A 144,179-nucleotide genomic window follows, 5' to 3' on the forward strand; every position below is an offset into this window, starting at 1 on the left:
TAAATATATGATGTGAACTCTGTTAAATTGCCTTTCATGTGTATTGCAAGAAGGGGAGAGAAGCATTGATTCTGTTGCCCTATGGTTAAGTCTCAGTCATTTTACAGATATCACAGGTGCTTTTTCCAACCTCAGGTGGGGCAGAACAACTATAGTTGGAACCATTCTGTATTTCTTTTCCCCTCAGTCAGTTGGATTGATAAAAACCCAATACATTGGGCTTTTATAACAGGTTCTTTTGAGAACAGGCCATATCAAAAACAGAATTCTGTTTTAAAATGTTTACTTTTTCCTTCCACCTATTAGAAGCCTCAGGAGATTTTTTTCTCTCATCTTCACTGTAAGAATATATACCTCTAGGAATAAAATCTAAAATCTAATAGAGAAGCAGTTATTTTACAGACTTATCCAGACTGAGTTACAGGTGATTCATCAAGTACAGTTTGAATTTTCTTGTCATACACTGCTTCTTGCATGCTCTGTGTCTCTCTCTGTCTGTCTCTCTGTGTCTCTCTGTCTCTCTCTTTGTCTCTCTGTCTCTCTGTCTCTATCTCTGTCTCTCTGCTGTGTTTCTCACTGTCTACCTATGTCTCTCGTTTGGGAGACAGTAGTTTCCCTTGTGACCTTACTTCTCTAATACATATAAGAATTGTTGATTTTTCAGTTTGTTGGACTTTTTTAATATTATGAGGATTGAATGGTACTGGGCACTGGTTCCTCACTCTTGTAATCTGGACAATAGCGTTTCAAAACCAACTCTGAACAGAAACATTCTAAAAAGTCCATCTCCAATTAACCAGTATAATACCATACTGGAGGTTTGGCTTGTGAAGTAGAACATCTATATAAGAAGGAAAGTCAACTGAGTTCAATCCCTGGTACTAGTACCAAACAGGCATGTGCATACATGCACATATGTACACACACACACACACACACACACACACACACACACACACACACACGATTGAGTGTCAACTTCCTACCTTCTTACAGGAAACCAGAAATATCTGTTGTTTTGTGATCACATGAATTTAGATTTTTATCTCTGTTATTCTTAGATTAAAAGTCAGAACAAAGCCAGATGCTGGTGACTTACGTTTGTAATCCAACCTACTAAGGAGGCTGAGATCTGCAGATTGCAGTTCAAAACCAGTCCAGACAAGAAAGTCTGTGAGACTCATCTCCAATTAACCAGCACAAAACTGGAAGTAGCCCTTTGTCTCAAGTGGTAGAGTGCTAGTCTTGAGCTGAAGAGCTGAGGGACAGTGCCCAGGCTCAGAGTTCAGGCCCCATGACCGACAAAAAAAAAAAAAAAACAGAGCAAAGAAAGACCTAATTTATGTTAAGGAATGAAATATTAGCAGGCTGCAAAGATAAATACTTCATTGTGTATTAAATGTGCAATTGATCAAATAGCTATTATTCTCCCCCAAAGTTGTAGTTTTCAATAAGAAAAAATACGAACTTTCATTCAGAGTGTAATTATGCTTTTCTTTCAGAAGTCAGAGATTGTATTATATGTCATTCTTTTTTGAATTTTACCTTGTTCAATATCTGAATTGTCATGTTTTCTTCTCACTGTTGACAGAGTCCTCTACATATGAAAGAGCGAATAGAGAAGCCATTAGTCTTGTCTACACAAGTATGTACATAAAGACTAGATACTGTTTCTATGGCCATTCTTGGTTTACATCTTTAAAGTTGCAGTTGCAGTTGCAACCTATATCCCCCAAACTGCCTCCTCATTCTTATGCAGTGCTTATGTTCTGTTGCTGTCAGGCTAACTTCTGTCCTCTTCTCAAAAGGATCTATTTATCCCCACCTCTGTTCTTCCAAGGTTGTGGTCTGTTGTTGTCCTAAAATCCAGACTTCTCCATAAAACCTTTCACTGTGCTATTACCCTTCTTCTGATGTCTTTAGTCTGCTTCACAACAATGAGCCTGCTTGTTTTGTTTTATAATTTCCTCATTTTTATGTGTTTAAAGTCTTGTCTTCTCAATAACATAATATGTCTCTTTCATGTGCCCCAAAGCATCTACTATAGTGGAAGTCACATGGCAATTTCTGCATGTTGAAAACTGACTTGATATGAGTGTTTATTTCTATGAATGTCTGAAATTCAGTAGCTTTGGGGAAATTCTCAAACCTTTGCTTCAGTCTGACTTCTCAGCATTTCCTTAGGGAAGAGAGGCTATTTATATTTACTCAACTTGTTATTGCTGTGTGGAAACTGTTGGAATGCATGTCAGATCTACTATAATCCATTTACCTTCATTTGATGGCTTCTTGCTTTGGTAATTCTTGTTTGCCATTTGATTTTAAGAATTTCTTAAAGGCAATGGTGATATATTTATTAGAGAAACTCAAGTGTGCTTAGGGTGTAACTCATTGATAGAGCATTTATCTAACATAGGTTCTCTGAGTTTGACTTTCAGCTTGCAAAAGAGAATGAGAGAGACAGAAACCTAAAGTGTAAGTCTGATAGCCTTTAGATTTGTGTTGCCTCAACATAATTTCTGCTCATTTAAATCTGCTGAGATATTTTTTTTTTGGTCGGTCCTGGGGCTTAGCTCTTCAGCTCAAGGCGAGCGCTCTTCCACTTGAGCCACAGCGCTGCTTTCGGTTTTCTAGTGGTTTATTGGAGATATGAACTTGTGGCCTGGGTGCTACACCTGAGTGCTTTTGCTCAAGGGTAGTGCTACCACTTGAGCCACAGCTCTACTTTCAGCTTTTCCACTTCCAGCTTTTTGGTGGTTAACTAGAGATAAGAGTATCATGATCTTTCCTGCCTGGTCTGGCTTCAAATGTCAATCCACAGAACTCAGCCTCCTGAGTAGCTAGGATTACAGGTGTAAGGTATCCAGTGTCCAACTGACACTGATCTTATAATTGAGTTTTTATGTAAGACTTGACACTCATGTTCAGTAACCTGTTCCGTGGATATTTTAGGGTGCTATATGAAATATCTGTAATATAAACTGGTATATACCAAATCCATTTTATGGAATCATTGTACATCATGTGGATATTTTCTGTAGTACACATTCACACTATAAGATCATGTGAATCTCATATGAATTACATGTTAATTGAGAACCAAGCTCCTTTTTGGGTTATCAGCCCTGGCTGCCATAGATAAAAATTAACCTAACATATAACTCTACTTCATCCCTTAGAATTAGAGAGGAACGGCCCAGATACCAATATCTACATTATGACTGACCATATCATTAAATGGAATTTCTATGAATATTTAACTTGTCAGGGAACAAGATGTAGCTACCGAGGAATTTGTGTTCTTAAATCATTTGTCCATTGGTGATATTATCTAGAATTCTTGATGTTCACTAAATTTTTATCTGTATTTTCTACAATTTAAAAATTGTGAATGCTTATTTTTCCATATTAAGCAAACTGTTAAAATGAGACAAAGGGAAAATAATGACTGCAGTTACCCAAATGTTGCCAAAATCTGGATCTTCAACAAAGCAATGGTCTGGAGATGAACTCATAAAAAGAAATACTAGTCATTGAAAGAAGCAAATGGCTTCTTATAAATGTAAAATGATATTTAAATCTTTCTAAGACAAAATAAATATAAGAGTTAGATGAATTTTCTGAGACAAATGGCTCCCTGTTGATTTAGGACACTATCTGAGTGACACTGGAATTCACAGAGGATCAAAGATTCATTTAATGTTAGGTAAGATGGCTTGAAAGACTATCCATAGAATCTATAGAGTTCATTTATTCCTGGCAGTGAGTGATGATTCAGGCACAGAGCAGTAGTCTTATGGGAAAAAGAAAGTCTTTTTAAGTTGCAGTTCTTATTAGAACTAACCCCTAGAAAATATAAATAATTCAGGCCTTGTTATTGTTGTTGTTCAGGTTGGCAATCAAACTCAAGGCCTCGGTCTTTTCTAAACAAGCGCTGTATTACATACAGCTTCACTCCCAGCTAAGAAAGAAATATATAACTCAAATATCCCAGAGTTTTCTAACTGGAGTGATGAGATCACATGAATGCTAGTAACAAGCCCCCACTTGCTCACAAAGGAAATGAACCCCCTTCCAAAGACTGCAATAATTTAGCGCCATCCTCAGCAGGGTGATTTTCCCCATCTATATGTGCTGGTAAGAAACTCACATTCTTATCCAGCCCAATTATCATCACTGACTCTGCTGCTCATGCCTTTTGAAGAGTACCGTTGACACTTCAGAAAGATTAAAACTTAAATTTTACTGACAGCACTTGCCTTTCCTTCTTACTGCTATCTTTCATTTTTTCAGATTTAATTTTCATATCTGGTCAAAGTATTTTGATCATTCATAGTTTGCTCTAGAAGAAAGCAGAAATTAGCATACATGGCTGAACAATCATTAGTTAAGATGGTTTTACAGCATAAAATGCTATAGAAACTAGTTGATTTGTTGGCTTTTGCAGCATCCTTTGCCTTAACTCTCTTTTATGCCTTCTTCTGTTCTGTTCTATAAATCAATGGAATATCTTTCTCAAAAAAAAGTAGTGTCAGGGCTGGGAAGGTGGCTCAGTGGTAGAGTGCTTGCCTTGCATGCTCGAGGCCCTGGGTTCGATTCCTCAGCACCATATAAGCAAAAATAAAAAAACCGGAAGTGGCGCTGTGGCTCAAGTGGTAGAGCGCTAGCCTTGACCTGAAGAGCTGAGGGAAAGCACCCAGGCCCAGACTTCAGGCCCCACGACCGGACCCAAAAAAAAAAAAAGTAGTGTCACTTCAAAGACAATGTCATTCTTTTTTATTTTTCTGTGCCAGTAATGGAGCTTGAGCTTCAGTTCTTGCACTCTTGCATAGCTTTTTTGCTCAGAGCTGGTATTCTACCACTTGAGCCATGCTTCCAGTTCATTTTTTAATGGATAACTAGAGATAAGAATCTCTCAGATTTGTCTTCCCAGGCTGGCTTCAAATCTCAGTCCTTAAATCTCAGCCTCCTGAGTAGCTAGGATTACAGACATGAGCTACCAGTATCCAGCTAAGACAGTATCATTCTTAAACTATAGTTACTGGGGAAGTAATGAAATACAAGTACTCCACTAAAATCAGTCATCTCAGTGCACAGATTTCCAAATGAAAGAAAAAATAGTTGAAGTATTACCTCATGTCTTGAAGTAGAAAAATGTACAACTGGGCTGGGAATGTGGCTTAGTGGTAGAGTGCTTGCTTGCCTTAAGAGTGCTTGCTTGCCTTGCATGCATGAAGTCCTGGGTTTAATTCCTCAGTACAATATACACAGAAAAGGATAGAACTGGTGCGGTGGCTCAAGTGGTGGAGTGCCAGCTTTGAGCAAAAGAAGCTCAGTGACAGTGTCCAGGCCCTGAGTTCAAGCCCCAGGACTGGCAAAACAAAAAATGTAGAGACATGACTTTCCCTCATGTTACCCATGAGAGAAATGACTTCGAGCTCTACTTCAATTGGTATATTGTGAAAAGCAAGACAAAGATGGGGAAAATAAAGTTCTAGCAGTTGTGCATAAAGACACAGGAGATTTTAAAGTTGTAAAAATAATTCTTGAATATTGAGAATTTCTGGTAACATGGAGAATCTAGACAAAATAAGAGGCTAGAGGCTGATATCTGAGGATCATGGTTCAAAGGCAGCCCAGTCAGGAAAGTCCATGAGATTCTTATCTTCAATTAACTACCCCAAAAACCTGGAAGTAGAGCTGTGGCTCAAGTTGTAGAGAGCTAACCTTGAGCAATAATGCTCAGTGACAGGGCTGGGAAGGTGGCTCAGTGGTAGAGCGCTTGCCTTGCATGCATGAGGCCCTGGGTTCGATTCCTCAGCACCACATAAGCAGAAAGAAAAAAGCCGGAAGTGGCGCTGTGGCTCAAGTGGTAGAGCGCTAGCCTTGAGCTGAAGAGCTGAGGGACAGCGCCCAGGCCCAGAGTTCAGGCCCCAAGACCAGACCCCCCCCCCCCAAAAAAAAATAGAAAGTAAATAAATACAGCAAACAGCTTCAATTGGAAAATAGAAGCCAAACATAAAAAAAAAAATGCTCAGTGACAGCACCTAGGCCCTGAGTTGAAGCCCCAGGACTGGCACTCACATACCAAAAAAGCTGGATGTGGTAATATCCAGCTATACCAGAAGTATAAATAAGAAGATTGTGGTCCAGGCTGCCTCCAGGCACAGATATAAGATCCTATTCAAAATTTATATAAAGAAAACAAGGATTAGGATGTAGCTTAAGTCATTAAGTACCTGCCCAACAACTGCAAGGTCCTGAGTTCAAACTCCATTACTACCAAACACTTTCACTTTTCACAACTACAAGAATGTGAGAGCCTGAAAATCCAAGGTGTGAGATCAGGAAAGGATTGGGAGTTTGGACTGCCATCTCCCAACATACTACCAGACCTTGAGAATTTCCTGGAAAAGTCAATCAGTCCTGGCTTAAGGGGAATTCAGATTTCTATCTTGGGTGTGGGCTAACTCCACCCTAAATTTAGCAGGAGCCTGAAGGTAGACTTAGGTTTTTGCAAACTGTAAGCTGTTTATTGTTTAGCTCTCCTTCCCAGAATAAGGAGGTCATCTACCACTTGCATACAAAATATTGTTACCTATTAAAGTTTGCTCCTTACTTCCTGCACAAGAACAATAAAAACCTTGGTGAAAGGAACCTTGGGATCTGAAGCTGGAGGAAGGCTACTGGACCCTGGTAACCAAATCTCAATTCTACAGGCTGGTCTCTATTACTGCCTTGTTCCTGGTCATGACAGATTGCAACACAAGAAGGTATATATACATTCTCCATTTTGATTTTACTTTTGAATCTTTTGAGACAGGACTCAAAAGTCCAGGCTGGTGTCAAACTTGAGGTCTTCCTTAGCTTCAGAGTGTTGGGATTACAGGCTTGTACCACCATGTTCAGTTTGTATATTCCAAGAGACAGAGAAGAGAAAGAGAGAGACAGACAGACAGACTGAAACAGAGAGACGAGGGAGACAGACACACACAGAGTCAGACACACAGAGAGAGTGAGAGAGAGAGAGAGCGCGCGAAAGAGCACGAGCACTTGATCTGGGCCACTCTTCCCTCTCACCTGCATAACTGGGTTCTGTTCATTATTCACATCTCAGCTGAAATGTTACCTTCTCAACAAGACCTTAACAAATCACTCTATCTAAAATATATACAGTGTACTTTTTGATCTTCATGGTCACATTTTATGTTGTTTGTAACATTTCACCTTCTGAGGTCATCTCATTTGCCATGACATCTCACTTTCTGAAGTTCTCTTATGTGCTAGTTTTTTACGTTAATAAATTCTCTAACAGCAATGACCCTATCTTTTTAGCTCAGCACTGTATCTGTATGTCCCATTTTCAGTTGGGCACAGAGTCAGAGTCAACAATATCTGAATATCATCAGTATCTGAATGATTGAAAAAAACAAATGAATTTGCAGTAAAGGCACCAGAAAATACTTTTTTAGTGCTAGAGATTGAACTCAGGGCTGAGGCACATACTCTACCACTGAGCTACACCCTCAGCTCTGCAAAAACTTTTTTTTTTTTTGGGTCCGGTCGTGGGGCCTGAACTCTGGGCCTGGGCGCTGTCCCTCAGCTCTTCAGCTCAAAGCTAGCACTCTATCACTTGAGCCACAGTGCCACTTCTGGCTTTTTTTCTATTTATGTGGTGCTGAGGAATCCAACCCAGGGCCTCAAGCATGCAAGGTGAGCGCTCTACCTCTGAGCCACCTACCCAGCCCCTGCAAAAACTTTTGTTTGTGTTAGCGTCTTAAAATTGGAAATTTTGGAGTAAATTTCAATATATGCATTTTTTGTGCCAGTACTGGGTTATGAACTCAGAGCCTAGATGCTGTCCCTGAACTTTTTTTGATGCTCTATAACTTGAGCTATAGCTCTTCACTGTTGAAAACCTAGTCAGGAGATCTATACTCCATCCCTCTTCAGTGTTGAACCAACTAGATTTGTAGTCTTGTAGCCCTCATTTCCTCATTTACAAATAAATAAGTGAAGGGATTCTAGATGAGTTTTGATAAGGAAAATTAGACTTTGCCAGAGAACCACACAGACATCCAGGTACAGAGAACAAAGAAAGGTTTATTGCTGGGAAAGGGGCAGGCAAGACCCCTTCTCACAAGGGAGAAGTGAGAAGAAGCGCCTGCTATTGTCTGAGGAGACCTATATAACCTAAGGGGTTTAGGAGTGGCTAGAAGAGGCTGGGAGGTGGAGATCCTGGTGTGGACTTGTGGGCCAGGGGCTTCATCAGGTGGACTAGGATTTATGGCTGCTGTCCAAATAGTAGATAAGGGTTCCTGCATCTGCCCAAACCTGAAGGTCAATCTAAGGGACTCTTGCTGCCTTATATGGTGGTAGCTGCCCCAGAGAAGTGCCATCCCAAGATAAAGGGGGGTGGAGGCTGATTATTTACTGCCTTTGCTAAATGGACCTAGTGTTGCCTAGGGAGGGAGTATGCTAAGCTGTGGAGAGGGGAAGGAGCATGCTAAGCTATTGGAAGGGAGCTCAATTCACTAACAATTTCAGTCTTTTCCAGACCTAAAATATCATCTTGAAAGATTAAAAATTAGAGTTACATTTTACAATTGCTAATTGCTGATTTTGCTTTTGTAAACTTGCTCGTGCTACCACTAACCCCCCCCCCCCTTTTTCTGGAAATGAGGAATTGAGTAAAAAGTTTCGGAGTCCAGATGCCGGCTCTGGGACAAGGTCTGTGGTCATAGATAAAGAACAAACAAGTAAATTCCCCAAGTGGCCAAATAGGACCCAAGATAGGGACCCAAGATAAGGACCACCTGGCAAGTCCAGCAAACTAGGCCAAATGTTAATCAATCACAAGCCTGTAACAATGTAAACTCCCCTCCAGGGTGACTGCTCCCCCTAGACTTGCCCCGAGCCAACTGTTTTACAAAGAGTGTTATAAACTTCCCCACGTTGTAAAAGTGATTGCTGGAGTGCATAGTGACTTTTAAATGGGCCAATCCGGGGACACCTGGTGTTATATGCTAATCTTGTGGTTTTTGCCTTTAAGAATGCCTATAACGGCTGCTCGGGGCTCTCTCCCTTTGCGCAAACGCTGAATAAACTCCTCTTGCTTGTTGCATCTACTGGTTTGGAGTCTTGGTTTCTGGGGCGCCCTCCCGTAGACGAAAGTATCCCAGGAGTCTGGGGTCTTTCAATCTGAGAATTTATGTGTTAGATACTTTAAAGTTCAAGGGAAATTCATGTTTTTTTGTTTATACATATATATAGTAAAAGTGTGGCCTCAGTCTATGACGGGAAGGAGGGCCCAGGGCCACAGACTTCATAGTGTTAAAGCCATGGTGTGCTTTGTGTACTGGCCAAGAGCCTTGTCACTGTGTATGTAATTATCTACCCTCTGCCTCAAGGTTTCTTAATCTACATTTTGCAATGTGTGTCATGGTTGTGCATTTATCAAACAAAGTGTAACTGTCTGAGTAAGGCTACAGCTCTCTTTCATAGTTGAACTTTTCCATTCTCTCATTCTATAACTTCTGTGACCGCAAGTGAGATCACCATGACTTTCACTTAATCTAATGGTGTGTTTTTGTTTTCTACTGCAAAGTATTAGGTTTTGAAATGCCTCCTCCTCCACTTCCTTCTCTTTGTCCATTTCATCCTTTTTCTCCTCTTCCCTCCCCTCCACTAAAGGAAAAATAAATGCTGAAGTGATTTTACCCAGGTACCAGCAGGGAATTTCTCGCATAGGTGCTGGTGAGTTGAGGTTAACTCATTACTACTGGTATTTTAATTACATGAGTATAAAAAAAGATCATTCCATACTGTGCCTAAATGCAACATAATCCTTCTGGACTCCACATCAGATACTTCAGTTAGTTGCCAGTGGAAAGGGTAAGTCTGATCATCTTAGGTGAGTACAACTTACATGCTTATCTCATTAGTATACCTAACTCCTAATGTTAGAGGTTTTCTGAGCATGAACAGTGAAGTAGACAAAAATTCTATCATAGTACACTATCTGATAAATGTATCTATCATATGTGAATTATCTGGCAACCTGTTCCTTGTTTTTATTACTTCTTGGCTGTTTCTCTTTTATTTTTAACCATTTTCCATTGTTCTTTTCTTGGGTTTCTGAGTTTAGTTTTTCTTTCAGCACTTGGACAAGCTTGTTTATTTCCAAAGAAAGCAGCAGCTCCCACAAAATGCAGAAAAACAGAGTGGGGAGGAAGGTAGAACTGAAGCTGAATGGTCAATTATGCTTTCTCATTTTTCATTTTCAATTTCTATGATAATATTAAAGTATTTTACTCTGCATAGTTTCTCCAGACTCAGATCCTAAAGAAATTACCTTCCTCTACCCTAAACTAAACATTATTAATTTTAAGTTGGTAGTTTTTTGTCTTTATATTTGATTTAATTTAAAATCACCTTTGTGGCTTTATAGTATTAAATTTTATTTGTTTACTTATTAGAGATTTGTTTATCATTGGGACTGTTATTACAAGTCTTTTAAATTTCTTCTGAAAATCACAGTAGGTATTTGGATGAAAGGAGACATTTATCTTTCAATTTATTATTTGATTCAGCAATTCCACATCTCGATGTTCTAATACACCAGAAAGAAATACAGGTCTATGTTTATGATAATCATTTATAATACTGAAAAATTTGAGGGGCCATCTCAAATGTCCAAAACCGGTGAGGGATTAGATAAATTACATGACAGTACTACTACAAAGTCACACAGTCCCTTGTGTGTGTCATATCATCAAAAGATTTTTAGTAATATTTAGGGGCTCATGTTTAATGAAAAATGGAAGATAGCATATGATACTCTACTGACAAAATGGTTTGAATCTTAAAAAATAAACACAAGAAAAAAAATAGTAAATGGTGTATCAGAATGTTAATGAGGTTGTAGAACTATAAATTTACAATGCACTCATTGTACAGTTTTGGTGCTTTCTTTACTTTTTTTGTTTATTTTCTATAACTATTGCTTTCAGAAATCATATAAAATGTTATTAAATTTTTAGGGGGCATTGAGATACTTTTTTTCTGTAGTCCAAGCTGTCCTGGAACTTTTAATCCTCCTACCTAAACCTCTCAAGTTCAAGGGTTACAGACATAAACTACCGTGCCCCATATTACTAAACATTATTATTATTGAAAATATGAATGAGACTAAGAGAAAAATGTGGCTTATAAATAGCCTTTTAACAAGGATGTAGCTAGCAAGATAAATAGAAAGCCCACAGAATGAGAGAAGATCTTTACTAGTTATGAATCAGACAATGACCTCATATCTAAAATGTACTTAAAGCTCAAAAAATTAACCCTCTCAAAACAAATCCTCAAAGAACAACCCAATTAATAAATGGGCTAAAGACTTGAAGAGAGGGACTGGGAAGGTGGCTCAGTGGTAGAGTGCTTGCCTTGCATGCATGAGGCCCTGGGTTCGATTCCTCAGCATCACATAAGCAGAAAAAGTTGGAAGTGGTGCTGTGGCTCTAGTGGTAGAGCGCTAGCCTTGAGCTGAAGAGCTGAGGGACAGCACCCAGACCCAGAGTTCAGGCCCCACGATTGAAACAAACAAACAAACAAAAAACCTTAGAGTTTTCTGAAGAAGAAATAAGATTGGCCCATAGACACATGAAGAGATGTTCAACATCTCTGACCATAAAAGAAATGGAAATCAAGACAACATTGAGATTCTACCTCACGCCAGTTAGAATGTTCATTATCAAGAAAACTAGCAAAAACACATGCTGTCAGGAATGTGGCCAAAAGGGAAGGCAGCTACACTATTGGTGGGAATATAAACATGTTCAACCACTCCTGAAAGCAGTATGGAGGTATCCAAACGATCCCAAACCAGACTACACTGCCAGCACAACAATATTCACTGCAGTATTGTTTACCATAGCTAATAATGGAATCAATCTAGATGCTCCTCAGTGGCTAAATGGATCAAGAAAGTGTGGAATATATACACAATGGAATTCTATGCTTCCATCAGAAAGAATGACATTGCCTCATTCATAAGGAAATGGAAAGACCTGGAAAAATTATATTAAGCCAAGTAAGCCAGACCCAGAGAAACATAAGTTGCATGTTTTCCCCCATTTGTAATAATTAGAATGTGCCTATAAATATACAAGTATACCCAATGGATAGTAAAAAACAAAAAGTTACACTTAAATATGATAAGTTAAATAAGACTCTAAACATTCACACAGTGAGGCCAAAGGAGGATATTCTTAGGAGAGCATCAAAATGGCTTAGTAGCTACATGCATATGATCCTATAAAATGAGGCTTATTGAAATGAACTCCAAGAAATTCAAACAAGAGGGTTTATTTTTGGTTTTGTTTTTTTGTTTTTTTGGGTCCAGTGGTGGGGCCAGAACTCTGGGCCTGGGTGCTGTCCCTCAGCTCTTCAGCTCAAGGCTAGCACTGTACGACTTGAGCCACTATGCCACTTCTGGCTTTTTTTTCCTGCTTATGTGGTGCTGAGGAATCAAACTCAGGTCCTCATGCATGCAAGGCAAGCACTCTACCACTGAGCCACCTTCCCAACCCCAACATGAGTTTTTTTATTGTACTGTTTTCCATTCTTTTTTTTGCTTTTCTGTTTTTTCTCTTTTGTTGCTGCTTTTGATTTCTGAACCCTTTGTCTCATATATAAGTTTATCTGACTTGGGGAGGGGAAAGGGAAGCACAGAAATGGTGGGACAAGGGTGAATGAATTCCATAGTAATACTCACTAGACAGTATGTTAAAAATGGACTATACAAATTGGGTGGAAGAGGGAGGTTGGAGGGAAAAACTGGTAGCAAATGAGGGAGGGGTTGATACTGTTCAAAAAGAAATGTACTTGATGGGAAGGAATGGGAAGGGGAAACAAAGGAGGAGGCAAAAATGCTTGATAAGAAATGTACTCATTATCTTGCCCATGTAATTGTAACCCCTCCATATGGTATTTTCACAAAAAAAAAAAAAAACAGGAAAAAAAAGAAATGTACTTGAGGCTGGGAATGTGGCTTAGTGGTAGCGTGCTTGCCTAGCATGAATAAAATCCTGGGTTCAATTCCTCAGTACCACATAAACAGAAAAAGCTGGAAATGGCTTTGTGGCTCAAGTGGTAAAGTGTTAGCTATCCTTGAGCACGGAACAGAGCCCAGGCCCTGAGTTCAAGCCCCAGAACCAGCCAAAAAAAAAAAAAAGAAAGAAAGAAATATACTCATTGCCTGACTGATGTAATTGTAACCTCTTTGTACTTCACCTTCATAATAAAAATAAAAAACAAAAATAGCCTTTTAGAGATGTAGTTAGTCCATTCACAGTGACATACAACTACAGAGTTTAGACATCCTTACATAAGGCCTAATTTTCACCGAGACACAGCAGATAGCCAAAGGGGAGGAACGGACTTATAAGCTGATTTAGATCACTTGTAGTTAAATCTTTGCCCTGCAGCAATAAAATCAGATTTGTTAAACTTTTGCATAAATGCTATAGGCTTACAAGAAGTTGAGATTAGCCAAAGATTTTGAAACTACTTAAATAGCTGGTGTGAATTAGAAAGGATTTTTTTTTAATTTGTGGGTTCACCATCAAAGACTTTTCTATAAATGTCTTCTCATAAGAAAGGTTATCCTTGGGGTCTAATATAGAAGTAGGATATTATTAAATCAGACGTTGCTTCTCTTTTAAGTAGAATTATGTTGACAGTAGAGATGAACAATAGGGTTACATTTATTTATCCATATTCATATTCCTCCCCAGAAAGGTGGATATTCTGGATTTTTGTCTAATTTTCCACTATTTGAAACAATATTATCTACCTCATAGGCTTGCTGTGAGGGTTATATATACTAATACATATAAAGTGTTTAGTGAAGTACTCAATAAATTGTGGCTTTTATTACTCAAACATATTGGTAAATATTTTTTCTTTGAGTAACAATAATCTGGCTTATAGTAGGTGTTATAAGGTCCAACTGAAGCAGTTTTATTGTTGTATTTGAATTGGAAGAAAGATTACCTTCAACACATTTCTAATGCCGTAACAGAGTTGAATATTTAGATATAATTATGAGGTTTGTCCATTGTATAGAAGGTATAAACAACGTGAATATTTGGAAGATGGAAGGAAATAGGGACTAACTTGGAGTTCAGACAGTGATTTAGTGAATGAAGTGGCTATAGATACCCCCACCCCCACCCCAACAAGGACTTAAGTCCTTAGCTTTAACAAAAGTCACTCACAAGTAGGAGAATATGGTTGGAGCTTCCTTTTTTCTTATGTGGAAAATGAGGGGGTTGAAGCTGATAATTGTGGAGGCAGAATTTCATAATTGTGTCAGATTTTTTCATTATTGTGACAAAATACCCAACATCACCAACTAAAGGAGAAAGGACTTTGGCTTGTGGTTTCAGGAAATTCAGTCTACAGTTCATACTCCATGTTTTCTGGACTATGGTGAAGCAGAACACCATACCAGAGAGCATGTGGTGTCACAAAGCAGCTCATCATATTGGGGATAGGAAGGAGAAATAGAGCAAGGGACTGGAGGGCCCCAGGTGTAACTTTCAAAGAGACACTCTCAGTCATCTACTTCACTTAGGCTCTACTTCCAAAAGATTCCAGAACCTTCTAAAGTACCCCCCCCCCATACCTATACTAAGCATCCAAACACATAAGCCTTTGGGAGATGTTTTATGTTAAAATAATTAAAGTAATTAATTACTAGCTTCTACACACTTGTCATAAATCAGGCATTTTATGAGTAGAATTTCATTTTGTCCTCTCTCAAATGAATATGAGTATGTTATCATTATCACCAATTTCCAGATGAAGAGGCTGAGTCTCAGAAAGAAGTTACATAACCCCATCCAGGATAGCTAGCTAAAGTTCAAAACCCAGATGGTTTCCCTCCTAAGATTGTGCCTCTCAATGGCCTCTGTTTAGAAGAGTCAATGATTCTGAGTAAGAAAGATTTAGCAACTTTGTGTTATTTTATTGGTCTTTTAAGAACTGGAATGTGTTGGGAACCTTCTTGTATGAGAAAGGAGGAGGATAAGAAAGAGGATGTTCATGAATTATAAAGTTGATGACCTGCTATTTTGTAACATACCCTTGCTAGAACCACTAGGAGATCAGGCAAACATGTACCAAAGGGATTTGTTTAAAATCACAGCACATTTCACTCTTTGCTGGCCTTATGGAAAATAGGATTTTGTTTCCTTTTTGGGAAGGTTGCTAAAGCAATTTTCAAGGATAACTGCCAAGGACTTTATTTAGAAGGAATAGGAGTTAGCTTTAAAAAGGACAACAAATAAATTTCATGAGAGAAACTGAAATCATGTTCTGCTAAAACCCTGCTGGAATTTTTATTGAGACTGCACTGATTTTATAGGTTAATTTTGGAAGATCTGACCTGTTGTAATACTGAATTTTCCCCTTTAGGAACATTAGATACCTTTTCACTTTTTAGGGGATTTCAATTAATTGGAAAAATGAATAAAATGTATGGGAATGAAAATAAGTGCTACTTATAAAGATGAATCTATTAAAAATAACCCCTATGTCTTTTATCATTTTCATATTATTCTTATTTGGTGCAGGGGAGTGAACACAGTACACACATGCTAGGCACAATGCTCTACTACTGAGCTATATACCTCTAGCCTTGGTTTGACCTTTCTTTGTTTTAAGGAGTGACTTAGGTTATTATTTAGTTCACAGTAAGATAGTCTACCTAGGTTTCTAATTTCATTAGTTGTTTTAGACGCACCACTAAGGAAAATATTTGCCTTGCTTATTAGGTCTGCAAAAAAATAGTTTCCTAATGGTGAAATCTAACATAGCTTGTCCATGTAAATATTATTGTAAAGTCCTGCTGTTGTAGTTGGACCACAGTAGGAAATTATTATTCTACTAACCCATGGAGTAAGTTTAAAATGCAAAAGCTTGTTCCACAGTCAATGAAGAACAGTTGTTCTCTGTCTTTCCATAAATAACTCATGCCAGGAGCAGCCTGGCTATCTGTTACAGCTTCTGGTTACACACCAACAAAACAGGCAAGGTTTAAATAGCCTTGCCTGCTAACAGAGTGGTCTTGTTAAACTTTATTTAGCTTTGAAAAGCTTAATATTCATGCTTTCAGTGTTTTCATGTGGTATTTTGAATCTGCAAATTGCATTTTATGTTTTCCATTTCTCCATATGTGTTGTGTTTCTAACTGGATTGGTAGTTCTGGGCAGTACTACTGAGTGAACCTGACATAGTAGCCAGCACACTGGTGTGGTAGGAAATTCAGGTTTTGTTCCTAGTTGGTTGTGTAGTTGGACAAATCTTGACACTTGCATGTCTTTGTTCATATTTCAAACAGGTATAGCAATCTCTCATCTTGCTAAGTCATAAGAAATGGTGCATGTGTTCTCTCTAAAATGTCAGACAGCTGCTTGAGGAATGTTTTGCTCCTGGGTAGTAATTCTTGGAGGGTTTCAGATGGCAGGAAATCAAAGAAGGCTTGTTTTGACCTCCAAAAAAGTAAAAAAAAAGAAAGTCCTGAGGAGCTAGAAACAGTATTAGATACATTTAGTCCCCTTTTTTGGAGATGTGACTTTTGTTTCTTCCTCATATTGAGTGTGGCTAAATGTTGAGGAAAAAATAAGGTATGATAGATGATAATGATGGCCAGAACTGGGCCATTGATAGTTTTAATGATAAAGATCTCAAAAATACCTTTGAAAAATACACTTATATCAAGGATATATGCACATGCAAATAAGAACTATATGTGTGTATGTATACATGTAAACAAAACCTGATAGCTTTAGCCTCTAGTGACTTGTTTCTTTTATGCTTTGCACAATTGGTGGAACTCCAGCAAGGTGAGGACTCCTAGGTTCTTAAAAATTTCCTAATTAGAAATGTGTAGGCAGAGATCTATGATAAAGGAAACTGGCATAAGTACTCTTTAATTATAAGTTCCTTTTTCATTTCAGTCTGACTGATTTGTGTGTTACCATGGGTCTGTATTGTTGCTTTGTTCTTGTTTGGGTGGTACTGGGGCTTGGACTCAGGGTCTCAAATTTGCAGGACTTGCTTGCTCTCAGGTATTGCTTTACATTTTGAGTCACACCTGTAGCCCAGCTTTTTGACAGTTATTTTGTACCAAGAGTTTCATGGACTTCAATGTCTGTGCTGGCTTAGTCCTCCAGATCTCAGCCTCCTGAATAGGAAGGTGTATTATATGACGTATGGGCACCTTGCATCCCTTTAATTCCTCAAGCAGGCACTAAGTTCAGTTTCTTTGGTGTTAATCCTATTATAGATGGCAGTTCTCTGTGCAAGGTAGGTGCCTAGTCGATTATATAGCTGACACGTGGTTACCTATTTCTGATGTTACAACAAGATCTCATAAAAAAGAAGATGAGAAGCTTGTCTTTGAAGTTCTAAACTTTCTAGGTCAATCTTCAGAAAGGAAACTTTCATGAATGCCTTAGCAATATTTATAGGCACATTATACATGAGTGGGGCTGTTAGAAATTAAATGAGTGGTATGGCTTCAGAGTAGTAACATGATAAAGTTGCAGCTTGGTGCTCCTAGCAATCAAGTATAGTTACCTAAGATGATTATTAAAAATGCAGACTTCTTAGTGTTACTCAGTCCTGGATCCAAGAATATGGTAGCATGGCATTGGAGGCTTCCACCTGCAATCCTAGTTATTCAGGAGGTTGAGATGCAAGGGGTAATGGTTGAAAGAGAGGTTGGGCAGAAACTTTGCAAACCTTTATTTGCAAAAATTTCCTAAATAGGCAAAAAAGAGTTGGCCTAGAGGTGATAGATTACCAGTGATTAAGCAAGCACAGGAAGTGGGGCTTACTTGAGTTCAAACCATAGTAGCTTCAATAAAATTTTGGAGGTTATAGATGTAGGTACCCGTATTTGAACAAGTACTCCAGATGAGTCTGATGTACATTAAAGTAAGAACTACTGTAGGTTGTAATTTGAAGTAGTGCGGAATATATACATATATCTGGTAATTTTGTGAGAAAAAGAAAAACAGCAAGTGATGACAAATGCCGGTTACCAGCAGGAAATGGAAGCCAGCCTACCATAATGCATCTGGTAACTGGCAGAATACCTGACATTTATTTTTTGGGTGATACATTCTTGGCAGTTTGTCACTATGGATTTGCAATTACAGTCTGTCCCTTTTGAAGTTGAGGCCGTTCAGTGGAATTTTATTTTCAGCAGTAATTTTTCAAAGCTCTTGGGAGAACCATTTGGAGGAGTGGCTTTTCAGTAGCCATCAGAACAGTAATGTGCTTCAGTACTAAGTTGACTTGTCTGCTTATCACTTCTTGTCTGATTTTGCCAATACCCCTAGTGGAAACCGTACCTCTTTAAGGTATTTGAGGAGCTAGTGGGAGCAAGAATCTTAAGGAGGTGAGCAAACAAGATAAAGGGATGGGGAGGTATTAGTCAAGCGACTAGGAGCTGGTCAAAGAGTGTTAAGATCTGTCTCTAAAGGAAGAGCAATTAAGTCTAAAGATGAGTATCTTTAAAGGCAGCTGGAAGATGACCTCAGGGGAACTTTCATTCCGGGTGGAGTCCAGAAAAGCAGGTGCGGGCGTGACTCTGTTTGTACCTCAACGCTGTTAGGCATCAGGCTCTCCCCAAGCACACTCCTCTGCCTTGCCAGCCAGCCAGCAGTGGAAACCAGGAGGGAGCCGTTAAACGCCTCCGCGCGCCGGCTGGGCCCTTTCCCTCTCCCACTACCCTCCTTACCGCAGCTGGAAGCCTGTTGGGCTCCGCCTTTCAGCTGACGTCCTGGGCGAGCGGAGGGCGGGCGCGTGGGTGGGCCGAGTCGTCCGCTGCCTGCGATTCGGCCGGCTCAGCCACACCACTGCGCGCCCCCGCTCCGCCCGCCCCTCCGGGCGCGTCTTTTCCGGGCTCGCGCCACACCCCGCCTCCGCTGGCTGTCCGGGTGCGCGCGCACTGCTTGGGCTGCGGCTTTTTCTCTGGCCTCCGCGGCGCGCCCCTCCTCGCCCCAGCACTAGCGGACAAGCGGTTCTTTTCCGTGAGGTTTACGAGAGCCAGGTGCCGGCCGGCTGCGAAAACGCGGTAAGTAACCCCAGGGAAGGATGCTGTGGCTCCGTTACCCCAGTTCTGTGGGCATCCGAGACCTCAGATGCTACGGGGTTAGTACCCCTCACCTGATCTGGGGGGAGGTAAGGTGAACATTTCCACTAATCGGAATCGGCTGCTTTCTTCTTGAGCCTAGCATGTGGCCTTGCGTGCCGCCCCACGATCAGAAAAATTCCCGCCGTCACGATCGATATCTCCGTTGGCGGGGGGGGGGGGGGGAATCCCCGCGAACGTGGCTAGATTTTTCCTACCGACCACTGCACTCCGAAGGCCAGAAGGTATCATCGGGAGTGCTCCTCCTTTGCGAAGCACATGTAGGGCTGGTAGACCTCCAAACGACCTTTAGGGCGCCCCTAGACCTCAGCTCCATTTTGTGCCCTCCCACTCGTCCTATAACTGAGAGTTATCAAGGGGTCTCTATGGGTGTACAAACATCTGCCCCCTCGAATTTGAGGGATGCTCTAGCTTCCAGTATCCTCTTAGTATCTGTGCCTCTAGGAATGTTCGAAAACAGCTGGATTCAAACGGAAACATACACTCCGTGTTCTGTCTGCATCCCTGCTGTCGGTGGTTGCTGTATATTTAGTATTGGCTTATTCACTTCCTCTTCCTCTCATTTCAGTGTCTGAAACAACTGTGTGTGGCTAAATGTCTATAGATGCACAAAACCTTGGGAGAATATGATTCATTGACTAATCCCATCAAGGGGTTACATATTTGAAATAAGACGTCATTTCTCCTTTTTTTTTTTACTCCAGCATCCCCTCCCTCGAAGGCATTTCTTCACCCACTTGAAATTACTTTGCTCCATCCACTCTTTTCACCTTAAAAAACAAAGGAGTCAATCCTGTTTTGAGAAACAAAGGTGAGTTGCAAAATCAGTAAAATCCCATTGAACCGAATCTCATTAAAAAAATGAGCACTTGGTTTTATTAGTAAATGTTTTAATCAACTGCTCTGTTTCTTCTGCAAAAATAATTTCACCTGTTAATACACTTGGACTTCAGCATACATAATTAAGGTCCCTTCTATGTTCTGACTCTTTAGACTTCTAAATTCGTGTTGCTGCATAACACACACTAACATACCTGTTAGAAACTTGTAAAGGAATGAATACGCCATACCTAATATATAACTGTAAATGGTTAGGAACGTTTAAAAAATTGAACATATTCATTCTGTTTGAATTATTCAGTTCTCCCCTTCCTTTGTCACTTATTTTTGTGCCAGACTGTCAGGATGTGATGGTTAAGATGACACCTTCCACTCTATGAATTTATACCGTACAAAGGTGGTGAGGTTGAGAAAACACAGATGTAATTGTGTTCAAAACAGCAACAGTCAAATAGAGGGGTCTAAACAAAAACCTAAAGAAATTAAGATTCCATAAGATATGACTATATTATGGCCTCTACACTTCAAAAAATTTACTTTTGGGTTGGGAATGTGGCTTAATGGTAGAGGGCTTGTCTAACATGCATGAGGCCCAGGGTTCGATTCTTTAGTACCACATAATCAGAAAAATCTGGAGGTGGGATTGTAGCTCAGATGGTAGAGAACTAGCCTTGAGAAAAGCTCAGGGACAGTACCCAGGCCCTGAGGTCAAGCGCCAAACTGGCAAAAAAAAATTAAAATTTACTTTTGTTTTCCACCTTGACTTTCAATTATTGAGCCCTGAGAAGAAGTTAAATTTTTTTTCTACTCCTGCCCCTGACTGATCTTATACTCTTTATTTTCTCCTGTTTATGACTTTGAATTTTGAGATAGTTATAGATTGTTAAACAACCCTAAGAAATGATACTGATAATCTGATTTCACCTAGTGGTGACATCATGCATGATTACTGTGTAACATCACAACCAAGAAATTGAAATAGATAAATCTACTTACTGTATTTGGATTTTGTGTTTTAAAAATGCACCCTTTTATGTGACCATTTACTTGTAGGCAATGTTGATGTATGTATAGATTTGTATGATCACCACAGACAAATCATAAAACAGTTCTCTCATTACAAGCATCCCTTATGTTACCCTTTATTATTAATCTTTCTCCCTTTTTCCCTGACCCTACAGCATCACTGATTTGTTTTCCATGTTATCTCATCATTTCAATAATGTTATATAAATATAATCATGCAGTAGTCACTTTTCAAGATTAGCTTTATTTTTCACTTGGCATAATTCCTTGGGGATTGGTGCCAGGGTTGTATCTTTTATCAGTAATCTGTTCTTTTTCATTACTGAGTTGTGTTCCATGGTGTGGGTATATTTTAAACCATTCACTTCTCAAATGACATCTGCTATTTCCAGGGTTTATTATTTCTGGCTTATTATAAAGAAAGCCCCTGTAAGCAATTATGTACATGATTTGTATGCACATAAATTTACATTTCTAAATATAATTACTGGGTTATATGGTACTTGCATGTATATTTCTTTTCTTCTTTCTTTATTTTTTGTTGGTCGTGGGGCTTGAATTCTGGGCCTGGGCACTGAAGAACCTGATTTTTTCAGCTCAAGGTGAACACTCTACCACTTGAGCCACAGTGCCACTTCCCATTTTCTGGTGGTTTATTGGAGATAAGAGTCTCACAGACTTTCCTGCCTTGGCTGGCTTTTAATTGCGATCCTCAGATCTTAGCCTCCTGAGTAGCTAGGATTACAGGTGTGAGCCACCATTGCCGGGCTCTGTGTGTGTGTGTATGTGTGTGTGTCCCCGTGTCTGTCTGTCTGTCTGTCTGTCTGTCTGTCTGTCTGTCTGTCTGTCTGTCTGTCTGTCTGTCTGTCATAGGGCTTGAACTTTGGGCCTGGGCGCTGTCCCTCAGCTCTTCAGTTCAAGGTTAGTGCTTTATCAGTTGAGTCACAGTGCCACTTCCAGTTTTTTCTGCTTATGTGGTGCTGAGGAATGGAACTCAGGGCCTCATGCATGCGAGGCAAGCACTCTTACCACTGAGCCACCTTCCCAGCCCCATGCGTGTATATTTCTGTGAGGCTCTCCCATATAATTTTCTGCAGTAGCTGAACCATTTTATATTCCTATCCATAGTGTGCAAATGTTCCTCATCCTCATTAATGTCTATGTATATATATATATATATATATATTTTATATAGTAGTATATAGATATAGATAGAACAGTACTTGAATGTAGGGTCTCATGCTCTTAACAACATAGCTTGCTTACTTATGGCTTATGCCCTACTACTTCAGCCACACATCCAGTCCCATTTTTTCTGGTTAATTGGAGATAGTCTCTTAGAATATTCTGCTTGACCTGGCTTTGAACCATGAGCCCCCAATATCAGCCTCATAAGTACCTAGGATTACAGACATGAGCCACCAATACCTGGCAATATTTTCTGTAGTAGCTATTTTGATAGGTGAGAACTGATATCCACTTGTATATTCATTTGCAAATTTCTGAGTGGCTAAAGGTATTGCCATATCTATATGCTTTTTGAAGAAATGCCTTTTCATATCAGATGCCAGTGGCTCACACATGTAATCCTAGCTACTCAGGAGGCTGAGAATGAGGATTATAGTTCAAAGCCATCCTGGGCAGAAAAGTCTATGAGACTCTTATCTCCAATACACCATCAGAAAACTGGAAGTGGCACTGTGGCTCCAGTTGTAGAGCGCTCGCCTTGAACTTATAGAGCTCAGGGACATTGCCCAGGCCCAGAGTTCAAGCCCTACGACTGACCAAAAAAAAATACCTTTTCCTATCTTTTATCTGTTTTCTAGTTAAGTTTTTTAAAACTGGTTAGTTTTGAGAGTTCATGTATCTTAAATACTAACACTTTGTCAGATATATGGTTTGAAAATATATTCTTTCACTTCTTTAGTTTTCCTTTCTAACTTGTTCACAGGAAGTTTTACAGAATAGAATGCTTTGGGGCTAGGAATGTGATTTAGTGGTAGAGTGCTTGCCTAGCATGCCAGAAACCCTGGGTTTGATTCCTCAGTACCACATAAACAGAAAAGGCCAAAAGTGGTGCTGTGGCTCAAGTGATAGAATGGTAGCCTAAGCAAAAAGAAGCTCAGGACCAGTGCCCAGGCCCTGAGTTCAAGCCCAGGGCTGGGAAATAAAGAATCTACAGAATAGAATGGTTTTTTTTTTTTTTTTGTACAATCAATTTATTCTAAAAATAAGTAATTTGCAGCCAGGATTTGTAAACTCAAATTCATTCTGACTTACAAATAAAAGTATTGCCTTTGTGAAATAAAGGCATTTTATGCCTTCAGAATAGAATGTTTTAATTGAATATTTTCCAGGTAATTACATTTTCCTTTTATGGACCATGCTTTTGGTGCCATAGTTTTGTTATTTCATGAGTTTTGTCAATCATGAGGCCTGAACTCTGGGCCTGGGCGCTGTCCCTCAGCTCTTCAGTTCAAGGCTAGCACTCTACCACTTGAACCACAGCACCACTCCTGTCTTTTTCTGTGTATGTGGTGCAGAGGAATTGAACTCAGGGCCTCATGCATGCAAGGCAAGCATTCTACCACTGAGCCACCTTCCCAACCCTTTAGCATTCTTCTTTAATTGCTTTTTTCCCCTGTCTTGTGGCTTGAACTCTGGGTCTGGGCGCTGTCCCTGAAATCCTTTTGCTCAAGGCTAGCAATCTAACACTTAAGCCACAGCACCACTTCTCGCTTTATCTGTTATTAGAGATAAGAGTCTCACGGATTTTCTTGCTCCAGTTGTCTTTGAACCACAATCCTCTGATTTTACTGTTCTGAGTAACAAGGATCACAGGCCTGAGCAACCAGTACCTCACTGATTTTAACTGTTCTTAAAATAATATGTTAGCTTGAAGTGATGTTCATAATTTTATATTTTAAAAAATGTGTGTGCTTATGTTATGAAAAGAAGATAAAAGATAAGTGATTTTGATAATTTGTTTTTTCAGGGTTGTACTGTCATTATCATGTCCATTTGTGTGTATTTGAGGAAATAAGTATGCAGCTAAGGAAGTGCATTTTTACTTGATAAAGATCAAACTTGGGGGGGCAGAAAAATACTCCTGTGGTCAAATCCTGTGTACCACCTGTTTTTGTAAATAAACTTCTATTGGAACATAGCCACATCCATTCATTTATGTATTGTCTGGTTATATTCACAATACAATCTTAGGGCCTGCTAAGCGAATTTATGCTCTAGAGGTTTATAGAAATATATGATTATCACAGAGATAAGATTATCTTAGAAATGATCTTTTTTTCTGTTCTAAAGGAAATTTAACACACTTTATGTTGACCTTTTCTATCTTGGTTTCATTTCTATGGGTATTGTGGTTCTGAAAATTGCCTTCATTTTCTTGGCTAAGCCTAGCAGTCACATGAAAGCATACTTTGGGAAGGAAGATTTTTTTTTTGTTATTTGGTAGTGTAGGCTATTTCATTGTGGATGTAAAATACATTGTGGCAATTAGTAAGATTCAGATAGGGGTCTATGCAGTCAAGATGCATTCTTGGAGTTCTTATTGTGAGCCAGAATAATAATGAGTAATCCAGGCAAGGAAATGCTTTTGCAACTGAAACTACATGATGATTTTTAAATTCATAGTAGTAATGAGGTTGTTAAACTAAACTTAGACTGATGTTTATTATTTTGTTTATATAGCTTCCTTTTGTAAGTTAAATTGACATTTCACTTTTTTAAATTTCTAATTTTTTTTGGTTGGTTGTGGGGCTTGAACTTTGGGTGGGCTCACTCTTCAGCTCAAGTCTAGTGCTCTAACACTTCCGGTTTTCTGAGTGGTTTATTGGAGATGTGAGTCTCACGGACTTTCTCGCCTGGGCTGGCTTTGAATGGTGATCCTCAGATCTCAGCCTCCTGAGTAGCTAAGATTACAATCGTGAGCCACTTATGGCTGGCTAACTTTTTTTTGGTCGGTTGTGGGGCTTGAACTCTGGGCCAGGGTGCTGTCCCTTAGCTCTTCGGCTCAAGGTGATTGCTCTACCACTTTAAGGATATAGTTTAAAAGTATGAGTATTTATTTAAAAACCTGGGATGCATAAGACACTATAAAAAAGTTAAAAGGATGAGTATTTATTTAAAAACCTGGGATGCATAAGACACTATAACAAAGTTAAAAGGACAAGTGGTAGAATGGAAGAAATAGGGGCTATAAAATTGTAAAATTGTAATTAATTTCCATTTGACCCACCATTTTAGATGATGATCTATTTCCTTTCTGAAATACATTGAGCACCAGATATTTGTTCTTAGTAGGCTGGTGTCCAGTATTCCAATCTGCTTTTGTACTCACCAGTACAGCAGTAGTTTTTTACTACTGCATTTGATATTGGTTGATTGTACATGTGTTTTGTTTTGGTGTGTGGAAATGAAACCCAGACATTTGTCCATACTGGGCAAGCATTCTACCACTGAGCTACCTTCCCAACTCATGATGTTGTTTAATATCTTATAGTCTGATAAAATATGATTGGGGAGAATTGGAATCCTTATGGAAAACTTTCAGATGAAATGGTAAGATGTCAGGGAATTGATTTATATTATATGAGGGCGTGGAGGTAGGAAATGAGTACATGTTAAAGCATATATGGGTAATTTTTTAAAGCTGAGTGAAGTTTAGGTTCATTATAATGAAAGAAATTGTGTTGAAAAGAATTAGATATGGATAAGACAACTATAAAAGATTTGTGTAAAATAGATATAAAAATCTAAAAATGTTTTGTACTTACATTGCTTTGCAAGTGTCTTCAGTTTTGTGAAGTTTTACACTAAGAATGCAATCAATAGGCCTGGAGTTATGGAAAGTCTTAGCCTCTATGTAGAAATTTCATAAATGAGTGTACCTTTCCAACTCATAGAATGAAATATTTGTCTTGTACTATTTAATTTTTTTTCACCCAAAATGACTTTTTACATGAGTAGCTAACTGTTTCAAATCATATTAAACTTCTGGTATATAATAGGTCATTACGTCCTACAGATAGGTAATAAGCAGGTGCCCATTAGGGAAAGTAGTGTAGGCATTTTCAAGAAAAGGAAAAAAAAAAAACTAAAAAAGCGAAGATGCGGGGCTGGGAAGGTGGCTCAGTGGTAGAGCGCTTGTCTTGCATGCCTATGGCCCTGGGTTTGATTCCTCAGCACCACATAAGCAAAAAGAAAAAAGCCGGAAGTGGCACTGTGGCTCAAGTGGTAGAGCGCTAGCCTTGAGCTGAAGAGCTGAGGGACAGCGCCCAGGCCCAGAGTTCAGGCCCCACGACCGGACCAAAAAAAAAAAAAAAAAAAAAGAGAGAAGATGCTTAAGTTTGCTTGATTAGAGAAATGCAAATGTATGTTTCTTTAAATGCATTGGCAAAAACTAAATATAATACTTTTAGCATATTTATACTACGTAAGGAGTCCCTCAATCATGCCATTTAAAAATGTACATATATTTAGAGCCAGAAAACCCTTGTAGGGGACAAGCTGGCTATGTACATAAAACTATGTAAAGTTTCACTGCAGTGAAATAATTTACAACACTGAAAACTTGGCAGCATCCTATATATCCATCCTTAGGGGAATGATCTAAATAATAGGTTGTACTCATAATATCATTGGGCAATTAAAAAGAGAAGACAAAAAAACTCTGGAGGTAGACAGACCTATTTGAAGTAGTAAAGGAGTTTCAGAGTTGGTAAGTGGCATATGAAGGGAATTGTAGATGGTGATTATACTTAACTGAAAGTAAACAAATTTTATCATATATATAGATAATAAAATATTTCTGATTGATAACACACCTGCATATTTACTTCAAGAGGAAAGGGAGTGTTATAGGAATACTTTTACTTCTTACCTTACACAATTTTATCATGTATCCAGAAATTTATAATTGCTATTTAGTTAGTAGTTATGAAGATTCATAACAAACTTTTGCGTACTGGAAGATAGGTATAATACACTTAGGTTATTATATAATTACATTCATACAAATGTAATGGCTTGTGCTGAGTGAGCACAGGTTTTAACTTTTAATCAGAATGTCAAAATAGTATTTGTATTTTCTAAATTTCAACATTGAGAATTATAAAGAAGAATAAAGATACCATAATCCCATTCCCAGACAGATCCATTGTTAATTTTCTGGTACATATACATATGTTTACATTTGCACATTTGCCTGTATGCATGAGCGGGTACAAACATGTTTGGCATTTTTCTACAAAAATGAGTTCTTAAAGCTATGTATATATGACCATATAAGATAATGTTAAGTGAAATGAACCCAAAGATAGAGACACAGGTAACCACCTTTCTTTCTTGCTTTTGTTTTTAAAGTATTTATAATGTACAATGTGATTTTTTTGTTTCTTTGATATGTTCCCCCCCACACCCCGTTTTCACTGTATTTGATTCTGGTGCCCTGCATCTTGTGTATACATTTTTCTGGCTTGGGGAGGGGAAGAGAAATAATAAAATTCTGAAATAAGGATACAGTTGACCCATTGTAACAATGAGATATACAAGACACTATGTTGAAAACGAACTTTACAACTTCAGGGTGGGAGTGAGGGAGGAGGATTTCCGGAGGTAGGGAGGGAAGGGATGGTAGGGGACAAAGGAGGAGGTAAAAATACTTGGTAGCAAATGTATTTATTGCCTTATTCATGTAACTGTAACCCCTCTGTATAGTATTTTTACAATAAAAAAACATAAAAAATGAGTTCTTACTATGTGTATTGGTTTGTAACTTGCTTTCTTTACCTTGACATTATACTGCAAGAATTTTTCACAATTGATGGCTCTGAATAAGAGAAAACATCCAGCATTTTTCTAGGGATAACTATCATCTTGGGGAAAAAGCTCTGGTAACCAAAAGTAAATCACCAAAAAGTTTGTAGCTCCCAGTGTTGAATCAGTTCAGTTCTGTTTGAATTTAACTAAACATGTTACACTTCATAGTTGGGTTATATTCGGAGAAACATGTTCATTTTGTCATTGGGTGAGCATCACAAGTTGTATTTTTTTTTTTTTTTTTGTCGGTCATGGGGCTTGAACTCTGGGCCTGGGCGCTGTCCCTCAGCTCTTCAGCTCAAGGTGAGCGCTCTACCACTTGAGCTACAGCGCCACTTCCGGTTTTCTGGTGGTTTATTGGAGATAGGAGTCTCACGGTCTCTCCTGCCCGGGCTGGCTTTGAACCGCGATCCTCAGATCTCAGCCTCCTGAGTAGCTAGGATTACAGGCGTGAGCCACTGGTGCTTGGCCAATAAGACATTTTATAAGATAAGATTCAACTTGGCAAAAGTGGTGTTAATGTGAAGACTCTGCACAACTAGTCATTTTTGTTATGGTGACTGTAACAGTTCTTATTTTTCCAGATTGTCTTCATCCTGACCTTTTGGAAATTGATTTCATAGTGGGAAGATTTTCCTCTAAGAGGCTCTGTCAACTGAACAGACATTACAGGGGAATCAGAATAGAAATTCTCTTGTTTCTCACTTAATTAATGAGGAGGGCATGTGAAAGTAGACCATTAGAGAGGTGCTGAAAATGTTAATGATGGATTCTTGTGGTTATTATCAGGCTAATGCAGTGGAGTGGCCTGGTGAAATAATCTGCTTTCTCTTATTTTGTTTGTTACCTGTACAATATGTACTTTATCTATTTTAATATAATTTTAATTTTTAAAAATTAGTAGTAAGGATTTGAAGGGCCACTGAGGGTACCTGAGTGATGTGTCATAAAATAAAATCCTAGAGAAATGGACAGAACTTCTAAAAAGATGGTGATGGTTCATTGTGCTCAGAATAGGGTAGTCATGTTTCTTAAATGAATTAAAAAGCTGGAAAGTTCCCTCAGACAGGAAACAGGAACTTCATGAATGAACTTAAAACTTAATCATGGCTTTGAGAAAAGAGAGCTCACACTAATATTGGATGGGTTGAAGCCAAATGAAACATGCCATGATCCACATGATCACAAAGATACTAAGTTGAGAAGCAGCGTAAAAGCATAGTCAAAAAATTCTAACTTTACAGAAGGATAGACCTAGGCAGAAGTAGTTATAACAATTGTCACATGAACAATGTTTCTGACAAGTAGAACAGAAGAGGGAAAAGCAGGCTAAGGATAATAACATCCCATCAACTGGAACCACAGAAACTTTCTATATTTGGTCAAAAGTCAATTTCAGACTTAGTCTAAGATGATTTAAAGCCTTTGGAATATTTGAGGTGCAGATAGCATCAGATACCAAAACAAGACCAAAAAGCATTTAAGAAGGCATTGGGGTTCCCTCTGTGTGCAGACAATTCCTTGACACTGGTAGATTAGAATTTCTGTGAAGTAAATTGTTTCCAAAAGGCAGAAACTAAAAAAGATAGTGCTCAGATGTACTTTTGGTGAATTATTTAACCCTTAATTGAAAAGCAATGTAGTATTTATTTCCCCAAATAGAAATGTGAGTATGAGCATATTCATGCAAATTTTCTTACATGTGACATATTTATAAGCAAAATAACCTAAGGAGTTTGCTTTTGTGTTATTCGATTCAAAGTTCCCCCAGAATTATTTGTACTGCTTGATTTAGCTTCTGGTTTTAGCGTCAACTCGAAAGGCAAGCATTTTCATGTGAAAACAGGTTTTTTGCTTGTATACATATATTTATGTTAATTTTTAACATCCCCTTGATAACTAGAGATTAAAATGTTTGAAGGAAAGGAGCTTTCCTTAGGAAATAGCCCACAAAGAAGCCAGCAGTTTCCTCTTATCTGCTGTAGTTTCACTTTCCACAGTTTCAGTTACCCATAGTCAACCACAATCTGAAAATATTAAATGGAAAATTCCAGAAGTGAACAACTTGTGAATTAAAAATAACCTTTATTACAGTTCATTGTTATATGGTTCTATTTTGTTATTGTTATTAATCTACTGTGCCTAATTTAAAATTAAACTTATCATTGGTATGTTTGTTTAGAAACAAATAGCTCATGTGAGGAACACTTGGAACATAACTGCCAGGGATAAAAGGGTGGATACTGGGCTTAATGACAGGTGTTATCCCTGAAAGTACAGGGCTGTTTTAGAAGAAACAACTGCAAAATAAAAAACCTTCATGGTGATTTCCCCAGCTTCTCTTTGTCTTAGTTTTCCCAACATCAGTTTAATAGCTCAGCTTTGTCTTTGCATTTTTTTGTTACTGTTGTTGGTCATGCGGTTTGTGCTCAAGGCTAGTACTCTATCACTTTGAGCCACAGCACAACTTCTGAATTTCTGGTGGTTAATTGGAGATAGGAATCTTATGGACTTTACTGCCTAGGCTGGCTTGGAACCACAGTCCTTAGATCTCTGCCTCCTGATTAGTTGGGGTTACAGGCATGAGCCACTGGTGCCCAGCTATCTTTGCATTTCTTTTGGGACTTGTTTGGCTAGAATTGAATGGAGTACACAATAATCACTATGATTAAAAAGGTACTTTTACTAGCCCTTCCAGTTGCCCTTAGTCCCAGCTCATGAAGGGTATAAAGAGATAAGTGCTCCACAAAAGCTGGTGGCTCTCACATTTGGAAAGAAAACATTCTGTGGTGGATAACTCTCCAATCCCTGTCCTATCTCTATGACACTTTGCATTTGTGCTGTTGTTGCTTGGTTACATGAAATATTTCTGTGGAGTGATTAGTCTGTGATAAAAGTAACAGTAAAATAGGAGATTTTTTCTAAATACAAGTTTCAGATAGCTGGTAATTTTCTAAAAATTTTATACTAGATCTTATATATTTGTTAGCCACATAGGGATAAAGTATTTGTTTACATCTTATTTCCAGTTGTCATCTACCAGGGAAGACTGGTTGCTGCTTGTGTGTCCCACCTTTGACTTAAGGGTCAGCTTGCTCAGGGCACTGCCAGCAGGTAAGAAGTAGATATGCTGTTCCTAAAGATGTGGACAGTGTGAATTTATGATCTGTAACCAGAGTGTACCTTCAATTTTTAAAAATTTAACAGCCCCTTGAAAACTGAAGATTAAAAACCAAAATGTTTGAAGGAATCTGGAGTGGAGTTTATACTTACGAGATATTTTATTTAAAAAGTAAGTTGAAATTGATGTTCCTTAATCTAAGTGGTGTGTTAAGAAGCTCTGCTGTGTTCAGTTTGATGAACAGTGACTCCAGGAAAAGTCTGCAAAATTACCTCAATACTTGTTCATTCTTTCTAAAGGGTAAGATTAGTTTTTAAACGTGATATTTTTTCATTTTATTTTATTGTAAAGATGCTGTACAGAGGGATTCCAGTTGCATGAGTAATTACATGATGTTTTATTTTATTTATTTATTTTGTTGGTTGTGGGGTTGTACTCTGGGCTGGGCACTGTCTTTGCGCTCTTCAGCTCAAGGCAAGCACTCTACCACTTGAGCCACAGTGCCACTTCTGGTTTTCTAGTGGTTTATTGGAGATAAGAGTCTCACGGACTTTCCTGCCTGAGCTGGCTTTGAACTGCAATCCTCAGATCTCAGCCTCCTCAGTAGCTAGGATTACAGACATGAGCTACCAGCTCCCAGCTACATGGTGTTTTAATAAGATAAAAGTACCTCATTTTGAAATGAGTAGCTAAGTTTGGTTGCAAGAATTGTTTTCAACATAGTCAATTTCTATCATTTTATTTGATTGGCCTTTTTATGTCATAACATTTATTACATTATCATGGATATGTAGTATATATACATATATGTATATGTATCCATATATGTGTGTATATATGGGCATATATATATATACACACACACCTTTATATACATACATACATGGAGAGAGAGAAAGAGAGAGAAAATGCATTGGGAGAAGTGACTTAAGAATTTAAGACTGGGCTGGGAAGGTGGCTCATTGGTAGAGTGCTTGCCTAGCATGCATGAGGCCCTGGATTTGATTCCTCAGTACCATATAAACAGAAAAGGCCAGAAGTGGTGCTGTGGCTCAAGTGGTAGCGTGCTAGCCTTGAGCAAAAGAATCTCAGGGACAGTGCCTAGGCCCTGAGTTCAAGCCCCAGACTGGCCCCCCCCAAAAATTTGAAGACAAAATTGTTCTTAGACTTGTGGGCCTTGATAAAATCCCCCACTTGCACCCCCCCCCCATTTTTGGGTCAGCCTTCTGAGTAATGGGATTATCCTCTTTAAAGAAAATCAGTGATTCAAATTTTAACTCAGTGATAGTTAACCTGATTGGGTTGCATTGAGCTAACTTGTGGAATGATCCTCTAAATTTTCGGAGTTTGGTCCTTTACCAGGTCTACACTCATGTCTTGCTATTTTTAGACCACTTTTCTTGGTCCCCCGACCTTACCAGTACCGCCCCCACTGATCCTGAAGAACCAGGATTTTTCCACCAGGATGTAAGCCTCAGTGTGGTTTTTTCTCTACCTTCAGGCACAATGGCCCTCGAAACTATGCAACGAGGGTATTGAACTCATACATTGATAATATCTTCCCTTATTCTTAAAAAAGAATGTGGCCTGCAAAATGCTCTACTATAACCGGTAGAACTTAAGGTGGAGGTATGATCAGAGAGAACATTTCACAACTATCTCCTGTGTTGACCTTAGCTTTGGTTTAGAAGAAGAGTAAGCAGCTCATTTTTCCATACACTTCAAAAACAATCTTATCTTTTGTCGGTTGTGGGGCTTGAGCTCTGTGCCTGGGCACTGTCCCTCAGCTCTTCATCTCAAGGCAGGGGCTCTACCACTTGAGCCACAGTGCCACTTCTGGTTTTCTGGTGGTTTATTGGAGATAAGAGTCTCACGGACTTTCCTGTCCTGGCTGGCTTTCTCCTGAGATCCTCAGATCTCAGCCTCTTGAGTATCTAGGATTACAGGCATGAGCTACTGGTGCCCAGCTCAAACTATCTTTTTATCTGTCACTAGAATTGACATTGGTTTCCAATGTGGTAAGAAGGATTGAATTACTGTCTAGTTTATGAAGATGTTATATTTTTGAAATTAAATAATCACAGCAGTATCTGCAAAGGAATGTCTTAAAGGCACTTTGCATTGCAGATGTAGCACAAGCTAAATTCATTAGGGATTTATGGACAGTATCTAGTAAGAGGAAATATCAATACTTGAAATTGCAGCAGGGTTCTTGGCTGACCTTTGTATAGTGATTCATAATTCCCCTTCTTCAAACAGTCTTTCATTGACAAGGGAAAAAGACTTCGGCTGTGTTTGAGAATTTTTAGTACTCTTAACAGTTCTTATTTATAAAAAAAAAAACCCTGTTCTTATTTTATTTTATTCTGCTGTGTTGGAGACTAAGCAGAGAGACTTGAGCTTGCTAGGTAAATGCTTTACCACTGAGCTATATCCTAGAGCTATGTTCTTCCTGCTGCATATAAAGGCCTCTGCAGAAGTGCTTATTTTATTTTATTTTAAGTACTTAAGTAATGAAACCTCCATTAGGTGTGTTCCACAGTGGAATTAACTTATTCCAAACTTTACATTTACTGCAATAATTTAACCAGACAGCTGGCTAGTCAAATTGATCAAGACCTTTTAGGTTTATGTATTTTTGTGCCTGTACTAGGGCATGAACTCAGGGCCTGAGTACTGTCTCTTGGCATTTTTACTCAAGGCTGGTATTTTACCACTTGAGACACAAACTCCACTTTTGGCTTTTCGGTGGTTAATCGGAGACAAGAGTCTCATGGACAATTCCTGCCCAGCCACGCTGGCTTAAAATCGTAATCCTGAGATCTCAACCTCCTAAATTGCAAGGATTATGGGTGTGAGCTACTGGTGCCCAGCAAGACCTCCAGTTTTGTTTGTGCTTTCTAACACTTTATCTTAATCTTTTCCTCTGTATGCTTTTTTGTGACCAAATATTTGAAGGAAAAATAATATTTAAAGGGAAAATGAATTTAAGTTTAAAATAACAATCTAGATTATTCAATTGTTACCTAAGCAGTCACAGGTATAACTGGATAATTGCAGAGGGTTTCTAGTATTCACTTGTAAAAGGTCTATAATCAGCTAGTATTATTAATGTGTGAAAATTTTATAATCATTATTTGGTTGCACTATTATTATATGGTTGTGAATTTCCTCATGGATGACCTTCCTTTTCTATTCTGCTTATGTATCTAGCTCTCTGTTCTAGGCTACTTTCCACTTAAAATACTATCTTTTAAACAGTAGTCTCCATAAGAGTAGAACAGAGTCCGTGCTAGTTGAATCGTGAAAAAAGTATGCATGTATACCTGTAACTACTTGGTATGAGAAACTAGATTAAAAAATATACATTATGAAGGAAAAGGGTCGTCATTGCCTATCTTTAGCTTCCAATTTCTTCTCTCTTGAGTAATGTTATTATGGTAATCTTCTGTATTGATGTTTATAAAACCAAGTAAGTAGAGCTTTAACAATTTGTTGTCTGCTTCAGTGAGTAGACTGATATCTCTTTCATATTTAGGAGAGGCCAGATGATATAATTGTCTTTACAACGTTGTGTTGTAATGCTAGAAGTTATAATGGCTTACTGCCAAAGATTTTATGTGACTATACTCTTGTTTATATGTAGGGATGATGTAACTGAATTCATTTGTTTTTCTAGAGTAGAAAAACAAATCCTAGCTACTCAGGAGGCTGAGATTTGTGGATTGTGGTTCAAAGCCAGCCTAAGCAGGAATTATTCAGGATCAGAGTTTGAAACCAGTTTGGGTTTTAAAAAAAAGTCCACAAGCTTCTTTTTCTTTTTGCCAGTCCTGGGACTTGAATTTGGGGTCTTAAGCTTCATTTGCTCAAGGCTAGTGCTCTATCATTTGAACCATAGAACCACTTCTAGCCTTTTCTGTTTATGTGGTACTGACGAATCAAACTCAGGGCTTCATGCAAGCACTCTACCACTAAGCCACATTCCCAGCCCTCCAGGAGCTTATCTCCAATTAACCAGGAAAAAACCCCCCACAAGTGGAGCTGTAACTAAAGTGGTAGACTGTGAGCCTTAGCTAAAAAAGCAAATGGGCAGTGCCTTGGCCCTGAGCTCAAGCCCCATTACTGGCACAAAAAAAGTTTGTGTTCATTCTGTTTAAAAAGTGCCATTAGTACTTGCGTTATTGTATTAAAATATTTTTATTTGTAATTATTTTAGATTTACAGAAAATGTATTAAGGAAAGTTCAAAGGAACTGTGTATTATTTGTGTGTCCAGCTTCCCTTAATTTTAGCATTTTATTTAGCCTAACACTAGTGCAATGCTGTTAAATATACTTTCAGTTTTACTGTATTTCCCTTTTCCTATCAAACTCTTTTATCTTTCAAAATCTAAATGTGTTGTACGTATTCATTTTAGAACATGTATGTAGATAAAAATAAAACAAAGCCTGGCTAATCCTTCTACTCAGAGACAACAGGTATTTTTAGCATACATCTGTTTATACATTTTTCTATGGGAAATATAAATCCATTCACAAAAAAGGTCTGGATTTCTCCAAAAGATAAGTTATAGCTGGCACTGGTGCTTCCTACTTGTCATCCTTGCTATTTAAGAGGTTGAGATCTTAGGATCGCAGTTTGAAGCCAGCTTGGGCAGGAAAGGCCATGAGACTCCTTTTTCCAATTACAGAAAAAGCCAGAAGTGACACTGGTGTAGCTCAAGTGCTAGAGCGCTAGCGCTGAGCAAAAGTTGCTCATGGATAGCACTCAGGCCCAGAATTCAAGCCCCAGGACTGGCAAAAAGAAAAGGCGTGTTTCAGAACATACTTATAAGTTTTAAACTTACTGATTTACACTTAAATATAGCATTTTTTGTGTACCTCTTCTCATGTCTACTTTTTAATGTAGCTTATTCCTTATTCTTAGATCTTTTTTTGTTTTATCCGTTTCTTGGCTCACTTATTTACTACTTTTAAAGAAGCCAGTTGTGTGTGTTCTCAAACTCTTCCTCAAACTAGAGAAATGTGATATTCACTCATAAGTCCCAATTGATTAATCTATGCATATTAGGTCAATCTCCTTGAAATTGCTGGGTTTTTACATGTAATGGATTTTGACTGTTGATATTTTTTTGTGGTTCAAACTAAAGTTTGAAAGTACTTCCTGAGTTGCTGCTGTGCTGCAGATGGGTAGGGTAGCCTCTGGCTCTGTTTACCCTATGTTCTTCCCCCATGGTATAACCCCTGTTTTCACTGTACTTGATTCTGGTGCCCTGCAATTTGTTGATACATTTTCTAGTTTGGGTAGGGGAAGGGAAATAACAAAATGCTGAAATAAGGATACGGGTTGACCATTGTAACAACAGCAAGAAAAATAAAACCTCTTGTTTCCCATTCTTGGAGTTCATTTCGCTTAGCAACATCCTATCTGCTCAAAAATGCTGAAATAAGGATACAGGTTGACCCATTTCAACAATGAGATAGATATACAAGACACTATGTTGAAAACGAACTTTACAACTTGGGATGGGGTAGTTGAGGAGGTGGAGAGGGAAGGGATGGTAGGGGAAAAACAAAGGAGGAGGTAACAATGCTCCATAGAAAATGTACTCATTATCTTACTCATGTAACTGTAACCCCTCTGCACAGTATCTTTTCAATAAAAAATATATACTAAAAAATAAAACTTACCTTTTTCACGTTACTGAGAATATCAGCATTTATTGACTAGCCCAAACTATCCAGATTCCCTTTGAATTAATCTCTGATAACGTAATATCCTTAAACTCTATCCCCATGTTTTTTTTTTTTTTTTTTTTTTGCCAGTTGTGAGGCTTGAACTCTGGGCCTGGGCACTGTCCCTCAGCTCTTCAGCTCAAGGCTAGCACTCTTACCACCTGAGCCACAGTGCCACTTCCAGCTTTTTTTCTGTTTATATGGTGCTGAGGAATCAAACCCAGGACCTCATGGATTAGAGCCAAGCATTCTACCACTGAACCACTTTCCCAGCCCAAACCCTATCCCCATGTTAATGGCAGACTTAGAGAAGTTGAATTTCAGTGAATAGCTTCTGCTCAACTATACACTAGAGGTAACTTTGAGCTTTCAGTGTAAGCTCTACTAAGAAATTGCTGGCCATCCTGGTTATAGTACTGTAGTGGGCAACTAGAGGCACTGCTGCCACCCAGTGGCACCTTCTGGACAAGCTGCTGCTTTTCACAGTACCATACATTTTTTTCCCCCCACATGTGTGTTCTTCCATGCTATGGATTCATGATTTACCTCCTGTTTCTTGTCTCCACTTATGCCAGTAGCTCTTGTGGGTTTCACTTAGTTCAGCTGATATTCAAGAAGATGGAGTAGCCATGTAATTCTGCTGTGATACTCTTTATTTTCAGAATAGGGAACATGAAGTAGTAAGTATAAACACTGACTACACTGTTGTACACTCAGTTTATGAAATCATGTACCCACAATATGCCTCATCTTTACACTTGGTCAGAATATCTTTTTAGGTTTAGTGGAAGGCCTCTAAGTGTCTGTGAAAAGCACTCGGATGCCTCTAAAATGGGAACAGTCATGTATTCTTACCTAGTGTGAAAGATTTAGTATAGAACTCCTTCTTTGGCTTCTTTTCTCTATCATATAGCCTACTAATCCATCTCATGATCATTTAAAGAATATTTAGTAGGCACCTACGCTGAACCTATACTGTACTGTCTCAGGATTATGGTAGTAACCATGACATGCATAATCTCTTTTAAGGAGTAAAGCCTAGCAAGCAAACAGAACCCTAGACAAATTTTAAGTGTAGAGCTATAATAAGCTGCTTTGAAGGCACATAAGAGATACACTTGACACAAATAGGAGGTCAAGAGAAGCTTTCTGTAAGTTTCATCGAAACTGTGATGCGAGGAAGCCAGGAAAAGGGAGAAAAGAATGTTCTTGGCAGCAGGAAAAGTATGTGTCAGAAGAGGAGGTGAGAGCCTAAGGTTGGTGCTTTTGAGAAACTATATGAAGTTCACAAGACGTAAAGCTGTGAGTTCAACTCTTGTGAGCCTCACTACAGTCCCAGTATGTGGGTATTTTTTTTCTTCCATGTTATAGTTGTGGTAGTTGAGGCTAAGAAGTTAATGTGCCTAATTTCCCCATCTCTAGTAAGAGGCAGAGGCAGAGGCAGAAAATGGAGCTAGGTTCTTTTGGTTGTGGTGTATGGGCTCCTAACTTCTGGAGCATAGTGTTATATGGATTCTTAATGGCCACCTCCTTGATCTTTCATGAAGCATAGAACCTGTTAATCTGTGGTCTTTCTCTCTAATGGGCCATTTAAAATAAAATAATGTATTTCTTAGTAAACAGAATGTGTGTGTGTGTGTGTGTGTGTGTGTGTGTGTGTGTGTATGTGTGTATGTACGTATGTATGTGTATGTACGTACGTACTTACATTCAAGACAGATTTTTCCAGAAGCTGGACCATATAGGATCTGGAATAATTTAGAAATGTTCAGATTTGCTTTAGTCTTTTATAATTGACTGGGAATCAAGTACTTCATTTGATACGTAATTCTTAAGGTTGCTCTCCAGTATTTTACACAAAAAGTCATAGATGGATGCCCATTCAGGGACATCAAATGTATTCTCTGAAGAATAAAAGAATTTAAAAAATTGTAAATTGAATTTAGCATTATCTTTTCCCCTAATTTGTGAATTTAATTAAATGATGGTCACAACTTCTTAAATAGGATTGTAGTCTTTAAAATACATTTGTAATAGCCAATTTATAATCTATGAAACTAGAAATTTGAGAAGAAGGGTGGAGGAAAGGTGAGTGAGGGTAGAGGGAAAATGATGAAAGTGGTAATATTGATCAAGATGCTTTGTAATTATGAACTAACCTGTTGCATGGCAACCCCTTTGTACAACTAATAATAAAAATTAATTAAATGCTATAAATGAGCCAGGTGCAATGGTATATGCTTGTAATCCTAGTTATTCTGAGATCATAACAGAAAAACTGGGGTATGGTTGCACATACCTTGTCATCCCAGTAACATGGGAGATATAAATAGGAGGAATGAGGTCCAAGCCAGTCTGGACAAAAAGCAAGATCCTATCACAAATGTATCCAAAACCAAAAGGGCTGGAGATGTGACTCAAGGCTCTGAGTTCAAACCTCAGTACCACTGAAGAAAGCTATTAATAGAAATATTCTCTTATAGTTTATCTGATTTATTCAGTCCTTCAGATATGTGTGTTTTGTTGTTATTGTTGTTGCCTGGCTTGGTTGATGTAAGACATGGTTTCACTTTGTACCTCAGGCTGGTCTTATAATCTTGTAGTACAGGCTGGTTTTGAACTCACAATCTTCTTGTTCAGTTTAAAGTCAAAAGTTAAGGTATTGACCTAGATTAAGGTTGGATTGAAATGTTTCATTGTACATGAGCTATTAAAAATTCCATTAGTTTGATATCAATGAAACACTTGGGGCAAGTGTGTGTGTGTGTATGTGTGTGTGTGTGTGTGTGTGTGTGTGTGTAATAGCTGGAACCATAATTTACTTGCCTATTGTAACTGGATTTAAACAGGAGTTTTTACTTGGAAGTGTTTTTCTAGTAGTGAAGGTAAATGCAGCTACACATTCTTGCCTTTTCCTCTGGGGAAAAGAATTAGGGTATATCATTAGGTCATTAGGATAGTTTTTCAGAAGAGATACTCTGGGACAGCAAGTGTAAACAATGGGGGACAGTCTTTGGCAAGCTGTAACATGTGATTACCATCCTTTTAACTAATTCCTTTAACACATCAAGTTTGTGAGTTAAGCTTCTGAAGATCTGACTAAACACAGTTCATCGGCAGTCACAGGGCAACTTCCCTTTACTTCAGAGAAATTACCATTAATTTTTTAAAAATGCACTAATGTGTATTGTAGTGCTATTGTATATGTGGCACCTGTGTTCTTTTTCTGTGTTTTGGAATTACAGACTGAGCTAAACCCTGTTGAGGTTATTGCAGGACACTTTTATAGATGGGTGGGCCTTTCAGGAAGTGAGGTTACTTAATGATACTTTACTGTTGCCCAAAACATTTTGAAATGAGAACTTTGAAAGAAATGATTCATCATTTTTTGCATCTTCTTTTTGAAGACAGCTAGTACACATTTTGTGATGTGATATCAAAGTTGATTGGAATGTCTGAAGCAAGACCATCTTAGGTAAGACTATATCCTTTGAAGTTTGAATGTTTGGTCCAAGAAGCCAGGTTGTAAACATGATAGAGCTAACAGAGTTCATTTCTAAAATCCCCTCTCCTTACAAGCCCTCTGGGTGCCACTGTGAAAAACATCATTCTGGTAGAACATCACAGATGTTAGAGGTATGATGGCCATTTGGTCTTTTTTATCTTATTTTTGCATGAGATCCATTCCTGGGGTACCTTTCATATCCTATAGGGGACTGATTATAGAAACTCAATTCATTTTCATGGGCTGGGAGTATAGCATAAGTAGTAATGCACCTTCCTATCAAAATGCAGATGGCCATTTCAGGGTTTGAGTTCAAACCTCAATACCACATTCCCCAATGTAAAATAAAACCATGTTCCTTATGGGGTGAAAAGTAAGTATTATGATATCTTATATAGATAGCATCTGGCATTGAGATCATAGTTGTTTTACAGTCAGTAATCTAATAGAATATAAGAGTAATATAGTAGAATAAGTAATATAATTTATATAGAAATATTTTCATCTATATGTGGAATCCCTTGTGATTCATCATTGTTGGGCTTTTTGCTACTGTTCAGTTCCTTATAGTAGTGGATATTTTTGTCTACTATGATGAGACCTGAACAGTATTCAATTTTTGTTAGTCATGTCCTATGTCCTATATGTATGTCCGTCTGTCTGTGTGTCTGTGTGTCTGTCTGTGTGTCTGTCTGTCTGTCTATCTGTCTCTATCTATCTATCTATCTATCTATCTATCTATCTATCTATCTATCTATCTATCTACACACCCATCCATCTATTCTCAGTGCTGGAAATTGAACCCAGGGCCTCCTGCATGCTAGGCAAGCAGTATGCCACCAAGCTATACCCCTTCTCCTTTGTTAGTTACCTTTTCACAAAGATGACCATGTGATGCTTAGGAAACAGGTAACATTGTAGTTAGAAAATGAAAAATAAAAGAAATGTCATTTTATTCAGAAGCTTCACCGATCATTTCACATGAGCAAAAAATGATTATTAAATATAAGTATAGAAACTAAAAATCACCTATAATTCTACATGTAGAAATTAACAGTTTGAATTTTAGCCAGCATAATTTTCAGAAAGTTGACATTTTACTTTGTTTTTTCTTAAAGCAGTTTCATGTGTTGGAGTTTCTCACATCCTTAATGACAGTGGGGCATATGGTAGCTGTGTAGTTTTGGTCCAACAAATACATGATTGTTTCACCAATCTACTTTTGGCCATTTGAAGCTGCTCTTCACTTTTTTGTTATCTATACCATAGTTCAATCTTTGTGTGTGTGTGTGTGTGTGTGATTTCCTAGGACTCATCCTAGAAGTAGAAATGAAGTAGCAGGTAATGAAGTATGGCTTAAGGCTTGTGAACACATTGCCAAATTACTTTCTAAGAAGTATGTCCCACTTTCCACCCCTTTCAACACTCTCTTAAGCTTTTGTGTCTACCTTTTTCTGGGTTCTTGTCAATCATGGGGCTTGAACTCTGGGTTTGAGTGTTATCCCTGAGTTCTTCAGCTCAAGGCTGTTGCTCTACCACTTGAGCCACAGCGCCACTTCTGGTTTTCCTGTGGTTAATTGGAGATAAGAGTCTCACAGACTTTCCTGCCCTGGGCTGGGTTTGAAGTGCAATCCTCAGATCTCAACCTCCTGAGTAGTTAGGATTACAGGCCTGAGCCACCAGCGCCTAGCCTTTGTGTCTACCTTTGACAGCACTAATTTATTTTTCACTGGCCCTCATTTTGATGGAATCCTAGTGGATTACTGTGTGTTTAAGGAAATAAAAAGTATTCACAGAGCCGAGTGACAGTGTCTCACACCTGTAATCCTAGCTATTCAAGAGGTTGAGATCTGAGGATCCTGGTTTAAAGCCAACCTGGGCAGACAAATCCATGAGCCTCTTTTTTTTTGGGGGGGGGGCATCCGGTCATGGGGCTTGAACTCTTGGCCTGAGCGCTGTCCCTCAGCTCTTCAGCTCAAGGCTAGCACTCTACCACTTGAGCCACAGTGCCACGTCCAGCTAAGATTTTCTTTTTGCTTATGTGGTGCTGAGGAATCGAACCCAGGGCCTCATGCATGCAAGGCAAGTGCTCTACCACTGAGCCACCTTCCCAGCCCCCATGAGTCTCTTATCTCCAACTAACCACCCAAAAGCAAGAAGTGGAGGGTGGTTGACATGATAGAGTGGTAGCCTTGAACACAAAAGCTCAGAGATAGCACCAAATCCCTGAATTCAAGCCCCAGAAATGGTACAAAAGCATATTCACAGCAGAAGTAAAAGTAGAAGTACTGTAATATAAAGAGTCCTGTAAGTATCTGGTAACCCCAAATACTACATTGAAAAAACATTAAAACAGACCTGTTTTAGTTGGAAGAGTCTGTTTCTAAAATGTATTTTTTCTGTTCTCAAATAGTTTATAAAAAATGTAGAATTTTTTCCTAAAATTATTACTGCATAAATGGTTATTACTCATTAACTTAGCCTTTTCTGTGTGGAGAGTTATTAAGACTCATATTATGGTTTTTGAAAAACATAACTTTTGGCTGAAAATGCACAAAATTTGTGGAAAGTCATGACTGTTATACAGCAATATTTTCTCATCAAGATCACTTGGGTAAAAATCATGTCTTTGAATTATTATTCAGGTCTTTAGTTTTTGGAAATTCAGACTTATCCATGTAGGAACAAACTTCTTGAATAAACTTGGAAGGGGGAGACTTGGTAAGATTAGGCTATTATGCAATCTGTTTGTCTAGAGTATTTAAAAGTCAGTGTCATCAGATTCTTAAATCCATGAGTCAGTATTACTTACCACTGGCATAACAATTTTCACTTATTGGAAGTTTCCCCCTAATGATTGTCTCATAGTAGTCCACCTTTATTTTAAGTGAACCTCAAAACTATGGTTTGTTGGTGCTTGTAACAGTATTTCTTTATTTATTTTTGGAGTTAGAAATTCCTATTTAAATGCAATTGATAGCCAGGCATGGTGATACATTCCTATAATCCCAGCTACTAGAGAGATGGAAGCAGGAGGGTTGTGAGTTTGGACAAGTTCAGGCAAAGGTACAGTGAATCTCTGTCTCAAAAACAAAAGAAAATAAAAAAGGACTGGGGACATAGCTCAAATGGTAAAGCACTTGCCTACCATATGTTGTAAGTAAATAAATGAATAAATACAGTTGATATATTGATAGGTTGCAAAGAGCATTTGAAAATGAACTTTCCTTTTTTCTTTCTCTTTTGATCTCTTTTATTCTTTTTTTGAATATTTTTCTTATCTTTAAGTGGTTGTACAAAGGAGTTGCCATTCAGCAAAGCAGTTTATGAATACAGTGCATCTTGGTCAATGTCATCCCTTTGAACATTCTAACCCACCCTTCCCAACCTGCCCCTTCCTTTGCTTTTCTTAATTTTTTTTAATATAATTTTATTTTATTTGTGAACATACTGTACAGAGGGGTTACAATTACATGGGCAGGATAATGCGTACATTTCTTACCAAGCATTGCAGCCTCCTCCTTTGGTTTACCCTTCACATCCCTTCCCAGCCTCCCCCCTCCCCACCAATCCCAATCCTTCTCCTTCCCCCCGCCCCCCCCCCCCCCCTGCACCGACATTGTAAAGCTCGTTTTGGACATGACAACTTGTACTTCTCATTGTTGCAACAGGTCCACCTGTATCCTTAAACAACTGGTTTTTCCCCATATCCTCCACAAGTTATACTGACATCAAATATAGTGAAAGTAGGGGTTATACTGTGGGGGAGGGACATAAAAAGCAACAAAGAGATAATCTTATAAATGCGTTACAAACACATGCATGAAAGAAAAAAACATTAAAATACATATCTAAGGGTTCATTTTCCTGACATCACATTATCTGACCTTTTCCGCTTGACTCATACATATACTAGATATTGCAAATAAGGAAAACCATGGGACCTATGTTTCTTTGGGCCTGGCTTACTTCACTTAATATAATTTTTCCAAGTTTTTCCATTTCCTAACAAATGGGGCAATGTCATTCTTTCTGATGGAGGCATAGAATTCCATTGTGTATATATACCACATTTTCTTGATCCATTCATCTACTGAGGGGCATCTGGGTTGGTTCCATATCTTAGCTATGGTAAATAATGCTGCAATAAACATTGTTGTGCTGGTAGCTTTAGTGTGGTCTTGTTTGTGAACATTTGGGTAAATGCCCAAAAGTGGGATTGCTGGGTCATAGGGGAGTTCTATGTGAAGTCTTTTGAGGAACCTCCATACTGCTTTCCAAAGTGGTTGAACATGTTTACATTCCCACCAACAGTGAAGTAAGGTTCCTTTCTGTCCACATCCCCTCCAGCATCTGTTGTTGTTAGAGTTCTTGATTTTTGCCGTTCTAACTGGGGTGAGGTGATATCTCAATGTTGTTTTGATTTGCATTTCTTTTATGGCTAGGGATGTTGATCATTTCTTCATGTGTCTATTGGCCATCCTTCTTTCTTCTTCAGAGAAGTTTCTCTTTAAGTCTTTCGCCCACTTATTTATTGGGCAGTTGTTTCTTTGAGGATTTGTTGTTGGGTGGTTTAATTTTTTGAGTTCCAAGTATATTTTAGATATGAGACCCTTGTCCGTTGTATGGCTAGTAAAGATCTTCTCCCAATCCGTGGGCTTTCTATTGATCTTGCTAGCTATGTCATTTGCCCTGCAGAAGCTCTGCAACTTTATGCAATCCCATTTGTCCAACCTTTCTTTGATTTGTTGTGTTTCCGAGTCTCTATTCAAAAAATTTCGGCCTGAGCCAAGGAGCCTAGGGTTTCTCCTATTCCATCCTGTAATGTTTTCAGAGTGTCTGCTTTGACTTCAAGGTCTTTGATCCATTTGGAGTTGATTCTGGTGCAGGGTGATATATAAGGATCTAGCTTTAGTTTTCTACATGTAGTTAACCAATTTTGCCAGCACCATTTACTGAAGAGGCTGTCTTTCTTCCATTGTATTGTTTTAGCTCCCTTATCGAAGATTAGATGGCTATAGGTCTTTAGGTTCATTTCTGGGTTTTCAATTCTATTCCATTGGTCCTGAGGTCTGTAATTATGCCAATACCAAGCTGTTTTGATTACTATGGCTTTATAGTAGAGTTTGAAATTTGGTATTGATATTCCTCCAGCAGTGTTCTTTCCATTGAGGAGCATTTTTGCTATTGGGGGTCTTTTATTGTTCCATATGAATTTTTGGATTGCCTCTTCTATTTCCTTGAAGAATGAGGTTGGAATTTTGATAGGTATTGCGTTGAATTTGTAGATAGCCTTGGGAAGTATTGCCATTTTCACGATGTTAATCTTTCCAATCCAGGAGCATGGGAGGCTTTGCCATTTTTTTAGTTCTGTGTTGATTTCCTTTTTCAAGATTTTAAAGTTTTCATCATAGAGGTCCTTCACTTCTTTAGTTAAGTTAATTCGTAGGTATTTTATTTTTTGTCGGGCTATTACAAATGGAGTTGCTTTCCTAATTTCAGCCACACTTTTCTCATTGTTGGCATACAGAAAAGCCATTGATTTTTGGGGGTTAATTTTATAACCTGCTACTTTGCCAAAGTTTTGAGTCAGCTTGAGTAATTTGGGAGTGGAGTCTATGGGATTCTTTAAATACAAGATCATGTCATCTGCAAAGAGGGAGAGTTTTATTTCTTCTTTCCCTATTTGGATCCCCTTTATGTTTGCATCTTGTCTTATTGCTGTAGCTAGGCATTCTAATACTAGATTGTAGAGAAGTGGAGAGAGTGGGCATCCTTGTCTTGTTCCTGAGTTAAGAGGAAATGGCTTTAGTTTTTCACCATTGAGTATAATGCTGGCTGTAGGTTTGTCATATACAGCCTTTATTGTATTGAGGAATGTTCCATAGATTCCTAATTTTTCCAAAACCTTCATCATGAAGGGGTGTTGGATCTTGTCGAATGCTTTTTCTGGGTCTATTGAGATAACCATGTGGTTCTTATTCTTGCTCCTGTTGATGTGATGAATAATATTAATTGATTTGCGTATATTGAACCAGCTTTGCATCCCTGAAATGAATCCTCTTTGATCGTGGTGTATGATTTTTTGGATAAATTGTAGAAGTCGATTGGCCAAAATTTTGTTGAGAAGTTTTGCATCAATATTCATCAAAGAAATGGGTTTATAGTTCTCTTTCTTTGATGAGTCCCTGCCTGGTTTTGGGATGAGGGTTATGATGGCTTCATAGAATGTGTTCGTTAGTGAGCTTTCTCTTTCAATTTCATTGAAGAGTTGGAGGAGTATTGGTGTGAGCTCTGCTTTGAAGGCCTTGTAAAATTCTGCTGTAAAACCATCTGGTCCTGGACTTTTCTTAGCTGGGAGGTCTCTTATTGCTGTTTCTATTTCAGTGCTTGATATGGGCCTGTTAAGATAGTTTAACTCATCTTGGTTTAGTTTTGGCATGTCAATATTTGCTAGGAAAAGGTCCATTTCTGTCAAGTTCTCAAACTTATTAGCATAGAGTTTTGAGAAGTATTCCCTTATAATGTTCTGAATCTTTTTTGTTTCCGTGGTGATGTTTCCATTCTCATCTCTTGAGTTTATTAATTTATTATTTTATTAATTTCTGATAAGATTTGCTAAGGGTCTATCAATTTTGTTAAGTTTTTTGAAGAACCAACTCTTTGTTTTGTTGATTCTTTGTATAGTTTTTTTGGATTCTAATTCATTTAATTCTGATTTAATTTTGATTATTTCTTTCCGTCTAGTGGATTGGGGTTTATCTTGCTGCTCTTTTTCAAGGAGGTTTAGATGTGTCATTAAATTGTTAGTTTCAGATCTCTCCAATTTGTTGATGTAGGAGCTCAGAGCTATAAACTGCTTTTCTTAACTTTTTAGGATATGTTTTGAATTTTTGCCACTTAACAAAGCAGTTTGTATATACAATGCATCTTGATCTGTGTCATCCTTTCAATATCTTCATCCCCATTCAACCCACTCCTTCACCTCTTTTCTCAAATCTGTAGTATATACAAGGAATCTTAGCTGAATTCTCCCCCCTCCATTCTGATACCCGTCTCCCCTTGGCCCCACTCTTGCAAGTACCCATTTTCTGGTACTTACTTTGTTTTGTTTTTCTTTTTTTCCTTTTAATAATCAAGCTTAGGTGATTACATAAATTTCACATATTTCACAGTATTGTGGAGTAGTGATAATTGAAGTCATAAACAATTTTAACCTTCACAAAGCAAATTGTCATCATCATGGTCTATAAAGTTTGTGAATTCTTTGAGTTTTTTGTTTTTTTTTTTTGGGTCCGGTTGTGGGGCCTGAACTCTGGGCCTGGGCGCTGTCCCTCAGCTCTTCAGTTCAAGGCTAGTGCTCTACCACTTGAGCCATAGCACTACTTCCGGCTTTTTTCTTTTTGCTTATGTGGTGCTGAGGAATCGAACCTAGGGCCTCAGGCATGCAAGGCAAGCGCTCTACCACTGAGCCACCTTCCCAGCCCCAAGTCTATGAGTTTTGACTTAGTCTTTCTAAAGAAGTATACTATTTGAGCTCTCCACAGTCTGTTATACTTCAGTTAATTCACTTGTAACCACTTGCATACTACTCAGTATGTTTACTTGTAGATTTATGTGCACATTCTAGCTCCCACAAGTGAGGGGAACCAAGCAACCTGTGTTTCTCTGGTCAATAACTAACTCTTTTCTATTCTTTTTTTTTTCTTTTTTGCCGTATAGAGTACTGAGATTTGGCCATTTTATTTAGTTCCTATAAAAAATCTTGCAAGATAAGTAAAGATTAGGGCAATTCCTTTTAATGTTAACTAGGTCTTTCACTCTGTAATTTGTTTTTTACCAACTTTTTTTAACCCATTCAAAACTGAAGATTAAAATACTTATTAGAAAGCAAATGAAGCTGCTTGCTGGTGGCTCATGCCTGTAATCCTAGCTATTCAAGAAGCTGATATCCAAAAGAGTGCATCTCCAAAATAACAAGCAAAAAGCAAGTAGGCTGGAGGCTACACTTCATGCCCACAAAAAAGGAAAAAAATAGAAGCAAATGGGATTTCTTCATTTTGTTTCATTCCTTTGACCAGATGTTGAAAATCTCTCCATTGTTAATAGATTCAGTTTAACACTTAATATGAAGGAGTTGTGGATTAGTGGCTAACAAAATTGAATAGCACCATGCTCCACAGGTGCTTTTGAGAGCTGGCATCAAGGAATGGACCTCAGAAACTGGAGGTTATAACAAAGCATCAGTAAATAAAAGTGTTTTTTTGGCACTAAGTGAAGTTTTTGTGTGAGCATCTTCCATTTTTCATGTTAGTGTGCATCATTTTGGTTAGTTCCCTGTGTCCTTTACCATGATTTCTGTTACTAGTAGCAAAACATGTAAAGCATCCTCAAGTGACAGAGTCAGAGAAATGGATCAATTCCTTAGTCCTCAATACTGCATGCGTTAATTTATAGTCATATTTTTTTTGGTTGGTCGTGGGGGTTGAACTCTGGGCCTGGGCGCTATCCCTTCAGATCAAAGCGAGTGCTTTACCGCTTGAGCCACAGCTTCACTTCCGGTTTTCTAGTGGTTTATTGGAGATAAGAGTCTTACAGACTTTCCTGCCTGGGCTGGCTTTGAACTGTGATCCTCAGATCTGGGCCTCCTGAGTAGCTAGGCTTATAGGTGTGAGCTACTGGCACCCGGCTATAGTCATTTTTAAGTGTTATATGATTACAGTGGCATAAAAACTGAATTTGAAAACTAGTGTTTGACAAATAGTAAATATTACTCTGTTCTTTATTTTTAAAACTTTATTGAGGTATGATGGATGTACAAAAAGCCTGTACAGATTTAATACGTGCAAGTTGATGAATTAAATATATATCATGAAAACATCACTATAATCTATGCAATAAATGCATCCATCACTTCCAAGAGTTTCCTTCCTTTTTTGTTGTGCTAGTCCTGGGATTTGAACTCACTGCATGGGCATTCTTCCTAAGTTGTTTTTTTTTTTTAAATACTCAAGGCTAGCACTGTACCACTTGAGCCACTGCTCCACTCCCAGCTAGTGTGTGTGTATATGTGTGTGTGTTTCATTGGAGATAAGAGTTTCAAGGACTTTTTGCCTGGGCTGACTTTAAACCATTATCCTCAGATCTCGCCTTTCTGAGTAGCTGGGATTATAGGCATGAGCCACCGGTACCCAGCCATTTTCTAACTTAACATTATCATTCTCTCTCTCTCTCTCTATATATATATAAAATGGGTGATAAGAACAGCTAATGTAAGACCTAACTATTTAAAAATTATTTAAGCATATAATACAGTATTGCTAACTATAGTCACTGTGTTGTGTAGTACAAATTTAGGATTTATTCATCTTGTAAAACTGAAACCATTACCCTTTGACTAATACCACCTTATTTCTGTCTCTACACAGGTCCTTGTAAATCTGCCTTTTTTCTGTTTTCATGAATTTGACTGTTTTAGCTTCCTCATGTAAATGTTATCATGTGGTATTTGTCCTGTTGCACTTATGATTCATCCATGAGAAAAGCTTCTCATTAAAACTAGTTCACAGTTTTTAAGTTTGTTTTATACATCAAGAAAATAGACAAGCCACGTTATGAGAGGTCAAATCTGGAGTCTTTATTAGGCCAATGACTGCAGGTGGATGCTTGTTGCAAAGCCCTGCAACCCTGAAAATACAAATACACTCCATGCTGTCAGAAAAATGAGCCATGAGAGTAGAAGAAGAAAGAAGGGCAGAAAAACAATACCAACAAACCATATCAGGAGAGCTGATGTGGGACACCATGTTAACCGGAGGAGAGCCAGGACAGGACACATGCAAACAGGAGAAAACTGGCATGGCGTCCCTGCCCCTGAGGTGGTCTCAGCCTAAATAGGGTCAAGTCAGGGGGTAGGGTCACAGGAGCTTGAGAGTTCAAGGCCCAAGACTGGCAGGTTCAGTATCTTATTGTCCAAGTCCCCTCCCCCCATCTCAAGGAATTCAGGCACACCTATCACCTGGCAAGTGGGACTATCCTGCTTCTACCATGAAGATGGTGCAAGTTAAACTGAATTTCCATATCATCCACCATGTGGCCATGATTATATTCAGCATCCCTACTTCAGTTTTTATTTTCATGCATATTTAGTCTAAAAGTCTGTCCCTTTGTTGGTGAGAAGTAGAATTTGTATGATTGTGGATGAGGCAGTTGATAACGTTATATGGGAATTCGTTAATGAGATACAGAGAAGCCACACTTTGAGAGGTGGAATCAGGAGTCTTTATTAGACAGCCAGTGACTGCCAGTGGACACTTCTACCCACAGAACTTGCAGCTTTGAATACATTTAAAACTGTTAGGAATCTTAGCCATGAAAATAGTAAAGGTCGGGGGGCAGGGTCACAGGGAGCCAACATGTTACCAGTTAGACCCACTATCTGTATTCGAATAGATCCATTCCCTTTTCCATGCACATTATGAGGGAGTGTTACATAACAAAGTAGCTGGTAAAGGAATTATTGCCTAGAGAGGAGTACTTTTTCTTGGCATTCAAGCTTGACTGTCAATTGGGCTTAGATGGAGACTTGGGTCTAGTATGTAAATAAACATTGCTTCAAAGATGATAAAGTGAAGGTTTATCAGAATACTGCAGATTAACTATGAAAATAAATATCCACTGTTGTCATAGATTGGCAATTTATGTGTTCTTCCAGCAGAGACAAATATAACTTGTAGGTTATAACTAGAACCAAGGATTTTGTTTGGCTAAAACATTCACACCTTTCTACTTGCCATAAGTACTTTCCCAAAATATCTGTTGCAGATGACATCCTAAAAAGAAATGTTGGCAGTGAGAGTTTTTTTTAGTATTCTGTTTGTAGTTATGTCCTTTTTCTTTTTTTCCTTTGGTTTATTCTGTGTTGTCACTGTTTTTGATTTCTAAACCTTTTGTCTTGAATGTAAGTTTATCTGATTTGGGGAGGGGAAGGGGAAGCATAGAAATGGTGCAACACAGAGCTGGTAATGCACTTTACAACTTGGGGAGAAGGGGAGTTGTGGGGGAGCAGGAGAAAAAGAAGGAGCGTGTGACTGTTCAAAGAGAAATGTACTTATTACTTACATAACTATAACCCCTCTGTGCATTGTTGTAAGGTGAATTATCCCAGAAGCCACATTTTGGAAGGTGCAATATTGGAGTCTTTATTACACAGTTAGCAGTCTGCAGACAACCAGTTGTTACAAAGGCCTACCGCCCCCAAGTACACATAACACAGTTAGGAAACATGCTAAAGAGGAAAGAAAGAACAAAAACAATACCAACAAGCACATTCAGCTCCAATGGAGAGCTGAATTGGGATGCCATGATGATCACAGAGACACAAGTGGCATGGCCTCCTGGCAGCTAGGCTGGTCCAGTCCTTAATATATCGGTGCAGGGGGAAGATCCTCAGGAAATTCCCAGTCCCAGACACTGGACTGACAGATTCAGTAACCTATCAGCCAAGTGCCTGCCCCTGCCTCCTCCCATCACCTGAGAGGCAGGTGGGCAGTGGTGTTTTCTTCCCCTAGCATGAAGACAAGATGCCAGACCCTACCACCCACCATGTGGCCACTATGGCACCGACCAGACATAACCTCCTTACTTCACATCAACTTTACAATACAACTAAAAAAAAAGAGAAAGAAATATTGGCTTAAAATAGATACAAAGAAATGAAGTAAAAGATGATGTTAACTGTGAGGGGAAGAAATAATGACTCAAACTAGCTATATTCTGTGTTACTTTCTTTGTTCCATGAAATGTTTGATGGTATTTACCAGCAAAAGTTGAATGCCGCCGGTGCTGGTGATGGTGGCTCATGCCTGTAATCCCAGCTACTCAGGAGACTGAGATCTGAGGATCATAGTTCAAAGTGAGCCTGGGCAAGTAACTCCATGAGACTCTTATCTCCAATAAACCACTCAGAAAACCAGAAGTGGCATTATGGCTCAAGTGGTAGAGTTCTCCCCTTGAGCTGAAGAGCTGAGGGACAGCACCCAGGCCCAGAGTTCAAGCCCCATGTCCGAAAAAAAAAAAAAAAAAGTTGAATGCAGACAGACTAGGACATGGTTCTTGCCTTGATTGAACATAAAATTTTATGTATGTTCAATAAAATAAATGATTAAGAGACTTTTGTCATTCACAGAGGGTAATAAAATACATTTTAAGAACTGTGAGAATAGAACTGTGTGTTGAAGAAAACTGGATAAAGTTTTGGAAATGAGAACATTGGAAACTAAGGACAATTTTTGTGTGTGTGTGACTGTGCTGGTCATGGGACTTGAACTTAGGGCCTGGGCATTTTCCCTGAGCTGTTTTCTCAAGACCTGCACTGTGCCACTTGAGCCACAGTTCCACTTCCAGCATTTTCATGGTTGTTTGGAGATAAGACTCTCATGGGCTTCCCTGTCCAGGCTGGCTTTGAACTGTGATCCTCAGATCTCAACTTCCTGTAGCTAGGATTACAAGGAATGAGTCGTAAATATCCAGCCATATGGATTTTTTTTAAAATTTTATTTTATTTTATTTGAGAACATACTGTACAGAGGGGTTACAATTACATGGGCAGGATAATGCATACATTTCTTACCAAGCATTGCAGCCTCCTCCTTTGTTTACCCTTCACCTCCCTTCCCCCCTCCCCCCCACCCAATCATACCCCCCCTAGCCATATGGATTTTTAAGATAACAATTGGTTTCTTTGTGGATAAAGTATAGGCAGAGTAGATGTTTTTGCCTATTGGATAATAAAATTATTTTATAATAAAATATTCAGTGCTGCTAACAGAGGATATAAGTGGGTACAGCATTTCAAAATGCGAAGTAATTTTGTAGTATGTATTAAAAAAATCTCCCTACCACTTCATCTTTCTACCTACACCTCAAAAAAGATCTGTCTTTGGTCTGGTAATCACACTTTAAGAAATATGAGGGAGGGGCTGGGAAGGTGGCTCAGTGGTGGAGCACTTGCCTTGCATGCATGAGGCCCTGGGTTCAATTCCTCAGCACCACAGAAGCAAAAAGAAAAAAGCCGGAAGTGGTGCTGTGACTCAAGTGGTAGAGCGCTAGCCTTGAGATGAAGAGCTGAGGGACAGTGCCCAGGCCCAGAGTTTAGGCCCCATGACCGGACCTCCCCCCCCCAAAAAAAAAGAAATTTGAGGGAATAATACACACACACACACACACACACATATGTATATGTATATATATATATATATACACATACATACACACACATATGTATATCTATATATATATACACATACATACATACATACATACATACATACATACATATATATATATATATATATTGGTTGGTCGTGGGGCTTCAACTCGGCCTGGGATCTGTCTCTCATCTCTTCAGCTGAAAGCTAGAGCTCTACCACTTGAGCTACAGTGCTACGTCCAGTTTTCTAGTAGTTTATTGGAGATAAGAGTGTCATGGACTTTCCTGTCTGTGCTGGCTTTGAACCATGATTCTCAGATCTCAGACTCCTGAGTAGCTAGGATTACAGGTGTGAGCCACTGGCACCTAGCCTATTTTTATAATCTTGAAGTGGTATTATAACCCAAAAGCTACAAATGACATTAGTTTACTAGCCAAAACTTAAGTTGTAACATTTATCCAAAAGGAGTGCCTTAAATGAAAAAGAAAACAGTACTGGGAATATATTTATAGTATTTCAAAGACCTTATTTCCTTAATATATAATAAGTACTCAATAAGTCACTGAAATAGTGAATGATAAGTGATAAAATGGGCAAATGTCTTGAACAAGACAATAAAGGAGATTCAGATATGGTGGATTATTCTCATGTTCTTTGTTTTAATATGAAAATGTAAAATGACAACTCTGGCATCTATCAAACCATTTTGTCAGTGTTGGAGGAGTTGTGGGTAAATGGCATTCATATAAGTGCTAGGGAGAACATGAAATGATGTATTCTTTTCAGAGGTCATGCTTAATTTTGTAAAAATCAACTTTAAACTTTTATAAAGGAGTTGTAAAAATAGTTTACCATTTCCTTTTCACCAAGCTTTTCTTTTTTTTTTTTTTTTTTTTTGTCGGTCGTGGGGCTTGAACTCTGGGCCTGGGCGCTGTCCCTCAGCTCTTCAGCTCAAGGCGAGCGCTCTACCACTTGAGCTACAGCGCCACTTCCGGTTTTCTGGTGGTTTATTGGAGATAGGAGTCTCACAGTTTCTCCTGCCCGGGCTGGCTTTGAACCGCGATCCTCAGATCTCAGCCTCCTGCATAGCTAGGATTACAGGCGTGAGCCACCAGCGCCCGGCTACCAAGCTTTTCTTAATGTTGGTGCCTTACATAGTATAGTTGTCCGCACAATTACTATTGGTACAATAGTGTTAATTACACCACAGATTTAGTTCAAGTTCTACCAGAATTTCTGCTAATTTCCTTTTTGTGCTCCAGTATTGAGTTCAGAATCCAATGTTGCACCTGAGTTCTGCCTCTTTCCTTTCTTCTCCTCTGACCTATATCAGTTCTTCAGTCTCTTGTTTCAACACTGATAATTTTGTGGAGATTTTTTTTTTTAGTTTGTTTGTTTTTGTAGTACTGGTCATCCAACTCAGGACCTTCTGAATATTTGACTAGCTCTCTGCTACACAGTTACATTCCCATCTCCAGCCATCAACAGTTTTGAAAAGTACCAGTTACTTTTCTTTGTAGAATGTACCATTTGGACGTAATCCCATGTCTTTCATAATTAGATTAAGGTCATACCATTTGGGCAAAATTATTCCAGAAATGGTGTGTCCTTCTGGGTGTAGCATAACAGGAGATGTGTAATGTTGTGTCCTACTACTGTGATGGTAAACTCAGTCACTTGATGGTCAGCTTTTACCACTGCAAATGACTGTTTTCCCATTCTAAGAATTCTATGGAAATAATAATGTTGGACTCTTCTCAGTGCATCATGTTCCAGTTTACATGATGCTGATATACCTTCTAACTGCTGATGGTAGCATTTATTACCTAGGCTATCATTATAAAGTAGTAAGTAATGTATTCCCTTTGTAATAAAGAAATATTGAGACCTTTAACTTTTGTGTATTAGTACATATTTAGGGAGATACTTGGAGACATTAGTTTTCAGCTTTGAACTGTTGCCCACTAGTGTTAGAATTCACTTTTTTTCCTGTGAAATTCTAATAGAAATTTTCTATTTCCTTTCTTTTTACATTAGAATTTTTCTATTAGGACAATTTGTCCTCTCTGCCTCATTTGTTTATCCCGTCTTACTCTGGGCCTGGGCGCTGTCCCTCAGCTCTTCAGCTCAAGGCTAGCTCTCTACCACTGGAACCACAGCGCCCCTTCCGGCTTTTTCTGCTTATGTGGTGCTGAGGAATTGAACCCAGGGCCTCATGCATGCAAGGCAAGCGCTCTACCACTGAGCCACCTTCCCAGCCCTCATTAGTTATTTTGTTGCCCAAACTATAACAGCTTTGATCATTAGGACTCCTTCCTCCCCCTCCCCCCATGACCTTTTGATATGTGCTTTCTTTTAAAGCACTTCCTTTACTCTTTGGCACAAGACAACACCAGGCTCACTACTTTTCCTACTTGGTTCTGTAGTTAACTGCTCCATACAGTTGTGGTTCCTTTAATTGGTACCCAAGATCTGGGTGCCTGGTTTGCTCATTGCCATTGGGTGTCACTAGCTGATCATAAATCTGAAGGACAATTTTTTTTGTGCTGGTTCTGGAGTTTGAACTCGGCCTGGATTCTGTTCCTAAGCTATTTTGTTTCTCAAGGCTAGTATTATACCACTTTGGCCATGTCTGGCTTTTTGTTGGTTAAATTGTAAATAAGCATCTCATGGACTTTTATGTCTGGGCTGGCTTCGAATTAAAATCCTCAGATCTCAACATTCTGTATGGGAGCTAGGATTATAGGCATCAGGTACCATCACTCAGCCTGAATGTTAATTTTTAAAGCATTTTAAGGTGATGTACAGAAGAGCTAGTTAAATAAATTGGGTGATGAATGCATTTCTTTTTGGACAATGTCAACTCTTCCCTCTTGCTCTACCAGTTTTCTCTTCAGTTCCCGCCCACAAGTTGTACAGTTCACTTTCAACATAGTATCTAGTGAGTACCACTGCTGCATTAGTTTACCTTAGTCCCTCCATTTCTGTGTTCACCTTCCCATCCCAAAGACAGATAAATGAACAAACAAGACAAATAGGAAAAACAAAACAACAAAGTAAACAAACCTCATGTTCCCATTTCCTTGGATGAAGGGCAATTTTAACAGACTAAAAATCTAAAATGATCGTACCTTTGAAACTCTGCATGTATGCTACAAATATATACTCTGCAAGTACTGGCATAAATATGACAATAGGGATGTTTATTACTATATTTCTAATAATGGGACTAGTTCAAAACATCCACCAATAAAAACATTGCTTAGACTTAATTGTGATTTTGTTATACAGCACACTATGCCATGTAAAAGAATCAGAATTTAAGAGCAAGTTACAAACCTGTATACGTAGTGTGATTCCATATTTTGCTTAAAAATTGTTTATGTGTGAGTATATATTAGAATATTTGTAGGCTTCAAGGTTATCTGCCAAAATTAAAAACTGTCTTTTAAAATGACCTATTGAAGACAATTTTACCTTTATTTAATGTATTTTGTAATGTTTGGATATTTTGAAAAAAACATTTAAAAAATTTTCTATTTGGCTGAGTGCTGGTGGCTCATGTCTATAATCCTAACTACAGGAGGCTAAGGTCTGATAATTACAATTCAAAGCCAGCCTTGGCAGAAAAATCCATGAGACTCTGAACTCCCAGTTAGTTACCAAAAAAGCCAGAAGTGGAGCTGTGGCTCTCAAGTGATAGACACTTAGCCTTGAGCAAAGGAATTCAGGATCAGCACCTAGGCCTTGAGTTGAGCTTAAACCCTAGGGGATACACATATGTGCGCAAGACACACACACACACACACACACACACACACACACACACACACACACACACACACACACATATTATCTGCTTGTTCCATGAGGTAGCATCCTAGTCTGTGCTAATCTTGGGATTTATCTTCATCTTCTGTATAATCTACACATGCATATTGCATAATTGTTTGTCCTACTTGAGTTTTAACCTTCCTTCACTATGTTTTAATATATAAAAAGGAAGTGTCCCATTAAGTTCTAACCATTTTCATACATGTATGTTCTTCAGTGGAAAGGAAAAAGTTCTCTCATAGCTTAAAATCTGAAAGGTATCCTCCAGTGGTTTGGCTGGCTTGTCATTTTCATCTTCCTTCATGTTTTTTTAAAAAAATTAGCTTTAAATATTTTTTTTTTTTTGGTCCGGTCGTGGGGCCTGAACTCTGGGCCTGAGCACTGTCCCTCAGCTCTTCAGCTCAAGGCTAGCGCTCTACCACTTGAGCCACAGAACCACTTCCGGCTTTTTTCTTTTTGCTTATGTGGTGCTGAGGAATCGAACCCAGGGCCTCAGGCTTGCAAGGCAAGCGCTCTACCACTGAGCCACCTTCCCAGCCCCAGCTTTAAATATTTTTATTTATGGTAAATTTGAAGATACTAAATCAGCACAAAAATAGGAAAGTGTATAAAATTATTAAAACATAAAATTCACTTATATCTATCACCCAGCAATAACTAGATTTGTAGACTATTCTACTATAATAGTTTTCATTTAATGGGCAATTAATATATACTTCTAAGACAAGACAATATGTTTATATATATATAGTTTTTTTGTGTGTGTTGGTACTGGGGTTTGAACTCAGGCCTAGGGTGCTGTCCCTTAGCTTTTTTTGCTCAAGTATAAGCCCTTTTCAACTGGAGCCACAGCTCCACTTCCACCTTCTGGGTGGTTAATTGGAGAGAGTCACAAGGACTTTTGTACTTTTCTTCCAGGGCTGGCTTTGAATTGTAATTCCCAGATCTCAGCCCCTTCATAGCTAGGGTTGTATGAGACACTGACATTCAGCTAAGAACTATTAGTTACTTAGGAAAATTTTTCAAGGTCTTGGTAGAATTTACTTTTAGATTTGAACATTATGTGCTAATGAGTTTCTTAATATTTTCCACTCTTCTGAACATCCTTTTTCAAATATATTAAAATTTGTTTTGAGCCATAAATTTCAGGAGCATGATTGATTAATCATGCTTAAAACATTTCCAACAGATACTATCACAAGTTTAGTATTGACCTTACTTCTGGGAGAATGTTTTCAAAGTGTTGGTTAATAGACCAAGTTATTTACAGTGAAGGTCCAAAGTAAACATGTTAATGGTTTGTTTTTCAGAATGTCTCCAAATATGATGATTATTTGAAGTTAAGCAACGCTCTGGTATTTGCATCATGTTTTGCTTTTTCAAAAGTCATTTTTTACTCTCCTGTTCTCTGTGGACATTTCAACTTCCTTATTTTATAAAATATTTGTGTATCCATAAAAGTGAAAAATTTTCAGTATAATTTTAGCCAAATTATTCTTGTCCCTGATTATTTGTAAATAGAACCTGTATGGTGGCAATCTGCTTAGGTCTTTTATATTAAATTATGCATTCAATGTATTTTAATAGAATGACTTTATAGAGGACGTTACTGATTTGAAGTGGGGTGGGTAGAGAGAATGGAGTGCATGGTCAGTTGGACTTTCATTGTTTTATAGAAAAACTCCAGCCTGGCTTCCATGGCTCAAGCCTGTTTGTAATCCTACCTACTTACGAGGCTGAAATCTGGAGGATAATAGTTTAATGTCAGCCATATGACTCTGTCTTTAATTAAACTGCAAAATACTATATTAGAGGTGTGACTCAAGTGGTAGAGTGCTAGCTATGAATGAAAAAGCCTAGTGTAAGTGAGAGTCTCTGAATTTAAGTTCCGGTACTAGCATATAAACAAAAATATTCCACTGGGCTAGGTTAGATATTGTGATTTGATTTCCTCTCATGAGTAGCATTTCTTTCATTTCTTAGTCTTTCTTTTTCCTTGCTAGGGATCAAACTTAGGGTGGAATATGCTAAGCATGTGTACTGCCTGTGAGTAATACTCCGAACTCCTTTTTCCTATGATCAATTGGCCTTTAAGGTTGTAGGCATTGGAGAAACATTTTGTCTTTCTTTTGTCTTCATCTCTAGGAGTTAACTTCTTCGCAACTGATTTGGGGTGTGAGACTAGAGAGAAGTAAAAGGTTGAGGCTGAAATATTTGTCAGACTGAGGCAGTTCTCTGACCCTTCATCTTCCTCACCAGTTTCTTCATCTCATATACCCAGGGTGAAATATTGATTATTCTTTGCAAATGTTTGTTTATGGAACTATTTTCCAAATTAAGGAAACTAGTAGATGGTTTAACATTCCTTTCCCATCCTCTTGTCACCTATAGATCTGGAAATGATTCTATAGAAGGAAGTTTTAGGATTGATTTTTTTTTTTTTTTAGTTGTCAGAATTATCTACGGAAAATACAAAATTTTAATATAGAATAGTGAAGTTTTTCACATTTTTCATTGTTCACCTTGTGAACTGTGTAGACTTTATTTTAATGTTTATGTGTGAACAGCAAATGGGAGAAAAAGAAAAATTTTAACTCATATTACTTGTTTATAAATAGTCTTAATCATTTGTATTTAGTCTCATACTGATACAATCTCCAACACTCTCTTCTCCAAAATAGATTAAGGATATTAATATAAAGTTGAAAATAGTCTGAAATAGAATAAAAGGCACTATGGCTTAGTGATTGATCTGGATACAAGTTATTCTTTGCTTCATTATTATAAAGGTACCAAAGGAGAAAATAAATGACTCCAATTAGTATCAGCACCAGCTAGGTAGTGTGGGGATTACAGTCATGTGAAGGTTGAATTGTAGGTATGCAATATAAAATATGTATCTCGAGTGTTTTGAATTAGTGTTTTAAATATTCAGATGCTAAGTACTTTTCTCCTTCATTGTCCCAAGGAGGTCAGCCATAAATTGATGTTTAAACCATGATCTATCTATTCATGACTTGAGGAAAGTTCTTATGTTTTTATTTAGACCAGTGCTGCAACAAACTTTGCACTGTTTTTTTTACTAAATAAGTTTTTTTATTGTGAAAATACCATATAGAGGGGTTACAATTACATGAGCAAGGTAATAAATACATTTCTTATCAAGCACTGTTGCCTCCTCCTTTGTTTTTCCCCTACCATCTCTACCTTCCCATCTCCATGACTACACCCCCTCTCCCCACCAAAGTTGTAAAGTTCGTTTTTCAACATAGCATTTTGTACATCTCATTGTTGCAATGGGCCCACCTGTATCCCTATTTAAACAATTTGTTTTTTTCCCTTACCCTCCCCAAAGTATATCAACATCAAATACTGTGAAAACAGGGGTTATACTGTGGGAGAGGGACATACAAAGCAACAAAACAATCACTTTATAAATATGTTAGGAACAATAGCAAGAAAGAAAAAACCACTTGTGTCCTTATCTTTGGGTTCATTTCACCTAACTCAACTTATCTGACCTTTTCTGCTTGTCTCAGACATAAACTAGTTATTGCAAATAAGGGAAACCATGGGACTTATGTTTCTTTGGGCCTGGCTTACTTCACTTAATATAATTTTTTCCAAGTCTTTCCATTTCCTAACAAATGGGGCAATGTCATCCTTTCTGATGGAGGCATAGAATTCCATTGTGTATATATACCACATTTTCTTGATCCATTCATCTACTGAGAGGAAAGAAGGATGGCCAATAGACATGTGAAGAAATGCTCAACCTCTCTAGCCATAAAAGAAATGCAAATCAAAACAACACTGAGATACCACCTCACCCCAGTTAGAATGGCTATAATCAAGCAATCTAATAACAACAGATGCTAGAGGGGATGTGGACAGAAGGGAACCCTACTGCATTGTTGGTGGGGGCGTAAACTTGTTCAACCACTTTGTAGTGTGAAGTTTCCTCAAAAGGCTCCACAAAGAGCTTCTCTATGACCCAGCAATCCCACTTTTGGGCATTTACCCAAATGATCACAAACAAGGCCACACTAATGGTACCAGCACGAGTCTGTTTATTGCAGTATTATTTACCATAGCTAAGATATGGAACCAACCCAAATGTCCCTCAGTAGATGAAACCTAGCACTGTTTAAAGGGAAATTTTTGTTTTGTGATGGTCCTGAGGCTTGAAACGGGTGCTGTCCCTAAGCTTTTATGTTAAAGGCTGGTGTTTTACCACTTTGAGCTACGATGCAATTTGTGGCTTTTGGTAGTTAATTGGAGGTAAGAATTTCATGGACTTTTCTACCAAGGCTGGCTTTGAATCATGATTCTCAGATCTCAGTCTCCTGAGTAGCTAGGAAAACCATTGTGAGCCAGTGATGCCTAGTTAAAGGGAGATATTTTGTTTGGGGGTTTTGATGGGAAAATTAGCAAGATGTCTGCAAACATTTGAGAGTGGTGATGCCTTTCTTGGTAGATAAACTAGTTTGCTGTGTTCAGCTGTTTAGAGTGTCTCTAAACTTTCTATAGGCCTGACTATGGTAAAATCAGAGGACTAAATAAAAACACATGACTTCTGTGTGTTGCTGCTTTCTCGTACAATTGGATTATACTGTCTCTTATCTGGCTCGGTTTACTTATTGAGATCCTTATAGCACTGCTACTCTTAAGCACTAATCTTAAGTAGCCCCTTCTTTTGCCCTTGGTGCCCAGTCAAACTTGAGCTAGAGACACAGGAACATGAAATAACTTGACCTTTTTCTTCAGAGATTAATTTCTCATGGCACAGTACTCATATGTGTTTTCTCTTACTACAGATTGATTTAACAGAAGATATATATTGTTCTTCTAAAAGGAAAAGAGGATATCTGTAAGTATGTACCCTTTAGAAATTCTAGATTCTTAATTATATTGACTTCCTGAGAAAGTTTAGGAACTATACTAACTGGCATCTGGACTCTTTTTATACTGAAAAACACTACCAATATTTAGGATGATGTTAAAAAGGTAAAATTTGGAAAAGTAAAATGGGAAAACATTTTACCTTATGTAATTTCTAAAATTTAAATAGTTGGTGGTTGGGTTGGTGGCTCATGCCTGTAATCCTAGGTACTCAGGAGGATGAGAGATGTAAATCGAGGTTCAAGGCCATCCTGGGCAGGAAAGTCCTTGGGACTCTTATCTCCAATAAACCACTCAGAAAACTGGAAGTGACACTGTGGCTCAAGTGGTAGAGCACTTGCCTTGAGCTGAATTGCTGAGGGACAGCGTCCAGGCCCAGAGTTCAAGCCCCACAACCGACAGAAAAATAAATAAATAAAATAAAATTTAAATAATTGCCACTCATTATAAAAAAGGAAATGGTAATCAAAATCCAAACAAATTATCTTTGAGTCATAATCAAAAAATGGTGGCCTAGATAGAAATTCCAGTTCTCACTACCTTGGCACATCAGCTGTATGTATTTGACAAACTACTTAGTATCCCATTGCTTCAGTTTCCTCATCTGTAAAGTGGGCTTGATAGCAACCATTCATTATTGAATAGTCCTATCTCTAGCAGTTTATGTTTGCCTCAGTAATTTGAAGGTTATTCTATTTCAGTGATTATATCTCAAACTCATTTAAGTATCAGTTTATATTCGCACTGTCTTTCACTGACACATCTACTCAGGAGTATGTAAACATTTTCCTGCTAAGGAACTTTTGGATATTTTTAATTATTTGCCAGCCATGCAAATTTATCAATATAGGCACATAGGCTTCCCACTGGCAGTAAGTAGGATATATTTCCGATTCATCATGTGCCAAATAATCTTGAGAGCCTTCAACATCCCATAGCCTTATGTTCCTCAACCTTATTTACATTAAAAAGAAACACCAAAGAGCATTAACACTAAAAATCATACTGTTTGAGCCTTGAAAAGATGTAGTCTAGTGGTTCCCAAAGGTTGACTTTCCAACCATGACTGCTTAGTGAAATGGGGAAAAGCAGAATACTAGGTCATGAAGTTTCTCTTTTTAATACTAAATATTTTCAACTGTATCCTAATTTTGAGGAGATAAATCTACTGTTTATTTTATAAAATGATGGTGAGGGTAACTTTTTAAAAGTTGATACCTGGCTAAAAAAGTGGCAGCTCTGAAATTTCTCCTTCCAGTATTGTAAAAATTTTAATTAGCCTTGGCATCTTAAAATTTGCATCCAGATTTATTTTACAGACAAGAAATCAGACATTGAGGAGCTATTTAATTTGTTCCAGATTTGACAACCCAGCAGCTTAGGTGCTGTATCTCTAGTATTTCTGGTCTTCTGAGAATTGCTTTTAGTATATACTAGATTATCAGATCAGAAGTGCTAGTAGTTCTTTTGTGCTAATAAGTAATTTTGATTTCCAATTATACATAAATTCAAAGAGGCCAGGGAAAGTGTCTCATGCCTATAATCCTAGCTACTTGGGAGGTGAAGATTGGGAAGATTGTAGTTGGAGATCAGCCCAAGTAAAAGATTTGAGAGATTCTATCTTAGTCATTAAGCTCGGCATTGTGATCCTTCTGACTGCATCCTAAAATTTTGCTTATATTCTGCTCACACCTGTCCACTGCTGCTGCAGCCTCCACTCCTGCTTGGGGCAGCCCCAAAGGTCTGTCCCCCCAGTAAAACCTTGAGCCTGTCAGTCACTCACCTCTCATTTCTTACAGTTCTTACCTGTTACCTTGAGCCAACCAGGCAAAGTTGTGAGACTTTTTTCAAAAAAAAAAAAAACTAAAGCAAAAAATACCAGGGGCATGGTTTAGGTGGTAGAGCATCTGCCTAGCAAGCAGGAGGCCCTGGATTCAAGCTCCAGTACTGCAAAAACAAAATATATGAAGTCAAAAGACTTAACTAGCCAAGTGGCAAAGTCCACTGATTAATCTATATTAGAAGAATTTTAAATATGGCCACAGACTTTGATCAGCAACCAGAATTAGTTTTCTCTGAATTAAGCTATATCAATAAGGTTAGCATTTTCTTTGGGAAAAATACAGACTGGAGCCATTGTAAGAGCCTCTGCACTTACTTTCCCACAGAGAATACTACTTTCTCTCTAATACTCACATAGCTACACATACAAATGGATATTTATAATGGCCTTTAGTGATTAGTGTTGGCCAATCCAGATTGTTGGTCAATCTAGACTGACTAGAAGGTGTGAAAAACTTGAAAAATGAAGAGCAAAAGCCTTGGCAGTACACCTGACCAGTTATGTGAAGGAATTTGCAGATATTACTTTGTGGTACTTTGGATGTCCTCTATTAGTTGTCTTAGCTTTGCTGCTTCAGCTACTCCAAAATGCATCTCAAAATGGAAATAACACTCTCCCTTTAAGACCAGTTTTGCCTCACTCACTATAGTGAAGCTTGGGGCCTATAAACATAAATGAAGAAGACAGAGAACCACAGGGAATTTATTTCTGTTCCTAACATGGACATGTTAACTTTAGTGTGTTTGATTATGTGTAGATTCCTTTTTCTGCAAATATTTTATTAATTTCTGAAACATCAGACATACCAATAATGAAATGTTAAGGATAAAACTGACCTTTTAGAATCATTTCCTATCTTTGGGATATGCCCTTCTCTTAATATATGAAAATTGAGTGTAAATGCTCAGTCTTCAACAGATTTATCAGTCTTTGAGTTCTTTTTATTAGGTTTATTTATAAGATATACTTTATACTTGACCAGATTGAGCTATAAAAAAGTACAGTTTTACATTAGGGTGCTTAGGCAGCTGAATTATAGTCTTAGACGAAATGGCTTAGTCAGGTACCAATGGCTCCCACCTGTAATCCTAGCTACTTGGGAGGCTGAGTCCTGAGGATCAAGTTTCAAAGATAGCCTGGGCAGAAGAGTCCATGAGACTAATCTCCAGTTAACCGCCAAAAAGGCAAAAGTGGTACTGTGACTTAAGAATTCATTTGGATTAAATTGTATGCAATCAATTCCCAGTGTGAGATATCTATGTTTTAACATCCAGTTTCTCTACTAGACACACTTAAAATGAGAACTAGATATATAATCATACACTGTGTATGTAAAGTGTGTAGGCAGGAGCATTTTCTCTTACACCTCAGAATTTCAACATAAAGAGATAGGATCCCAATTGTACCAAGCTATGACCTAGAAAAAACACCTGATGCATGCTGGGGATGTTCTTAAGGCATTGCAAGAGGGAAGGAACTTACACTAGAGCATGAAATAGCACCTTTATCATGGCTGCTGGGGTGTTTTCTTTACTTGGAAAAGCTGGGAAGAGACTGGCAGGATGGCGACTTCAACAGTTAATAGCTCTCCAGGTGATAAACTAAACAGTGTTGATTAACTTTGTGAGAGATACATGCAAGGAACAGTCAGAGTAGTGAGATTATTTGAGTGAAAGTAACTATGAAAAAGTAGAACATGCTGGTGTAGGACATCTAGAATATATTTATCCTAGGGTTGGTTTTCGTATTTTATTTACAGTACAATTACAGTCAGGTAAGACAGTGAGTGTTTGATATGTGTTTCATGGTAGAATGATCTGACAGCAAGAGATCTTGCTAGCTATTCTTAATGCCTCTAATTTATTAAAATGTTAACATTTGGTAAGTTTTAGTACTAAAGTATGAAATTAATTATGTTGTAATGTGTCTCTGTAGTTTGATTTCATTTGCTAAGTGTAACTATTATACTTTTTTCCTATAAGAGAACAGTGTTTGAGATTGCTCTTGTGTGCTTTGTGTCATTTTAGAAGCTTTTAGTAGTGTGTGAAAGAAAATAGTTTTGATAAAAGCACTCCACCCTGTGTAAGAGTCTCAGTGATGCAACATCTATTTAGAAATATAATCTATTAAACCATAACAGGTACTTATAGCTGTTTAATCCTTTGCAACTTTTTTTTTTTTTTGGGTCCGGTCATGGGGCCTGAACTCTGGGCCTGGGCGCTGTCCTTCAGCCCTTCAGCTCAAGGCTAGCGCTCTACCACTTGAGCCACAGCGCCACTTCCGGCTTTTTCTGCTTATGTGGTGCTGAGGAATCGAACCCATGGCCTCAGGCATGCAAGGCAAGCGCTCTACCACTGAGCTATCTTCCCAGCCCTCCTTTGCAACTTTATAATCAATTTCTGATTTGATATTTGATAGTTACAACTAATCCTTTTCATAAGGCAGATTATTTGACACATAAGTTATACTTAATGATGTATGATATGAAAATATTTCAAAAAATAACACTAATGCACAGAATAAAAGATTTTTCAAAGACATTTAATATTTTCATAAGATCTTAATGAAAATAAAAGCTAGATAAAATTACTCACTACTATGTGTTTTAACTTGGCACATGCAGTCCTTGCTTGGTTCAGTTTATTTGTTCAAACTTGAATAAAAAACCTTGCTATTAATCTACTTGAATTTTCATTAGTTTTTTCCTTCTCTTTCTTAAATTGGTGGTGTGTCACATGCTTCTGGTGGAGATGCTTTCTTCTTTAAATTCAGACTTTAATCAGTATATAGTGTGTTTTTATTTTTGGCACTAGAGCTTCATGTATCACTAATGCTTTTTGTGTTTAACCTATCTCAGGGTGTTTGAAGTAACTGGAATGAAACACTTATCATTAAATTTGATTTCCAAGGAAAATACACCTTCCCAGCCCTCCAAGGAAAATACAGTACAATCTAGTACAATTGTATATGATTCTTTACTAAAACATCCAAGGTCTTTTAGACATGTGACAGAGATCTGTCCTTAGGATGAAGACGTATGAGTCTCAAAATTCTTGCCAGGATTTCTTCATACATAGTTTGCCACTTTTACCTATTTAGATTATTCCAGGATAACAGACAATAGAAAAAGAATAGGCTTGAAAATTAGGCCTGGGTCCAAATCCCTACTAGCTGTGCTAACTTTGCCAAGTTACTTTATCTCTTCAGTCCCTTGTATCTGTAAAATGCGGGCAATACCTTAATGGGGTTTCTGGGAAGGTTAAGCAGAATAATATATGTGAGACTTAGCAAATGCTTAATAGGAAGTTTTTTTTGTTTTTGTTTCAAATTCTTTATTGTGATTAAGTGATTACATAATTTCCCAAATTTCATAGTATTGTGGGATAGTGATGCTTAAAGTCACAAACATATTCTAACTTTCATGGGGTAAATTGTCTATCGTGGTCTATAACATTTATGAGTTCTATGAGCTTTGACAATACAGTTATTTCTTCCACATTGGGTGATAGGTACGTTTTCTTTTTTTTTTCCCATAGTGTCAGCTGTTCCCTCTTTCCCACTCATTCCCTCCCTCCCATTGTTGCCATTGAGTTGCTTAGTTCGTTTTGATCAATGTCCAGTGCAGCTGATGGGTCCCACTGTTGTAGGTTTTCCCTTGATTCCCTCTAGTTCTGTGTCCTCCTCATGGTTTCCCACCAGTGTGCACATATATACCATATATGTGATCAGCAGCATGGGGTCATTTAGTAATGATTCAACCAGATGAGTGGAAGTCCTTTGTTTCTTAAGCCTTGTTAATTTTGTCATATCACCTTACGTTTTGGATTTAACATCCACTTATCAGGGAGACCATGTGCCATTTGTCTCTTTGTTCTTGGCTTACCTTGCTCAACATGAGTTCTTCTAGCTCCATCCATTTCCCTGCAAGTGCCATTATTTTGTCCTTTCTAATGGCTGCATAATATTCCATTGTGCATAGATACCACAATTTTTGGTTCCATTCATCTATGGTGGGACATCTGGGTTGTTTCCATATCCTGGCTATTGTGAACAGTACATGAGTCCTTGTATACTGGTCCTGTTGTTCAGGATAGATGCCTAGAAGAGGTATGGCTGGGTCATAAAGGAGGTCAATATTTAGCTTTCTGAGGACCCTACAGACTGCTTTCCAGTGTAATAGGGTTCCTCTTTCTCCGCATCCCCTCCAGCATTTGTTGTTGGCTGACTTTAGGATGTGGGACAGTCTGACTGGGGTAAGGTGGTATCTCAGGGTTGTCTTTATTTGCATTTCATTTACAACCAGAGATGGTGAACATTTCCTCATGGGTGGTTTTTTTTTTTTTTTTTTTTTGCCATTTTTATCTCTTCTTCTGAGAAGTCTCTCTTTAGTTCCCTTGCCCATTTAGTAATTGGTTTGTTAGGTTTGGGAGGGATTAGTTTTTTGAGTTCCCTGTATATACTGGATATTAGCCCCTTGTCTGATAATATTGCTGGTAAATATTTTTCCCAGTTAATTGGTTGCCTTTCTAGCTTGGTTGCTATGACTTTAGCTGTGCAGAACCTTTTTATTTTAAGGCAGTCCCATTTGTCGAGTCTCTCTCCAATTTGTTGTGACCCCGGGATTCTGTTGAGGAAATTCCTACCTGTGCCTATAAATTCAAGTGTCTCTCGTACTCTGTCCTGCAATAGTTTCAGAGATTCAGGTTTGATGCTAAGGTCTTTAACCCATTTTGAGATGTAGGAAGGTTTTTTTAAAAAAATAGTATGTGTAGATTTTATTTAATTCTTTTTTTTTTTTTGGTCAATTGTGGGGCTTGAACCCTGGGCTTGGGCACTGTCCCTGCACTCTTCAGCTCAAGGCGAGTGTTCTACTGCTTGAGCCACAGCACCACTTCCGGTTTTTTGAGTGGTTTATTGGAGATAAGATTCTCATGGACTTTCCTGCCGGAGCTGGCTGGCTTTGAACCATGATCCTCAGATCTCAGCCTCCGGAGTAGCTAGGATTACAGGCGTGAGCCACCAGTGCCCGGCTATTTAATTCTTTTTTAATTGTTGTTGTAATGGTGATATATAGAGAGGTTACAGTAATGAGAGGTCAGGTAATGAGTTCTTTTTTTTTTTTTTTTTTTTTTAGAGCAGACAGATCAGGTTTATTTGAAAATGAGCAGCAAAGGAAAATAGCAAGATTCTCCATTTATTGAGGGGCTTCAAAGAGGAGTCCATTGGAGTCATCTTGGAGGGCGTTTTTTTATAGCACAAGGCTCCTCCCATATCTCCTTGTTTGGACTTGGTGCTGATTGCTTGATGGCTCATGTATGCTCCACTCTGGCTCTTTCTATTGGCTTGTCTTTCTTGTAGAGGAGACTCTTCAGCATTGAGGCACTTGGCCTTCCATTTCACTGGGTGAAGTGGTCCATTGGGTGGTATTTGTTGTCATCTATGTTAGGTTTTTAAAAAGAGGTAGCCGAGTAAGAACAGCACCACGCACATGGTATTCAGGTTTATTCATCGTTCCGGCTGGCACCAGGCCATCTTGGTCCTCCATGTGGTGGGGAAAGGCCTGGGAAAGAGATCTGGGAGATCTGGGAAAGGGAAAGAGCTGGGAAAGAGAGAGAGCTGGGAAAGAGAGAGTGCTGGGAAACAGAGAGAAAAGAGCTAGAAAAGAGAGAAAAAAGATAGAAAAGAAAGCATCTGGGAAAGAGGTGGGAAAGAGCAAGCTAGGAAAGAGAAGAGAAGGAAAGAGCTGAGAAAGAGCTAGAAAAGAGCAGAGAAAACGAGTTCATTTCTTTTTGAATAGTGTTTACCTCTTCCCTCGTTTCTCCCAGTTTTTCCCTCCCATCCCACTCTCTGAGATGTATAGTTCATTTTAAACATAGTGCCTAATGATTATCACTGCAGCATTTATTCACCCTTTGTCCCAACATTTCTGTGCTCTCCTTTATAACTCTCCAGATACACTTACAAACAAGACAAAAGGTAGAGAAAACAAAAACAGCACCAAGGGGAACAAAACCTCTGTTCTTTGCATTTGGGGGAGTTAATTTAGATACATACCATTTTATATGATCATATGTATATAGCTTTTGAGTCTTTGTGATCCTCTCCTAAGAATATCTTCCTTTGGTCTCACTCTGAATATATAGAGACCAGTATAATTTATTATGACCAAGTGTATTTTTTGTCTTTTATCATCCAGTGTGTTTACTTTTAGATTTTTTTTGCCAGTCCTGGGGCTTAAACTCAGGGCCTACACACTGTCCCAGAGCTGCTTTTTGCTCAAGGCTAGCACTCTACCACTTGAGCCACAGTGCCTCAGTGCCCATGTATAAACAAAGGTATAGTAGGCAGAAGGCTTAGCTTGGAACACGGTCAGTCCATTCTGTCAGAGGACTTCTTAGTTAAGCACATGGCCACAAAGTACAAGTAAGTAGGTAGATATAGTGGACTTCTGTGGAGATTCTCTTTGGATTGTGCCTGTTTTCTCTACAAAAAGAGTAAGCCAAGTCATCATTTGAGAATAAGGATGCAAGAGAAGCGTTGGTGGTCTGATAAGAGAGAATATGGTAGGAAACTCAGAAGAGAAGGCTAAATAGACTAATTCAGAGAGCTTTCTGGGCAATATGGAAACAAGACACTCAGCATTTCCATGCAGCTTTCCAGATATACTTGCATGGGAACAGGCGTAAATTCGGTGGAGAATGAGATTCGATCCAAAATGTAATTTATCTAAGTAAGCAAAGAAAGTAAGATAGTGGCAAGAGAGTTGCAAGTGTATGCCAGGGATGATTACAATGACCTGTGGAATTTAAATGGAGGAAGACTAATGATTCCCCCTATAATACTATGAATTAGATAGTAAAAACAGTATTCATGTTTTATAAAATGACTGATGTAGAGCTCCGAAAGGGACAAGTCACATCATTTGCTCAATGTCCCACTTAACAGCAGACACTAAAGTTAGAAGTGAGATCCCCTAATTTAGTGTAGCTCACTTTACAACCAGGCATTGGAGATAGATGTTGTCCTCTGTAGACAACACATTGTCCCCTGACTTCCTCATCATTGCTAAAAAGGACTTAAAAAACTTTGGGACTGAATGATCCCTCTGGTCTCTCATCATCTGAAGGCTCTTCAAACATTGCCTAGTATTTGTGTGTGTTTATATTTATATTTATACTAACCAATGACACAATAGCAGTCTTTATTCTCCAGGTGCCAAATTATCACACGCATGTGTCTTTTTATGGTCTAGCATCATTTTAGTAAAATTGCCTGGGTAATCATTCCATTTCCTCTTAGAATTATAAAAGTGGAACCACAGTCACTGCAGAAAGCATTAAGCATTGTACAAGACTTGCTTTTTCTCAGACATATCCTGCACATTTCTGCTCCACCCATTTTCTTATACATCTCTTTACCCTGGTGGAACTGTCCTCATTTTCTAGTCTTTGTCCTTTCCTTTGGAAAACACACCTGTCCTTTAAACCATCACAAATACTGTGATATTTTATTTTTGTGTAACCATTCTTGACGATTTAATTTACTACACTATCTCTTCCCTCCCCACACCAAACTGCAACAATTTTCTGTTCTTTTGAATACCTTTAGCGTTTTATAGGATATTCCTTATATGCTGCATTATTTATGGCCTAGTCTTTCTGGTTCTACCCTGCATATGAATACATCTATGCATGTAAAATAGGACTGAGGATGTATTGTACTCATGTTTGTATTTAGTGCTCAGCAGTGTAATCATCTGCAAACTCTTTTTTGTTTGCTTTTTAACTTTTTTTTTGGCAGTCCTGGGGCTTGAACTCAGGGCCTGGCAATGTCCCTGAGCTTCTTTGCTCAAGGGCTAGCTCTCTACCAGTGGAGCCACAGCGCCATTTCCTGCTTTTTTTTCTGTTTCTGTGGTACTGAGGAATCAAATCCAGGGCTTTGTGCATGCTAGGCAAGCACTCTACCACTAAGCCACATTCCCAGCCCCCAACTTTTTTTTTTGTCGGTAATGGGGCCTGAACTCTGGGCTTGGGTGCTGTCCCTGAGCTCTTCGGCTCAAGGCTAGCTCTAGCACTTGAGCCACAGGCCATTTCCAGCCTTTTCTGCTTACGTGGTGCTAAGTAATCGAACCCAGGGCCTCATTCATGCAAGCCAAGCACTCTACCACTGAGCCACCTTCCCAGCTCCCCCCCCCCCCCAAACCCCCACAACATTTTTTAAATAAAGGTTTCATTATATAGCCTTGACCTTATGATTCTACAGCATCAGCCTCTGGCTTACTATGATTACAGGCATGTACTGCCTCACACCACATGTAAACTTTTTCCCACAAATTTTGAAGTTAATTGCTAACGTAATGAAATCTTTTTCTGAAATGTATTCATCAGTAAACAGTGTAACCCCAAACAACTTTGGGCAAAAAAGATTTCAAGATGATAGGGAAAACAGGGCAGAGATGAAACTGGTTTGCCTAAAAGAGCTATTGATGCTCAATGTATGATCTGTAACTCTTTGCTTCTCTATATGATAAAGGATCAGACAGTATAGCATTTCAAATATTTATTTGAACTGGAGGCTCTAAGGAGTCCCTTCAGGAGCTGTATCAACCTTCCCTCTACCAGAAGAACTTTGCTTTTTATTTTTATCTATATTTGTATTGTCACATCCATATACGATTTTATTTAGCTGGGTGACCCATGACTCCCTCATCACTGCCAAAAGGATTTGAAAACTTTGGAACTAAATGATCCCCCTAGTCTCTCATCATCTGAAGGCTTTTCAAGCATTGCCTGGCATTTCTGTGTGTTTGTGTTTATATTTATACTAAACAATGATGATTATGTACAAGGTATTTATTTTTCTTACTCAAAGACTTAAAGCAAATACACATAAAAGATTAAATATATACAACATGAATGACTAAAAATACAATGCAGTTTAAATTCAATTAAATTATATATAGCCTTTAAGGGGCTGTTTTCTATCTGTATGTATTTCTTACTCCCAAGCTTGACAATTTCTACTTTGATGGTGTGACTCCATAGGGCCATTTTATAAATTAGAATACATGCTTTTTATATTCTAATATTATTCCTGAGTATTTATATGTTTAAGTAAAAAATGTAATGAAATTATTTTTTAATTATGTATGTAGCTTATCTGTTACTGTCTGTTAGGGCTTATTAAATGCCATTACAAAATCTTTGTCATAAGAAAAAGTTCTCAACCCTGAGCATACTTGTCTGTGCGCTACAGTTAAGTGCCTAGACACTTAGAAATGATAGTTATATAATAAAGTATCCTATGACAGTTATATAATAAAGTATCCCAATAGATGGTAGATATTAATGTAGGAAATTAGGGAAAGGAAAGATTATTGTGGACCTAGATTATCATAAAAATGCTGATGGGAAACAAGACTGTTAGAGGAAGATCTTGTGTTATTGAAGCCTGGACACCAAGACACTTTTCATACCTTATCTTGAAGAAATAATGACCAGGCTTATGAGAGAGACTGAGAAAGCAGTTTTTAAGTGTAGTGAAAGGAATGAGAATCTTGTGGAGGGGATGAATTTGTTTAAAGTACACTGTGTGTATGTTTGGAAATATTGGGGTGAAATATTCCTTCATACTCTAAACGTGTGTTAATTGAAAAACATATTTAAAGATATTTAAAAGTAAACAAAAAGAAGGGAGGCCCAGTATATAATAAAGGGCCCAAGAAATTCATGTGGGGCAGAAATTCTTAGTTCATTGTTGGTGTCACCCATTAGCGTTCATAAATATGTTTCTAGAAACTCATGAATCCCCTGGAATTGAGTTCATCATTTTGATTGTTACTGCAGGGAATTAGGTTAATGATTCTTATTGCATTCTGAAAAGGATCAGTTTCTCTAATAAGAGGGTAGAGCTAATAATACAGTCTGATCTGGGCTCATACAGATGATTTCAGAGGCAGTGAATGGCAGGATGGCACTAAAGCTCAGTGGCTGTCTGGTTATTTGCTTGTTTTTCCACACCCAGCTGAAAGACATTGAATGGAGACTGAGGCAGGAGTATGTTACCCTTTTGTAGTAATTAGGGTGAAAATAAACAGCAAGCTTGGTTCAGTTAATTGTTTCTGAGAGTCAAAAAAAGGATGGAGTTCAGTTTAATCTTGTCAAGGTGAACTGATACATTAATTTTATAGCTGGAATATGCTGCCATTCGCACACACAAAAATCTTTCTCTATGGAAGGCAGATTCCCAGAGAGAAAGAATTCTGAGACTATTTCTGCAACTCCTTTCCAGTGGCACTGTTTTTCTGACCTTAAGTGGCCCCCATTTTTCCGCCTAATCAAATAAAAATTACTTAGCATGACTTGTCAGTTTCTGCACTCCCATAGACTCTAGCCAACATACACCCAAAGCCCATTCATTCTGTCCTCTGTATCTTCTTGTGATTTCCCAGCCTGGACCATTCTCCATTTTTCCTTTAGTCCGGATGCTTGACATAAGGTCCAGCTTCAATCTAATCTCCACAAAACTCTTTCTAGTTACTCTTGGTCATTTTGCATCCATTGCTTGTGCTGCACACCACAGCCTTCAGTTAGGCTTTTCATTGGAAGTGACTCATTCAGGGCTCACCTAGGCATGGATTTCCAGGGAAGCTTCTGGATGGGACATACCTAACCCCTGCTTCAATGAGAGCAAATCCACTTGATACGCACTCAGTCTGTGCGAATTTTTATTAGAGTAGATGTTTTATCGGGCACCTCCCATCCTGCCCAAGTTTGAATAGCAACTGAGCCAATCTTAGGTGCTAATTGCTTTTGATATGCTACTTGCAGCAGGGAGAGACCAGGACTTCATAGAATTTAAGCTGTTGGCCACTCTTTCCATGCAACTGGTACAATTTTGAGCCCAACATTGACCCTTGCAAAATTTCTTTTTTTTAATTAAGTTTTTTATTGTGAAAATACTGTACAGAGGAGTTACAGTTACATGAACAAGGTAATAAGCACATTTCTTATCCAGCATTGTTGCCTCCTCCTTTGTTTTGCCCTCACCATCCCTTCCCTCCCACCTCCTCAGCTACTCCCCCCCACCCTCTACCCTCGCCTAAATTGTAAAGTTTGTTTTTCGACATAGCGTCTTGTACATCTCATTGTCCCTTGCAAAATTTCTGTGCAATCAGATCACTGCTACTTAGAGACTACAATGTAGTAGTCAACATTAACTAACAACCTTAAATAACACAGAATAAGGTTTCTCATTGCTCTTTGAGAATTAAACCTAATCTGATAGTGTTCCCCTTCCCTTCAATAGTTTGGATACAAAACCCAATCCAATTTGAAGCTATCTTGTTTACATATACGAATTTGAGTGAAACTTCATTATTGTCATATTTTACATTCCCAGAGTTTGGCTCTGCTTAGATATCCTATTTATTCATTCATCTAGGCATTAACGAGAGTACTAGCTGCTTGACTTACAGAATGATGAACAGGCTACAAATAAACTTCAAAACCCAGAAATAAAATCAAATTCAGAGTTAGTACACTAAAAATCATTACGAGGGCTTCAAATGATAATGTTTGAGTGTTTCATACCAGTTATTTCAGCTTTCTATATCAATTATATAAACTAATAAAGACCTGAGTATTTAAATGAATTGTGCTATCAACTTGTTAATACTCTTGTTTTTTTTTTTTTTTTTTTTCCTGCTCTCTCTGCCTGGTTCATTGTGTTCATCTACAGGTGTTATTTTATTGTCAGCTTCCAAAGATTACTAACTTTCACTTTATCACTAAAATTCAACTGCCTTGGCTCTACTGCTCCTCTCATTGCTGCTTCCATTATTGCCTTCTTCAGCAAAATAAGGCTCTCAGAAGCCAAAGAGTAACAAAAAATAAGCGCCATTGTAGACACCACCCACCATGAAACTTAAACTAAATGTGCTCACCATTATTTTGCTTCCTGTCCACTTGTTAATAACAATATACAGTGCCCTTATATTTATTCCATGGTATTTTCTTACCAATGCCAAGAAGAAAAACGCTATGGCAAAGAGAATAAAAGCTAAGCCCACTTCAGACAAACCTGGAAGTCCATATCGCTCTGTTACACACTTCGACTCACTAGCTGTCATAGACATCCCTGGAGCAGACACCCTGGATAAATTATTTGACCATGCTGTATCCAAGTTTGGGAAGAAGGACAGCCTTGGCACCAGGGAAATCCTGAGTGAAGAAAACGAAATGCAGCCAAATGGAAAGGTTTTTAAGAAGGTAAAAATATTGTGCATTATTTTTTTAAAGGCTGAAAGTACATATCACTTTGTTATAAATGAACTGCATTTAGCAGTTGTATGTGCAGCAGATTGAGTGCTTGATCCCCTGCACCTCAAAAAAACATTCAGTACAATTTAGGAATGCTGGCATTCTATTATAGTGCTATGTAATGAATTCTCAGACGGTGTTCATAGCATTTAGGTACTCCAGGGGCCTTTTTAGACTTGTGTATTAATTACCTATTTGGATAAATATACTAATATTAGGGAATGTCTCACTTTTACAGTTAATCCTTGGGAACTATAAATGGATAAATTATCTCGAAGTAAATCGCAGAGTGAGTAACTTCGGTAGTGGACTCACTGCATTGGGACTGAAACCAAAGAACACCATTGCCATTTTCTGTGAGACCAGGGCTGAATGGATGATCGCAGCTCAGACCTGTTTCAAGTTCAACTTTCCACGTAAGTGCCTTGTGGTTTCAAACGACTTTGATTACACATGGAATTTTGGTTTAAGATGCTTCCATTTTCAAAGCAGATGTTCCAGGCTGTATATAACTCAGCAGTAAAATACTCCCCTAGCATGTGTCAGGTTGTAACTTCGATCTTCAGCACCGTAAAAATAAAAGAAATGAAAACAAACAAAAAACTTTGCAGAAATCTAGGTGTAATTTAGACAATATTCTGCATGAATTCCATCTCTAAAATAGAATGCAACAGTGTGACTAATAGACATCCAGTAACTCCTATTAGAGATAGTAACTTTGGGCTGGGAAGGTGGCTCAGTGGTAGAGCCACTGCCTGAGGCCCTGGGTTTGATTCCTCAGCACCACAGGAGCAAAAAGAAAAAAGCCGGAAGTGGTGTTGTGGCTCAAGTGGTAGAGCTCTAGCCTTGAGCTAAAGAGCTGAGGGACAGTGCCCAGGCCCAGAGTTCAGGCCCCACGACTGGACCCCTCCCCCCCAAAAAATCAATACATATGTTTTCTAGTAAGCATTTATAATTTACTTGTTTATTTTCTACTACATAGTTGTGACTTTATATGCCACACTTGGCAAAGAAGCAGTGGTCCATGGGCTAAATGAATCTGAAGCTTCTTATCTGATTACTAGTGTTGAACTTTTGGAAAGTAAACTTAAGGTAAGTATGAAGTTTTATTTTAAACTTATTTTTGATTAATATATAAAACCTAACTATGCATATGAGTGGGGAACCATGTCATATTTCTACATACATACATACACACACATTGCACAATATTTAAATCATGATAAATACACCTATTCTCTTCATTTATCACTTGTTTTTTTCATATTTTTTATTGTGAAAATATTGTACAGAGGGGTTACAATTACATGGGCTAGATAATGCGTACATTTCTTATCAAGCATTGTAGCCTCCTCCCTTTCCCATCCCTTCCCATCTAACCCCCCCTCACATAGTCCTCCCCCCCACCAAAGTTGTGAAGTTCATTTTGGAGATAACGACTTGTATGTCTCATTGTTGCAATTGGTCCACCTGTATCCCTATTTAAACGATTTGTTTTTTTCCCTTCCCCTCCACAAATATACTGACATCAAATACAGTGAAAACAGGGGTTATACCATGGGGGAGGGACATACAAAGCAACAAAGAAATAATCTTATAAATGTGTTAGAAACAATCACCTGAAAGAAAAAAAACATTTGAATATATATCTTAGGGTTCATTTCCCTAAGATCAACTTATCTGACCTTTTCTGCTTGACTCAGACATATATTAGTTATTGCAAATAAGGGAAACCATGGGACCTATGTTTCTTTATCATTAACCCCTAAAGAAATTTAAAGCTATCAATATGTTTTTTCTTCTTCATTTTTGTGCTTGTATTGGAAATGGACCTCAAAGCCTCTCACTCTGCTTTGGCTTTTCACTCACAGCTGGTGCTCTACCATTTGAACCACACTTCTATTTCCAGCCTTTTCTAGTTAATTGGAGATAGCAGTCTCTTGAATTTGTCTGCCTGGGCTGGCTTCAAACTGTGATTATTATATCTCAGTCATCTGAGTAGCTAGATTACAAGTATGAGCCACTGGTGCCCATTTCTTCTAGGTTTTTGAAATATACAGTCCGTTATTATTATCTATAGTCAGTCTTCTAGTAGGACATTTGAATTTCTTGCTCCTCCTATCTAACTGTAACTTAGTTCCTTCTGATCAACCTCGCCCATTCTTCCTCCCCTATTCTCTCCCTTGCCTCTGGTCACTGTCAACTTCTTGTTTTTTAAATTTTATTTTATTGTAAAGATGCTGTACAGAGGAGTTATAGTTACAGGAGTAAGGCAATGAGTACATTTCTCGTCGAGCATTGTTTCGCCCTTCCTTGTTGTTCTCCCCCTATCCCCTGCCTCTCTCACTCTTCCCCACTTCCAAGTTGTAAAGTTCATTTCCAGTATATTGTCTATTGGGTATCACGCTGTCAACTTCTGTAAGATCAATTTTTAGATTCCTTTGAGGTCTTGTGTCTTATTATCTTCTTATTCCGGACTTGTTTTCCCATGATCATCTTTAGTTCCAATTATATTATTACAATTGACAGATTTCATTCTTTTTAAATCACTGTGTACCACACTTCCTTTATTCAATACTGAGTTGATAGATACTCCAGTTCTTGGCTATTGTGAACAACATTGTAACAAATATGAGAGTGTTCAGGTCTCTTCTGCATACTGACTTAATTTATTTTATGTATATACCCAGCAGTGGGATTTCTGAATTATGTGATACTTCTGTTTTTAAGTTTTTGCAGAAGATCTATAGTTGCTATACTCATTTAGTTTACAGGAACTCATTTGTCACACTTGTATTTTTAGCCTTCTTGATATTCTCCTGGAGTGAGATGTTCTCAATATGATTTTGATTTGCATTGCCCTGATGATTAATAATGTTGACATTTTATTATGCTTGTTAGTCATTTGTTTTCTTTGAGAAATGTGTATTTAGATACATTACTCAATTTTAATTGAGTTATTTGTTTATTACTACTGGCCTGGACTGTGTTCTCCCTACTTATGATTCCCATGTAGCTGACATGACAGACTATTGCCACAGAACCCAGTTTTTTTTGGTTGTTAATGGGGGCTTTGTGAACTTTCTGCCAGGGCTAACCTTGAATTGTAATCCTTGTCATCATAGCTTCGTGAATAGCTATGATTACAGCTGTGAGCTGTTGTGCATAAATAATACCATACTGTTTGGATTACTGCAATTTGTAGAGTATTTTGATATCATATGGTTTGTTTTCTGCTTTATTCATTTTGTGCAAAATTACTTTTGAGTATTCAATATTTATTTTTTTAACTATAATATTGAGACAGAAATTGCGCTGAATCTGTAGATTGCTTTCAGTAGAACAGACATTCTTCTAACCATTGTATAGGAGTGTCTTTACATTTGTTTTGTCCTCTTCAGTTTCTTTCATCAATTTTTTATAATCTCCATTGTAGAGATCTTTCACCTTTCCAGTTAAATTTGTTCCTAGACACTTAATTTTTTGGTAATCACTGTCCTTTTTTTTCTTTTTGAGATAATTTATTCTTGGTATATCCAAATGCTGCTGGTCTTTTAAAATGTTGATGTATATATCTACACTATTGTGGAATTATTAGCTTGCTGGCTAATTAGAGACATGTGTCCCCCAGACTTTGTTGGCGGGGCTGACTTTGAACTGTGATCCTTAGGATCTCAGCCTTCTGAGTAGCTAGGATTACAGGTGTGAGCCACTGGCTCTCAGCTCTGGGCTTTTCTTTATGGGAGACTTTTGGTTACTGATTCAATATTACTACTTGTTCATTTTTCTATTTCTTTATGATTCAGTCTTGTTAAGGCATATGCATCCAGGAATTTGCCCTTCTAGTCTACCAAACTTGTTGGTTTACAGTTGTTCATAATAACCTCTAACGATCTTTTGTATTTCTGTGGTATCAGTTGTAATACCAGCCTTTATATCTCTGATTTTGCTTATTCAGTTCTTTTGCTTAATCCATATAAGTTTATATATTTTGTTTATCTTTTTGAATAGTGAGTTCATTTCTTGTTGGTCTTTTGAATTTTTTTGTCTCTTATTACATTTATTTCTGCTCTAGCTTTTATTGTTTCTTTGTAGTAATTTTGCGGTTTGATTTTGTTTTTCTATTTCTTTGGGATGAATTAGTTATTTTATTTTTCTTTGAGCTCTTTCTGCCTCATGGACTGGAAGGAAACTTGCACATGAGAGATAAGTGTTACTTGCCACTGTGATAGACCTCAAACCCTTCCTTTTTTTTTCTTGTGCTAGTACTAGGGCTTGAACACAGAACCTCATGATCTTGCTTAGCTTTTTTCTACTACTTGAGCCACACCTCCACTTCTTGCTTTTTGCCTGGGCTGGCTTCAAACCTCGATTCCCAGATCTGAGACGCTTGAATAGCTAGGATTATAGATGTGAGCCACTAGAACCTGGCTTTCTTTTTTGATATAGACATTGATTGCTATAAACCTCTCTCTTAGTTCTGCTTTACAGCATCCCATAGGTCTTAGTATCATGTTTACATTTTCATTTGTTTCAAGAATTAAAAAAATTGCTTTCTTTCTGTCTTGATCCATTGTTTAAGAGTAAGCTGTTCAATTTTCATGTATTTATGTAGTTTACAAAACTCTACTTGCTGTTCTAGTTTAATTGTCTTATGGCAAGAAAAGATCATTATATTTCAATGTAAAAATATCTTTGGTTATAATTGGAGTTTGAACTCATGCTTAAACTAGGCAAGTGTTGTATCACTTGAAGCCATGTTCTAGTCCTGTTTTAACTTTTTCAGATAGGGTCTTCTGATCTTGCAGCAGGACTAGCCTCCTACCTTTTGTATAGCTAGGATTATAGGCAGGGGCTACCCTGTCTTTCTTGTTCTTTGTGATAATGCCCTGCTAATATATTGCCATGGATGGTCTCCACTTTCCTAGTACCTCTCATGTAGCTGGGATTGCAGGAATGAGCAATGGTTCCTAGCCTGAATTTCTAAAATTTTTATGAGACTTGCTTTTTGGAGAATGTTTCATGTGCTAATGAGAAAATATGTGTATTTGCCAGCTATTGAATTCAAAGTTCTGTGCCCATTAGGCTAATTGTTGTAGGGCATAATTTAACTCCGCTCTGTTTTTTTGGGTTTTATCTGGAGATATGTCCACTGCTACAATGTGAGCTATTAAGGTTCTCAATGCTTACTGAATATATTTCTCTTGATCTATTAACTCTTGCTTTATATATTTAGATGTGCCAGTATTGCATACATATATACTTAGAATTGTTTCCTCTTGCTAAATCAAATCCTTTCTCGTAATTGCCCTACTTTTCTCTTCATTGATTTTGATTAATTTTTTTTCTCTGAGATTTGTATGGTTACCTCTGCTGTGTTTTGAATTCTATCTTCATGGAATCCATCTTATTCTGTTCCTTCATGTTCACTCAATTAGTGTCATTTGAGATGAAGTGAGATTTTGTAAGCAACATATAGTTAGGTGTTGTCTTTTAAACCCATTCAGTTGTTCTATGTCTTTTAATTGGAAGATTAATTCCATTTACATTTGATTATAAGTCTTGCTGCCGTTTTGAGACTTGTTTTCTGGTCTTGGTGCAATGCCTTCCTTTTTTTCTATGTCTCATAGTCCTCCTTCTGGTTAAGTGATTTACTTTAGTGATGTGTTTTGATTCCTTGGTTGTTGTTTTTGTTTTATTATTATAGATTGTTTAGTGGTTATAACAGCTATTTGAAATGATACTAACTTCACATAATCATACAAATAATAAATAAATATAAAAATATGCTAGTAAAAAATAATCCTGTATTACTATCACCTAAGATTTAATTTTAGTTTAGTTTTAATTTCTAAATTTTGTGATTGGTTCTTTCTTTGGGGCTCAGGCTGATCTGCAGCCTACTATTATTTATTGTTATTTTAATTGTTTTGTTATTTAGTCTTCATCTTTTATGAATGGTTTATATATATGTTGACAGTATTAGAGTTCAGTGGATTTGTCTGCACAGTTGCTCTTAACAGTGAAATTTTATTATAATAGTGTCAACTGGTAGGATTGGAAGATGTTCAATAAGTAAATTTATGTGGTACCTCAGTTTTAATAGCTGAGCTTTCTTTCTGCTCAACAGACTGCATTGTTAGAAATCAGTTGTGTTAAACACATCATTTATGTGGATAATAAGACTGTCAATAAAGCAGAATACCCTGAAGGATTTGAGATTCACAGCATGCAGTCAGTAGAAGAGTTGGGATCCAAGCCAGAAAACTGTAAGTAGTTAAAATGAATTTATTCATCTATTCAAGATCTGATATTTCAGTAGGTTAGGAAAAATAGAAACAAAGTTCCTTGATGTCAAAAAAGTTTAAAAATATTTAAAAGCTATCAAAACTACAGATGGTTTAACATTTTCTTTCCTTCTCAAGAGGTAGCCATTGTTTAAAATTTGCTTAATAGTGAAGTTGTAATAAATGATTCAGACTTTTATGCAGTTTGTGCCAATACATCTTTTTTTTTTTTTTTTTGTCCCGGGGCTGAACTCTGGGCCTGGATGCTATCCCTGAGCTTGTCAGCTCAAGGCTAGTGCTCTACCACTTGAGCCATAGCGCCACTTCTGACCTTTTCTGCTTATGTGGTGCTGAGGAACCCAGGGCTTCATGCATGCAAGGCAAGCACTCTACCACTGAGCCACCTTCCCAGCCCTGTGCTAACATATCTTTTAAAAAATAAACCATGAAGACCTTCAAATTTGGATTAACAAAAGGAAAACATCTCAGGCCTTACATTTAGTAAATGTTTCCTTTCATGCTTAGAGCTAGTGATTTTATTGATGTCTCACAGAATGCAAAGCTGCTTACTAAGATTGATGCTTGGGATTTTTCTACCATTGAGTTAGTGGCTGGTATTTCATTTCAAATAAGTAAATTCAGCTTGCAACAAAATATCAGTGAGTCACTGGGAAAGGGAGTGGTGGAAATTAATACTCCATTTATGTTTTCTTCTATCGTTGAAAGTGAAGGTCACAATACTGTACAGATGAGTAAAGAATTGATTGGGGCAAGAGAAATGTTGGATGAACCTCTACTTAGCCTCTTGAGTATTTTACCACTAGAGAAGAAATATATGTTACAGTAGCAAATATAGGTCATAATGTACCTTTCTATCATGGTTGAAATGATAAAGCTGTCATTTTACCCTACTTGCAAGTGAACCTAACCAGATATTTTGGAGACAGCAGACTCTTAGGTCTGAGATGAAGGAGGTTTTTTTTTTTTTTTTTTTTATTAAACAGTAGTTTGAATTAGCATTTTGATGATAGACGAGGAACTCTGAGCTTAGAAAAACCAAATCTCTTATTATCTTTATTATTCTGGACAGTAATCATGCATACTGTGAGAGAGAGGGAGGAAGGGAGGCTGAGAGAGCGAGAGAGAGAGAGAATTTCTGTGTAAAAATTGCACTAAGCTTCTATTTGTAAGGTTTGCAGAAAAACAAGAAACCTATGGAGAATTATTTCTCAGTACTAGGGTGGCTTTGAAAGACCAGGATATACTTGGCTGGAAAATTCTGACTGGTGAGAATCTGTTGCCAATTCTGCTGATTCACCACCAAAGGACATTGGTGGAAAAGAGGATTTCTTTCATTCCTCATTATTTTGTTTCATCAATAAATGTTATAGCCCACATATCTCATTTTAGTAATCTCTAGAATACATAGGGTCTGTGTACTTTTGTGATTCTTATCTAAGTAGACAGTATTATGATAACAAATTTTGCTTGTTTATTCAAAATGGACATGTATGAAGTTTTATTGTGTGGTTAGAATAAGAACTTTATTTCTTCTATTTTAGCTAATTTTCAGGAGAATTGCAGTCTATTTGCTTGGTTTATAACAATAACAGTAGATACCTTTAGAAGCATTTGATTCAGTTAGTTTATATGTATAACTTGGTATTTTGTTACAGAGATAAATCTTGCTTTCTAGATTTTTAATTTTAACTGGTTTACTTTTAAAAAGTAAGTCATTGTCACAAATAGATTGTTATTCTAATAATCTTGTTAAGTTGCCTTTTAATTCTGATATTGCATGCTTGATCGTTTTGATTATTCTGGGAAGGACAGGAAGTTACTAGGTTAGTGTGATCGTGAAAGTGGAAGCTCCAATGTGCCATTAAAATTTTAAAGACCAATTTCTCATGCTTTTCAATCAGGAGTACATCTGAGAATCCCTGTAGAGCTTATCTTCTATTCCAGACATACAGAAATTGAACTTTGAAAACTAGTATGTTGTTTAAGCTCTGCCTGTGCTTTTAAGGCTCACCTGTGGTGAAAGCCCATAATCCAGTTCAGACAAGTCTTTTTAAAGATGAGAACACTGTGGCCTGAGGAGCTTATATACAAAACTCTAGTGTTTCTTCAAAGCCCTCAAAAAACTTCCCACAACACTAAAGACGGATGAGTAGAGGGATTTTTGTTAAACATGGGCCAAATTGAACTTCTCATTGTAGTTAATGAGTTCAATCACCAGTTCTATTGTGATTGTTAACTCAGATTACTTTCTTTAAATTGTTTCTCATTACATCAAAACAAAATACCTTATTGACAAGCAGTTTAACCTTTTATGAAGAAAATGTGGTGTGTTTCTTTTTTCATTCATTTAGCAAGCATTCCTCCAAATCGACCGTCTCCTTCTGACATGGCCATTGTCATGTATACCAGTGGTTCTACTGGCCGCCCTAAAGGAGTGATGATGCATCATAGCAACTTGATAGCTGGAATGACAGGTCAATGTGAAAGAATCCCTGGACTCGGGTAAGAGAGGATCATTAACCTGTATTCTTAGAAATACAGAGTTCTACGCTTGTAATCCTAGCTACTCAGGAGGGTGGGATCTGAGGATTGAGTTTCAAAGCCAGCCCGGGCAGGAAAGTCTGTGAAACTCTTATCTCCAATTAACCACAGGAAAACCAGAAGTGGTGCTGTGGCTCAAGTGGTAGCGCACTGGCCTTGAGCTGAAGAGCTGAGGGACAGCAGCCAGGCTGTTCAAGCCCCACGAAAAGAAAAAAGAAATACAGAGTTCATATTCAGCATTCTCTAAACTCAGTGTACATTGAGGTGATAAAGTTACCAACGTTTCCAATTTAAAATGTCCTTCTTTTGTTTTCTTTTTCTTTTTTCTCCTCCATTCCCTTCCTTCAGAGTCTCATGATGTGACCCAGGCTGATCAAACTTCTAATATATCTGCTTCCTCCTGATGCTATGATTACAGGTGTATACTACCATGCCTGGCTTTAATAATATGTCCTTTTCCAGATTAGTTAAAACCTTTGTCTTACTGTGTTTCAGACCAAAGGACACATATATTGGCTACTTACCTTTGGCTCATGTGCTAGAATTGACAGCCGAGATATCTTGCTTTACCTATGGCTGCAGGATTGGATATTCTTCTCCACTAACACTATCTGACCAGGTGATAAACCTTGCAATGTTTATTGTTATATTAAGTTATGTTGTTTGGCTTATTACTAAAACTTCATATATTTTTAGTTCACTCAGAACTTTCTCTGAGGCTTCATCAGGAGAGTAAATAACCTTGTGGATTTGTTAGCATTGCTTTAGTGACAATTTTAAATTTTGAAATAACTACTTTGTCCTTCTCTATCTGTAATAGACTTTTACTCTAGAGAGTTAAGACAGAGCAAAATGGCATGGAATCTTTTGGGGTTGTTAGTCAGGGGCACTGATAGGTTCTTTAGGAGGAGATACAGGATTTTAGGCCAGTTTTCTGTTGGATTTTTCCTTAGGCCTGGGTTATCTAATGCAGTATCTACTTGCCATGTTTTAAAATAAGAATCAATTAAATTATATTTTAATAATGTAGATTCTCATCCTTAGCCATATTTCTAATTCTCAATGACTATATATTATCAACAGCTGCCATTTTGAACAGTATAGTTAGAGTATTTCTATTGGTACAGCCAGTTCCTTAGAATAGCATGGTAGCATCTCTGAGGACAACCCTCAGCTTACTGTACTGACACGGGGTGGTCCTCACTTCTCTGTTTTCATAGCAGCAGGTCCAACAAGGAGTATGGCTCACTCCTAGTTTAAGCACATTTGAAATTCAAATTACATACTTACTGTCCATAGTGTGTTACATTTCTAAAAGCCTCAGCCAACTGTGGGGGGGGGAGAAGAACTACTAGGATTGCTGTGGGGTTCAGGGGACTGAAGGATAAAATGAGTATAGATAGCAATGATTTGCCCCTGTAGGGTTCTGCCACTCCCATTCTTGTAGGCCCAGCAGTTATTTTTCAACACCCCTGCTAGATATTTTAGGATAGAATATACAACTCATAAGGAAGTGGATCATTGAGGCTCATACTTAGTAGTACTAATTTATTTTTTTAAATAGAAATACACTTTAGGGGAGAGGTTTGTAGTTTGTATATTAGTAAAACTAAAACCGCTAAATACTTCTGCATTTGAGATTTTCTTTTCTTTTGGTGGTGGTTGGTACTGGGGTTAGAATTCAGTGGCTTGAGCTTAAGAGGCTGGTGGAATACAACAGTTATGTCTCTAGCCCCTTTTTTCACTGGTTATTTTGGGATAAGGTCTTACTTTCCACCTAGGTATATGTCTAAACCATGATCTACTTAATGTAGGCTTCTTCTTGTGCCTTGGATGACAAGTATGCACCACCACTCCCAGATTCCCTTCATGGAGACCAAGTATTACGGACTTTTCTTCTGGGACTGGGCTAGCACAACTCTAAATGTTGCTTCTCACATAACTTGGGTTGACAAGTGTATACCATGATGCCCAGCTATATGTTAAAAAGTAGTCTCACAATCTCTGGGGATTGAACTCAGAACCCTCAAGCATGCTAGACAAATGCTCTACCACTAATACATAGCTCCTGCCCCTAGCTTTCTTTTTTTAATACTAATAAATAAACTATCCTCAAGAAAAAAGAAAAGAAGTATCACAAACTTTTCTGTAATGGATGATGTCAAATCATGATTCTGTTTTTAGCCTCCTAAGTAGCTAGGGTTATAGGTATGACCTAAGGTCACCTAGCTCTTCTTCTTCTTCTTGCTTTTGTTCTTGTTTTTGATATATAATTTAATGTGTATGAATCATAAGTGTACTGCTTAAGTTTAATGTGCACATGTAGACCTCTCATCTCCATCTAGACCAAGAAAGAAGGGATGCTGTTGGCCTCCCAAGATATCCCTGTATTCCTTGCCAGTCATTGCCAGAATACACACCCCACAAAGATAATGTAGTTATCCCCCTTCTTCTGTTTTTGTGTTTTTTAGGGAGGATCTCACTATATATAGCCTAGGGTTCACGCTTAAGATCCTTCTGCCTACCTCTCCTAAGTGCTGGGATTATAAGCATGCAGCACCACACATGGCTAACCAGCCTCTTTTTAAAATGACTTTTTCTGTGAGGAAGTGTTCTTTTTCAAACAGCTACTAACATTGTATTTTATGGAACACAACTTATTTATGAGTGATGGTGTTGTTTTTTCATTAAACTCTATCACTTAGCCCACTTGAAAGTTTCACTTTTAAAATCTGCTAGGTTCATAAATAGGATAAGTAAGCTGTCAAACTAATAGAAGCTCATCTAGAAAAGACAAAGCTTGAATTACAAAAAAAAATTAGAAAAATCTGTTCTGCTTATGTATTAAGCAATATGATGGTTTTACTTTATATTCACAGATGTTATTTAGATGTAAACATTTTTCCATAAGCTTTTGCATGTACTTTTCCCCTTTAAGGAAGTTTAGAAGGTAGAGAGACTATCACTCATGGAATCTATCATTAGTGTGATTTAATTCTTATTGTCTGTTAGGCCAAGGTCTAGTGCATTAGAAACCTGTTTACATTCACGCCTACTTTTTAAGTGTCATGACTAATGTTATTGTGGTCATAATGAAACAAAGGAACTGATAAGTACAGGTGGAATACCCCTAACCTGAACATCTGGACTCCAAAATACTGCAAAATTCAAATTTTTTAAGCACCGACATAATTCCACAAGTGGAAAAATTACATACTAGATCTCATGTGACAAGTCACAAAGCACAGGAGCAATGAAATGTAAAAAATTACCTTACAGCTATGGGTATAAAGTGCTTAAATCAATTTTATATTTAGACTTTAATCCCATCCCAGGATAACTTTTTGTAGATGCTAATGTTCTACAACCCAAATAATCTCAAATGTGAAACCTGTTTGGTCCCAAGCATTTTGAATATGAATCACCCAACCTGTATTCCTAAGAATAAATAGTTAGCCAGGCACTGGTGGCTCACACCTATAATCCTAGCTACTCACTCAGGAGGCTGAAATCTGAGGGTTGTAGTTTGAAGCTAGCTGAGGCAGGAAAGTCCACAAGACTTTTGTCTCCAATTAACCACAAGAAAACCAGAAGTGGAACTGTAGCTCAAAGTGGTAGAGAACTAGCCTTGAGCAAAAAGTTCAGGGACAACACCTAGGCCCTAAGTTCAATCGCCATGACTGACCAAAAAAATAAAAAAAAAGGAATACGTAATAAAGAAAGGAGGGCTCTTTGTCTCTCCTGTTAATGCTTTGAACTGGCTCTGTATAAAAACTGGTTGATGACATATAGAAGACTATAGGAAGGACTTAAAAAAACTTTTCTATATTAGTCTTCCTATATACTCAGAAATATATACACACTTGCACATACATCAACACAAGAAGTTATTTTGTCTCATTTATCCATAATAATCAAATTAGGAGAAAAACAATTCAGGTCTACCAGCAGAAGAACACTACATGACAAAGTTGGTAGTTCTTGAGGATTACACTGCTTCTTAAAGGCTAGTCATCTTCCCTCCATTAGCAGTGACTAAAACATATCTTAATTTATAGACTAATGAACTGCATTTCAGGAGATTCTGTTTAACTACCTTTTCAGCAGGAGACTTTAGCAATTTCACTACTTATTGATCTGATATTTAAAATCCCAGATAATAGTTAAGGAATGAAGAAAGGAAGGAGGGGAAAACACAGGATTTGTTGTCAAACTGAATCAGAGTTTCTCTTATAACAAAGGCTGCAGTGTGCTAAAAGCCATAATCTACAGGATAAACCAGTAATACAATTAAACTTCAAACTTTTATGTAAAGTAGTTACAACAGATAGAGCCATACAATTCATAGAGAAATAGATCAAATTCCACGTGTAACATCTTTGTTATAATACGTTAATGACACCATTTTCTGCTAAGATTGTTTTTCCTGATCATGCATTTTCTTTAATACAGTCCAGCAAAATTAAAAAGGGAAGCAAAGGCGACTGTACTGTCCTGAAGCCCACTCTTATGGCTGCTGTTCCGGTGAGTGCAGAATATGAATATAAACCAGAAGATGGTTGCTTATAGAATTTCTTAAATGAATTTTTACTTTGTTGAAAGATTAACTCATATATATACATATGTATGTACATTGTATTTTTTATAAACGTATTTTTATTGTGAAAATACTGTACAGAGGGGTTACAATTACATGGGCAATATAATGAGTACATTTCTTATCAAGCATTGTAGCCTCCTCCTTTGTTTCCCCTTCCCATCCCTTTTCATCCTCCCCCTGTCTCCCCCACCAAAGTTGTAAAGTTCGTTTTTCGACATAACGACTTGTACATCTCATTGTTGCAATGGGTCCTCCTGTATCCCTGTTTTAATGATTTGTTTTTTTCCCTTCCCTTCCACATATACCAACATAATATATAGTGAAAGCAGGGGTTATACCATGGGGGAGGGACATACAAAGCAACAAAGACATAATCTTATAAATATGTTAGAACCAATCGCATGAAAGATCTCTCTTTTTTTTTTTTTTTTTGTCAGTCGTGGGGCTTGAGCTCTAGGCCTGGGAGCTGTCCCCGAGCAATTCAGCTCAAGGCTCATGCTCTACCACTTGAACCATAGCGCCACTTCTAGTTTTCTGGTGGTAATTTTTTTTTATTGTGATTAAGTGATTACATAATTTCCCAAATTTTCACAGTATTGTGGGATAGTGATGCTCATTTAAAGTCACAAGCTCATTCTAACTTTCCTGGAGGAAATTGTCTATCACGGTCTATAACATATAATGGCGTACACCTATACACCATACATGTGATCAGTAGCATGGGGTTATTTAGTAGTGGTTCGACCAGATGAGTGGAAGTTCTTTGTTTCTTAAGTCCTGTTAATTCTGTCGTATCACCTAACATTTTGGATTTAGCATCCACTTATCAGGGAGACCATGTACCGTTTGTCCCTTTGCTCTTGGCTTACCTCGCTCAACATGATTTCTTCTAGCTCCATCCATTTCCCTGCAAATGCCATTATTTTGTCATTTCTAATGGCTGCATAATATTCCATTGTGTATAGATACCACAATTTTTGGATCCATTCATCTGTGGTGGGTTATCTGGGTTGTTTCCATATCCTAGCTATTGTAAACAGTGCTGTAATAAACACGGAGGTGCACGTGTCCTTGTATATTGGTTCCTGTTGTTCAGGGTAGATGCCTAGAAGTGGTATGTCTGGGTCATAAGGGAGGTCAATCTTTAGCTTTCTGAGGAGCCTCCAGACTGCTTTCCAAAGTGGTTGTGTAAGTGTACATTCCCACCAGCAGTGTAATAGGGTTCCTCTTTCTCCACATCCCCTCCAGCATTTGTTGTTGGCTGACTTGTGCATGTGAGCCATTCTGATTGGGTAAGGTGGTATCTCAGGGTTGTCTTTATTTGCATTTCCTTCACAACCAGGGATGGTGAACATTTCCTCATGTATTTCTTTGCCATTTTTATTTCTTCATCTGAGAAGTCTCTCTTTAGTTCCCTTGCCCATTTAGTAATTGGTTTGTTAGGTTTAGGAGGGATTAGTTTCTTGAGTTACCTATATATACTGGATGTACATTGTATTTCATTGAAATAGTGGCAGATATATTCCTTAAAAGCTTAAGATATGATTCTACCACCAAAGCTATATTGCTTTGAGCAAATTTCTTTCTTCGTAAGATAGGATAACATTTTCGAAGAATATATCTGTTTGTTTGAAAGAATTTATTTTTTTCTTTAAAAAGTCTCTCTCTGTGAACAGTAAATTAATTCTGAAGATTTAACATTTCTTTAAAATTTAGATAAACTTAGTACATGGAACTGAAGCAATTCTAGTAATTGTCTTTACTTGGTTTTAAATAATAGTAATATTTTAGATTGAGATATAATTGTATATATTTATGCGATACAGTGCATTATTTCAATTTACATATTATCTTTACTCCTTCTAAGAAAATAAATATATTTATTATTCTGAAGCCTAAGCTGTTATAATAATGTATAGTCAATAATAGAATGTCTCATTGCTTGGTATGAGTCCTTTTAGATTATTGAATATCTGTCTTACCTTTTAGGAAATCATGGATAGAATTTATAAGAATGTTATGAGCAAAGTTCAAGAGATGAATTATATCCAGAAAACATTGTTCAAGATAGGGTATGATTACAAATTGGAACAGATCAAAAAAGGATATGATGCACCCCTTTGCAATCTGTAAGTACATTTCATAGCCCTTACAGTTTAGATTTTTTTTTTTTTTTTTTTTGTCGGTCGTGGGGCTTGAACTCTGGGCCTGGGCGCTGTCCCTCAGCTCTTCAGCTCAAGGCGAGCGCTCTACCACTTGAGCTACAGCACCACTTCCGGTTTTCTGGTGGTTTATTGGAGATAGGAGTCTCACGGTCTCTCCTGCCCGGGCTGGCTTTGAACCGCGATCCTCAGATCTCAGCCTCCTGAGTAGCTAGGATTACAGGCGTGAGCCACCAGCGCCCGGCACAGTTTAGTTTTTATATATACATATGTATGCATTCATTCACTTTTAAAATTTTTTATTATCTTGAAATAATTGTACAAAGGGTTCCAATTTATGTTGGCTTATGAGTACAATTGATACTGATCAGTATCACCACTGCCTTTATTCTCCATCCATCTATCCTGACCCTACCCATCCCCTCAAGTTTTGTAGTTCCATTTGCACATACATAACATTGAATATGACTGTATTCTCTCACTCTTCCTCTCTTCCATTTGCCCGCCTTCTTCCACTTCAGACATGTTTCAGCTTCCTAGGATTTTATTTAGAATAAAAGAGAAATGCTTTAAATATATCTTGAATGTGGCATTTTATCAAATTTAATAATGAAATTAATACTTTTAAAATAAAGTTGGGTTTCATAAAAAACACTAGAATAGACCTTTGAATAAATGTTTGTAAGTTTAAAAGATAACCATTTAAGATAAAAATAAGTGATCCATAAGGTTTTTCTGCATGAAAGATTCAGATTTATTGTATTCATAAAATAGTATGTGATTATTTCATTTATTTTAAATGTGGTGCTCTGGCAGGAAGTTAGAGATGTGGAAGAATTATAGGGATAAAGTAGGTAGCTAAATGTTCCAGAGATAACTTTCGTTTGTTTTATTTGGCATCATTTTCTTCCATTTACATTCCCAAAGCTTCCCCAAACTACACACATACTATTGGGGGGTGTTCTTTAAGTGGGAGAGGGGAAAAGTATTTTTCTGGCAGATTTGAACAATTGCTTAGTTAATCTCTTGTGTGTTCAACCAAAGTTGAACAATCTATGCCAGAATTTGTGTTAGCGATGTGCCAAGGATAATATGTATATGAGAGTCACTTATTTCCTCTTTCTTAAGGTTGTTGTTTAAAAAGGTGAAAGCTCTTTTGGGAGGGAACGTGCGGATGATGCTGTCTGGAGGAGCCCCGCTGTCTCCTCAGACACACCGATTCATGAATGTCTGCTTCTGCTGCCCAATTGGCCAGGGCTATGGCCTCACAGAATCATGTGGAGCTGGGACAGTGACGGAAGGTAAGCCTTGTTGAGGTGATCAAATAATTCTATATTACTCACTATTCGGATTACCTTTGGAAATGATGGTTATTATTGTCTAATATCTTTGTAACATCTGATTCAGTATAAACTTACTAGTTTTAGTTTTGTGAATGCTTAGAGAAAAACTATTTATAGGGTTTCATGTGAATTTTTCATTTGAAACCTTACAAATATTTGTGCTACATTGTCCTCAAAATTCTGTAACCCTAATCCTTTCATCCTTCTCTCGGTAATGACTGTAGAGAATGCATTCTTAAAGTATCACTTTATTTCCCCTCTATGATATGCTGATATCTTAACTTTGTTTTCTGGACCATCGGTTTTAACAACATAAGTCAGAGTCTCTCAACTTTGACACTGTTCACCTTTGGAACTACATAATTCTTTCCATGATTCTTTCCTGTTGTGCTCTCTTTTGTGCATTGAAGCATATTCAGCAGGCAGATACAAGTAGTAACTGGCTCCTGCAGGTGTGACAATGAAGCATATTTCTGCACATTACCACATATGCTCTGCGGGACAAAAATACTCTTGGTTAAGAAACACTAGGGTTAAGGATGTTTTGATTATATCACTATCACATTAAATTCATTGTGTACAAAATCAGTACCTCATTTCATACTGTCTTCTCATTGCCAAGTTTTGTGTTCATCAATGTTATCACCATTTTCATCATCATTCAAGCTTTCACTTTTGAGGTAGTGTGAATATTTACTTTTAAGTTTCATCTAGTCATTCCATTGCTTCATTAGGTTTTTCCTTCCTTCCTTGCCAAGTTTGCCATCCCATCCTTTATTACTTCAGCTGCTCTGAGGTTCAGCCTTTTAGAGGCTGTGTCCTACATCATACCAAGTCTATCCATATCCTTCTGTTACACACTTATACCATTGTTTGTTACATGGTATTTCAAATATAACACATCTTTACCTAGCTTTGAAGTCATCTTTAGTTTGGCACAATTGAATCTACTCATCTTTATTTTCCACATACTTACACAGCTGCCTTTTCTCTGTAAGAAAGCCAGTTATCTGTCTCTTTCTCATACAGGGCTTTTTTATCTCACTTTTCTGTAGTTTCTATTCTCTTCTCTTGGAATGCTGTTTTTGTTAACTGGTCATAACCATTTTTAGTGCTTAACCCTTCCATAAAGTCTTGCCAATTATGTCATTTCGCATTGATCTTTCTAGTCTCTACAGTACTATTATGCAAACAACTGATAGCACTCAGATGAATATTTACATGTTCTTGAAATTATTTCACATATATTTTCCCCCAGGTCATTGGTAAGATCATTGAGTGCATAGTCCTCTTATCCTCTCTGGTTTTCTTCACAATATCTAATTATAGTGCTAGGTATACAATAAACAGCCTGTGAATGTGGTTATTGCTAACAGAAATCCCAATTTACAAAGAGAAAATATCATCACCATCGTATCCGAGCAACTATCATTTATGAACACTTAGTGTGTGCCAAAGAATCTTAGGCACTGTCTACATATAACTTCATTTAATTCTCACAGCATATTCCCAGGTGAAGGATGTCTGTGATTTCTCCATTTAATACTGGGAGAAAATAGAAGCTAAGACAGGTTAAGTAACATGTGCAGGTTACACATCCAGTAAGTAATAGAGCAGGATTTCTCATCAAAATCTGTCTCATCAGAGTCCTAGTTAGATAGCTCTAGAACTAGCCCTCATCCTCTAGAGAGAATAGAGAGTTTTGTACATAGTCTTTTAAAATATACTCCTGAAAAACAAAAGTACGCTGGGGAATTGAAGTTGAAATGTTGAAAATTCATACTTTGTACTCTTTCATTCCTCTTTGGTCATTCTAAATCCACTATTTTTTGTATCGCTTTGTACACATCTGAAATTTGGTAAACTAATACTTGTGTCACTTTTTTCTCTCCTAGTTACTGACTACACTACTGGCAGAGTTGGTGCTCCACTTATTTGCTGTGAAATTAAGCTTAAAGACTGGCAGGAAGGTGAGAATTTTATGACAAGCTTTAGTGATTATATTTAAGAGTGAAAACCATTGTGAGCTTCAAGAATTCCATTTTTGGAGCTGGGAAGGTGGCTCAGTGGTAGAGCGCTTGCCTTGCATGAATGAGGCCCCGGGTTCGATTCCTCAGCACCACATAAGCAAAAAGAAAAAAGCCGGAAGTGGTGTTGTGGCTCAAGTGGTAGAGCGCTAGCCTTGAGCTGAAGAGCTGAGGGACAAGGCCCAGGCCCAGAGTTCAGGCCCCATGACCGGATCCAAAAAAAAAAAAAAAGAATTCCATTTTTTGAAGGTGTTTGTTTTTGTGAGAGGCATCCGGTGATTCTTTATAATTGCCTTTTCCCTGTACTTTTTTCCCCTCAGTAATACATGTAAGTTGTCAAGAGAAAAAGAGAATGTCTAGATTCTAGACATGCTGAGGAATACTTTACCTTTAATGCTAAAAAAAAAAACAATCTTAGGAGGTGCTTTTCCTAGGCTTGGAGAAGGTGAGGAGCATTTGAACCCCGACTTTGCTAGTATAATATATTAAGGCTTTCATGTGACAGAGTGACTGATTACACAACTAGGGGAATCAGTGTTGTGTATTTGTTGCCTCTAACAAAGGCTTACACTAGTCGACACTCACCTCTCCAGCAGTTTGTGTAGTTGATTTATTTTAATTTATTATTATTATTATCACTTGGAGTAATTTTTTTTTTTTTTTTGTCGGTCGTGGGGCTTGAACTCTGGGCCTGGGCGCTGTCCCTCAGCTCTTCAGCTCAAGGCGAGCGCTCTACCACTTGAGCTACAGCGCCACTTCCGGTTTTCTGGTGGTTTATTGGCGATAGGAGTCTCACGGTCTCTCCTGCCCGGGCTGGCTTTGAACTGAGATCCTCAGATCTCAGCCTCCTGAGTAGCTAGGATTACAGGCGTGAGCCACCAGCGCCCGGCTATTTTTTTGCATTTTTATTGTTATTGTAAAGGTGATTTGCAGCTATATAAGTCAGATAAAGAGTACATTTCTTTTATTAAACAATGTTACCCTTTCCCTTGTTCTCTCTCCCAGTTTTTCTCTTCCACCCTCATCTATAAGTTGTATAGTTTGTATTCAACGTAGTGTCTCATAATTGATTTTTAATATGTACCTGCAGAGGCAAGTCACTTAGAGGAAATCTGCACCAAGTACACACAGGTGGTAGTCCTTATAAGCAAACATCTTCCTATGATGAATATAATATTGAAGATACTAAACATACATTGCCATAATGTGGATTATTCAATAAGTAGGGAGTCAACAGCTTAGCTGTGTAGACAAATGAAGAGTTTTTGAAAACCTCAGGATTTAAAAATGTGTTTACCTTGTCATGGGACAAATGACTAAACTTTAAAGGTGTCCAAGTTCTCTTGTGGAACATTTCCATTACATTGCGCAAACTCCATGAAAGTAAGTGGGTCTTACCTAATACAAACATTTAAGTTTTTAAAAGTGTTTCTTTGTAATTTTTTTTATCATATACATTAAAGTCAATTCTCTATGATATCTTCCAAAAGTCACTTTTCTTGATTTACTTATTTTGGGATTGCTTCTCAGTAGGTTATCTAGGTTACTCAAACTAAAAATTATATTTATAATTCAGGTACATTCCAAGAGTTTTACACCTTCAGATTAAGTCCTCCCTTTTTTTCCACTGAAAATCTGAAGAAAATAGAGGTAGTGCATATATTTGTATTTGATCATAACATCAAAGTTATTATATAGATGAGTAGTTAGGCACTGGCATTAGGGGAAAGTGTATAGGAAATCTTAGTGGAAATATTTTTTTAGTTTAATTTTTGTTTTCTCATTTCTGAGTGTTGCATATTAACATCAGTTTTAACAGATCATTTTTAGATATATGTTTGGGATTTTTTCCTTTCTATGAAAGATTTTTGCATTGTTAAATAGGAATGATCCTAATGTTTAAATGCAGTGGGCTTTGTTAAATAGAAATGAGTCATTTTAAATTTATAAGAACAGTTTATAGCTGGAAGGAATTTTGTATTTAAACCACTAATGACATAAACCCAAATATATCAGTTTAGAAATTAGACTTTTGCATATTTTTCTTGAAGTGAGCTTTATTCAACAATTAAGCTTGACTAATGAAATAGTCTTGAATTATTTCAGTAATCAACTTTTTCAGTGTCAGAATTTAAGTCATGACTGGCCACATGGAAAATTCACACAATTTCCCATAATTTCCCATAGCTTTCTCTACTCTCTTAATGGGCAAAGTATTTTATTGTTTTGTGGGCAAAGTATTTTATTATTCAAGAGAGGAAAGCATAAAACATTCACCAATATCTACTTTTATGAATAGCACCAAATTATTATTGGAATGGCAGGAGCTTTGTGTCTGTCACATTTGTTCATTCTATTTGTCTGACCATGCAGATAAGCTTGGTCTTCAATGTGGGTAAGTAATATTAAATAAGCATAACAAATGTTAGAATAAACAAATGAGATATTAAGGTTGTGGAAGTAGCATATGAAGTAAACAAATACTAAGGTAATGAGGAGACCAGGAGAAGCTAGAGTTAAAATTCAGGAGAGGCTACAGATCAAGTTGAAGAATGCTAGAGTTCAAGTTCAGGAGAGGCTAGAGTTCAAGGTATTCAGGACAGAGTTCAAGGAATGAGGGAAGTCATATAGAGAAAAGTCAAGGATAACTAGCTTCTGCACTAACCCTTACCACACCAGTTGACATGCTGTTCTTCAGTACTTCCCTGTTATTTCACAGTAATGGTATTGCCTTTCTTGAGCGCTCCCTATTTCTTCTTGATTAAAATCTCCTTAGCAAAAGATCTATAATGTGCTAATACCAATTTACTTAGAACATCCTATGCATCACTTTCCTTGGGCATGATTTAACAGAGGCAAATTTTATTTTAAGACAACAACTGATTTAATTTTGTGATTTCTAGGTGGTTATACAGTTCATGACAAGCCAAACCCCAGAGGTGAAATTGTAATTGGTGGGCAGAATATCTCTATGGGATATTTTAAAAATGAAGAGAAAACAGCTGAGGATTATTCTGTGGATGAAAATGGACAAAGGTGGTTTTGCACTGGTGATATTGGCGAATTCCATCCTGATGGATGTTTACAGATTATAGGTCAGTGTATTTGGATTTCTGTGAATTTACTTTCTGTATTATGAAATGTGAAATAAATATTGATTAGGTTCTCAGTAGGGTTGATGCCTCTGTTGATTCAAACTTTGAACAATTTATTTAACTTAGGCTTAAGCTTCTCTGTGTGTGAAATATACAATAATTAATCAGCAAAAAATACAAATAACGTAATAGATGGACAAGAACATTGAACAAGGCAGTTCTCAGAAGAAATACAAGTTGCTAATAGATACATGAGATAGCATTCAACACCCTTAGACCTAAAGGAAACATAAGGCAAAAGTAGATTAAGATTTCATCTCACCACAATCAGAATTGCAATCTTCAAGAAAATAAACAGAAATAGGGGCTGGGAAGGTGGCTCAGTGGTAGAGCTCTTGCCTTGCATGCATGAGGCCCTGGGTTCGATTCCTCAGCACCACATAAGCAAAAAGAAAAAAGCCGGAAGTGGCGCTGTGGCTCAAGTGGTAGAGCGCTAGCCTTGAGCTAAAGAGCTGAGGGACAGCGCCCAGGTCCAGAGTTCAGGCCCCATGACCGGACCCAAAAAAAAACAAGAAAATAAACAGAAATAAATACTGGTGAGCATGCAGAGGAAAAAGGATCCCTCATATATTGTTGGTCGTAATATATAGTTGTGCAACCACTACAGAAATCAGTAGAGATTCCTCAAAACACCAAAAATAGACCTTCCATATGATCCTGCCTATACCACTATTGGACATATCTGAGGGAGCATAAACCTGCAAGAAAGATTACCTGCATACCCGTGTTTATTTTGTAGCATTGTCACAATGGTAAAATGAACCAAGGTTCCAAACAACAGATGGATGGAGATCTAGTATATGTATGCCATTAAATCATTTCCCAAGTATAAATAAAAATGAAAACATGTCATTTGAAAATGTTTGGTGAGGGGCTGGGAAGGTGGCTCAGTGGTAGAGTGCTTGCCTTGCATGCCTGAGGCCCTGGGTTCGATTCCTCAGCACCGCATAAGCAAAAAGAAAAAAGCCAGAAGTGGCGCTGTGGCTCAAGTGGTAGAGCGCTAACCTTGAGCTGAAGAGCTGAGGGACAGCGCCCAGGCCCAGAGTTCAGGCCCCACTACCGGATCCAAAAAAAAAAGAAAATGTTTGGTGAAGAACATCAAGTTGATAAGCCAGGCTCAAAAAGCCAAATATCATATGTTTTCATTCAAATGTGGAAGCTAGACCTAAAAAATATACATACATCTATACATGCAAATATATATATAAACATGATTCTAACTGGGATTATGTAGGAGGGTGGGGGGTAAAGGGAGAGGGATAAAAAGATGAAAGGTAAATAATTTTAGAATACACTGCAACTATGTGTGAACACAGCAAAAGGAATTGAATGAAAGCTGTTGATGAGTAGAGGATTGGGGGTGAGGAAAGAGAAAGTAATACAGGAGGTTATTCTGAGAAAAGTATAAAATATGCATATCTGAAATACCTTAGTGAAATCCCTTGGTGCAGTTAATGCATATAAGAATTGAATGACAGGAAAGGAAAACAGGCACTAATAGAGAAGTGGGCACCAGTAGGTAGGAGAGGGAGGGAAAATGAAGAGAGTGAATGAAGATGGATATAGTTTATATGGTTTATTTGCATGTATGGAAATAGAACAGTGAAACCTGTTGAAATTATTTAAAGAAGGGCGAGTGAGGGGTGAGAAGATTGATCAGGTTTGATCATTGTTTACATGTGTAAAAATGTTACAGTGACAGTCCACCACCCTGTACAACTAATGTATGATAATAAAAAGAAACAATGATGTACTTCTTCAAAACTAGCCTGTTCTTCTGTGATCTGTCACTTTTGGCATTGCTTTTTAAAATGAGACTTCAGAAATAGACCTCTGCTCAAAAAGCAACTCAAAGTGACTACAAAGGAAACACTGTTCACTTTTAAACAGGTGAACAAATGTATTGTTAAAAGAAAAATTTGACTAGCTAATGTGGATCACTATACAGGTCCTCTTGAGGCATTCAGTCATAGTTCTAATGATCCATATAATCTGTTCCTGGACTTTATAATGCCACAGAACGTAGTTAGAGAGTTTCTGGGGAAACTGGTTCTTTATAACTTTTGATCTGTTGGAGAAATTCTCTTCCCTCCTCCAAAAAACATGCTTCAGTGGAGAACAAATGGACCTTTTCTTCTCTTTATCGAGGGCCTTGTTCATGCTAGATGAATATATGAGTACCCGATGAGTAGATGAATGCATTACTAATCTCAGCCTCCAGCCCTCCTTGACTTTTCTGTGTGTGTGTGTGTGTGTGTGTGTGTGTGTGTGTGTGTGTGTGTGTGTGTGTGTGTGTGTGTGTGTGTGTGTGTGTGTGTGTGTGTGTGTGTGTGTGTGTGTGTGTGTGTGTGTGTGTGTGTGTGTGTGTGTTACTGTAGATTGACCCCAGGGCCTCACATAGGCCTTACATGGGCTGAGTAAGCTTTCTGAAACTGATCTATACCCCAAGCTCTCTTTTTGATTCTTTGCTTTTACTTACTATCTTTAGTTGTACAGAAGGGTTTCAGTTTCACATGTCAGTTTTTGAGTATAATGTATATTGCTCATCACCCCATTATTCTCTCCATCTCTCCTAATCCCACCCACTCCCTCGTTACCAGCTTCCCCTTTCATGTATATACATTGAATAGTATGACTGTATTTGCCTACCCTTTCCTCTACATTTGTTTTTCCCCATTCCTCTTGACCTCCTCCCACTCTGTCAAAAGAGTCAAAGGTAGTGTCTGTAGATGGAATCCAAGCTATAGATAGGAAGATCCATGCTCGCAGAAAGGGTAGCTATCAAGCCAGCTAAGGAGTATTCAAACTGAGCCATCATCCTATGACATGCTTTTCCTCCCATTTTCCTTAGTGTATATTAATTGCACAAAGCAGTTTTATTGTATTATTTTCATACATGCATGCAATATACTTTATTAAATTTAGTCCCTTTATTCTTTCTTATCCCTTTTGCCTTTAAGACACATTTTAATAGATTTGACCATTCTAATTTCATACATGCATGTTGAGCACTTCATTCATGTTCACTCCCTTTATGCTCTCCTTTTGCCTATCTTTCCTTCTAGTTTTAACTCCCCACCAGTCCATGCTTTACACTCCTGTTACTCATTTTTCAAGATCTAGATTCTGTATATTCTGTATATGACAGAGTACATGTAGTAATAGTTTTTCTGAAAGTGACTTATTTTTGCTTTGCATAATCTCCATTTTCATCCATTTCCCTGCAAGTGGCATACATTTATTCTTATGTTTGAATAATACTCTATTATGTATGAAGGCCACATTTTGTTGATCCATTCATTAGTTGTAGGGCAGCTGGGCTATTTCCATAGCTTGGCTACTATGATAGTGCTGCAGTGAACATGGGTGAAAAGTGCCTCTATTGTGTCTCGACTGGCATTCTTTCAGATATATGCTCAAGTGTTAATGCTTAATGGTAATTGCCTATGGTTTTCAGATTTCTATAATGACTGTACTAATTCACATTGCCATCAACAGTATATAACACTTCCCGTTTTCCTGAATCCTCAGCAATATATATATTTTTGCTTTTATAATATCCATTCTGACTGGAGTGACATGGCTATGAATGTTAAGCATTTCTTCGTGTATTAATTAACCATGTGTGCTTCTTTTGAGAACTGCCTCAATTCATTTGTTTATTAATGGAATTATTTGTATTTTTTTCAGTGTTTAAGTTCCTTACACATTCTTGGTATTAATCCTTTCTTTAATGGGTACTGTGCAAATTTTTTCTCCCATTTTTTAGATTTTATTTTGATTCTGGCACATTTCTAAGCTTTGTAGAAGCTTTTAAATTTGATACAGTCCATTTGTCAGTTCTTATTCTTATTTCCTGAGTTCTAGTCAGAAGGGTATTACTATGTCTACATCTTTAGGGATTTTCCCTATATTTTCTTGTAGTAGTTTTAAAATTTCAGACCCCCAACCTTTTGCCTTTTCTTTTCTTTTTTCTTTTTTTTTTTTTTTTGCATGCCTGCCTTCCCTCCTCCTCTTCCTCCGTTTCTTCTTTTGTCCCAAGTACTCTCACTTGCTCAGCTTTCTTGCTTGGCTGGCACATTATCATTTGGGATATGCCTCCACCAAGCTTTTTGCTGGTTATTGTAGAATGGAGTTTCAAGAACTTTTCTCCCTGGGCTCGTTTTAAACTGTCCTTTTGAGTTCAGCATATTGATTACTAGGATTACAGGCATGAGCCACTGGTGACTGTTAAATCTTTGGTGCCCTCTGAATTGATAGATAGATGGATAGATAGATAGATAGATAGATAGATAGATAGATGGATGGATGGATGGATGGATGGATGGATGGATGGATGGATAGATAGATAGATAGATAGATAGATAGATAGATAGATAGATAGATAGATAGATAGATAGATAGAGGGGGGTTCACTTTTCTACATGTGGCAGTTTTCCCAACACTATTTTTAAAAGAAGCTCTTTTCTTTAGCCTCTTTTTTTGGTTTTGCCTCCTTTGTGGAAAGTCAGATAGCTGTAGCAATGTGTATTTTCTGGGTCTTCTATTCCATTTGTATGTGTTCATTTTTGTGCCAGTACTATGCTGTTTTGGTTACTATGGCTCTAGTTTAATTTGAAGTCAGGTATCATGATACCTCCAACATTGCTGTTTTTTTTCGTTCAGGATTACTTTGGCTATTCAGTGTCTTTTATGCTTCCATGAAGATTGTAGGATTCATTTTTCTATTTCAATGAAGAATGACATTGGAATTATTTTCAAAAATATAGTCATCTTCACAGTATTAATATGGCCATTTCATGAACATGGGAGGATTTCCATCTTTTAATGTCTTCATGAGTTCCTTTCTACAAGGTTTCATAGTTTGGATTGTAGAAACTTTTCACCCCTGGGGTTTTTCCTAGGTATTTAAATTTTTATGCTATTGTAAATAGAATCATTTTCCTCATTTCTTCCTCAGACTGATTATTGGTATATAGAAAAGTTACTTACATTTATATGCTGATTTTATATCCTACTAATTTGCTAAAAGTAATAATCAGCTTTAAGAATTTACTTTATAGGACAATCTTTGAGGTTTTTTTAAGCATACCATTATATAATCTGCAGAGTTACTTTGAGCTCTTCTCTTCCTATTTCTACCATCTCCATATCTTTTTGCAAGAACAGGTTTTTGAACTCAGGACTTCATGCTTTCTCCACTTACCTGCTCAGCTAGTGCTCTACCTCTTGAGCCACACTTCCAGCCTAGGATATTTTTGTTTTGTTTTGGAGATGGAGTTTCAAGGACTCTTCTGCCTAGATGGTGCAGAACTGTGATCATCTGGAACTTAGCCTCATGACTACCTGGGATTGTAGGCATGAACCCCTGGGACCCTGCTTTGTCTCTCTTTTTTCTTTCTCTTGCCTTATTGTTCTGGCTAGGAATTCTAATACTTTATTGGATAAGAGTGGGAAGACTGGACATTCTTGTCTCTTTCCTGATTTAAAGGAAATAATTTCAGATTTTCAGTATAATGTTGGCTATATGTTTATGATTTATAGCATTCTATTTTAATTTCTTCAGCTGTGCTAGACATTTCTTTTTTTGGGGAGAGGGGTCTGTTTGTGGGGCCTGAACTCTGGGCCTGGGCGCTGTCCCTTAGCTCTTCAGCTCAAGGCTAGCGCTCCACCACTTGAGCCACAGCGCCACTTACGGCTTTTTCTTTTTGCTTATGTGGTGCTGATGAATCGAACCCAGGGCCTCAGGCATGCAAGGCAAGCACTCTACCACTGAGCCACCTTCCCAGCCCCATGTGCTAGACATTTCTTAGGTCATTATCCTTGTAAAAAGGAAATGTCATATGGAAAGATGGGAATTAACATTTGTTAAATGTGCTCTATATGTCAGGCATGGTGTGACATCCCTATAAAGAGATAAGCATCATTATTTCTATTGATAAAAGCAAGGTCAGAGAGGTTAACCGCCATGTATGGAATTGCATAGCTAGTACTGGGCAGAGCCCCCATTCAAATCCAACACACCGAAATCCAGTTCCTTACATTAATTTTATTATGATAACTTAAAATGATACAGTATTTACTGATATTGTAGCCCATGCCTATAATCCCACTGACACAGGATTCTGAGACAAGAAAATCTTGAGTTTGAGGCTAGTATGGACAAAGTTAGGGAGATCTTATCACATAAAGAATATCTAGTAAAATTATGGCATAGTATGCTCAAGGCTCAGGGATCAGATCCAATGCCACAGAAAGAATAAAGATGTTAAAGCTTTGGTCATGAGTGTGACTTAGAAAATACCTCTTTACTTAGGCAAGCATTATATGTAACAAGATTTTAAGAAATGTATCTTTGTAAATAAAAGGTTAATGCAGTGGGATTCAAAGAAAATCAGAGCTGTACATACCTTCACGAAACAGAGTGTATAGCTTAAATTTCTTCATGACTTACAGATCGTAAGAAAGACCTGGTGAAACTACAAGCTGGAGAATATGTTTCTCTTGGGAAAGTAGAGGCAGCACTGAAGAACTGCCCACTTATTGACAACATTTGTGCTTTTGCCAAAAGGTAACTTGCAGACATTGTGTTTCATAAACTTACAGTGAAAGGAAAATTAGAAATGAATTTGGCTACATAGAAGCATAAGGATAATATCAAACCCTTTGTTAGAACTTTCATCCAAATTAGGAAATTGTACATTTATGAAATTTCTTGAATTCAACAATTTGAAGATTACTTGTACTAACTCAACCATTATAATGTTCATTGGATACCTACTGTCTTGCTAAGTTATCAATTTCACAGTTGTTTTGTTGAACATGCATAACAACTCTATACTTACCCAAAGTGATTTTCCAAAAAAAGTCAAATAGCTAGTACATATTGAGGAAGTTTTATTTCTAAATCAAAACCTTAAGAGATTGAATCATTTTCTGTGTTACTATGGTTTTCTTAGTGTATTCTTTTTTTAAAAATTATAATTGTGAGCTGTTGTCTCACGCCTGTAATCCTAGCTACTCAGGAGGCTGAGATCTCAGGATTGTGATTCAAAGTCAGTCCAGGCAGGAAAGTCCAATAAACGACCAAAAAGTCAGAAGTGAAGCTGTGGTTCAAGTGGTAGAGCAGTAGATTTAAGGGGGAAAAAAGCTAAGGACAGTGCCCAGGCCCTGATTTCAAGCCCCAGGACAAGCATACACACACAGTCACAATTTTGGTTAAAATAAAAATCGTACCATCTTCAACATTTCAGTTGTGCCAAGTATATTTACATTGTTGAACAATCTACAGAATGTTTTCATCCTAGCAGACCTGAAACTTTGTCTATTAAACAGCTCTTCCTTTCCCCCTCCCATTGGCCCTTAGCTACCCAACATTATACTCTTTCTTTTAAATTTTTAACAATTTACTTTCTTTTTAATTTTGCCTACTCTAAATAAGAAAAATCACATAGTATTTATCTTCTTATAATTGGCTAATTTCAGTTATGCTTGTCAAGGCTTATCTGTGTTGTAACATTTGTCAGAATTCCTTTCTTAGACTCAATAATATACCATTGTAATGTGCACTCTATTGTTTTTACTCATAGGCTAAGGGGCATTCATGTTACTTCTGCCTCTTGGCTTTTTTAATAATGCTGCTGTGAACATGAGTGCACAAATAATTATTTAAGTCTACTTTCAATTATTTTGGATAGTACTGTGATGCAGAATTGCTAGATCATATAGTAATGTTATAGTTAATTTGTATTATTTTGGGAAATACTGGGTTTTTGACTCAGGGCCTTGTGCTTACTGGACATGCACTCTTACCACTGAGCTACTCTATCCCTTTTTGCTTTTACTTTTTTTTTTTTTAAATATGATCTCATGTATATTCCCAGATAAACCTGGACTATAATCCTCCTATTTATGCTTTTGACCATAGCTGCTGGGATGACAGACACATGCCCCCACTGCCCAGCTTTTACAGGTTGTGATAATTGTCTCATAAACTTTTTCCCTGGGCTGGCATCAACTACATTAATCTCTGCTTTTGTTGCCTGTCCTTTGATGGCACATTTGAAACTAGTTGTCAAATCCATTGTCATTAAGCATTTCCCCTCTGTTTTCTTCTGGAAGTTGTATACTTTTAGCTCTTAAGTGTTTAGGTATTTGATGTACTTTGAATTAATTCTTATATGTATTGTAAGGTATTGTTGAAGAAACTATCATTTTGCCATTGAGTATTGTTGAAGATCATTGGAGTATAGATGCAAGGGTTCATTTCTGAGCTTTCTCCTAGTCCATTAGTTTGTTTCTCTTGAAGTCAGTGCTTTGGGTTTTAGTCCTCAGTGAAATTTTAACAAATAAGAGAAATGCATATCTGTAGTTGTCTCTGCACTATGTCATTGGATAATATATGAATAAAAATTCTCAGTGTTTTAATTCCTATTTCATTTGCTAATTTTTTAGTGATCAGTCCTATGTGATCAGTTTTGTGGTTCCTAATCAGAAAAAGCTGACTCTTTTGGCACAACAGAAGGGTGTGGAGGGAACTTGGGTTGATATCTGCAATAATCCTGCTATGGAAGCTGAAATACTGAAAGAAATTCGAGAAGCTGCAAATGCCAGTGAGTATGTTTTTGTAAGGCTGCTGAGGTCCATAAAAGGCATCCAGTAATAATGTGTACATTAGACTCTACAAGATTTGTGCTAATAGTAAAATACAGGGTTCAGGAAATCTACAATATAAGTATATTTAATGAGTTTCTATGTTGGAAAGATCCTTACATGCTTATAGTAGATATAGATCCTTACATCCTTATAGTACAACAAACTATTTTTTATTGCTTGTGACAGTATTTTTCCAAGTGGGTATCTAGTGTGTGGAGAGATTTGAAATGTAAGTGTGCCAAGTAGAAACTAATAACTCTTTAATAATGTTGTAGCTATGGGTATACTTTGTGTATGTACTTTGGCTCTATATATGGACTGTCTCAGATGAAACACAGCTAATGAATGTGTGCCAGGCAGTATATAAGACACCAGGAATAGAATAGGAAATGAGACATATTTTTACTATCAAGGAACTTATCCAGTGAGAAGGACATAAAGATAGACCACAGTCTTGATAAAATTAGGGATATGAACCAATAATCCTGGGACCTCAAGTAAGATACTATGGACCCTATCTGGGAGATCGTGGAAAATTTCCTTGTAGAGATGTCACTTAAGGTAATTCTTAAGTATAAGTTAGAATTAGCTAGAGAGGCTATTCTGAACTAAGGCATTAGTAGATATGAGGTACACAAAAAGGTATAAGGAGTATGGTGTTAATAGTAAATACAAAGTAAGGCCATTTCCTAACATGGGTTTAGTCTTATAGGAAATGTGAAGCCATTGTCAGATTTGATGAGGTTAGTGATATAATCACATTTGCATTTCTGGTTAGATTCTTCACTCTGGAATCCATTTCAAAGGTGCATGGGAGGAAGTAGCACTGTGGCTCAAGTGGTAGAGTGCTTGCCTTGAGCTGAAAAGCTGAGGGATAACACCCAGGCTTAGAGTTCAAGCACCACAACCAACCAAAAAAAAAGGTGCATGTGAGAGGGGAAAACTGAAGCAGGAGAGATGTAGTACATAGTTAACAAAGGTGGGAGTGCTGAGAACCCGAACCAGGGAATCAGGAAACATTTAGGAAGCAAAATTGGTTAATTTAGATGAGTACTTGGATAATATAAATAAGGAGTCCTAGATGGACAACCCTAGATCCATACTCAGATGATGGGGGAGATGCTACTACTGATTGAACTAGAAAAATACAGGAGGAAAAGACAATTGTTATGAGAAAATGCAGAAATCACTTTGGGACATACATAGTGCCTGTTAGATAATCTAAACTAAAATATCCAGCAGATGATTGTGTGTGTGTGTGTGTGTGTGTGTGTGTGTGTGTGTGTGTGTGTGTGTGTGTGTGTGTGTGTGTATCCAAATTTTATGAGCGAGGCTTGAGTTGTACTATAGACTTGGGGATAGTTGAAACCATGCAATTAGATAGATGGACTGACCTTGGTAGAGAGTATAAAGTGAGAGCCAGAGGATGAGGGAAGGGGCCCTGGACAAAACTAATATTTAAGTCAAAGAGTAGCTTTCCATATTGTATCCCACTTGATCCCCAAGACTTGAATTCCCACTCAGCATAGATTGATTTTTACTTTTATTTATTTATTTAAATTTTACTATCTTGAAGTACTTGTTGTACAAAGGAGTTTACTGCTTTTAATCTATGACATTTGTCTCATTTTTCTAAAGGAAATGCATGCTTATTATTCTTTCTTGCCTTTTTCATCTGAGATAATATCAGTGGACTTCAGCTCACAGAAGATGTAGCTTTCTTGTATCTATACCACCTTTCATAATCTATAGTAAGATTTCATGTTTCATATCCATTTTTACATCATTGTGACTGAAAATATTTATGGCTGAGCCATACATTTTATGATTAGAGTTCCTTTCTTAAGAAAAGATTTTTTTTTAAGTTTTCTTGACTTTTTTTTTCTTGGTACATATTGTTAACTCTTCTTTCAGACTTTATTTTTTCCATTCGGGAGGCTTGAATTCAGGGGCTGGGCACGGTCCCTGAGCTTTTTTGCTCAAGGCTAGCGCTCTACCACATTGAGTAACAGCCCCACTTCCGTTTTTCTGGCAGTTAATTGGAGTTAAGAATCTTACGTATTTTCTTGCCTGGGCTGGCTTTGAACCGGGATCATCTAATCTCAGCCTCCTGAAATAGCTAGGATTACAGGTATGAGCCACTAGTGCCCAGGATCTCTCCAGATTCTGAAAAAGATACAAAAAATATGAAATACAGCTAAGTGTACTTTGTCTTTATGTTTATTTTCTTGGGTACATCCTTCTTTAGAGTCCTCCAACCTGCTGTTGAAATTGGGGCTAGCTATACCTCCAGGCTTCCCTTCAGGTCATCCAGGGGATTTCCTTTGCCTCTCTCCTGTTTTGGATATCATTTCCTGGATCTCACTGTCTTGTTTTTTACTTCTTTGCTCACTCATCTAATAGATCACATCCTTTCTACTAGTTTCCTGAGATGTAATTTTTTAAATTTGATTTTATTGTCAAGGTACTATACAGAGAGATACATTTCTTGTCCAACATTTTTACCCCCCCCCCCTCGTTTTTCTTCTACTTTCCTTTCCTCTGAATCCACCCCTTCCCCAATTATAAAGTTCATTTCCAACATACTGTCTTGTGAGTATCACTGTTGCTTTGGTTCACCTTTTGACCTTTGTCTCCCCCTCAGATGTGCTTATGTGTCTGAATACACCTTGAATACACCTTGATTATATTTTCAGCATAGAGACATGACTTGGCATATTTTACAAGTCAAGATAGTAACTCATGTCTCCTTTACATTTTGCAATCTTACTTTTCTTGGATTTTAATTTAAATGCTGCTGGCTGAACAGTCTACTTGTATCCACACATTCATTTCTTTCTGCATGAATCATTGTCTCTTTCTAAGCTTTCAGAGTTATGTTAATGTCAGATGTTCTGATAGTTCTACTGATATACGTTGGAGTAGGTAGGTCTTTTATCACTTAACTGTTAGGGAGACTTGATGTGGATCCTTTCAATATGCAGATGTCTGTTATTCAGTTCTAGGAAATACTTATCTTCTCTATTCTTTTGCTTTTTTCCCCCATAGTCATCCTACATTCTAGATTCATCCATATACTCTTTTTCTCTCTGTGTATGTCTGTTTAGAACAATTTTATATTTATTTTGAATCATCTGTTTTTATTGCCTGGGTTTATCTATTTTCTTTTGCTTTTCTTCTTGTCCTTTTTTATATTCTGGAAGAGCTCCTCAACTTTATCTTGTCTTCTATCTACTGAATGTCCCATTTCACCTTTCAGAATGTTAAAGAGTTCATTCATTTGGCTCAAACATAATTTCAGAGATTTAACCCAAAACTATGTAAAAGTAGTCTAAAGCAGTATAAAATTCTAGTAAAATCTGCCTAAAATATATCATTTTAGCCATTATCTTCATGTTTAAATGTAAGCATCATATACAGATGGTGTCAAAAGAATGAAAATAAATAGGTAAGTTGGGCGGCTACTAGTGGCTATAAAAATTAGGCTATGCTGCCCCTGCAGATCATATTTCATAATGTTCAGGTTAATTCAGATAAAATGCTACACGTGCCATTGATTTGTTTTTCCTTTCTTTAAGTGTTCATCTTTCTCATTTGTTAACAATTACTTTATTCTGTTTGTAGGGAACTGTGATGATCAATTGCTCTCTATAGATTGTGGTACTAAATAACATATAGGAGTTTACAAAATGAAATCCTAGAAGAAGCATCCCCCCCCTTTATGTTAAGTAGTAGTTAAGTTAATGGAGGTTAAAATATGGGGACAGTTAAACATATTCCAATTGAAATAATGTGTTTGCCTTTCCCAATTCTTAGTGCTTCTGGAATAGGATATATATATAAATGGAAAGTGAAATGAAGTGAACATTTTGGAGCCAAATCTGTAGGTGAGAATTTAACTCATGCTGAGATCCAGATGGAACTGGGAATAGTTACTTCAGACATCCTTGCAATGTATTAAGAGAAGCCTGATTAATTCAAGCAAGTTTCATCTTCTTGTGTTACTTAGGCATTATTTTTAGAAGCTAGTCCTAAGTAATATTTGAAAGATAAACTTCATATGCAGTGTTTTATTTTATTCTTACCTCATTTTAATGAAAAAAATCACCAATTGATCCAAGCTTTCATAAAATTCAAAGAACTACAAGACTAAGAACTTCCCTGAATTTGAATTCCTTGTCCTTTCCACTGACACCAAATTGTTTCTAAAGTCACCAAGGCTATTTAGTACTAGGTTTTTTGCACAATTATTATTTTAGAAAACTACACATAAAACAAAGGTTATATGCACATTAGCATTCCCATTAATGGACCTTCAGAATTTTAAGTATAAACTTACATTAATGATCGATAACATGCAAGAATATAATTTATGGATTAAGTTGTAAGAATTAAGCTACAATGATTGCATACCTTGTAGATTTCCTATGTCCTTATTTGTTTATACTTCTCCAACATGCACTGAGCTGCCTAATTCAAGTACAACATATGCCAATACAATGTATTGGTCCTTAGAAGGGATTGAAATTCACAATACCCTCTTTGGGCCATATTTGAACATAATAATAGCTCATAAGAACAATAATTGTTTAGGGGCTTTATTTTCTTTAGAATGAATTAATAAACTTCTATGTGTGTATTCAAGGCTCTCTTGGTAACCCTGTGGAAGGCAATGAAAAGAATCCAAGACCCTACTTTTATGGAGCTTGCTTTCCAGCAGGTGACACAAATACATAATATGCTGTGAAGGTGGTAAATGCTTTAAGCAATGCATAGTGTAAGAGGGTATAAAGGAAATAGGCAACTTCTCTTTTACTACAAGTGATCCTCTTCTCTGAGGAGGTGCTATTTGAGTAGACATGCGGATGAAGTGAAAAAACCATGCAGCTAAGATTGGAGATAATCCCAAGCAAAGGAAACAACACTATCAAGCCTCTTGAGAGAAAAGTGTGGAGTGTGTGTGTGTATGTGAGTGTGTGTGTGTGAGTGTATGTGTGTGTATGTATGTGTGTGTGTCTGAAATGATCCAACTAAAACAACTTGTACACAGTCTGAGAAATTTAAAACCAAATTCTAAGATAGTGGAATCATTAGTAACGATTTACATACTATTAAATGTTTGCTGCATCATCTAGATAAATTCTACAAAATTCATGTTTTATTGATTACTCATTTCTCTCCCCCTCCCTCCATGATCTTTCTCCCTTTTGCCCCTTTTTCCCTTTCTCCTATCCCTTCTTTTCTCCTTTCAGTGAATTTGGAGCGATTTGAAATTCCAATTAAGGTTCGCTTAAGCCCAGAGCCATGGACCCCTGAAACTGGTTTGGTTACTGATGCTTTCAAACTGAAAAGGAAGGAACTGAGGAACCATTACCTCAAGGACATTGAGCGAATGTATGGGGGCAAATAAAATGTTGCTCTCTTATTTCCAGTTGCTCAGAAGGTGGCCCAGTGAATTTTTTTTGGTTCTAGAGTTTAAACCTTTGTTGAACTGCCTATTAGAATGTTAAGGTGTATCATTCTAAAGACATGGTAATTTTAAAAATAAACCAAAAGTGATTAAATTAGTTATAGAATCTACTTTTACTTAGTTTTGCATAGTTCTAGTGAAACAGAAATCGGAAAGTTCTTTCCCTTTAGCTGTTATTAATTTTAGATCAGACACTGTTTTTAAAAATTAGCCTAAGATACAATTTTTTCATAAAGAAAAAGCATTTAATGTTGAACAAAATAAACTGAAGTTGGAGTAGAATGTAGTTTGAGAAAATTTGCAGCCTTCAGTGTCTATTGTCTTCCTCATATAGAAGTTAAAATAGTGAGCATGGCAAATGTGTGTTATCACTACTCAAAGTGCTACAGGTCTTTAAATTCTCTTCCATCCATTTATCTTAAAGGGAAAATTCAGTCATAATATAATCTACACAGTCAAATAATACCTTAGAGGGTATTTTAAGTTCATACTATTACATAGATTAGACATAGAATCATTGTAAAAATTATTGTGAATATTTACAGTGCCTAAAGTAAGAACAAAACAACATATACATACCAAAAAATATCTAGTAATATTTTCAAAGTAAAAATGAACTGTTCTTTTGAAACTTTGAGATCCAAAATCAGTCATTGTAATTTCCTTGAAGAGGAAAGTACATTTTTTGAAAAATGCTTTCTGTATTTGTTTGAAGTGAAAGGTTAAGACCAGGAGGAAAATGCTAGAAAGGCAATGCAAATGTAACAAGAAGCATTTTCTGTTAGAGAAGCTGGTAAAATCATGCCATTTTGAATGATGACCCTTGTACAGCACTGAACCTGAGACAGCTTTAGACTTTGACTTTACCCTTGTTGACAGATTGGTTTTCAAATCTATGTGTATGAAACTACATTTGTAATTCATGGTCTATTTGCTGTTGCCGATTTGATTCTTGATCAGTCATTTGCATTTCAGAAAGCCTTTCTTTTTGCTTTAATTTTAACAAAGCGGGTTATGATGAATGACTTCCCAAAGTCTTGTTCAAACCTACGGGTGACTAATTTTCTTGGGTGAGTTTTGAGGAAGTTAAAGGGAAGAAAACACTGTTAATCACTTATCTTTTTCCTGTTTGTGAAGAGTTCAGAAATGGGAAATGCTGGATTTGGGATAAGGGCAGAGTTACTTGATAAAGGACTGAAGTGTTTGTAGTAACTTAGAGTGTGGGTTTCTTTTTAAATCTTATAATTAAAATCTGGGATTATAGTTCCCTGATAGTCACACTTGAACTCTAGTTACTATAAAAAGAAACAGAAGCATAAATTCTTAATACTGTTATTCTTTGCACTTTTTCGTAATCATTTTATATATACATATATGTGTGTGTGTTGCTTACATTGCTTTGTACAAATGTGGGCCACCACTGCAGGAAAAATTCTTGTTGCTCTAAAATATTTATAAAGAAAATATTTAAATGTTATGTATATGGTGGTAATAATGAAAAATCATCTGGTATCTTTAGCAAGATTGAAGGTTTCTGTAATGATTTCTGTGCAGTGGTTTGCAAAGTACAATTTTAGGGGAGTTTTCCCTGAAGTTATGTATTAATATTCTCATTCTTCCTAACTTGCCTTTGAAAAGTGAAAAACCATTATTATCAAGTTGACTACTATACATTTTCTCCTGTTCCTGGCCTGTTTATCCTTTAAAGATAATTTTCTTAGACTTTTCCAATATGTGATTCTCCCATCTCCATTTGGAATGGTGATTTTAAACATATGAGTGCATACATACAATCTTATCTCAGACATCACCCTCATCTCCCGAAAGCTGGAACACTGCCAATGAATCTGTTGAACAGGTCCTTTTGAAATGCATAATTAAACATGTAAGGTTGGGTGCTGCTAATACTTTGCGAAATCCAAATATTGTTAAGGGACCAGGGAGATGCCACTACCCCCTGATTTTTTTTTTCATCTAAAAAATCCATGTTTATGTAAGTGGAAATCTTTCCATATTCAGAGTGACTTTTTAAGTATTTGAGCCTAAAGATTTTGATCTCACATTTTTATACCTGTTTAGATCATTCACAGTTATTATATGTCAGTCATCAAAGTTGTACTTATTAAATTTACTACGAGTATGTATATTTCTAAGTCAAACACTTGTGACTTTTGCTTTAATGAAAGTATCCTGCCTCTTTGATGTTTGTATTCATTTTTTTGCCTAAAATGGAGGTAGAATTATGTAACTTTTCAGAAATGAAATGCAAGCGATCAATTAAAAATACTCAAGAAGTGAAAGAGAATATACTGTTTTTCTTTTATCTTAGATTGATTAGTAATTGTTGTTTATATTTTCCTGAGCGTCTATGACAAATGTTTCTAAGGTAGCAAGATGGGAACAGGTTAACAAAGGTAGTGAGGTGTTTTCAATTTGGAAAGAAATACTTTAATTTTTTAATGTAGTTACAAATTATGTATTCATATTTGTATCTTCTGTCCAAATACACGATTGCAGGATTGTTATGTAGATTTCATGTTTACTTTTGATGAAAAGCTTTGTTCTTGTTTTTAAGTTTGCACTCAAAAATCTTGTTAAATAAATCCAACCCATGTTATCAAGCCTATTTATATCATTTTTGACAGGTTTTGTTTTGTTTTGTTTATTGGGGGTGTTTTGCAGAACTGAGGACTGAACTCCACTGAGCTAAATCCCCAACTGTGCAGTACCATTCTTTTTTGGTTTTAAAACATTTCACTTAAAGAAGTCCGAGGGCCTCTCTTGTTTAATCCTTTGAGATGCCATGGGGAGACAAAAGGCCAAGTGATCTCAGCACATTACAGACCATGGAGGTGAATTAGAAGCTGAAGATTCTGTCTGCCGGAACATGGAAGAGACAGAGACCCTTTTATGTTTCAGCTTTTGGGGAAGGCTTCCTTGAATATCTCTAGTCTGAACCCAATGCTGAAGAAGCAAAAGTGATTCTCATTAGATTCTGACTGGTAACAATGAGTATGCATTCATCCCCCCCACAGACCTCACTAAGTGGAGTGACAACAGCAGGAACCTCATGGACCATACGCTTGAGGTTACAGACCAGGGATCTCTAAGAGCTAGATACTGATGCCCCTGCCCTTGGAGTGGCCAAAGCACCTCTCTTATCCCAGGGGAACTTCTGTGTTACCCATGTAAGCTAAGCAGTAAGAACTGTTGGAAAGCACTATTTTATTTATTTATTTTTGCCAGTCCTGGGCTTGAACTCTGGACCTAGGCACTATCCCTGAGCTTCTTTTGCTCAACGCTAGCACTCTACCACTTGAGTCACAGTGCTACTTACAGCTTTTTCTGTAAAAGTGGTACTGAGAGATCAAACCCAGGGTTACATGCATGCAAGGCAAGCACTCTACCATTAAGCCACATTCCCAGCCCCTTTATTTTAATTTTATTGTAAAGGTGAAGTATAGAGGGGTTACAATTACATAAGTTGGGCATTGAGTAATTTCTTTTTGAACAGTTTCACCCCTCATTTGCTCCCAGTTTTTTCCGTACTGGCCCCACTCCCCCCCTAAGATGGATAGTTCATTTCCAACACAGTGTCTAGTGAGTATCACTGTTGTATTTGTTCACCTCACATTTTCTCACACCATTTCTGTGCTTTCCCTATTCCTTCTCAAATCAGATAAACTTATATAAGGTACAGAAACCAAAAACAGCAACAAAAGAGGGAAAACGGGAAAAACAAAAAGTAAAATAAAAAACCTCATTTCCATTTCTTGGAGGTCATTTTGATAACATCATTTTATATGATCTTATGCCCATAGGTATTGAGTCCTTGTGGTCCTCTCCTAAGAATATCCTCCTTTGTTCTCACTGTGAATGTTTAGAGTCCTGTGTTAATTTATCATTTCCAAGTGTGGCTTTTTGTTTTGTTTTATTTTGTTGTTTTTTTTTTACTATCCATTGGGTTTACTTAGAGATTTATAGGCACATTGTAATTATTACAACTGGGGGGAGACATACAACCTGTTTCTTTGGGTCTGGCTTACTTCACATAATATGATTTTTCCAAGTCTTTCCATTTCCTTATGAATGGAGCAACGTCATTCTTTCTGATGAAACTATAGAATTCCAGTATGTATATATACCACATTTTCTTGATCCATTCATCCACTGAGGGGCATGATAAACTAAACTGTAACACATGTGGTTGGAAAGCACTATTCTAGATGCATCCCTGATCTCAGAATGTGTTTGGCAACACATGATCTGAATGATTTATTTTCCTATCTGCATTCTCAGATGGCCTCTTGTCAGTACTGAGAAGGTTGACACTGTCATTCATGTTCACTATTATTACATCTCCAATGCTTGCCAGTGTGCTGGCACATAATGGGGAAGTGTAAGCCTTGAAGGATAAGTATAACTTGGATAACATGAAAGCATTAGGGTATACAGAGATGAGCAATATGAACAGACTCAGCTCTGGTCCATGGTGTGTTCTAGGCAATTCAGCGGGTAGCTAGGGTGCCCAGAATTTGCTCATGTTTTGAGGCAGTAGAAAATGATCAGGTCCCATCTTGCCTACTTAGCATAATGCTGTATGAATAATAAGCCACTGAAGCATTACTGCTCATGAACAAAGTCAAAATTAAACCATACAGATGGTAGTTGACACAACTGGTCTTAATTTTCTTTTAGCATTGAATTTCAAGTCAGACCCTATACTCACCATGTGAACAATTTCCTATACTCACCATGTGAACAATTTCACTCATGACCTGGTGCCTTATTCCAATAGTTTCTAAATGTTCCCGTATGATTTCCAGCTCGGAAAACCTCACGGGAACCCCTGACACACCTGAGGCAAAGGACTCTACCATCCTTGCTGATAGAAGCATGAGAGGAGGTGAACTGTTGTTTTCCACATGGAAAAAGTGCCTATTCCCTGCTCATAACTCATCCTAGGGGGTCATCTCAAGGAGATGTGCCCTGATTCTCAGAGATAGACTCAAATGCATCTTCTCTGGTTCCAGGATGCCATATGCTTGCTAATAATGAAGTAACAGCCATAGCCTACACTACTGAGTATTTAATATGTTCTGGTGCTATGCTAAGTACTTTCAAAGTTTCACCTCATTCTTTGCCACAATACCCTATGGGAAGCACTGTTATGTCCATTTTGCAGATGATGAAACTGCTGTGCAGAAAAGGTGCATGTCATATCTTGATAGCTGATAGTGGCCAGGGTGGAATCCTGATAAGGATTTGTCTGAAGTGGAAGCTGATATTTTTAAGCACTATGCTCTGCTTTTGACCACTTAACAGCACCTTCACCGTTCTTTCTTGCAATGGTCTGGCTAGCATCTGCCTTTCTCTTGTTCCCATGAGAATGTTATCACCACTACAGCAGGAAGCTCTTGATTCCCAGCATCTAACATAACACATAGCTCAGAAACAGGTAATACAAAAAGGGCTGCAAAACATTCTGAATAAAGAGAAACAATAAACTCAAGTATCCACCAGATGGGGCTATAGGAATCCAAGATAAAAATGCCTTCCCCCTTCCCACATTTCCTACTCTGTTCCTACAGAACATTCTAAGTAAATACATTGTGGGGTTTTTTTTTTTCCATTTTCTTATCTTGTGAAGACTGAATGGGAGAGACATTTTCAAGATAATATTCGGGCAGTAATTAACACAAGGTTGACAATGCTATTTATGACTGTATATGTCCTAGTCCCAAAGAAACAGTTGAGCTTACTTAACCCTAATCTAAAATGATTTCTGCACTTCTTTCTAAGATCAAGTGCTTTCCCAATCTTTAGCACCATTAAAAGTCTACAAATAAAATCCGAACTGCCTGAAACATGGAAGGAGGTCGTGCAGTGGAATGGAAAGGTTTCCTACCAAGGAGGCAGGCAGGAACCTTGGATTTTGCTGGCTTTGACACTTAAGGGGGGTTTCTGGAAAGGCTTTTCCCTTACAGACCTCAGGGTTCCTAATCTATAAAAGGGCTGAGGGAGATTTCTGACTTGGAAGTCTGCTACTCTATACAAATGACATTAGACAGCAATGCTATGACAGCAATGCTATCACACAATGGTAATACAGACCACAGACTCCTTGGAATCTCAACTTGGCCACCTACATGACTTTGGGCAAGTGACTTAATCAAACCTCAGTTTTCTCATCTCTATAATGTACTTTCCATACAGCCTCATCATTTAGGACTGAGACAGTGCATGCAAAGGGCATAACCCATTACATGGCGCACATAAAATTTCAGTAAATGTGATTATACCACAGAGCTGGTTCTCATATTTTAGCAATTTTCTAGCATTTGGATGTACATTTATTACTCATCAGAAATGGGTTGTTTAAGAAGACAGGCTTTTCTCTTATAAGTACAAGGGCAATTGCATTTCACAGACACATGACAAGATTAAGTACACAATGGAAGCAGAAAGCTTCAGAAGTAATCATGTGATTGACATTTTCATACACTATTTATGGGAACTACTTTGCCAAAAGGTTTAGCAATTTCTTATAAAATTAAATCTAGCCAGGAGCTGGTGGCTCACTCCTGTAATCCTAGCTACTCAGGAGGCTGAGATCTGAGGATCACGTTCAAAGCCAACCTGGGCAGGAACATCCATGAGACTCTTATCTCCACTTAACCACCAGAAAACCGGAAGTTGAAGCTGTGGCTCAAAATTGTAGAGTATAAGCCTTGAGCAAAATAGCTCAGGGACCAGCACCCAGGCCCTGAGTTCAAACCCCACAACCAACGAAAAAATTAAAAACATTAAATTAAATATGTACCTTTCACCCCCAAATTGCTACCCTGGGTATTACCCAAGAAAAAGGCAAATATTTTCACAAAAGGATTTTATGACAATTCATAGCAACCTTATTATTACTAATATTCAGAAACTAGAAATAACTAGTGTGCATCAAAGCACTATTCACTATAGTAGCCATGCTATGGAATTAGCCTACGTGGCCAACAACCAATGGATGTATAAAGAAAATGTGGTATGTATATAGAATATTACTTAGCTATAAGAACAAGAGACTGTTCCTTCAGCAAAATGGAGTGAACTAGAGAACCGCATGTTAAGCAAAATAAGGCACACTCAGAAACGGAAGTAGCATGTCATATGTCTTTTATGTGAAAATGAAGGAAAAGAAGAGGAGTTAGGAAGAAGGAAGGAAGGAAGGAAGGAAGGAAGGAAGGAAGGAAAAGTAAACATGAAAGCCGAATAATTATTAGGGACTGGGAGGGTACTGGTAGGAGATTAGGGTAGAAGTGTAGAGCAACGTTCTCTATCATGCTGGATGCATGTGTGGAAATTTCACAGCAAGTCTCATGAATATGTACAAGTAATATATTTTTTTTTGGTCGGTCGTGGGGCTTGAACTCTGGGCTTGGGCACTGTCCCTGCGCTCCTCAGCTCAAGGTGAGTGCTCTACCGCTTGAGCCACAGTTTCACTTCTGGTTTTCTAGTGGTTTATTGGAGATAAAAGTCTCACGGACTTTCTTGCCTGGGCTGGCTTTGAACTGCAATCCTCAGATCTTGGCCTCCTGAGTAGCTAGGATTATAGGCATGAGCCACTGGAGCCCGGCTACAAATAATGTATTAATAAAATAAGACTTCATACTATGTGATTCCATTTATTATAAATTTCTACAGCAAGCAAAATAGTCATTGATGGCCTCAGGGTGAAGGGAGGGGTTTTTAGAAAGGGAAAAGGAGAAAGTTTCTTAACTACTGTTGGTCTAAATCATAGTGTCATGTTTGTCAAATTCAGAAAATGTATAATGTTTCTGTATGTATTTCAGTGTACGCATATATTACTTCACATGAAAGCCAAAAAAAAACCCAAAACAGATACTTGTAGATCACACTTGTAATCTTAGCTATTCCAGAATCTGAGATCTAAAGAACTGAAGTTTTAAGACAGCCTGAGTAGAAAAGCCCATGAAGCTCCATCTCCACAAATTACCAGCAAAAACTCAGATGGGAGGCATCTCACAAGAGTGTCAGCCATGAGCAATTAAAAACCACCAAGTGTGAGGCTCCCCAGTAAAACCTCCAGTACTGGTAGAAAAACATTAAAAGAAAGCAAAGGATAACAGTGGAAGTGCTGAGGAGTGTATTATACTGATGGCAGGTAATGGATAGACGTGGGCAGATGGCAGGCTAAGAAAAGATGAAGCTAGTATAGGCAATTATGGATGGTAGAAGCTTTATGCTGTGTTTGAATTTTGTATACTTAATTTCAAAATGTTACCTAAAAGTTCCTCATCCTACAGAGGAAATCTTTTTCACATTTGGAAAGCTTCATTGGAAGAAGGCAGACCCAGAGGCAAATTGTGTGCCATACTCCGTGTTAGGTGAGGGATCCAGGTGAGAGGGCAAACAGCATACTTGTCCTTTGGAATCCTACAGTGGCCAGCAAGGAGCATGTCTATCATTGTTCTCCTATGCTGAAAGTGAGGCTTCATTCAGCCGAGAAAGTGGTTGTTGAAGACATTTTCAGTAATTATACCCACAGGAACGTTGAGTATCTTCTAGCTAAGGAACAGTCTTGATAGCCACACTAGGAATCATTTGGCAGTCCATGTGTTCACCTGACAGTAATCCAATCTACTAAGACTAAGTTAGAAGGATTTCTTCAGCCTAGGAATTCAACAAACCCTAGGAAACATAATGAGAACCTAGCCCTAAAAAAATTAGATAGCCTAGATGTGGTGATGCACACCTGTAAGCTAAACACTAGGAGGAGGCAGGAAGATCATAAGTTCCAGGTTAGCCTGGGGTAGTGAGTTCCAGGCCAGCCTGAGCTACATAGGAAATCTATATCTGAACACTGTCACCACAGAATAGATAGATGATGAAGAAATAAATGATAAACTTAAATAAAATGTTCTCTCAGTTTTCAGAAGTGGCTGGAAGAACCCAGCAGATGCAATAGATAGCAATGCTTAAGGATGTGGGCAAGTAAAATGGTGCTTGCAAGTCCCTGCAATAAGTACTAGCAGCAGGTTAAAGCATCCATAGCGGAAAAGGAGGTCCTGTGTAATCCAGGGCTTCCCTGAAGCCCAAAGAGTTGGAGTTGATTTGATCCTGTGAGAAATGGGAACTATTGAGTCTGTAGTTTCTCCTACTTCTTTGCCCCATGGTGTGTAATTCTGCTAAACGATTCAGGTTTTTTACAGCCAGCAGCTATTCGGATTGTTCTGATTGGTCATATTAAGCCACTATTAAATACTTTTCACACCACACTGCCTGCCTTATACGATTGGCAAACATTCAGTTAATATGATATGTTTAATAAGCTTGCTACATACTAACAACGATAAATGAAATCAGGAACTAGATTTGATGCTGCACTATGTGGCTCAGATATAGGGCATATCTCAGCACAAGTCCACCAACCACCAACCAGCCCTGAAGGTGGATCCCTACCCACAAATACCATGATCAGTGCAGCAATGGTACACACTAGGCACTATGCTGAAAATGAACTATACAACTTGTGGGTGGGTTGGGAGGGAAAAAATGGGACTGAGCAAGGGAAGGGTGACATTGTTCAAAAAGAAATGAGGTCATTAACTGATTTATGTAACGGTAACATCTCCATGTATCACCTTTATAATAGCAATTACGATTTTTTAAAAAATACCATGATCTTTACAGGACACTATGTTGAAAATGAACTTTACAAAGTCGGAGGTGGGGGAAGGAGGGAGGGAGGGGGTAAGGAGGTGGGGAAAGAAGGGACCATAGGGGAAAAATAAAGGAGGAGGTAACAATGCTTGATAGGAAATGTACTCATTACCCTACTCATGTAACTGTAACCCCTCTGTACAGTATTTTTACTATATATATATAATTAAAGAATACCATGATCTTTATCATAGCCCAACAACTGTTTTCCAGTTCTGCACATATTCCCATGGAGGAACTGAGAAGCCCCAGCTGGACCTACAAACAGTCCTATATATTCATTCATCATTTGAGAATGGGCCTGCTGGGTGGCTTATGACAGCAGTCCCTGAAGATGGTGCTGCTAGAAGCTAGTAGGTTGAGTTGCAAACAGCAGACAGTGAAATCAAACTATGGGAGTGGGGGGACTATTTTTTCAGACAAGGCTTTAGACACTATTCCTTACAACTTGGGTCCAGAGTCACCTTTCTCTTCAAACCAGAATTCTGGCTGGATTCTCTACCCACAGCTCAATAAGCTTCATGTCCTGGCATTCTCTACTTGTTCTCAATTCACAAAGAAGTGGCTGAGAAGGCTACAAAGGCATAGACTGTTCACTAATGTGACATGCTCACTTATGTGTGTCTAGGACCAGCACAGGGCCTGGTGCAAAGTAACTGGCAATAACTAATTGCTGAATCAATTAATGAACGATTTTTGGGGGGTCCGGTCGTGGGGCCTGAACTCTGGGCCTGGGCGCTGTCCCTCAGCTCTTCAGCTCAAGGCTAGCACTCTACCACTTGAACCACAATGCCACTTCCAGCTTTTTTCTTTTTGCTTATGTGGTGCTGAGGAATCGAACCCAGGGCCTCAGGCATGCAAGGCAAGTGCTCTACCACTGAGCCACCTTCCCAGCCCCAATTAATGAATGATTTGCTCTTAATCTGAAGTCAGACTCCTAGACACCAACAGTGCTTACCATCTGTACCCGTCCTTTGGCAACTAGCCAAACCCCTCTCAGTCCAGTTCAACCAACTTCCAGGGAGCTGCACTGTTGGCAGGAAGCACTCAGAGACTCAAGGAACACTCAAAGCATTTCCTAGACAATGGTGCTTGAATTGTCCTTTTAAGAAAAGCTTGGCGTGAATCAGAAGTTTCCCTAAACATGACTTGTCAAAAGTCTAAATATATGATTAGAAATTGCTTCTATTTGTCAACACACTTGATTGCCATTCAGGATATAAGTGATCCTAGATGATGTATAGACAAACAATTCTTTGACAGGTACAGAGCAGGTGTGGAAGAGATGGAAGAGTGAGGAGAAATAAGAAGAAATCCCTGCCCAAAGGATTCAGTTTCATTAACTGTAATAGGAAAAAGGGTTGGCCTGGGACTGGGATTTGAAGGGATGCTCAGCAGTCCATGTGGTCAAAGAAGAAAAAAATGTCAGAATCCCCACAGACACCTGTTGTTGTTATGTTTTCTGAGGTTGAAACTATGTAAATTTTATGACTGTGCTCATTTTTGTTTCTATCCTCTTTTGAGCATATAACTGCTGCCCATGCCACTATAAATTTTTTTTTGTTGGTCGTGGGACTTGAACACTGTGCCTGGGCGCTGTCCCTCAACTCTTCAGCTCAAGGCTAGCACTCTACCACTTGAGCTACTGTGCCACTTCCAGTTTTCTAGTGGTTTATTGGAGATAAGAGTTTCACAGACTTTCCTGCCCAGGCTGGCTTTGAACCATGATCCTCAGATCCCAGCCTCCTGAGTAGCTAGGATTACAGGCATGAGCCACCCGGTGCCACTATAAATTATTAACTTGCCTTCTCTCTGCTCATGATTTATTTAATAGAATTAGAACAGCCTTGTATAACCAGGCACTGTTGGTTCACACCTGCAATCCTAGCTACTCAGGAGGCTGAGACTTGAGGATTGTAGTTCAAAGCCAGCCCAGACAGGGAAGTCCATGAAACTACTATCTCCAATTAACCACCAGAACACCACAAGGGCATTTTGTCTCAAAGTGGTAGAGTGCTAGCCTTGACCAAGAGTTCAAGGACATTGCCCAATCCTTGAGTTCAAGCCCCATGACAGACAAAAGAAAGGAGAAGGAAGGAAGGAAGGAAAGAAGGTAGAAAGGAAGGAAGAAGGGAGGGAGGGAGGGAAGGAGGGAGGGAGAAAAAAGAAAGTGCTTTGTGGTGGTGGCGCTGTGGCTCAAGCAGTAGAGCGCTAGCCTTGAGCTGAAGAGCTGAGGGACAGCACCCAAGCCCAGAGTTCAAGCCCCACGACCGACAAAAAAAGTGCTTTGTATGTGTTTATCAAAACATAAATTGTAATAGCAAAAATCTGGGAGTAACATAAATCTGACAGTAGTAGCTAATTTAAAAAACTGATAAGCAGGGTGCTAGTGGCTCATTATTATAAACCTATATAATCAGGAGATTGATATCTGAGGTTCATGGTATGGAATCACCATAAAAAGACAAATCTGTGAGATTTAACTAGCAAAAAGCCAGAGCTGGAGGTATAGCTTAAAAAAGGTAAGCAAATAACGAACTGATGAAGATCCATAGTCTAGTATTATACTGTGTATATAATAAATGGTACTATAAAATAGTAATATGGAAAAATACATACTATCTTAAATGAGAAAGATAGGTATGAAGCAATGTGTGTTTTTATGTGTACACACATCTGTGTGAGCATGTGGGCAGAATGCTTGTGCAGTACTGGTAAAATTTTTTAGTGCTTTTCTGTATTTAACAAGGTTTTTGCACTGGAGACTGCGCCCTGAGTTGTGGTGGTAATATGGTGCCAGGGGAGGGGATTCCTTGTGAAGAATCTGAGATCACAAACTAGAGCCTAGAGCAAGGCTTCCTTCAGGCAGTGAATTTTGAGGAAAGTAAAAGAAACACCAGGAATGTGCTGTTTTTCTAGCTCAAAAGAAGAGGAGATGCTATCTATTTATGATGAGGACTTAAGGCCCTCCAAAGAAGACTGAGTTCCATTAAAGGAACAATAAGGTGCACCTCTGGGTTTGGGAACATAGGGATGAATTGATAAAAGTGGTGTTGGAGGAGAATTATTTTAACCAAAGCATGGTGGACTGAGTATTAGTCAGGGAGATCTGTCAGGAGACTCTCAATTTACATATTTGACCTGCTGTAATCAGTGTGGATTAAGTTTGAGGCAATAAAACCAGCCAGGAAGAAGTGGGTGTATCTGAATGATGCTACCAAGAAAAAGACTCAGAGCTTGAGACTCAAATTTGACTCCATATATGCCAGGTCATAGGTGACACCATGTAAGGGGATACCTTGCAAGGAAATACATGTTAAGAGAGACTGGCTGAGTGCTTAGTCTTTGGGGATTCCAACAGCTAATGGGAAGAGGAAAGAAGAGGAGCTAGCAAAGAAGACAGAGAATGATGGGCCAGAGAGATAAGAAGAGAAACTGGAGAATGCAGTGCCATGAGAGCCAAAGTTAAGACCATTACAGGAAGGAGTGGGTGCTTGAAAGTATCAAATTTATTCTCAACGTCAAAGAGCCAAGCTGAGCAAAAAGCCTGGAATTTAGCCAGGAGGTCACTGGTGAACTTATACAGGGAAGTTTAGCTGAAAAAAAACTAAACTGTAGAAAGTTCCAGAGGAGGGACATGTGGGAAAATTGAAGAAGCTCATTTAAACTATCCATGTAGTAATGTTGTAGGACTGAAAAGAACAGGTTAAGCTTTATAATTGTAGTACTTTGATTTAACCATTCTGAATCTCAGTTCCGTCTTCTGAAGATGAATGGAATTCTACTATTTCACAAGACTGTGGAAAAGTACTGTATAAATTGAAATGATTATTCTTTATGTTACAGTAAAGGAGCTTCTACCTCTGCAACCTATTTTCCTTGCAAAAGTTTAGATATGTGTGTGTGTGTGTGTGTGTGTGTGTGTGTGTGTGTGCCAGTACTAGGGCTTGAACTCAGGGCCTGGGTGCTCTCCTTTAACTTTTTCATTCAAGGCTGGTGCTCTACCACTAGAGCCATAGTTCCACTTCCAGCTTTGGAAGTTTCATTAAGTTTCCTGCCCAGACTGGCTTTGAACCTTGATCCTCAGATTTCAGTCTCCTAAGTAGCTAGGATTACAGGCATGTGCCACCAGCACCTAGCTCAAGAGGAATCCTTTAGCTCAACAGTCATATCCCTAGAGAGTTATGGTTATGAAATTCTTAGCTATGTCTTCCGGTATTCATCACGCTCAGTTAGTTTTGAAGTGTTCTTGAGCCTACGTGAGGTTAGAGAGTTGAGGTAGTGTTCAGGATTATATGGAAGGTCTTTGAGTCTTGGATAAAGGGCTGAAGGATGGATGGGACAGAGATGCTAGAAATCTTCCTGATTAAATCCATGGCACCTCAGTTTAGTCCCAATACTGAATGGTATTAAATAGGCAACTTGATTTTGGAAGGTGTCAATCTGCTTTGCTTTCTTTTTATTCTCACTTGGTGAATGTATGCAACTAGATCTGACCAGTAGTGTTACTTCCTTCCTCTCTATGTACAAATGAAATTTTCCTTAAAACCTAGTCTTTAAAAAAAATTGACATAGGAATAAATGGATCTTTGTCTTAGTTCCTTGATTTCTCTTAAAAAAAAAATAAAAAAGATAGTCCCTGATGGGAAAAATTGGTACCCAAGCACCCATCGGGGCTTAGACCCGTTATCAAGCCCTGGAAAAGCACATAGCTATGTGTCAACTGAGATTATGGTGAGTATAGTATCTAGCACCGTCACATTTCAAATCTTGAGATATGTACTGAGTGTAAAGAGGAGCCTCTGCTCTTCTTAAAAGAAGTCAGTTTCACTTCTGGGAAGGTGATTTACCAACAGGAAATGGAGTAGTTGGGAGCCAGTAGCTCATGCCTGAAATCTTAGCTACTTAGGAGGCTCAAATCTGGGGATCATAGTTTAAAACCAGCCATGGCAGGAAACTCTGTGAGATAATCTCCAATTAACCACCATAAAGGTAGAAGTGGAGCTGTAGCTCAAGGAGTAGAGCACTAGCCTTAAGTGAAAAAGTACAGGGACAGTGCCCAGGCTGTAGGTTCAAGCCCCAGTACCTGCACAAGAAAAAAGAAAAAGGGGAAAAAAGTGAAGAAACAGGATTACATCACAGTTAATATACTCAAGTGCTGAACATCTGTGGACATTCCAGAAAGCCGTAGTAGTTCATGAGAACAGGAGTCTTCCTCTGCAGTGACTTACAGCTGCTGGGGTCATGTAGGAATTCTCTGTACTGGCCCTCGAAGCAATCACTTACCAAATTTGTTCTGAGCATCTCTTGAATAAGATGCTTTTCTTGCACCAGGGAAGGGATGAAGGTGAGCGATAAAGATAGGAGGACTGAGGAACACAGGTAACCACCATAGATGTGGACAAAGGAATCTCCGCTAAAAAAACACCCATGTTACTAGAGTGCTGCCCCAAGGCGCCTAATGTCTCACTTGTGCACTGTCACAGAAGGCCTGCCTTGGGGGGCCAGCTCCTGTACCTGGGCCAAAGCCAGGCTCGCAGGGCAGATGGCCAGAACTTGGAAGGAATTCTCTTCCGCAGCCCAAGATCCAGGCTTGGCCCCAGCATGCTGTCCTGCCAATTTCTGCTGCCTGGGGCCTCGCACATTCCAAGCCCCCACCCCCTCGGCCCCTCCTCTGGGCTCACCCCCTCCCTGGCTGCTTTCTCCTCCCTCTTCCAACCAGCTGTCCCCTTTCTCCCAAGCTACTAGACAACCTGAGCCTGGAAGGAGGCCGCCCAGGGCCGGAGGGGGCGTGGTGGGAAGGGGAGGAGGCCTGGGGCTGAGGGGGATAAGGAGCCCCAGCAGCCGGTGCCCCCTGCCACTGCGCTCCTGTCCCAGAGCTGGGTGCCACGTCTGTGGTCCTCTTGGGTCTCAGCTTGTCCTGCCCGATTGCTCCATCATTCACTTCCCTTCGCGGAGGGGGAAAGGTCAGCAACGTCCTGGAGCCTCCGTGTAACTCCCCAACAGCCATGAATTGCAGCGAGAGTCAACGGCTGCAAACCCTTTTGAGCCGCCTGCTGCTTCAGCTGCACCATCGGGGTAATGCCAGCGGTTTGGGCACCAGCCCCGGCCCAAGCATGGGTATGGGTGTCGTGCCTGACCCTTTCGTGGGCCACGAGGTGACCAGCGCCAAAGGTGACGACGCCTATCTCTACATCCTGCTCATCATGATCTTCTATGCCTGCCTGGCCGGAGTCCTCATCCTGGCCTACACCCGCTCCCGCAAGCTCATAGAGGCCAAGAACGAGCCATCTCAGGCCTACCCTGGCGAGCAGGAATGGGCCGCAGGCGGTTACCCAGCCACCGACGCCGAGACAGCCTCTGGGTCCCCAGCCCAGGGCTTCAGCCAGTCTGCCCTGGGGGCGCTGCCTGCTCTCCCTCTAGGTGCCAAACAGGTCTAGATCCACCTATCTGCTCCTCACCCCACCCCCCAGCAATTGCATCCTCTTAATCTACTTATACCTGAACGCTGCCCATCTCTTCCCTCCCTTTCCAGGGCTCCCCGCAGACAATGATGAGAGGTCAGGAGACCTTGTCTGGAAGGCCCTGCAAGGAAAAGCACCATCTTACTCCCTCATAGCCACTTTCACTCTCCTCTTCCCTCATGCTTTCACCCTCACCCGGCACATCCAACAGCACTAAACTGCTTCTGCTCTCTTGTCTTCAGACAGCCCTGACACCATGCTCCAGTCCTCTGGGAACTGAATCTAACACGTCCAACACTTGGCATTGAATTGCAGCAATGAATTCTAGCAGAACTCTGGGCCGTCTAACTGGCAGCTGCTCCAGGAGCTCCCTAGTACTGCTCACTCGGCACAGCCAACAAAGCTTGCTGTCACTGCCAGGCTGAAGCAGCTCTCTCCTGTTGCCTTAGGGACAAAGACAAAGAAAATGAAGAGGCCTCAGACATCTTTTTCCCTTCCTCTCTTTCACCAGGGGAATGCTAGGACCAGTTTGTGGATTAGAATGGACAAATGGAGACTGAAGGGGGAGAAGGAGGGCGCAATGGGAAGGGAAGATCTATGATCCCGATTGTATGGTTGTCTTGCCTCTCCTGTTGCCATCCCAAAAGTAACCTGTCAGAGTTTTCCTAACTTGGTCATCTAACTAGGTAACTCCAAGACTTCAAAATGCCTCCCCTATGTTGATTCAGTTTTAGCTGTGTGCTCCCTCCATTGAAGATGACGATCAGATGCCCCCTGTTCTATAACCCTGGGGAATGTGAGAAGCAGGTAATAAAATTTGTCTAAATTAACATTAAGACTCTTCTCTCAAAAATTCCAGCCCTGAGAACCACCACTATATAGAGAAATATACAGATGATTTTTCTTTTTTGCTTTTGAAAATGACATTTGAATTTGGGAGTTCAGTTGGGATACCTTTAATTACAATAAGTGCAATATGGTAGCTGTGATGGTAGGTGAAAAAAAAAGTTTAAGCTAAGTGCAATGGTACTTACCTGTAGTCTAAACTATTTAGGGGTTGGAAGCAGGAGAGTCATTTGAGCCCAGGAGTTGAAAGCCAGCCTGGCTAAATGTATCGTGTTTTTCCTTGTGTGTGAATCACGTTCAAATATGACATTCTAAATATGAATTTCCACTTCACTTTTACAGTGTATTTTTGATGCATCTAATAAAAACTGGCAGGCCCAATGCTATTAGCTATTATCAAAGCTAAATTTTAGAAGTCAACTTAAAATTCTTCCCCATTAAAGAGCTTATTAAAAGATAAGTCAGAGTGAAGAGGATTGAGCTAAGTAATGATGGGTAAAATTAGAAGTGCATGGTTTTTGTTGTTGCTTTTGAGAGAGTCTCACTCTTTAGTACAGGCTGGTGTGCAAATCTTTCTGTATTTCAGGCTTCCCTTGAACTTGAGATCATTTTGCCTCAGAATCCTGAGGACTGTGATGACACACCTGCACCAACACATCTGGTTCTAAATATTTATGCTTATTGTTTATCCTCTTTGTTTCAAGAAGTTTGTAAACAACTTGCCTACTTAGGACTATAATGCTCAAACCTAATAATGATGCATCAGGCTTTATCAAAGACATGAATCACCTTTTAGCTAAAGCCAAATTGCTTAAATGCAATGGATTTCTCTTTTTCAACAAACATAGTATGGGTGACTTAAATGCATTGATAATGTACAAACCTCCCTCAAGGTACTGCTTTTGACCTTCCAACCTATCTGGCATTTTACTGGAGCTATTAATAAGTTAAATGGACTTACTTTCATTCCTAGGATTCATTTCTTGAAGCTATATTGGCATTGTTCCAATGGCTTTTCTCTAGTATTATTTCCAGCCTCTAAGGTCACCCCCTCTCCTTGAAGGTAGGGGCCAGGGATTGGGCAAGAGTTCAAGACAGGGATGGAAAGAGAGGGGGTATTTCAAGAACCATATGCAGGTAGATTTGAGAGGATGTGGAGGGAGAGCATATTACACAGCAGTGGTGGAGTCCCTGGCATGGTGGAATAGTCTCCAGCAGTCTGTTTTAAGTACAGCAGTGTAGCTCATTTATGTGGTATCAGTGGGGACACAGACTTATTTTGGTAATGAAACATGACCATTTGTGTATGTGTTGAAAGTTTATAAATATACTTGTACCCTTCTCTCATAGACACTTAAAACAATATATTGCCCAAAATAAAACAAATTAACAGTAGTTGAGACAATGCCTATAAGTTAGCATTAATGAGCCATCAGAAAGAAACAAATCCCATGCCAAATAATTTCTGACTTTCTTTTTATAAAGACTTGGACTGCCCATTAAGAATGTCACTAAAGGGGCTCGGAAGGTGGCTCAGTGGTAGAGCGCTTGCCTCGCATGTGTGAGGCCCTGGGTTTGATTCCTCAGCACCACATAAGCAGAAAAAAAAAAGCCAGAAGTGGCCCTGTGGCTCAGGTGGTAGAGCGCTAGCCTTGAGTTGAAGAGCTGAGGGACAGCGCCCAGGCCCAGAGTTCAGGCCCCACAACCGACAAAAAAAAAAAAAAAAATGTCACTAGAGTAGATAAAGAAGGCTCCCTGGTAATATGAAAAATCTCAATTACTTTTTCTCAAATACTTTCATAGTTGTGACTATGCCCCAGAGAATGAAGTTTCCTAGAAGTCTGAATACTCAGCTACCTGCTACCAGTGGGGTATTAACAGCACTGAAATGATAAATATTGTGTCAGCAACCCTCCACCATTTTTGATAATGTATCAGCTGACTGGACAAATTCAGATGCTAGCCTTGTCCTTAATGTGGTTTCACGAATGGCAAACATTTGAATGGATCAGTGATTCTTTATTTAACCTCACCTACCAGTTTATTTTCCCCTCCGTTTGCATTCAGATTCAGATCTTCATATCATAATACTCTTCCTTACTTGTAACTTGAGGTTTTTCACAAAGAACGATGAGATGTTTGCAGCTGCAGTGCCTAGAAGTACTCATCAGTAGTAAAAAATAAATAAATAAATAAACAGAAACTTTGTGCCTGTTAATTTTACTTTTCTATAGGGATAACAATAAAATCATTTGTTTTTAATCATCTTTTCAATGTGCCATTGCTTTTATGAACCTAAGATCTGCCCATAATTTGTATCAACAAAGAGAAAGGGCCCTGGGCTGATTTCCAATCTTCTCTCATGGCTAAAGCAAATGTCCTGTGATGCTTCTGATAGCACAAGACCAGGAACTGGAAGACCTAGGGTCCAGCTCTGGCATCACTAATTGATCAGCTTTGTTTTAGAGGGAGTGATTTAACCTCTTCTGGCCCCAATCTCCATAGCTGTGGAGATTTGAGGATCAAGTGAGGCTACATATGGGAAAGGACTAGAAGAAATAGCATAATTATAAATGCATAAGGTGTTCAGGTTTTTATTTATGTTTCCTTCCTTGGGGGAGTACCCTTTGGGAGTTAGGTAGGGGAAGTGGAAAAAAGCGAAAAATCTCTACTCTGTAAATTTTCTGCTCTTATTGCTCAAAGTAAATTTCCAACAATCTACTTAAGCAGTAGCTCACAGATTTCTGATCCTGTCTCCCCTATTTATAGAACCCTGGCTAGGAAACCATGCATAACTGTCTCACCATCTTACTCTACTCCACTTTACATGTAAGCTCATAATTCCCATTTAAAATATAATGATAATACTTTATAAAATTATAAAGTATTTATAATAATTACAATTCTTTATTGACAGTGCTCCAATAGGATGAGTGTCTGGACTTTTGAAAACATAGGTCTTAAAGGATTGGTAGAAAGCATTAGAGAAGATATATAGCATAGTGACATATACTTGTAATACTAGACCTTGAGTGGTGGAAGCAGGAGGATACTAATTTTGAGGCCAGCCTGGGCTACATAGCAAGACCCAGTCTCAACAAAACAACAGAAACAAAGAAGAAAAGGAGGAAAGCCTAACAGACGAGAACGAAAGGAAATAATCAGAATGTAAAGATTTTATGAAGGAAGTAGGAGGAAGAACATTCTACAATGCCTCATGAAGGCAAGAGAATATAATTGAGGATGATCAAGAATAAATAAATTGGGGGGGGGTGTCAATAGCTAACATAGGTTAACTTGAACCACTACCCAAAATTGGCTTGGAGAAAAAGTTGGATGGGAAATCCCTTTTCAGGCCGTCTATACTTAGCCTCCAGAATGCTCCATGAAGACCATGGGATTGAGGCAATTCTTGCTGTGCTAGGCCAAAAAGCAAGGGACCAGTGCCCACCACTGCCCCATTAGCTGTGTGTTGAGAGAAGCACAAAGTTGTGCCCTGTATTTGTTCCTCTGAAGAGAGTCAACTCAGAGTAGACAGGTAAATGCCTCAGATACATTCTCTACAATTGTGGTAAAATGTGCAGAATGTAAAATTTAGCATTTTAGTAATTTTTAGTGTCTAGTTAAGAGCACTCATATTATGCTTCAATGCCCTTTCTTCCTTTCTCTCTCATTTTCCTTCCCTTCCTTCCTTCCTTCCTTCCCTTTTTTTTCCCTTTGCAGTGTTGGGGGATTGAACCCAGGGACTCTGCACTCTACTGCTGAGCTTTAAATCATCAGCCCCACAGTGCCCTTTTAAAAGAAAAAAAGGTAAACTACTATATTATATAGAAATGATCAAGCTTAATTATTGCCTGAGAGAGTCACCCAAGGGTACTCATATATTTTATTTTATTTTTTTTTTGGGTCCAGTAGTGGGGCCTGAATTCTGGGCCTGGGCGCTGTCCCTCAGCTCTTCAGCTCAAGGCTAGCGCTCTACCACTTGAGCCACAGCGCCACTTTTGGCTTTTTTCTTTTTGCTTATTGGTGTTGAGGAATCTAACCCAGGGCCTTGAGCATGCAAGGCAAGCGCTCTACCACTGAGCCACCTTCCCAGCCCATACTCATATATTTTAAATGAATTGTTGCTACTCAGATTTGAGCATGACTTCACACTTGTTAAGCAGGTGCTCTACCACTTGAGACATACCTTACCCCTTTTTTCTTTAGGTTATTTTTCAGATAGGGTCTCATATTTTTCCCAGGTCAGCCTCGGACCATGATCCTCCTAATTATATATCCCACATAGCTGGGATGATAGGCATTCACCCTCATAATCAATATGTTGTTATTGAGATGGTATCTCATTAACTTTTTCTGCCTAAGCTGTCCTCAAACTGCGATCATCCTAATCTCTGCCTCCTTAGTATTTGAAATTATAGTCAAAAGCAACCATGTTTGGCCCAGTATTCACATTTTTATATAGATCATTTAGAACAATGTAAAGGGGAAAAATGTTCTAGTTGTGGATTTGAGAGGAATCAGAGCAGAGAGATACCTTGAACTGTTGGTTAATGTGAGTTGGAGAAGTATGTGGGGTCATCTGCTAAACTGCTAATACTTTGCTAGAATATTCTATTCTCACTGTCAAATGCTCTTACAACCTTAGGGAAGATGAAGCTGGCTATGAATGACTGAGTTGCAGTCATTTGAATATATCAAATTCCCAAATATCTACTCTCACTAGAAGGCCATTCATAAAAGCACCTCAGGTTTCTAGAAGCCTAAGGGGCTTTCCCTTGTCTCTTTTTATGATGTACATGTGACTTTGTAGAGGCTATAGCTGCAGAGAAAGAATGGAGACAGGTGAACTCTGAAGTTTTCGCTACCTCTTATAGGGCCATTTCTCTAGGGGATTAGATTTAGCATATTTCCTCTTCCTTTCCCAAGCTTCACCTGGCACTCTCAGTCCCAATACTCCAAAATTATTCCTTCTCTAATGCCAGAATATAAGAATCTCATTCATCCAATCCTATCTTCTATTTATCCATGCAATCATACAAGAGATGGTGACTTTGAGACACCAGGATAAGGAGAAACAGAAGAGACAGAGGGATTTGTCCAAGAATACTAAAATCTAATATGTGTAAGGCTGGCTACAGAAATCACATTGCTGAGGTAAGCTTCTCCAGGGCAGAACTTTGACTTTTCCATTAACCCTACTTCTTCTGGGGAGTTTGGAAAGTTGCAACCTTGGGCTATCCAGGAAGGCACCTATATTTCCATGTGAGTTTCCTAGGGTAGGTGATGAGAGAGGGATGGAAATGGAAGAATTGGCAGCACTGAGGTGTTTGGGGAAAAAAATCTTTGGCCTGTTCTCCATTGAACCCTCTGTCTACTGGCCAGTATACAACTCTAGGTCCTGGGAGGACACAATTGAAATCAGTGGATATCTCTCTGCAGACTCAGAGAACTTGGAATGGAGCCTGTGTCAGCCAAAGTCAGTTCACAAATTGGCCAAGAGGAATGGCTAGGAGAGTGGAGAAATCCCCAGTTTTGTGAGGATGAGATTCTCACCATTTTCCTTCCTGCTATGTTTCTAAGCCTGTAACAAGCCAAAACTATAGCCAGTTGGCAAGCCCTACTGGAGGTAGTTGTTCTAGAATCAGCTCAGTATCTTATGGTTCTAGGAACTAGTATATCCCTTAGAAGTTTGATTTTTTTTTCCTCTAGCAAATCCAGGAGATTGAGGATGGCCAATTCAAGAGCGCTCTTTTTTAAAAAATATAAAATTCTTTGCATTTTTTATTGTAAAGATGCTGTACAGAGGGGTTATAGTTACACGAGTAAGGCAATGAGTACATTTCTTGTCGAGCATTGTTAGCCCCTCCCTTGTTATTCTCCCAGTATCCGTTCCCTCACCCACCTCCCTCAATCCTCCCCGCACCCCAGAGGTTGTAAAGTTCATTTCCAATATACTGTTTTGTGGGTATTATTGTTGCAATGGGTCATCCTGTGTCCTCCTTTTTTTTTGGTCAGTCATGGGGCTTGAACTCTGGGCCTGGACTCCGTCCTTCAGCAATGCAGCTCAAGGCAAGCTCTCTACCACTTGAGCCACAGCGCCACTTCTGGTTTTCTGGTGGTTAATTGGAGATAAGAGTCTCACTGACTTTCCTGCCCTGACTGGATTTGAACCACAACCCTTAGATCTCAGCCTCCTGAGTAGCTAGGATTACAGGCATGAGCGACCTGCGTCTGGCCATTCCATGTCCTTGTTTCAACGTTTTGTTACTCCCCTTCCCCTCCTCAAATTAGACAAATGTATATACAAGATGCAGAGTACCAAATCAAGTACAGTGACAACAGAGCATATACCATAGGGGGAAAAACGTACAAAGGAAACAAAAAATAATCACATAGTACATTAACAACAACAACAACAACAACAAAGATAGACCTCTTGTGTCCATATCTTGGGGTTCATTTCATTTAGCATCATCTTATATGGTCAAATGTACACAGATTTTGACCTTTTCTGCTCATCTGATAAAATTATCCTAGATGTATACTAATTATTGCAAATGAGGGAAACCATGGGACCTATTTATCTTTGAGTCTGGTTTACTTCACTTAATATGATTTTTTCCAAGTCTTTCCATTTCCTAACAAATGGGTTGGTGTTATTCTGTCTGATGGAATAATAGAATTCCTCTGTGTGTGTGTGTGTGTGTGTGTGTGTGTATGTGTGTGTGTGTGTATCACATTTTCTTGGTCCATTCATCTACTGAGGGGCATCTGGGTTGGTACTGTATCTTAGCTATAGTGAATAATGCTGTGATAAACATAGTTGTGCTGGTAGCTTTAATATGGCCTTGCTTGTTCTCTTTTGGGTAAATGCCCACAACCTTTCTCCTCATCCATAAAAGCAGAAAAGCATAGGGTATAGGGTTTACATCTGAATACCAAGTCTGTGTTCAAGTCTATGGTCTGTCACTAGCTGGGTAATATCAGAAAAGTTACTTAAACTTCTACATGCCCATTTCACATATTAAAATGGGTCTCATAAATAGTACCCATCTCTTCAAGGTCTTTGTGAAGGTTGAATAGTTAACACTACCGAGTCCTTGGTAATGGTAGTTACCATTCTGCACTGTCCTCTTACCTTGATTTGCAGTTCATATAACACTACATCTATGCTCGAGTCATCAGTCATTTTTAGACTCCATTTTCTTCATTTCTGTCAGTATACAAAATATTTCAGTCTTTCCTTCCTTCAAGGTAACTCCCTTGCCCTTCTCCCTTCTCTACCTATTATTTCATCACTCTTCCTCTTTTGAGTAAAACTCCAATAAATGATAAAACTCCATACATCCTGGCACCATCTTCTCCCTGAATAATCATGACTCAATCCATTGCAGTAGAATTTTCATCTCCAAAATACAAATGAAACTGCTTTGTCAAGGTCACCAATGACCCACTTGTTGCCAAATTTAATATTTAATTATTAGCATTCATTTTTACGGCTACTTAACAGCATTTAATGGAATTAATCATTACTTCCTTTATACTTATCTCTTGATTTCTGTAACACTTCAGTCTCCTGACTTGTTTAATTCATTGGCCTTTTTTTCTTCTCAGTTCTATTATCTGGTTCCTCCTTATTGCTTCAACCATCTCCTCAATGTTGAAATGTCATAGCTTCATCCTAGAACTTCTATTCTCCATTTTGCTTTTTTATTCTTGGTGACGTTAAATTATCCCAAGACAATATCATCCTCACCTACAAATACCATCTTTACCATGATGACTCCCAAATTAATATTGTTGTCTTTGAAACTCCTACTCTGAGGTGCGGGTGATCATAGTTACCTCCTTGACATATATACGTTGGTATTTAAACGTGTCTCAAAGTTATTATATCCAAATCAGATTGTATGTTCCTCATCCAAAATTGACTCTCTTATTTGAGAAAAAAAGACCACACAAGACACCTGAGAATTGCTCTGATGTTCATATCTAGGCCTCACTCTTATTAGAAGCTGGCTTGATGTTCACAGGAGGCTATGGTTTTCTCCTATAAGACATAGTCTCACAGAACAGTATCAGACATTCTAATAGCAAAACATATCTGCAGAAGTTTACTACAGAACTCACAAAATACAAAACATCCTCCTTTTCTAGCTTATTTGAATGAAAGACACTTCTCTAAACATTTCAGCTTGCTCTAGCTTTTCCTCCTTCTAGATAAGATAACCAATAATAGACTTAGTTTCACATCCTGATAGCTGACAGTTTTGTAAATGGCACAACTGCCAACCATCCAGTTGCTTATGCCAAAACTGGGATCATATTGAATCTATTAATTCTCTCACCCTCCACACACAATCTCACAGTCACATCTTTTCCATTTTACCTCCAGAAAGAATTCTGTCCAAACCATTTCTCAAGATCTTTATTTCTTATACCCTTGTCCACAGCCACAGCTTTTCTTTCCTGAACTAACACAATACTACCTAATTGGACTTTCTGATTTTTCCACCTTCACTCCACACCATAGCCAGAGTAATATTAAAACATAATGCAGACCCATGGCTTACCCCTGCAATCCTAGCTACAGAGGAGGCTGAAATCTGAGGATCATGATTGGAAGCTAGCCTGGGTTGGCTTTTTAAAGAAATCTGGAAGTGGAGCTCTGATCAAGGTTCTCTAATGCATTACTCAAACGATTAGACTACAACCCAAAGCTTTAGGATGCTAGATGAGCAAGCCTCCATATGATCTAACCTTTGCTAACTTTTCTAAATATCATCTCTTGATATAGTAGTCTTCTCCCTTCCTTATTCTGCATCTTATAATGCAGATTCAGTTACTCATAGTAAACTGTGATATGAAAATATTAAATTGAAAATTCCAGAAACAAACATTTCCTAACTCCTCAATTGTCTGACGTTCTGAGAACCACAATGAAATTTTTTACCCTCCTGCTCTTTTCTGACCAGAACATGAACCATCCCTTAGTGTAGCTTATCTACACTACACATATTACTGTTATTTAGTAACTACCTTGGTTATTAGACAGATATGAGACTGAATGTGGAAGTATCACAGTGCTTATGATCAAGTAACCCTTATTCAACTTATTAATGGCCCCCAAAGCAAGAATCCTGATGCTGACAATTTCGATATGCCAAAGAAAATTTATAAGGTTCTTTCTTGAAATGACAGGTCTTAATAAGGAAAGATAAGAAAAACCATATGCTGAAGTCACTAGAATATATGGTTAAGAATAAATCTAGCTGGGTGTCGGTGGCTCATGCCTGTAATCCTAGCTACTCAAGAGGCTGAGATCTGAGTATCATGGTTTAAAGCCAGCCTCAGCAAGAAAGTCCATGAGACTGTTATCTCCAATTAACCACCAGAAAACCAGAAGTGGAGCTATGGCTCCAGTGGTAGAGTGCCGGCCTTGAGCTGAAGAGCTAAGGGAAAGCACCGGGGCCCAGAGTTCAAGCAGTACAACTGAATCAATCAATCAATCAATCAATCAATCTACCCATTCTATTGTACTTTCTAAATCCACACTAATTTTGTGGTCACATCTCAGACTGCAAAAGTTATAGCTACAATACTTGGTAAGTATTAAAAAGGAAAAGGAAGTCAGGTTTGACTGCATGTACCTGTAGTCCAAGCTACTCTGGAGGCTGAGGCAGAGTCATAGTTTGATCCTAAGAGAGTGTGAGCCCAGGAAATATCAGTATATATGGGTCTTTGTATTATCTTTGCTTCAGGCAGCTCCTGGGGGAATATTAGAATATATAAGCATTGTCATCTTCTTCCCTCCCATTTGCTTACTAAACTCATTACACTTGTCTTCTTGCTGTTTCTTGAACATCCTCTTTCCTGCTTCAAAGCCTTTGCATGTTCTGTTTTACTGTCTGCAATATTTTTCACCAACATCTTCTCATGGCTGTTCCTTTCATTGTTCAAACCTCAGCTCGTATGCCCCTTCCTCAGCAGGTTGCCTTGACCGTCCTATCAGTACTTATTCTCTTCTCCTACCCCCATTAAATTATTTACCAATTCTTCAAACAGGAATGACTTTAAAATTATTTTGTTGACTTGTTTACTAACTTCTTACTATCTCCCAGGTATGCTGTAATTAAAATATTTATTTCATTAAATATTTCATTAAGTTTTTTAAGTACATGATTTGATGGATTTTGTGTATACACACACACACACACACACACACACACACACACACATACACACACATAAAACCATCACCAAACTCTAAACAATAAAACATCCATCACCCTCAAAAGTTTCTTTGCAAGGGGATGGTTGAAAAGGGACTAGTGAGAAGGAGGGGAAGAAAGAAAAGGATAAAAGAAGGGAAAATATGAGTGAAATATGTTATATGTATTTATGAAAATACAACATTAAAATTGGCCAAATGGAGGAGAGGAATGAAGATTACCAGACGGGATGAATTTGATCAAAGTACCTTACATGCATATAGAGATACCACAATCAAACCTTCCAGTACAATTAATTTGAAATAAAAATTTTAAATCATTTCTTGTGATTTTGTGTGCATCCCTTCTACTGGCCAAACATGATCCACTTTTTGCTGCTAGTTACATTTCTTACAATTGTATACAAATATAATCATGCAGTATTACTTCTTTCCCTCAGTGTGCTGGTTTTAAGATTTATTTACCTGTTTGTATTACCAGTTCACGTGACTTGTTGGGTAAGTACAGTAATATATCGAAGTTTGTTTATCCATTCACCTATTAAGAATAGCTATTTACAGTTTTCCTTAATCATGAAGAAAGTTCCAAATACTTGTATGCAATCTTTTGTATAGACATAGCTGAATTCAGAGATTTTGTGTGTGTGGTTCTTTGCATCCTCCCTTGTGCCCAGACCATTGAATAATACTGATAAAATATAGAGTAGCTGATGATTATTGAATTAGACTTTGCTTAAAATGAAGTTACAATGAATACTGTGTACTTATGTAACTGTTAAACTCTTGTTCAAAATATTATATTCCACTTTTAGAACTAACTTACCAGCCACTCAATAAGTAACAGTAAGTACCCATGAATATTCCTCTGTTAATTCTTTTTTTGGGGGAGGAGGGTCGGTTGTGGGGCTTGAACTCTAGGCCTTGGCATTGTCCCTCAGCTCTACCACTTGAGCCACAGTACCACTTCCAGCTTTTTCTGCTTATGTGGTACTGAGGAATTGAATCTAGGGTCTCATGCATGCAAGGCAAGCACTTTAACACTGAGCTACCTTCCCAGCCCTCCTTTGTTAATTCTTAAGAATAAAATTGAACTTAACTTAAAAAAATTATGGAATAGCTAAATATCTGTTAAAGAAATAAATGAACTTTGTTAACCCTGGTCCAGAGATAGTTCCTTTGCTCATTCTAGAATATTACTAGCTATTATACCTTTGGTCCCATTCCTGTCTTTCTAAACTGCAGCCCTGAGTGACCCCTTGAAGGTGGCTGTTTCCTACTCTTGGCTCATTGGAGAAACCCTGCTCATCGGGTTTCCTGCCAATGCTGCTTTCTCCTCTAAGCCAGCTCCTCTGGCTGTTCAACAGTCCGTTCATTCCTTGCTTGCTGACTCCCTATCACATTCCCCACAGCAGCTGCTCTGAACTTCCTGCCCTCTCCTCAAGCCCCCAGCCCCAGCCTTCCTCTCATTCTCAGGAGATGACTTCACCTCCTTCATTACTGAGAAGACTGAAGCCAACTGACAGGAGACTTGGTAGCTTCCTTCTGAGCCATCTCAAATGCTTCCGCCTCTCAGGAAGATGTGCTCCTTGGCCTGCTGAAGATAAACTCTCTGTTGATGTGTTTATCAGAGCCTTAACTACCATAACATTAATAACAATAGCATCCAAAAAAAGAAAATATACTTCACTCCTGTTATTGGCTAGACAATGGGCTAAGTCCTGGGCAGGGGTTGATAAAGCTATATCACTTAATATTTCTTTTTCTGAGCTTAAAAACCCATTTTTTGCCAAAAATTATTGACATATGTATATACATATTCATATATATGTATATATATATGGTCCTCCATATATGTGAGTTCTACATTTGAAGACTCAATAAGTCATGGATCAAAAATATTTAAAAAAAAACAATTGCATCTTTACTGAACATCAATAGAAGTTTTTTGTCCTTATTCCTTAAACAATTTAGCATAACAACTATATACTTAGCATTTACGTTGCATTCGGTAAAATAAGCAATTTAAAGACAACTGAAAGTATTTTGGAGAATTGCAAAATGATATGAAAATAGCATGCCTTTTTGTGTGTCTATGAGACTGTCTTTCTGTGTTACCTATGCTGGTCTCCAATACCTGAACTCAAGAAATTTTATTGCCTTAGTCTGTGTAGTAGCTGGAACTACAAGTGTGTCTCTGCACTTAGCTCATGCTATTCTATATAAGAAATGAGCATTCACAGATATTTTTTGTATTCTCAGGGGTCCTAGAACCAATTATTAAGGATGCAGGAAGGAAGGTTCTACTTGTATGACCTATCCTTACTTTGTCCAGATGTCATCACAGAGGGGTTCCGCTTCCCTTATCTCACAATTACTCCTTCCTTTCTCGTTGCTTGCAGACCTTGGGAAGATCTTAGTCAATCCTGACCAACATCCTTGTCAGATGAATTCTCAAACATTGGAGCAGGTACCTTTGAATTCTCAAAGGAAACCAAAGGTCTGATTGATTTATAGATGGAGATAGAATGGCAGCTATAACGTGGCAATTCTTGGAGACCTTCAGGAAAACATAGGAAGCAAACCAATTAGAGTGAACCTGGAGTGGTGAAACATAGGACTTGAAGCCCAGATTATATAATAGAAAACACTTTTACAAACCTCACTATTTCTTTTTTTTTGTATGTTTTTTTTTTATTGTGAAAAGGCTATACAGAGGGGTTACAGTTACATGAGCAAGGTAATAAGTACATTTCTTATCAAGCGTTGTTGCCTCCTCCTTTGTTTCCCCCTACCATCCCTTCCCTCCCATCTCCACAACTACTTTCCCCCTCCACTCCTACCCCCGCCTAAATTGTAAAGTTCGTTTTTCAACAGTGTCTTGTACATCTCATTGTTACAATGGGTCAACATGTATCCCTATTTAAACATTTTGATTTTCTCCATTCCCCTCCCCAAATTATAACCAAATCAAATACAGTGAAAACAGCGGTTATACCATGGGGGAAGAACATACAAAGCAACAAAAAAATCACATGGTACCATATAAATATGAATTATACAAAGTGAAATAAGCCAGGCCTAAAGAAACATAGGTCCCATGGTTTCCCTTATATGAAATAACTAGTATATGTCTGGGAGAAGTAGAAAAAGTCAAAAGCTATGTACATATGACCAGATAAGATGAAGTTAAGCGAAATGAACCCCAAGATAGGGACACAAGTGTTTTTTTCTATTGGCCATTCTTATTTCCTCTTCAGCCAAGTTTCTCTTTAAGTCTTTAGCCCACTTATTTATTGGGCAGTTGTTTCTTAGAGGATTTGTTTTTGGGAGATTTAGTTTTTTGAGTTCCAAATATATTTTGCATATGAGTCCCTTGTCCATTTTATGGCTAGTGAAGATCTTCTCCCAATTTGTAGGCTTTCTATTGCTCTTGCTTGCTATGTCCTTTGCCATGCAGAAGCTCTGCAATTTCATGCAATCCCATTTGTCCAACCTTTATTTGATTTGTTGTGTTTCTGGGTCTCTATTAAGAAAATTTTGGCCTGTGCCAAGGAGACCTAGGGTTTCTCCTATTCCATCCTGTAATGTTTTCAGAGTGTCTGCTTTGACTTTGAGGTCTTTGATCCATTTGGAGTTGATTCTGGTGCAGGGTGATATATAAGGATCTAACCAATTTTGCCAGCACCATTTACTGAAGAGGCTTTCTTCCATTCTATTTTTTTTAGCTCCCTTATTGAAGATTAGGTGGCTATAGGTCTGTGGGTTCTTTTCTGAGTTTTCAGTTCTATTCCATTGGTCCTCAGGTCTGTTCTTGTGCCAATACCAAGCTGTTTTGATTATTATGGCTTTGTAGTAGAGTTTGAAATTTGGTATTGATATTCCTCCAGTACTGTTCTTTCTGCTAAGGATTGTTTTTGCTATTCGGTGTCTTTCATTGTTCCATATGAAATTTTGGATTGCTTCTCCTATTTCATTGAAGAATGAAGTTGGAATATTGATAGTTATCACATTGAATTTGTAGATAGCCTTTGGAAGTATTGCCATTTTCACGATGTTGATCCTTCTAATCCAAGAGCATGGAGGTTTTCCACTTCCTAAGTTCTGCTTTGATTTCCTTTTTAAGGTTTTTAAAGTCTTTATCATAGAGGTCCTTCATTTCTTTAGTTAAGTTAACTCCTAGGTATTTTGTGTGTATGTGTGTGTGTGTGTGTGTGTGTGTCGGGCTATTACAAAAGGAGTTA

General features: G+C 38.2%; 2 protein-coding genes across 13 annotated transcripts; both read left to right on the plus strand.

Annotated features, from left to right (window-relative positions):
• The first annotated feature begins 9,895 nt into the window (after window positions 1-9,895).
• Acsl4 (acyl-CoA synthetase long chain family member 4) lies at window positions 9,896-114,291 on the plus strand. 12 transcript variants are annotated; one of them, XM_042690017.1, is made up of 18 exons: window positions 19,007-19,147; window positions 19,930-20,036; window positions 30,958-31,042; window positions 62,151-62,203; window positions 75,818-76,347; window positions 76,637-76,814; window positions 77,381-77,490; window positions 82,529-82,667; window positions 85,058-85,208; window positions 85,743-85,866; window positions 89,700-89,771; window positions 91,837-91,976; window positions 93,138-93,310; window positions 95,248-95,322; window positions 98,283-98,474; window positions 104,991-105,105; window positions 106,989-107,146; window positions 112,442-114,291. In XM_042690017.1, the coding sequence occupies exons 5-18, from the start codon at window positions 75,997-75,999 to the stop codon at window positions 112,597-112,599; spliced, it is 2,136 nt and encodes a 711-aa protein (XP_042545951.1). In that variant the 5' UTR covers window positions 19,007-19,147; window positions 19,930-20,036; window positions 30,958-31,042; window positions 62,151-62,203; window positions 75,818-75,996; the 3' UTR covers window positions 112,600-114,291. The 12 variants fall into 12 exon arrangements, with proteins under 12 accessions (XP_042545959.1, XP_042545951.1, XP_042545957.1 ...); XM_042690023.1 differs by having other exon boundaries at window positions 76,108-76,347; XM_042690026.1 differs by lacking the exon at window positions 30,958-31,042 and having other exon boundaries at window positions 62,151-62,207; window positions 76,108-76,347.
• Window positions 114,292-128,402: 14,111 nt separating this feature from the next.
• On the plus strand, window positions 128,403-128,834 carry Kcne5 (potassium voltage-gated channel subfamily E regulatory subunit 5). The gene has a single exon (XM_042690009.1). It carries the CDS (start codon window positions 128,403-128,405, stop codon window positions 128,832-128,834), a length of 432 nt encoding a protein of 143 aa, XP_042545943.1.
• The last annotated feature ends 15,345 nt before the right edge of the window (window positions 128,835-144,179 follow it).

This window comes from Dipodomys spectabilis, unplaced genomic scaffold (assembly GCF_019054845.1).
Source record: "Dipodomys spectabilis isolate Male_0828 unplaced genomic scaffold, ASM1905484v1 ptg000132l, whole genome shotgun sequence".
In the NCBI taxonomy this organism is placed as follows: Eukaryota; Metazoa; Chordata; class Mammalia; order Rodentia; family Heteromyidae; genus Dipodomys; species Dipodomys spectabilis.

What these genes read in the sequence shown, in the direction of transcription:
- Acsl4 (XM_042690017.1), top strand. Translation starts at nt 75,997, where the DNA reads ATGAAACTTAAACTAAATGTGCTCACCATTATTTTGCTTCCTGTCCAC. An exon ending in AGCTGGGACAGTGACGGAAG is followed by an intron (nt 93,311 to 95,247) that starts GTAAGCCTTGTT and finishes TTTCTCTCCTAG; the next exon opens with TTACTGACTACACTACTGGC. An exon ending in TGGATGTTTACAGATTATAG is followed by an intron (nt 98,475 to 104,990) that starts GTCAGTGTATTT and finishes CATGACTTACAG; the next exon opens with ATCGTAAGAAAGACCTGGTG.
- Kcne5 (XM_042690009.1), top strand. Translation starts at nt 128,403, where the DNA reads ATGAATTGCAGCGAGAGTCAACGGCTGCAAACCCTTTTGAGCCGCCTG.